Genomic DNA, 144,179 nt, shown 5'->3' on the forward strand with positions numbered 1-144,179 from the left:
AGAAAAATGCCATGCCTTTGTAAATTAAAAAGCTTTTTCTTGAGGCTAAAAACAAGATTTCTGTTTAAGATACTGGGAAATTGGCCTCTAACCAGCACAGAGAACAAAGCTCCTTTAAGCACTGGTGAAACTGAGCCTATAGCCTTGCATGAAGCCCACAAGGAGCCTGTGTTCCTTGCTCATGGCTTCAGTTCCTGGTTGACCCAATGTCTGGGAGCTTCAGGTGCTGGCCCAGCTTGCTGCCCAGCCCCATGCTGCCAGGAAAGCACGAGGAAGCAGCATTTTGCCCCTTTGCAAGGGTGTTGATGTGCAATGTGTATACTTCCAAGAGGCTGAAGCCTGTGTGTTTTCTCAGGCTATGGGAACTGCCTCCTGGCACACAGTTAGGAACCCAGACCTCCCTTGGTTAGAGTGGCTACAGCCCTGAGCCCCCAAATACCCTACAAGAAAAAAACTGTGAGCAGCCCCTGTCACGTGTTACTGCAGGGACCAGGCACTTTGGCAGGTGCCACCACAGTGAGGGGCAGCAGCATTTAGGGGAGGGAGCAGGCAGCTGATGCCAGGCACCTCCAGCATCCCTCCGCAACAGCTGCAGAGGCAGCGGCGAGACAGCACGGAGCAAACAGTGCTCACAGGAGCCAGCACAAAGCTGCTACGTGCTTTTTGCACCTGGCAGCCTGCCCACCAGAGCTCTGCGTTTCTGTCAGAACACAGAGTATATGGTGGATGTTTTTTTCCCCTGTATAAATAGCAGCAGCAGCGTTAATTGGTGCTGAGGTGCACTGAGCTCACCTGCTCGCTTACTCCTTGACATGCCTGGCTGCTGCAGGCAGAAAGCAGCCAAGTGCTGTGGGGTGGCAGGAAAGCCCCCAGACCAGCAGCCTGGGTGCAGGGAGCTTTGGGAAGCCCTGGAGCTCACTTTGCATGAGTGAGAGTCACTGCGCCCCTTCAGTCGAGAGAAGTGGATTTTCCCACCTACTGGGTCATTCCCACTGCTTTATCTTCTACAGGCACCTTGGTGGTGGTGTCAAAGGCCAAGCCCAGGCACCTTTGCCAGCTGCAGGCCACTTCCCTCATTTCAGAAGGGTCAAAGGAGGGGTGTGGGTTGAAGACAGGGAGCTGAGAGCAGGATGGGTTGGCAGAGGGCAGAGGTAGGGTTGCCAACATGTCCCACTGTGCAGGAGGGGAGCCAGTGATGAGGCTGTCACTGTTCTCCTGCTCCAGCTCTGGAGGGTCTGCCCCAGGAAATACCTCCTGGGGAAGTTAAAGACAAGTTGCCCTTCTTCTAGAGCACCACACTGCATTACCTAGCCCAGTGTAACCAGTTGCAGCAACACTGCCTTGCTCCAAACCAGGTGGTCCCTGTGGCACAACCATCCCTTCTGCGATGGGGTGATGCCAGCCTCTGCAAGGCCCTACAAGGGAGCTGCACCAAAGGGATCTGAGTTACGGGCAGAGCTGCTACGAGCCACCGGGAACCCAGCGTACCCAAAGGGCAGGCACAGTGCCCAAGCTTTCTGAAAGGGGAGATACAGCCAAGGAGCCCCAAGGTGTGTCCCGTGGCACTTGCTGGCCTGCCCAGCACTGCTTGCAAGGACAAGCCCATGGGAAGTCACCAGAAGCCCATCAGGCAAACAACTCCAGATTAAAACAGCCTCTGATGGCTGTTGTCCCACAAAGTGCTGGCAGCAAAGCAGATGCGGCATCGCCTGCCTGTCTCTGGCTGCCAATACAGTCCTGCAGCAGGAGGGATGCAAAGACAAATCTTGGCTGATCCCAAAATAGCCTAAAGCTCCAGCTCTGCACAACCACCCTGCATGTGAACCAAGTTTCAGCAGCAGCACCACAAAACTGCAGTCAGCTCGCAAGGAAGTTGGAAATAATCGTGCTTTAGCAGCATTGGGCAGGTGGTATCCCTGTGATAGTGTGTAGGGAACATTCCTTCCTGCATTGCAGCTTGGAAGTGGATTTTTGTAGGGCAATTCACAAGCACATGTTTGGAGAGAATAACTCCAGCAACAATTTGAACCTCTCCCAGTAGCTCCTCAGCATGCAGAGGCTACCCAAGGAACCACCAAGATCGTACCCACACTATCTCCCACCTCCACCTTTAGCGGTTGGTTATCTGTAATTTGGCGTTACGTTGTCATAGCAAATCTGAAAGGAAGCTATGACTCGGGGACATTTCTTATTGCTTTTTTTCCTGCCAATTTGCTCTGTTCCTCTACCACCATCTGAAGATGTGTACTTCCCTCGCTTAAAATGCATTATAAGAATCTCCGTGCTTTAAATGCCTTTTGTCTATTTTTTTTTTCCATGTAAGATGCCACCCAACAGAACTTTTACTGCAGGTGTTTTCTTTTTCTGTTTTTTATTTTTAAATGTACAAACCCCCCACCAGTTTAGAATGCCTATATTTAGCACTGCTTTATGCCTTTGCAAGAAATGCATAGCCTGCTACATAGGCACACAACACACAAAAACACAAAGTTGGTTTAAATTTAGCATGGATGCATGTTAGCTCTCCCTATAAATACAAACTGCCTGCACGCATGGTGTCACTGCAGCCTCCAGGGGAAGCCGAGCAAACAGAGCTGCGACACTGATAACTGCAGGAAATGCAGCTTGCTCCAGCCCCCCTGCTCCTGTTTGTCTTTATATAAGAGCAAGTCTGTTATCAGTGTTACATGATTACTAAATTCCTCATTACTCATTTAAGCACTATCCTTGGATAAAAAAGGACATGACAGATAGCTGAGCATTTCAGAGAGCGCCCAGATGGACACCCACACACATCCGCCTCTCAGCCAGCGCTCACCAAACCTCAGCGGAAAACTGCAAGGAACCAGCTATGAGCACACCAGGGTCCTGTTGCTGTTGCCAGAAGGCACATTCCTGCTCAGGTTTACCTGACTTTGTACTGTTTGCTTAGTCATAAAACACCTGGGAAGGTACAGTCTTCAGTTGCAGTATTACCTTTGTCCAATACTACCAAAAAAATCCCAACCAAAAGCAAAAATCCACAGAATCACAGAATTTCTAGGTTGGAAGAGACCTCAAGATCATCGAGTCCAACCTCTGACCTGACACTAAAAGTCCCCAATAAACCATATCCCTAAGCTCTACATCTAAACATCTTTTAAAGACCTCCAGGGATGGTGACTCCACCACTTCCCTGGGCAGCCCGTTCCAATGTCTAACAACCCTTTCGGTAAAGAAGTTCTTCCTAACATCCAACCTCAACCTCCCCTGGCTCAACTTAAGCCCATTCCCCCTCGTCCTGTCACCAGGCACGTGGGAGAACAGACCAACCCCCACCTCACTACAGCCTCCTTTAAGGTACCTGTAGAGAGCGATAAGGTCGCCCCTGAGCCTCCTTTTCCCCAGGCTGAACAAGCTCAGCTCCCTCAGCCGCTCCTCGTAGGACTTGTTCTCCAGGCCCCTCACCAGCCTCATCGCCCTTCTCTGGACTCGCTTAAGCACCTCGATGTCCTTCTTGTAGTGAGGGGCCCAAAACTGAACACAGTACTCAAGGTGTGGCCTCACCAGAGCCGAGTACAGGGGGACGATCACTTCCCTAGCCCTGCTGGCCACACTGCTTCTTATACAAGCTAGGATGCTGTTGGCCTTCTTGGCCATCCAAACAAACATCTCTTAAAAAAGTACCTTTCTTCACGGTGATTCTAAAAATCTGAAAGCAAATCTGAAGAGCAGTCTTTGTGGCACTGAGTGCAATTTGAGTGTCTGGGGTCTTTTCTGATGCAGAGTCTTCAGCTCCCAGCATTAAACCTGGTGTCTGAGTTCAGGTCGCTCTGCATGCGTGGGCAGCACTAGTGCTTGCTCCCATGAACTTCAGTGCAGCAGAGCGGGAAAACAATCTTGCACATGACACTGTGTAGCAGTGCAAAACGTAGTTGCCATCTATGGTTCCATTATTGGAACTTCTCAACAGAAGCTGGGAAACTTCCTCAGGAGGGCTACAAATTGTGCAATGCTTTTTCTATGGTAGAGAAATGGGGATGGAGAGAAAAAATTCCTAAGGCTTTAGGGTAATTAATTGTTACCTTCATAGCACATTACACAGTGCCACCTGATTCTTTTTGTACTTTCCAGGATTTGCATCAGGTTGAGGTGTGTGCAAAACTCAGGCATGAATAGTGATTTTGAGGTAATCTCACCTGCTGCGCTGCCTAAGGCAGATCACAAAAGCATTTTCTATGGAGACAACTCCAATAGCAGAATTCAAACACAAAGCTAAGGCACAGAAATAGAAAACTCGAAATTACAGGATGAAGCTGCATCCTTTTTGAGTTGCTCCAAATATTCTCACCCGTAGGAGTTGCAAAACCAGTTAATGACACTGTTACTAGAGACGCAGAAGCGTGAGCAGCTCTAGTGAGTCACTGGGGAACTGGGGGCAAGATGCTCCCAATGCCCTGCTGCTGTTTGCCAAAGTAAATTTATCACCCAATTATAGCAACAGCAGGAGGTTGACTTCAACTCTCATACATTAGCAGTATGCACGAAATCCACTCTTTTGGAGGTACCTGTGGTTATTCTCACTCTTCTGCTCTTAGATAGTTACTTCCAACACGATATGCTGGACCTACTTCAATCCCAGGATGCCTGTACAATGGTAGCATTTCTCTCTCTCACGTGGTTTTATGGTTATGGTACAGGGTGGTGCATGAGTAACAAGGAACTGGACTCCCTGCTGCCAAAATCCCCAGCTGATCCCCAGCCCCTCTGCCAGGGACTGCTCCATCAAGGCGACTGCCCAGGCTCGAAGCTAATAGTGTGAGACCAGGGCACAGGGCGCTGCCCTGACCCAGCAGGGACTCACAGGTAGCGTTCTGCCCTCTCCTGTCCTGCCCAGGCCACCTTTGGCAACCCAAACTCAGGATGCAGCAGCGAGGAACAAACACATCACTAATAACACCATACATTTCTACAATTGTTTTTATTAGTTATGGAAGAATCCCCCACTAGTATTTACATAGTGCAAAAAAGCTGTTATTACTCCAAAAAGTACGGTAGACAGAACAATCATCCTTCATACAGCAAAAAAGAAATGGAACAAAACCCTTCATATCGTATTTCTTAATAGTTTTTCTACTGCTTTAACCTAAGTATTACCATAAATTTTAAGACGTTAAAGATTAAACAGCTTTCCTAATTAGAATCTATTTAAAAGTAAAATACACGAACTATTGATGAACATTTAGAAGGTGGGCTGTGCCAACTGGGTTTCTACTTTCAGTGTTACCATTCACTGGAGTGGAAGTTTTTGGTTAGACACTCTTATGTTTCCTTACTTGAGGCAGGGTGGGTTGGAAACCCATGTTGTTTGTTTCTATGGCTTGCTTCTGCTGGTTTTTGTTTCACAAACAAGTCGCCATGTCTACTTTTTAAATGGCTAACATTGAACTCAATAGTTTCATTAATTGGCACAACTTCACAGAAAATACTTAATGACAGTTTCAGCAAACAGCAGCTTTCCAAACAGTAATACTTTTTACATACGTATTTAAAGTAACATTATTAAAATTTAAGCTTCTGTTAAAGAACTGGACAGAATCACACTGTGTAAGCTCCCACCCACCCCAATGAGTATAAAGACACCTCTTATCTTTACCATAAGAATACCAACAAGTGCATCATTGAATGTTTTCTATAATGAATTTTTAAAACACAGGTCAACACCCTCAGTCACTGTTTAGCTCCAATCTTGCAAATATCTGCACACAACTGAGGCAGAAAAATAGGCCACTGTCCTTGGCCAGTGGAAGTAATGCTGTCAAGCATGTGTTAGCAGGATCAGGTCCTTAACCTTAGTCATTTTTACTTGGTCCAACTAAGGACAAAGTTCTTCAGAATTCTTCCCTTTTACATATTTGCAATCCATATTTTATTATTTTTACAGAGATACTTAAAGTATTTATATAAATAGGTTGTATACATAGCCACCTCTATCAGCTTTAAAGATCCCTACCACAGATACATTATTTTTGATTTTACCAGATAAATTAAGTGGTGAAATCATTTCTACAAAGAATGTCTTAAGAAAAGTAGATTCATTTTCTGAATAATCATTTGCACAACAAAAATATCTATACACCTATAACTACAGAAACATCTTTTCTTGGGAACCATAACAACCTGTATAACAAACTGCATACTTTTATACTGAAATAGAAATTCAGCTAAAAAAAAAAAAAAAAAAAACAACAAAACAAAACCACATGGTATTGTAAAACATTTGTATGTTTGTTTGTTTGTTTGTTTTTTTTAATTCAGGTGATATTAAAATTCAAAATTACCACAGTGAGATACTCTTCTCAAGTGCTTTAAGTGGTAAGGAACTTCCCTAAATTTAGATGCAAATGGATCTTTAGATTTGCATCTAAATTTAGATGCAAATGGGAATTGCAATTTCATTCTCACAGTTATTGCTCATTCCCAGCTTATCAAAAAAGGAAGCACTAAAAACAGTTTCCGTAACTCATTTTCAGTTTGCTCCTCTAAGGGTGATCTGCCACATTTTTAAAAAAAGAGATTAGTTCCTCATTTGCTGGCAAACAGAGACATTAGAAGTGCTGTATCATCTTCAAGAACTCTATTAAACCTGTAGCAAAATTGCAGGCAGTTAAGTAATGGGCTGAATATTACAAGTTGTTTTTTTTTGTTTTTTTTTTTTTTTTTAATAAATGTCAAAAAACCTTAAAATGACAGTCCAAGTTCAGAAAAGACATACAAAAAGATGCGCCTGATGCTAATACTTCAAGATCAAAAGTTATTTGAATCACTGGCACTGAAAAAGCAAATGGAAAAGTTACAAACTTTTTTTTTTTTAATGTTCTGGTAAAGTTTTGCCCTCAGTGTATACACTGATCTCAGTGAATGTTGAGACATGCTTACACATCCAAGGGCAAGTTTTGCTTGTCAGTAGTTCAAACACCTATCATTTCCTAAAGCAAAAACTGTTTCCAAACACACAGACAGTAGAAGTCTGCCATATCTATACAGTAAAAGGTTTAACATTCAGGAGGCATCAATCCTTAGTCTTTATTTTCCTACAAAACGCCTGTTCTAATATCTAGGAAGAGTACATTAAGTAAGTAAGAATGTGACAGGACAGCCAGTTGTCCTAGCAGCTCTCTACACTGTTTATCTACATAACCCTTGCTATGCCTGTATCTATCAAAACACTATTTACATAACACACACAGTTTCTATTATTCTCATTAGCATCCAAAAAACCCAGGGCTAGATGATTTCTAAACCTGGAGTCTTATTTCCCCAGTGCAACCTAAAATGCCAGCATTGCTAATACTATAAGCGCTGGTCCCATGTTAATAAGTGTGGACTACATATCTAACTAAGCTATCAATTTCTTGTGTTTTTCTTTCAGCCAACCCAAATGAATTTAATATTTTGATACAAGTGATCAAGAGAAATGAAGTGGAATTAAAACAAACATATGTTTGCTATAAAAGTGTATTTGTGTGTTACTCTTTGGCTACTCTTGTAGTGAAGCTCCTGCTGCTGGCAGTTTCAGTATATCTCTCATCAATATAAGACAAGGATGGAAAACAGATTCCTTGCATGCAAGGTTTAAACATACACTCAATCTTCAATCTGAAATCAATTAACCATCAGTTAACAGATTTCACTTCATATTCAAAATAAAATTAAGGAATGGTTCTGTAGCAACATGTATGTTTCAAGGGCGTGGGGGTCATTCCTTTTACCTCAGGACCACTGCAATACCTCCCCAAATTACAGGGCACTTCTACCTTTCCTGGGCAAACTACTTCCTTTTCTACTCTAGAGGTCAACTCCTAAGGCTGCTACAACTGAGAACAGACAAAAAGAGGTCACATTTTGAATACAAATTGTTAAGATCCATCCTGAACTCAACAAGAAAGTGACCAGGACCAAAGCATGCCGATGAACTTACCAAGAAATTGAGCCACTGTGTCACTTGCACTTGCTGTTAAATAATTACTCTTCCTTTTTGCAATGTTATAAATTACAATATGCAAAAAACAGCATTCCTGAGGTAAGCAACAGGAGAAAAAAGAAGTCATCAGTTTGCTAAAAGCCCTGGGTAGGGATTATGGTTAATGATTCACTTAGTGTGGTTTGGCAGGCAGCAACTGTGGAGAGCATGGGGAATTTGTTTTCTTTTCCTGCTTTTATGTAATATTTCCACTCTGTAAACAGACTAATAACAATAATAAATACATTATACCCCTGTAGTTTAAAGTTTCTGGAATAAAAAGTTGGTATAGCTTATTGTAACAACTGCAACCATCTCAACTATCAGCGGCTTTAAAAAGCTGCATCTATCTTAGCGTAAGAACCACATACAGATTTCTCTATTTACTCTTCATGAAGACTGCAAACAAGGTTTTCCAGCTTTTTCTTTTTTAATGAAGATAACCAAAACCTTACTTCTATTTCTAGACAGAACTAGACTAATCACAGCCAAATACACTGACATGCCTGGCATAACACCAATGTGAAGCGCTGGTAACTTGTCAGTCTTAAAATGTATCTTATCTGTTTGAAAATCAGCTAAGTGGTCACATCATAAAATAATTTTGCTTAAAACTGGTCAGTTATAAAGTGTTTCCTTTTGCAAAAGATTTAATGAATACTCACTGACAGATTTTCCACAGAGTTTCTATTTTGGGAAATAGATACTGATTAAAAGCTAAGCTAGTTTTTAAATCAACCAAGTAATGGACAGCTACAAAAATATTGTAAATTAAATACACATTAAATGTTTAACAGTGCAAAACATTGAGATGAAGCATATGAAATAATGGCTGCAACTTTTACAACAGTTAGTTTTAATATAATTTCTAAAAAGTTCCTGAGTTCCTGCTGATTTCTATGGCATGTAGATGGAATCTGTGTGATCTTTATTCAAAGAAGTGCAGATAGTGGGCTTATGTTGAGTGTTACTTGCATGCTTGTCATTTGTCCATTCCTCACCATCAACGACTGGATCAACCTGCTCAGAAATCTCTATTTCTTCCTCCTCACTTTGTTCTGCATTGTCTTCTTCGGCACCACTAAGGGTCTTCCCAAGCTGAAGGGTCTCCATAGTTCTCTGGGTCTCTGAAACCCAGGATTCAATTCTGCTATTAAGCTGAACCTCAACAGAAATCGGTTCATGGGCATAATCCTCATCATCTTCCTCATCTTCCTCATCCTCCTCTTCTAGCATTCCTGGCACAAGAGTACTAGTGGTACTGGTCATAGAGGAATTCAAAAGATCTTGGCAGCTGCCATCTAGTGATCCTGTCTCTGTACTCTGCTGTGAGGCCTGTTCCAGATTGTCATCTGGTTTCACCTCCTCCTTCTCACCTGGTATGGATTTTCCGTGATTTGTTGCTGAGGTAGTGCTGGATGTAGCCAGTGGTGGTTGTTTATTAAGGGTACATTTTTCAGTTTGACCATTACCTGCTTTTTCTGGTACTGCAGCCTTGGATGAGGATTCTCTCTCATTTTCAGAGGTTTCTAACCCATCCGATGTTTCTACCATATTTCTCCAGTTTGTTTCTACAAGTTTCAAAAGAGATTTAGGTAGGAAACAGATTAGTTCTTTCTGTATAAAAATATTTCTCCTCAACATCCCTCAATTATTTAAACAGAAGTTGAAGGTAATCACTTTAATATTACACTTGCTATAACAATTTGAACTAGATAATGGGGGAAGAAGAGGAAGGGAGAGAGAGAAAAAGAAAAGCTATTTTGTTAATAGATTTTAAGACACATTATTAAGTTGAAAGTTCATGCACTTAGCTTTCTGTGTACACTGTGGAAGCACTAAATATAACTGAGTATAATCAAAGAGGTAAGACAAAATATTTTAAGCTCAAGTATGAATTAAAAACAGACTGCCACAATCTTAAGTCATCTGTTTAATGATTTCTCAGAAAACACTTAAGTGAAGTAATCTTAAGACACCACAAAAGAATTAAAACAAGACAGTTTCTTGCAAACCAAAAAGGATACTAATAAAGAAGTTTCTGACTTCAAATAAACATTCTCCATTTTCTCCCCGTCAACTGTGCCTATGTTAAATAAATCTGTCTATTGCTCACAATATATTCATTCATTATCTCATATTTCAGAAGTTAAGCTATACATCCTCTCTTCTCAATAATTTAGTTCATAACCTGTCATTTTCAGCCTCAATCACAATCAATTCTGTGTTTGAAGAGTCTTGTTACCATACATTTCTGTGTTAGTTCAATAAATCTGGAAAATCCACCTCCACTAATGCAAGTAAGCTAACTGTAACACTTACGAAGTGTAGAACTCCAAATTATGGTTTTCTGTATAGTTCAGGAAAAATTACTTATAAAACTAGCCAATTTTGTATTACTCCCAAAAGCTGTAGAAGACTAATGAAGTGTTATATTTTTAGCTGCATTTTTCAATAAGTAGCATTTGGAAAGCTCCAGCTTCTGATTATAAAATTAATTTTTTAAACACTTACCATATTCTTTCTCATTCACTTCAGATATGGGTTCAGAAATAACACTACAGAACGAGATAGCACTTGCTGCAGAGGGATTACGAGAATGACCCATGTGATGGGGTGCCTTCTTGACATTCTTCAAAGCTTCTTCTGCCTGTTCCTGTTCCATTGCAGCAACCATATCTCTGTATGCTTTTCGGGCCTCTTCAGTCAGCGATACCAGCTTATTAAATAGATCCTAAGTATGAATACAGATTTATTTTGTTTTAAATAATCAGTAGTTCTTATTGATAATTTTCACTTTAAATTACTTCTTTTAATCAATGGTATACCACGTAATGAATCTTAAGCCTACTAACACCAAATACCTTTACTTCAACCAAAAACTAACTCTGCTCTGTATTACATGTAAATAAATGCCACTCTACATATATACAACTCTAAAATGTGCTTACTTTAAAACACATTGTTTTCCTTACAATTTTAAGCCTACTAGAAAATTTCAGATGGCTTTTCAAGTCTATGAAAGCAATAGAAATGTCACGACCAACATTTCAATGCATAAGCCTCACAATTACATAAAAAATACTGAATTTCAAAGAATAGATCAGGGATCAGGGCTGGGCCATTATCAAATGGGTAGTAGCTTGATGCGCTGCTCTCCATGTCAAAGTAACTCTTAACTACAAGGAACATACATTGTTTACTCCAGTCATACATTAAGTGAATTACTCACCTCAGCACCTGAGTAGTTGAAGATACCCACTACACTAACAGGAACCAGCTTGTTCACACAACGGCCGAGAGCTTTACGTCCAAGAGCAAAGACAAAAGGAATTTCCTGTTCCCGTGCCATGGCTATTACGTTATACAGAGCTTCATCCAATCCACCTTGAAGACATTAAATTTTTAATGGATATCTAGTCAAAGCCATAATATGGCGAGACATTCTGTACCCCAGCTTTACCCCAACTTTAATTGTAACTAGTCAGCAAAATCTCAATACACACAAATCACCAGCTACTATGTATCACAGGATAACGGACTATAAATTATGAGTATAGCACATGAGTATATATCAAGGCACTTCTGTTCAGTGATATTCTATATTCTCTTAGTATATATTCTCTGTTAGTCTTGCAAACGCTTTTTTTCCCCCACTCTTTTGTTCTTCCATTGAATAGATCTTTACTCTTTCAATATCTCAGGAAGAGTCTCTCTGCATTTCTGGCAGAGGCAAAATGTGTTGTTTGGCTAACTGACATTTCCACATGAGGAATCCTCCTTAAGAGCACCCAGAACTTAGGACTTCAGGTATATTACAGACATAATGTAATAAAATCGAAGTCTACAGTATCTATTATTCTTTATATTATATTTATATTTTTATATTTTTATTTTTATATTCTATATTATTATCTGTTATTGTTCAGCTATTTGTTCCTCATGAACTAGCTTCTTCCAGAATGGAAGATGAAAAGAATGAAATAAGTAGAGACTGACAATTGTACAATGGATCCATGAAGTGTTACATCCTGCATAAAAATGCTGTTAGCCTTGCTATTCAGTGCTACGCAGTCATACACACACAAAAAGAAATGAATGAAATTAAGCCCATCACTTGCTTTTTATTAATTATACCTTTTGACTGGATTTTTTCGCAGTTGGGAGATATAATTACACACTTGATCTTGTTTAGCTTCATATGCTTAGTAACTTCACGCAGTCCCATAACCAGTCTTCTTCTTGCTTTAGCTCTCATGGGATCTTTTTGATAAATCCGTTCTTGAAAGCTGACAAGCTCTTGCAATAACAGAGTCACACATTCATCTATTTCTTTACTCAGAACTTGGTTACAGTACCTGTTGTAAATTCAAAGAAACAAGTATTAGCATAGCACATACTCAACTGTTTCCACTGAGCCTCTCTTTAACCAAAAAGATGTTATTTTTTATCATAAGTTTTATGGAATTAAAGTTATTTGAAGTGGTTAAAAAGGAGTTAGAAATCAGACTATATAAGCAAAGTTTAAAAAAAATTTTGACATTTCCAGTAATATCTGTTACCTCACAAAGTCAGAAAAATGGAGTATTAAGAAATGCACAGAAATACCCCACTAAGTGCCGAAATAAACCGTTCTTTTCCTTAATTTGATACTCTTAAAAATAAAGAATATTAATGTACTAAGAGTAAATACTACACTACTTTCAGCATTCTTACGTATTCCACCTCTTTCCCATCCACAAAGTAGACTGTACTCCTTTAAATAAAAATCTTCTACAGAATATTTTAAACTAGCTTACTTGCATTGCAGCAAATGAAGAAAATCTAAAGTGTGCATATACATACACAATATATATACACCCGTGTGTGCACACACCTGATATATATGTATGTAGCCATCAATCTGTAGGACAATAAGTAATAAGAAAATACTTACACATACTTGTATTGACAAAAGGCTAGTTTATGCTTATTCAACTCCTAAAACTATTAAACCTATCCATGCTTAAAAAATTTGGGGGACTGAAGTGCAGAACTTGAATTTAAATTAACAATGCAAGACTCTTACTCTCTGAATCTCTTGCTGTGAATTTTGGTTATTGCAGAAGATGCCATTGGACTACCTATTCCAGAACTAGCAGGTGAACCTTGTGACACCGGGGTCATACAGTAGGGAGAATTCTGACTTGCTGGTGAAAGTGAAGCATCACTAGGCATACTTAATCCAGTTTCTGAAAGACAGTTTTGAAACATTATAAAGTACAAGGACATTTTCACATAGAAGAAAGAAAACTGCAATTCCTATGCAGCTCTCTCACTTATGCCAAATTACATTTGAAAAACACTAAACAGTATTCTTCTCTGGATGGGTAATTCAGAGGCAGAAAGCAAAATAAGCACATCGCAGATGCTTTGCATGGGTCAGGTAACCAAGCAATATTTGAGCATTCATAATCAAACATCTAATGCCAAGTTTAAGGAATACAACAAAATAGAAAACCTACCTAAATGCTAAAACTTCTTTCAATAACTCTTTACTATATGATGTTTATCTACTTTATTCATAGAGTATTTAAGATTTTCACACTTATCTTTAATCAGGTGAAGTCAGGAAGATCGAGCAGAAGAAAAGTTCTGAAGCAGGACATCTGAACACTTGTTAGACAACCTGCTCCCCTCCCTCCCTCAATCAAGAACATGGAAAATTCTTTGGAACTTCCCAGTTGCTCATGGCTGTTTGCTGCAAACTGACAATCCAGACACTACAGCTTATTAACAAAGTGTTCAGCAAACTGGAAACCCCCTTTGACAGTTTAACTTTTGTAGAAAAGTTTCAGTTTGCAAAAATTAACACACACTGTGACCAATGTGGCATAGCTGAAAAAAAAGTTTTATTTATTTATTTTGATAAATGGACAAAAAGTTATCAACGCTGAGAGATTTCAAGTAACCGCTCAAGAGAAATTTATTAAAAGGCTATATGGAGATTATCAACCTAGAACACATACTGCACTGAGGCTTCCACAAATGAGGGACAGACAAGTCATTTTAAAAAAAGGATTCTATTTTCTAGTATTTCATGATGTTAAGAAAAATTGCAAGGTAACACCAGTAGACTGTATTGCATGAAAGAGAGACGAAATAAGTAGGTTAGTAGAACTGGGGTACAGTGGGCAAGGGGAAAAGAAGAGAGAGACTGACCTTCTTGAGAGGCCAAATCCTGAGACTGATCGGTAGTCAAACTTATATGAACCTCTTTCTGTTCATCAGATCCCAAAAGACTGTGGTCTACTGACAAACGGCCTTTCTTCTCTTCTCTTTCTTTCAAAATAATCTAGGAACAAAACCAGCAGCTATTAACATTAATCAAATGAGCCTTTTTCTGTAAAGGTATCCTGTTTGTTTTTAAACAAAACAAAATCAACTAATTAAAAACCTTCCTACTCATAGTGGTATAAAGAAAGCTGAAGTCATCTATGTTTCCTCACTGACCACAAACAGTACTTCATTCTAGCATTTTACAGATGGTATATTCCACACTCCTGTACTTCCACATCAACAGTACTTCCAACAGTTTTAAATATTAAGCACTTTTACAGTTTCTTTCTGGTACACAATACTTACTCATTAAGAATTCCTCGTTTCCATTTCTGCAAAAAGATTCTTATGCAAGAATATTAGTTGTCTTCATGAAGACAACATATGAAACACAAATAAAACCATTTCTTTTGCATTGAAAAAGCACAAAGAAGCACCTGTGGGTGTACTGCCATTAGTATAAATGATAAAGACCTTAAGAGAGGTGTCCTTTTTTCCACAGGAAGCTGTGGATTCCTATCTCATGTAAATCACAGATAAGTTGGGGGGGGAGGAGGGGGGGAGGGAAGTTACCAGTGAGAGAAAAAAGGCAACTTAGCCTCAGTCAACCTTTGCACGTACACAGCTTTACCAGATTCCAACTGCCCATCTCATCAGGTAGGCAAATCTTGATTAAGATCTGTGGTGCATTAGCACCAGTAGCTACCACTTCTTTAATGCTTACCCACTGTCTCTTTTTTTTTTTTTTAGGGCTAGCTTTTCTGTGTTTTACCTTCTGATTTCAGAACATATTGTATTATCTGTGTACATACCTATTTCATATATACACATATATATACATATACAAACAATTAGTTCTAAATTCACTCAAAACCTATGTGTTTGCTTCAAGTTATACAACCATTTCTAAAAAAAGGTACGGCAATCTAGCATACTACTTTGCATTACAAACTAGGATTCAGCAACATGGAAAGAAATACACAAACTTCTCCATATATTCTAGTACTTATAGTTAAAATATCCTCAAAACTCCTATTAAGATAAATTTATACACTCCCAACTAGTTACAGAAGTAGAAAAGTTATGCATGTTACATGTCTGTATCAAAAGGACAGGACATCAGCATAATAAGAACTAGAGGTAGAAGCTCATGAGTCCTTCCTCAAGGAATAGTGACCATGAGTATATGGTAAGAAAATTTTTATTTTTGAAGTATGAGTGCAGATCAGAACAACCTACAGTTGACGCATTTACCTTTTTAAGTGCAGTAGGGCGTTTCAGTTTTGAAATCTCTCTTTCTTTTCCTCTTTTCACTTTTGGAGCAGTTGAATCCAAAGGATTAAGGCAACCCATAGATGGCTGTCCCTTTGTTAAAGATTTTCTGCTGGCAGATTCTTTGGTATGAAAGGGAGCAGCACTGCCAACTAAATACAAGAAAGATAATAGTTTCACTAAAAGACATGTCAGCTTTATTTCAACATTACTTTCAGAATTTCCACTGGTGAGTTCTCAAAGTGCATTTTCCTTCCTTGGAAAAAAAAGCAGTTCATAATGACAGGAAAATTACATCATCAGATATTGTCAATTCCAGATGGTTTTAAGCTTTCTTCAGTTTAGCCTCATGCTTTAGGAAGCTACAGATTCCAGGAAAATAATTACTTTACAACACTTAAAATGGATCTCTCAAATGACTACACATAACATTATTAGTAAGATCATAATAGTAAGATACAATGCAAATATTTATCCTTTTTTCCCCCCGAAAAAGACTTGGTTAGTCGAAGGAGAGAACAGATGAGAGTACAGCATGTAGTTAAGTATCTTCTGTGAGAAACAGAATAAAATAAATAGTCTGAAATGAAAATGCCAACTGTACTTTGCTGAGCTTTGTTTGATATAACCTTGCCAACTTTAATTAATGTTTGAACACAGATGAAACTCAAAGCAGGTAAATGAAGTAAACATGGTAACTATGTGCATAACAATGGACTCTAGGCTACTTACTACTGCTCAGGAATGAGATTCAGGGAGTTATGATAGATAACTATGAAAGTATCCGTTCTGTACTCAGCAGCAAACATAAAAAAATTAGTTTAGCATTAGGTGTTGATAAAGAAATAAGGAATAAGTGTAATTAAGCTGGTGCATACATTTGTGATAGAACTATAACTTAATATTTTGTGTACATGTGACCTCCTGCATTTCCAAGTAGATACTGTAGAACTACAAACAGATACAGAGAGGGCAATAAGGATGATCAGAAAGACCAGCTTCCACACACTAAATAAAGAGACTAGAACACTAGTGAGAACATTAGTGAGACTAGTCAGAACTCACTACTGTTGGACTTTATGGACAGTAAAAGCATGCAACAGAAGTGACAGATAGCTTCGGAAGCAAATTTGGTTTGAGAAAACCTTGGGTCAGGAGGCACTGAACTACAATCAGTAGAGGTTTGAAGAATATCCTGGAGAGGTATCCCTCTGTATCATAGTCACAGGTATCTTTTCTAAGCTGCTTTCAAGGAGAATTAGGTAATATTCTGTAATAATACACTTATTTTCACACATTCAACACTGAATCACTCTTAAGACAAATGCTGCATTTTACTAAGTGTTTATCTTCAATTCTAATATGGACTTCCACTATTATATACTGCAGCTCAAAGGAAGTTAGCACAAGTGAATTTTTGGAGAAATAAATGCATCAAGTAGATCTTCCTAGGTTTTTGTTATGTTTATATTCCGAAATAAGAAAAAGGAAAAAGCACGCTTAAGATGCTCAGAACAATGACATTTCACACTTATATTGTCACAAAATACATTTTGTGATAGTCAAGATGAGAAGTACCTGTGTATGAAAGAGGCCTGGTGTTGGTGATCTGACGAGCTTTCATTGCTTGCTGCTGCTTTTCAAGAGCTGCTAACATGTCCCCCAAATCTAACTGAACAGGGGTCTTACTCTTCTTTCCAGCTGCTTTTGATAAAGCCTCCTATAAGATGAACGTCACATACGGATAAATACAGAGAAATAGTGCTTGCAGAACTGTCTTTGAAAGAGATTCTTGCTTTTACAGAATAGAAAGGAATAGCTACTATAAGATATTCTACTTTACCAATCTCTGATGGGTGGGGGTAGGGGCACACCTGAAGTTTTTTCTGTTCCATGCTTATCTCTGAATACTCTTGAGCTGTTGCAAGCGCTGCTGCCAAGGCCTTCTTCTTCTGACTTTTTGCACGCTTTGGTACGGAAGTTGTAATGGGAATTGGAGTTTGGACTATATTGATTGGAGAATTCTCTGGTAAGTCATCCAACTAGGATTTTAAACAGCGCAAAAGACACCATTAAAGACCTTTCTCTTGAGACCACGGGAAGCATGATGCCGATGAGGCCAAACGAACCATTGCTTTGGTCCGCAGTATGATAACCCAATAATTAAACCCAACTACATGACCCAGTAAACTCATAGAAAAAGTTCTGTGTATTTCATTTTTGTAAGAAAAACATTATTCTATTTGTCTCCAATTATGTCAGAGGGTTTTCCAGTCTGATTGCTAAATAAGGGAAATTTTTTTCCTCTCAGAAGATTTCATGTAGGACTTGATTTTCATGGAGATCAGCCCAATAGATTAAATAGTTTACATGTATGATTCTACAACAAAACATTTACGTAAATCACATAAAAGAACATCTTCACAACACTTATTTCTAGAGTCTAGATGCAGATATGCTTAGCTTATTGTCCTTTCAGGATAAATTAGGACAACTGTAGTTATTTTGGAGAATTGAAACTACTAACTATGCATTTGCAGATTTAACAATTCTGCATCAAAGCTTCAGTCTGAATGCAAGTCCTTGTGAGTCAGAAAGAATAACCAGGATGTGATCTATTAGCCCGAAGACAGATAGATAAAGCTCCGAATAAGTTTTAATATCAGAAATCCGTCTGTATCTACTGTTCATCCAAAATTCAGCATGCAACTTCAAAAAGCACAAAATTCATAAGAAACTATTCATGAAATGAAGAAGTGTTCGTATCTCTTACAGTCTCTCCCATTAACAGACTCATTAGAAGCCAACAGCAGTCTTTTTAAAATGGCTTCTCTGCACCATTTAATTGGCATTTCTTTAACATCTAAAACCAGTAATGCAAATACCCTAAGAACATCATAACGTCCATATCATAAATATTGTGATATGACTTCATAAAAAGACAAATTTATGTTATCTCAAAATAACTTCCCTTAATTTAAATATATTTTGCAAAACAAAAGAGTTACTTACTACTTTGGGTGAAATCTTTTGTTGGATGTTACTACTTTTGCTGCTACTATTGTCACTATTTAGCTCTGGGAATTCATCCTCATCCTAAACAGTAGAAAAAATTAAGAATGAAGAGCACAGAACCAGAATTCACATGAAAAGCATTAACTAAAACAGCTGGAAGTACAAGGATGGATTTAATCCTAAAGTTCCACAAACTAGAAGAGCTTAATAGTGGCACAAACAGAAAGTGACAGGAAAAAAAAAGTTAAAATAGTGTATCTGTATCTGCATAACCTGTTTAAAAAAAGAAAAAAAGAATTTACTAACACTTAAATTAAAGAAATTCAACTATATTAAGAAAATAAAAAAATATCAGAGAACGGTATTTTTTATCTGCAGGAAAACAAAAGTTTTTCACCTTCTCCCTGTTCATAAAAATCACTTATTCCACAATTATTTCACTAATGCATAAACAGTTTTCAAACAACATTACCTCAAAATACAGAGGTTCAGGACTCTGTTCTGTTCTACTCGACTGACTTGGAGTCAGAGGCTTTTCATGTCGTTTTTGCAAATTCTGCCTTCTTTCTGAAGATGTGCTGTGGCCTCTGCACCTGAAACCAGACTAAAAAAAATAACAAGTATGGTCAGCATTCTGCAATTTTGATTTTTCAAGGTGTGCGCACACACATAATACATCCATGTCCGTTAAATACAAACTAAGAAGTAACAAGTTGTATGTAATTAGATTTAATAAGCAGTTTATTTTTTTTTTAATGCAAAAGCTATTCAACAGATAATACCTACTCCATTTCAAATTCCTTATTTTCATGTGTTACATGAAACATAACAAAAAAATTCTTCAGTTTAGAACCATTAACAACATACCTGTGAACTATTTCTTTGCTCAGCTTGTCTTCCACCTCTAGAAAACGTCTGAGTTTTTTCAGCCCAAGGTTTTTTTTGAATTGCCTGGGAATTTACATTAGTCCAACTTACACCAGCTGAAAGGGAAGCATCAGCTATGACAAATGAATCAGTGTGACAGAATGCATCAGTGACATACATACCACCAGAGGTAGAAACTCAAGTTTGATACAAACACAGTTCTCTGAGAAGGTCTAATTCTCCTCTTATAATTTTAACTTCTGTTAATAGCTACAGAAATAATGAGAATCACCTTTATGGAAGAGTCCCATGACAGATACTCAAACTGCTAAAAAACGATCACTAGGAAGCAATCAAAGGAAATATCAGATTTGCATCCCTAACAATTTCAGTCCAGCCATAAATAATAGTCACTAGCATTATCAACCACTATCAGAGTAATCACAACTTTTTTTGTGTGTTAAAGTACTTCTAGAACTTCAAAAAAAAAATGTGAGCACTTCTTAAATAGGTAACAGAGTTCTTCAGCTCCAGGTGTAGAGTAATGCAATTACCACCCTTATATGAACTGCAGTCCAATAGAGTAAGGAAAGAAGATAAAACACAATACAAACACAGCTTTGTCTGAACACTTCTGTTGGAAAATTTAGTTTTCCCTCATTTGAAGACACAGTTGATAAATTATTAGCAATAGCTACTTAGATACTTTCATTCAACCACCAGGAGGGAGGCACTGGTGGGGATGGTAGAAGTCACAGTAAAGAAAAATCTTCAGAAGTATTTGATCAGTTCCAACAGCATCCTGGAAGCAGATCAACTGTTACCCGCAAAATGTCAAGCAAAAATACAGAAGTAGCCCAGCAAAATATGATATAGCTCACTAGGAAAATACTTACTTGTATTTACTGATGGTTCTACAACCTGAAAAGGAAAAAACATTTTAGATGTTTTCTTTTCTAATCTGCAGGATACAAATACAGTTAAATTATTCAGTTATGTTTACATACATTCACTGCACAAGAATCTGTATTCCTTGAAGTCATGGCTGCAACCTGGTTATTGCCATGCTTAGGACTACAATATCCACTATCGCTGTCAATGTCTGCTTCACTTGCACCTTGTTCACTAGATGACTCTGCAGCAGGGTGAGAAGCTCTTCTGCGTCTGCCTTTTGATTTCCAAAGCATGGTAGAGGTGCTTTCAGAAAGTGACTTATTAGCTATATCCGAAGGAAAGTCTGCAAGACAAAAGATAACAATTCCTGCATAAATAATTAATTATGAAACATGAAAAAAACATACATGATAAAAAAAAAGAAACAAGCCAGTGTCTTTGCACACGACCATTTCCCTTTAATAAAATTAACAATAGCACTGATTTTCTTTTTTCTTTTTTTTTTTTTTTTTAAAAAAAAAAGATGATTATTAGTTCGATCTAGACAACTCCCTCAACAAGGGAAGAGTTCTTTTTTGACATTGGCAAGATCTCTGCAGAAGCACACAATCATTGCAACATTATAATCTGACACATTAAATAGGTCTCTGCAAACACCAGCACCTTTTCTTCATTATCTTACTGATCTGCAAAAATCACTCTCAGAAGCTACCTCTGAAACTGGTCCACCTTCTTTTAGGACAGACAACAAGTGAGATATAGTTCTAGTTATTTAGTACACCCAGAAAATAACAAGAAATTACCTGTTTGCTGTGATGCATCAACCAACAAAACAATCTTTGATCTATTCTCAGGACCTGATGAACTAGTCTCCTTTTGAGTGGCTACATTTTTCACTGGGGGACGTTTATTTCTTATGTGCATCTGTAGCTGCTGTTGCTGTTTTAAAAGATTAGCCATACATACTCATAAGTCATATGATTTGATTTCATAGTTATAATCAAACTAAAGAAACAAATTGAAAGTTCTAATGCTCTTTACAGAAGCCACATATCTGAAGACAAGATTAAGGGAAATATTCATAAAGTACTTGTAAGAACATTTTCTGCACAAACTTTTTTGACGCTTCCACCTCATTACAGTAAACAAAGTCTGAGGATATTTTATTCTCTAAGGAAGTAATTCTAAACTCAGACCAAACCAGCAGAGAGGCAGCGGGAATTTCCCATATTACACTTACAGATTTTATAAGCTCATCACGTATTTTAACCACAAAATTGTCTCTGTATACAGAGTTAAATGTCTCTCTAAATAACACCTTTTCTGCCCACCTTTTCTTCCATTTATATAGGCCATACCTGTTCTTACTCAAATGAGAAGCATGCTTCCGTGCAAAGACACTTTCTTTCTACAATTCTATTTATCCTGTTAACAAAGGGACAGCATCATGCTTACTTTTTGTATGATGGGTCCCCTGTTACTGCTTCTGCTCCGCTGACTGGATAATGGAAAGACCTGGCCCGATGGGTTGGGACGCTCTGTGCATTCTGTAGTAACTGCATTTACAGCATTTGCTGTTTGAAAGGGTGCAGAATAGGGAGTAGGGAAAGGATGATAGAAACCCATGACCTGAGCACATGGTGCTGGCATCAACTGATAGTATGTGTATTCTGTAGAAACAGGTGGTTGTGCAGATATTATAGGATAAGCAAGGTATGGTCCTGCAGGATTTGGGTTGGGTTGCTGCCATCTGATGTCACTGTTGTATAATGGAAACTGTCTGTAAAAAAAAAAAAAAAAAATAATAATCAAAAGGAAAGAAAAAAAGATTGCTCATTACGTTTTTCCCTCAAGAAAATTCAGAACAAGCAAACACCACCCCCTTAAAAAAAACATTTCATAGGCTATTAGCTTACAGTAACTGAACTTAAATTTACTAAGACTTCTTAGAAATTCCAATTAAATTATGTTCACCAGCTCAAATTACATTCAAGAGCAAAATAAAGAGTTTTATCTTGTCATCTTTGTAAACTTAATTTCTTATATTAAATTTAGAAATTAAGCATAGGCATTTCCCTTAACAAGTACTTTGGACCTACTACAAATTTAATTGTTTTGACATCTCAAAAAGCATATATAACTTTAGAGACATAAGTTTAAACAAGGTAAGCCAGCAGAGAGATGTAAGAGTGAAGTTCATCAGCTTACTCAGGGCTGAGTACTTGAGTACACCAAGAAGTTGCCAACTCACCCTTGTTCAAAATTCCTTTGAAATGCAGGCCTCAACAAGCACACATGAAGACAGGCATTTACAAACTCAAACTTTCAAACTCATTTCATGAGAGATTATCTTCCATGAAGACCACAATCATGTATTACCTATTGGATTGATTTTCCTGTACAAATGGATAGCAAGTAATCAGATAGCTGGGGATAGGAGTTGGTTCCACACCATTAATTCCTCCACTGTCATTAGGAAGTGCCATTGGGATCATTAGTGTTTCTGGACCCTTCTTTTGAGGAATAAATGGTTCTACTTCAGCTGACAGCTTGACATTCTTTAGAAAGAGAAAAAGAAACAATGACTTCATTAAGTACAGAAACGTATAAATTGTTCGGAAAACTTAGATTCATGAAGTTGTATGGCAACCATCACAAACAGCAGGCAAATGGACGACAAGGCTACAAGCCTTCTGCAGTAAACTGAAAGACACGGAAAACAGTTGGCAAGCATTTGTTGGATCCTTCCAGTCAACACAGGCTGTAACACAGATCACCAACACCTAATGTTTATGTTAACTTTACATAGTGCTGTACAAACACCGACTAATTTAGAAAGGGGCTGAAGTTCAGATCTTGCAGAGGAAATACTAGTCTCAACACAGAAACAGACTTAGCACTGTAGGTGGAGCACGGTCATGTAGGCTTGCATAATTGAAACCAACATATGGAATAAGTAGTAATGCCTGGTCTACACTACAAAACTGGCCATGTTTCTAGGCAATTATAGAACAGGTTTTTCAGCCACCATAAGTTTACTGCTAAAATAGATGGAACATGTGTGGGGTTTTCTTTTGTGATACACCATCTGAACAAGTGTTAAAAATGATTACTTTTTGCCACGAAGAGGGAATTAAAGACTGCTTAGAAGTAAATTCTAAATTGTGCTTTCAAAGGAAAAGATCAGCCCCAAAGGTAGCCTCAAAAGTTTATGGCTTTTTACCCACTGTTTTCATCTTTGTTTGTAATAGATTAGCTAGATTTATGCTTCCGCATTGAACAATGCTCTGTTCAGCCAGCCAAAGCCTTAGTCTGAGACAAATGCAGATCCCAAATACCCTGAAATTCCATGCTCTGATATATGTTACAATTAGCCAAAAAGGATCTTTTTGTTCAAACATTTCAGCTTCAATATGCTTGCTTCTCAGTAGATTCTTTCTAAAACAGGCAAGGAGTCCAGAAATGTTTCTTTCCATTTATCCAGGAAACAATTCCAAAGGCAATGTATAACCTGTAGGAGGTCGTGGTCTTATTTTACAAAAGGAGAAGCTTGAAGGTTTGCTGTGGACAGTTTTACATCCTTGCCACTTCCTCCACAACATCCAAGCGAGCAAAATCAGTTAAATAATGTGAGTTCTGAAAACATCATGACAAGTAGTCATGTCTGCCACACCTCTCAGTCCACATCTTTGCTCTGTGTCAAGCCCCCAGCCCATACACAAACATTTCAACCTAACTGTCCAGAATCTGAAACTAAACACTTATTATACCCTCCCTCCATTTATTTTTGGAAACATAGCACATGAGCAGATCGGGTATTTCTTTATCAGCATTGGGTGAGGAAGTGGGTGGAAGTTGGAAGGGGAAAGTCCAAAACGTTTAGAAAATACAGTTATCCTAAGTCAGTAGGAAACTACTTTTTTTCCTTGATGAATAGGCACATTTAATGTAATAGACTGAACAAGAAAAAATCCTAGCTTAAACTAGGAGTTAAATTTATTTGAGCAACAGTGAGGTCAAGACACACTTGTGCAGATTACTGGTTCTTCATTTAGTTAGTCTGATACACTTAAATACAATGAAGTTTAATTAACCAGCAAAAGGCAGAATCATCATCATCATCCAAATGACTAAGAGCAGTCGACCAAGGGAAACCAGCTGATGTGATCTTTTTGGACTTCAGCAAGGCTTTTGACACGGTTTCCCATAGGATCCTACTAGACAAAATGTCCAGCATACAACTTAACAAAAACATCATGCAATGGGTGAGCAATTGGCTGATGGGCAGGGCTCAAAGGGTTGTGGTTAATGGGGCCACATCTGGCTGGCAGATGGTCACTAGTGGGGTCCCTCAAGGCTCCATTTTAGGGCCAGTCCTCTTCAATGTCTTTATAAATGATTTGGATGGAGGACTAGAAGGTGTTCTGAGCAAATTTGCTGATGACACCAAACTTGGAGGAGTTGTGGACACGGATGAGGGTGGACAGGCCTTGCAGAGATATCTGGACAGATTAGAAAACTGGGTGATCACCAGCCATATGAAGTTTAACAAAAGCAAGTGCCAGGTCCTGCACCAGGGACGGGGCAACCCTGGCTATACATACAGACTGGGCGATGAGACGCTGGAGAACAGCCCCACAGAGAGGGATCTGGGGGTTGTGGTTGGCAGCAAGTTGAATATGAGCCAGCAGTGTGCCCTGGCAGCCAGGAGGGCCAACTGGATCCTGGGGTGCATCAAGCACGGCATTGCTTGTCGGTTGAGGGAGGTGACTGTCCTGCTCTACTCTGCACTGGTGTGGCCTCACCTTGAGGACTGTGTGCAGTTCTGGGCACCACAGTACAAGAAGGACATTGAACTGTTGGAGAGTGTCCAGAGGAGGGTGACAAAGATAGTGAAGGGCTTAGAGGCGAAGACACATGAGGAGTGGCTGAGGGCACTGGGCCTGTTCAGCCTGGAGGAGGCTGAGGGGGGAACCTCATCGCGGTCTACAACTTCCCCTCGCAAGGGGGAGTGGAGAGGCAGGTGACCTATTCTCCTTAATCACCAGTGATAGGACCCGAGGGAATGGTGTCAAGCTGAGGCAGGGGAGGTTTAGGCTGGACATCAGGAAGAGGTTCTTCACCGAGAGGGTGATCACACACTGGAACAGGCTCCCCAGTGAAGTAGTCACTGCACCAAGCCTGTCTGAATTTAAGAAGCGATTGGACTGTGCACTTAGTCACATGGTCTAAATTTTGGGCAGACCTGTGCGGTGCCAGGAATTGGACTTGATGATCCTTATGAGTCCCTTCCAACTCCGGATATTCTACGAGTTACACTGTAATCCACCAAACAAATGAGTTAAAAAACAACAGTTATTTAATTACTTCATTGTCACATACTCTTAAGAGAGAAAAAAACACAGTTGAGACTGTAAAAGCTCCTGAGAAATATACTCACTATTAAGTCATCATAACTGCCAATGATCAATGCAATGTTTTTATAATATAGAAATATTTTCTCTGCCTCTATCAAACTGGATCTGAATTCCCTGCCAATCTTGAAAGTAAGGCCAAAAATTTTGCTCACTAAATTCATTCTGTTACACTCCATACATGACACTCAAACTAACTGCAGAGTCTCTAAGAGCTATTCTAATGACTTGCACAAACAGAACCAAACTATTCCTCCAAGTGTAAATCTTTTATTAGAAAAATCAGCTGTTTTTAATTTTATCCTTCCATTGTCAAATTTGCTAATTGTCCTGGTTTCAGTTAGAACAGAGTTAATTTTCTTCCTAGTAGCTGGTAGAATGCTATGTTTTGGCTTAGGATGAGAATAGTGCTGATAACACCCCAATGTTTTAATTGTTGCAGAGCAGTGCTTATACTGAGCCAAGGACATCTCAGCTTCTTGCTCTGTCCTGCCAACAGGCAGGCTGGGGGTGCAGCAAGAGCTGGGAGGGGACAGACCCAGGACAGGTGACCCAAACTAGCCAAAGGGGTATTCCATAGCATCTTACGTCATGCTAAACAATATATAGGGGTGGCTAGCCAGGAGAGGGGGGCCGGACTGCTCGGGGTTAGGCTGGGCATCGGTCAGCGGGTGGTGAGCAATTGCATTGTGCATCACTTGTTTGTACACATTAGTAGTAGTAGTACTATTATCATCATTGTATTATTATTTTGTTATTATTATTTTCCTGTCTTACTAAACTGTCTTTATCTCAACTCACGGGCTTCACTTTTCATTTCTCTCCCCTGTCCCAGAGAGGGAGGGGGGAGGGTGAGCGAACAGCTGTGTAGTGTTTAGCTGCCGGCCGGGTTAAACTACGACACTAATTCATAATCCTTCCATGAGATTTTCTGTAGTATTGGCTCAAATTTCACCATTAGCTACTGTTCCCTGTAAACATCATCTCACTTCCTCAAAGAGCCACTGGGTAGCTCCAGGGCGCAGCAGTGCTGTGCTCTCTGACCTCAGGCATATGGTAGAGCTCCCCTGTGACTCAAGTACCCACCTGCCAAATTCCAAGGCATCTGATCCAACACAGCTCCACAGCAACAAAAGCTTTTTTTAATTATCAAATGCTTTCATACAGCGATCACATCATAACCAACGAATACCTATGCTCAATTCCCTCTCTGAAAAGAGATTTTGTCCATGATACAGAAAGAATTCCAGACAGAATTACTTGCAGAAGAATTGATTCAGTTGTGGACTGGCCTACAAACCCAGATGGCAAACATGTTAGAGCACCAAGCTAAGGCTGTCTCACCCACAGAAGACTCAACAGCATAATGGGGATGAGCTCTTTACAAATATAGCATTCTTATGAAGCACTGAAAACTTCCAAAAAAGTATGCCTAATCTGCTGCTCACCAGCTTCCAGCAGTACGTCAACCCAACTTTAGCCAAGACACCAATTACAAACCACTCAAGAACTGACTAGGAAAACAGTCAAAATATACTTGTGATTCAGGTGGTACAAGATTCCCTATTTTGAAGGGCTTTCTAGTCTCTCTGCTCTTTCCCTATATTACTTTGGAAGACTGATGTGGAAATACAACCAAACACAGACACACATACATGCACACATTTCTTAATGGTGATTCACTTGCAGAACTGTCTTAGTCTTATCACAATAATTTGTACTATTGTATTATATCATCATTATTACTCTTATGAAGGAATATTCTTTCACTTTTTTTTTTTTTTTTTTTTTTTTTTTTTTTTTTTTTTTTTTTAAGTACATGATAACTGATCAAAGCAGGAGTTGAATGACTCCCATCAGCAAACCTGCCACAGCAGAAGTATTTCTTGCCATTTGGGAAAGATAAACCCTTTCCTGTTAAGGTAACTTTTTCCTTCTTCTTCCCACCCCCTCACCCCCCTTTTTAAGGGATTTTAAACAATGCTGAGAATGTAAAATCCTTGATTATTCTAGTAGTAACATTTTCAAGATAATGTGTTATCCCAACTGCTTTTGCAAAACCAAGAAAAGTGACCTTGGTTTTCCCTCTAAGTATTTTGGATAAAATGTATTGGATCTCTTTAAACCTTTCTAGTAAAAACAGGATTCTCTCCTCATTTTTTTTTTTTCTTTAAATAAAAAACAGTCATATATTTCATAAATTCTTAAATTTAGCAAAATTTCATTAAAATTATTGTGCTTAATTTTGGTAGTTTCATACAACTCAGAGATATCCAAAGTAGAAGGACAATGTCAGTGGTTCTTCTCCTATTGCCCTGCCTCTTATGCAGGTAATGATTAACTACTGCTGTGACAGAGCAATTGCCTGATATATTTAATTACCATTTTCTGTACAACTCGTCATATATTTAACTTATTTATAGTAGTAAGATAAAGATAGAAAATATCCTGTAATCATAAACAGGTATGAGTGCATTTGAAAATTAATGCCTTTTTTTGCCTGCAGCACTTTGACAGTGTCTGTTATTAAAAATAATCAAAGCAACACTTCAGAAGTCTTTTACATGTATTATAGCATAAACTCTGCTTTCTTTTGCAATCGAATCTGTAGAGGTAGACTTTTTTCATTTTAGTTTTTAAATGTTCATTCAAAAGATGTTTGCTTCAGCGAAAGAATTCAGGGTAAATCTTACTTTATTTTTTAAGTTTTACATTCTGTTCTGTACACACTTTGAATGCTAACTCACCAAAAGAGAAACTGAAAACTTAACCTTAATGCTGGTGTTTCAAAAACCATTCTGCAAGCATAATACATGCAATCCCCTGAATGATTGATACATCTTGTCAAACAACAAAGCTCTATTTTCGCTTCAGGGTTAAAAAGACAACTTTGCTTAGATAGTAATACACTAAACTTCAACGTATTACTTCCTTAAGTATTCCAGAGAGACTGGTAAAATACTACTGAAGTACCTTTTTACATGAAATATGTGTACATAATAGGACACTAAAGTTCATTAAACCTAAAGCAGAAAGTGGAAACAGATTTATTGAGGCAGGTCAGACTGCTAACCAAACCACAATAAAAGTAGAATTAACTCTCCAATGTTATTATCCAGACATTTCAGTACATTTCACAAAGGGCTGGTGGTTTCAGTTGACAGGCAAAGGAAACAAAATAGCTAAGTTAGGTAATTGGCCCAAAATTATCTAAGCAGGATTTTTGGGGGGTCTGTGATATTCCTGGCTGGGAGGAAGGACTGGGAAAGACAGAGAGCAAAGTAACGTTTTAATAAGAGGCATTTTAGGTCACCTGTTTCCCAATATGTTGGGGAACAACTGAAATTATCTTCTCCTTAATAGTGTAAGAAGAGAGTGAAAAAAAAAAAAATAAACAATCAGTTAAAAGGTAAGGATGTTGCTAACTACTTATTGTACTGGACAAGCAAAAATATCTCAGACTGAGCCTTTGTATTTTGCTTACATGGTCATCTCCTGTGCTTCTTTCACTAGATACTGAAATAAAACAGTTCATCGTTGCTTTTTGTTTTATTTTTAAATACAATGTTGACATATTTGAGACTCAGTAGAAAACATAACCAACTACAACTTCAGTATACTCTAGATGAGAAGATGAGATCCCTTTATTAAGTGACTATTTGCTTCGGAAACAAAATGCAGTGCACAAATCAAAGCATGTGGATAAAAAACAACTCCCCCAAAAGTACAGCCAGACAGTATGACAGGAGTGACAAGTGCAGATGAACACAACACAGCAGGATTGATCACGTAGCTGATTTATAACCATATGCAAACAAAAGGAATTGAAAAGAAAGACCTAGACCAAATGCCAGAAAACTGGAGGAAGGCACCTACACTTCTGGTAAAAACAACAGAACACTTGCAATAGTAATTTATGCTATGATTGCTCTCACAACATAGACATTTACATCACCCTGCACACGCTAAAAATCAACATTTTGCTGCTGACATCACTGACATATAACAAAAAAGTATGTTTTTGACTGGGCAATCTAAAAGCAAACATTGCAAGACCAAGTCTAATTTTATTCTGGCGTGTAACTTTTTCATGTTTATTCAACCCTTCACATCATAAAGCTGAACAAAGCTTTATTGAAATTGACCTTTGATAACCAAACTCAATCCTAAATATAAATTTAAGCCATGATGAAACACCAGATTTTCAATCAGTTGCCCATTAACACAAGCAGAACCCTTCAAATGAAACCAAGATTTATACACGAGTTGCTTTTGTAGATACCCCTAGTGCAAAACATTTCACAAATTGAAACCATCTCATTACATATTTCAGTCCAACAATTACAACTCTTTCAAGACAGCATATACACTGAAGAGATCCTTTGTTTCCTATATAAAAGCTACTGTAGTCATCAACAGCTGCAAAGACAGAAGATGACACAAGCAGGAACAGACTGGTAAACTTTGTCCTATAGTTGTAGTACTGTATGTTTAATCTTAGAAAAGTTTTTGTTCATTGTAGCTTAATGCCATTCAGCACTTTCCATTAAAAGGGATCTCTTTCAGCTTGCTGTCTTAGAAGAGAACACTTGGGTATCTATCTCACCATTTACAGGGGGAGAAAATAGGCACAGATGCTGCATTTCAGAGGGCTGTAATGAAATCAGCTGCTTTGCTGCCTCGAAGTCTGGAAACAAGAAGTCTCATCACAGATGTGATACACAAACATAGCTCAAGTATCTTTTTCCTTAAAAAAAAATCCTGATTCTGAATTTTGGATTTCAAAATGCAATAGTCATTTTAGTAGTAAGACAGGTCACATTTCATCTGTTGAAGATAAACTTTACAAACATGGAAGCCATTGTTTCTATAATTAGTTGCTTCTAAGTGGCAAATACTTCAGGAATGGTAAATATGCAGTCCAACTGGAAACGCCAGCAGTAGGCCATTTAACAAAGCACAAAATTTAAGCCTATCCTATTTAGATTAAACATAATAATTCTAATTCAACACTTAGAGCAAACAGGCTAGGAAGTTAGCCTTTCCCTTAGCTCCCGTACACAATTCTTTTTCCTTTTGCAAAAAGGAAACCCTACTCAGAAGCATGTAAGTTAATGTTAAAATTTTTAAAGTACTGAAATTTTTCTGCATATGCTGAACGTAAACAAGTGGCACAACATGACAAGTTGGCTGGCTTTTTAACATTCAAGACCAGAATATTAAAAAAAAAAAAAAAAAAAAAAAAAAAAAGGAAAACTAAACCGCAGTATTTAGTTACAAAGCTTGTCCAAAAGATAAAAAGCTACGGACAGGATCCTCTCCACTTATCTAGTTTACAGCACTTAACAGGGCATGTAAACTTCTCAAGTACGACTGCTTTGTAGTCTATATACTAAAGGTGTTAGTACAAACCAATCACATATGTCTGCTTCCTCATCATACACTAGTCAATGATAAATAAAATCTGTGATCAGAAGGCTTAGAAGACCTTCACATGTCATATCAATAACATTTTAGATGGACTGAAGAACACATTCTATAATAAAATATAAACCATAAACAAAACTCAAATTCTTCTGCTCTTGCAGGGTTCAAGAGAAAGTAAGATGCAAAACATAGAACCCAGAAAAACTGACCTTTTTCAGTCTGCTGACAGTTGAAAATTCTGCCATGCAAGAAACATGGAAGAAAATTAATTAGGATAAGGAGCACCTAGATCTATAGCAAGCGTTTTATCAAGCCAGCTGTTGAACGGTCAAATAGAGTAGAGGCAAGCAGAACAGGCAGTATTTAAGCAACAGTAATACAGAACACAGGTCATCGATTTCACAACTTCACCTAATTTCTCAACTGCACTAATAGAATCAAATACCTTAATCATAGGGATAGACGTGTCTAACACTTGGAAAATCAAAACACATCAGTGCCCTTGAGAGGGGAAGTTGATTCTCTTTAGATTTCTACCACAATCAGCTTCAACAGAAGGAGTGACAAAGGTCACATGCTGAATCTTCTCTTTTGTAGGGAAAGACAATACTTCACAACCACTGAAAGCCTTAGGCTTCTCAATGGAAGAAGTTTCGGTTAAAAAATAATTATTTTATAGGAGGGTACATTACAAACAGCTTTATTATATTTTCCTCTTTGTTATGCGCCAAAAAGATCACTGGGAATACCATAACAAGCGAAGTCACACCAGAATTCAGGTAACAGAAACCTGAGGAGTGACGTGCAAGCGACACCTTTTTCCTCATCTGGGTGCCCAGACGTTCTTGGTGCATGACAAAACTCTGTTCAAATATATCCTCCACCAAAAGCATTTGCATTCCCCCCTCTACCCTTGAAATACCATACTTTAACATAGCACAATATCCTACTTGCTTGTGTTCTAGTTCCACAGTAGTTATTCCTATCTGCAGGGACAATTACCCTATTGTGGCTGACTGAGTAATCTGGGGAAAAGGGAAAAAGAAAATTAAGTACTGTTATCATACATCTACATGCTTGAAGATTCATTTATCAGATGTCATGCAATACATGTGCCCAAAGCAGACCAAATCAAAGAAAACGTGGAAAAGCACCCAGAACTGATGCAACTTTACCAAACACTTGCACAGATAAAGGAGATTACATTTGATCTCACTGCACAAAAGGTTCAAACCCAAAGCACTTTGGAATCTCCTAATCAAGATGTTACTGCATAATGAGAAGACAAAAGCAACAAGATAATTTAATAATTTTAGAAACTCATCAGCTATTAATTTGTCTGCCTAGAAGCCTTACTAGCAGATGAGGAACCAACAGGATGAGATATGCTGCAAACAGAATAAGCAAGAAGACTGTTCCTGCTTCAGAGAGCTTAACTGCACCTCCGAGTTGAAATATTACACAGTTAAGATAATCATACAGACAGATTAAACACATTACGTTATGAGTAACTCAGAGATTATCAGCTTTTCTGAGCTATTTCCAACAAACAAAAAGAGACTGGTTTGGTAGTGGCATGAGCCTCTGGTAATGAAGAGCTCAAGCAACAGGGAATAAATATTTCACAAGGGTGCCACAGTCCTAGTTACAGATGAACTGAAGGAGAAAGATACAAGATTTTAAAGAGTACAACAGGCAAATTCAGTAAGCTAATGTAAATTTTTACAGAGTGAGATCAATTTCTCTAAATTAAATAGACAGTGGGAGCCATAAGGTAGTAAACTGCACTGTTCACTAACTTCTTTAGACATATGTACAAAATAAAAAGCAATACATCTTTACAGAATGCATTGTTACCATCTACAGGAGCTTGTACTATTTTATTGATTGACTCTCCTATGAGAACCCCTGGACATGCCAAGATCTCAAGCTGCAAGGAAGGAATTTCTGAATTCCGTGTATGAGTTTTGAAAACATTTTGCTCAATCAGAAGCTTAAAAATAAAGTCACGTTGTTATGGAGAGCAACATTCACTTCAGATCCACCTTTTAGAAGTGCCTCCTGCCCGTGAAAGATTTTATTGCACAGATGTAAACAAATCACATGATCTCTTAAGTCCCAGCTAAAGCTTCTTCATACCTATAATTTGAAGGGTGCTAAGAATAATGCAGGCTGATTACTTGGAGAACAGCAAGTTACCTATTACAGAAAAAGAAAACAGTGGTTTCTAGAATTAGTGACCTAAACCCAAATCTCCCCACTCAGCTGAACGGCCACGACCTATCAGCAGCGGCTCTAACCCTGAAAACTTCACCCAAACCCTTATGTTTACATTACTCCAACAGGCGACAAGCCTCACGCGTCGCCAAGTTCTCAAGAAACCCACCCAGGACTCTTGCAGTGAGCACAGAGCTTTAAGTCACACCCCACCGACCGTGACCACCCCACGAACACGAAGCAAAGCCTGTCAGTAGCAACAGGGCGGGGGGCGGAAGAATCCTGGAGCGGAGCCCCTCGGCCCTGCGGGAACACAGGGACAGCCTCACAGCCCCCCGAGCCTCTCCCAGGAGCCGGACTCCCGCTCGGAGCCTCCAACAGCCCCGGCTGAAACCGCTCCCGCGGCCGAGGAGGGCCCGGAGGCAGCCCCCCGAACACCTCCCGGTACTCCCAAACCCCGCAGGCCGCGTCAGGCCCCGCACGCGTCCCCCCCCCCCCGCCCCGCCGGGCCGCGCCCTGCCCCTCCGCGGGGTGCCGTGAGAGGACACAAGGGCCGCGGGGCGGCCGCCCGCCCTCACCGCGGTGTCCGCCGGCGCCCGTCGGCCCGCACCTTGTCGGCTTTGTCCATGGCTCCGGCGGGGCTGGGCGGCGGCTCTACCGAGTGCGGCGGAGGCTCGGAGCCGCCTCCTCCATGGTGCTCGCTTCTCCCCCCCTCCCCGCCGCCTCAGCGGGCTACACCGCGCTCCCGCACACGCCCAGGGCGGCGCTGACCCCGCTCGCGGCTCTCACGGGAACCGCGCCCGGCTGCGCCACGGCCGAGGGCGGGCACCGGAGCGGAGGGGAGGGGAAGGGAAGGGAAAGGGGGAGGCGGCGGGGCGACGGGGAGGGCTCAGCTGGGACGGAAGCCGGGCGGGCCCAAGCGGCGCCGAAAGCCTTGTTTCTCCTCAGGGCTGGGGGGGGGGGGGGGGGGGGGAGGCGTCCTTGAAATTAAAATATTTAAAAAAATAAAAAAATAACTGTAAGTTATTTAGTCGGAAAGCTGAAAATGTACAGGAGGGGCCGGGCCCACGCCCCGTTCTCTGCCCGTCCCCGGGTCCCCACAGGGTCGGGCCCGTCCTTGGGTGCTCCAAGGGGCTGCAAGGCTGTCTCCAGGGCTTTCACTGATACTTCTGGAGTAGGGCAGAAAAAACAGGCTAAATGCCTATGTAAAATAGAATCAATTGCAAAGGATGTGCTGGAGCAGAGCTGAGTACTTCCAGGTGAAATCCAGAAATCCATTTATAAAATGTATTAATGCAAGAGGCAGGTTTCTGATTGATTTTTTTTTTTTTTTTTAATTTTTGGTGAGAAATAAGGGCATAGCTAATGGGAAAGGTAAGCAGGCCTGTATTTTGACACAGTTAAAATTAAAATTACCAACACTGTTTCTACAGAGCAATCTTGATAGAGCTTCCTAGATTTAACCTTCACTTTCCAATTCACTCTTTCCCACGTTATGTTCAGCATGCCACATAACAAGCTGTTGGACTTCACAAAAATTTTGTTGGATTAATCCATGTTATCCCTTTGTATTTTCTTAGCATAGCTCTCCACCATTAGAGCTTTATAAGTAACATACGGTATTTTGAAGATGGCTATTGCACTGCACAGTAAGATCTCATCTTGCAAACAGATGACATGAATACAGAACTTGTGCAGACAGACTGTCACTGCCTTGTGTGCTATTTTACATCAGCGGGATCTCCGGTTAAGTGTAACTTTTGCCTAGATGCCTGCAACATTACTTACGTTCTGTGAATTAAGTTTTCATGGGGTTGCAGCCAACAAAATCATAGGTCCCATGGATCATATGTGAAAGGGAGAACGGTGAAATTGTAATCCTAATGAAATGTAACTGTAGGATTTCTGTTGACTTCAGTGAGGCCACTGTTTTACCACAACTGAAGAGAACAGGAGGGCTGTTCCTGGCCCCTAATTACTATAGAAACCTCTCTTAGCTGGAAAAACTGCAGCACTCGCCCACTTTGCTTGCACTTCCATATCCCAACACTTTCCTTGACAAGATTAATAGAAGTCTTCATGGTCAGTGTTGACATATACCATCCTGTCTTTCAACAGTATACAGCAGTAGCGTGGTGAAGGTCTTCAGCAGAACTAACGCACGTGTTCATAACCTTAGGAAGCTGTTTAAAAGTAGCAATACTGATCTAAATTTGAGGTTATGAGGTTATGCTCCCAGCAGCTTTTACACAATGACATTTCTGATTTTGACACAAGAAGTCAGGAAAGTAAAACCAGGGATTAAGCCGGTTGTATCAAGAACTTTCAGCTGATGCAACTGAACACCATTTCATCAGTCACTGCTGAACTTAAAAATGAGATGTAAATCTATAGATAAATAATGATGAAACATTGAATAAGCCACTTGAACCTTAGTCTTCATAAATTGAACAATGCATCTCTACTGAGTGAAGTGTATTTTATTCCCAATTGTTGAATATGTTTCACTTAAGTGAATACAATTTTGCTCAATTATTTAAAATCTAGTCACTTTTCATCTCCCAAGTAATGTGGGAGAACTTGCCTGACAGGACAGAAAACAGTGAAAATATCCCACTGAAACCACTACAACAATTGTCTTCTTGTATTAGCACACCAGCATTTTAGCATGGAATGCAGCTTCATTTGTCTAATATGGTGCTGACCACGGAATATATATTATGACATTTGCTTAAGATACTTGCTGTATTTTCTTTTTTTTAAATAATGACTCATTATGGCAAGGCTGTTCATTGTGAAATCCTTCTTTTGTTCCCAAGATACATACCAACAGAAAGGTCACACTTGAAAGCTCTGTTATGCATACTTAAACAACAATAACAAGAAGTTCTAAGATCTAAATTGGGCAGTGATTAAATAGGCGTCAGATCTACACAACTTATACAATATACATAGTACAGAAAGTTATGTTGGGTGACCTAAGCAGCCACTTGGGTGAAAAGAATTCAAGTCTCCCATAAAATTTAACTCTGTATTATCACAAAAAAAAAAAAAAAAAAAAAAAAAAAAAAGCCAAAGCACTTAGAACCAGTTACGTTAGATCTTCTATCCACAGCTATTTACAACTAAGCCAGCCTATCTGGTTACATCATCATCTTCTTGATCAAGTGTTGTGTAAGTGAACTCAACAGTGTTACTGGCCTTAAAGAAGCCATGAGGGGAAAAAAAAAAAAAAAAGGCAAACAAAACAAGCAAAAAAAACTGTCCAGTTTAAGCACACTAGTAATTGCAGTAGCTCCTTTAGAATACTCAGTCCTAAAGGTCCAGTTCTCAAATCAGTCAATATGTAAGCAACTATTGCTACTTCTCTATCACAACATAGAGTAAATAATAAATAGTTGGGAAGCAAAAATGATGCTTGAAATTAGTGGGTGCTAATTGCAATTTTGCTAATAAGTTGTTGGGTTTATTGCTGCAGCTGCTGGATAGTGGAGTTATCCTTCCTGAATACAAAGAACACCAATCAAATGAAAATCTAAGCTGACATAAAAATGAAACAAGGAGCCTAAACCTAGCTATCTCAGCAGAGTGGAAAGGCACTTTGTAATGGCTGCGTTCAGATCACAAGCAAGTCTAACAGCACACATGTAGCTACTCATGCTCCCCACTTACAAAGGCTCTACTTACACCCACTGGGTAGAGAACCTCACAGAACCTGTAGGGAGGCAATTAAGCACATCTCACTGAAATCAAGGTAGTTTCTTCTACTGAAAGCTGAACATACACATACAAGCTTAATTGCACTGGCAGAGGAATATGAAGCAAGGATTGCTTGCTCAATTACACCCGCTCTATCCCCAGGTCTCAGCAGGCTCAGGCTGAGCTCTGTGGCAGCACGGCCTGAACATGGACCACAGTGGAGGCTGCACAGTGAGAAAGGGAAAGACGCAGCAGGAATGAAGCTGGCTCCAAAATGACACAGCTTTACTGGACTGGAACTAAAATCTTCAGTATAATTATAGAAAAAGAGAGGTAGAGAGCAAAGCAGAACTTGGCAAATAAACATTTGTATGTGATGGGAGATACAACGTGTCACGTCCTGCACAGGCAGCTAAAGGCAAACACAACAGGGAACACACTGCAACTGAGGTGGGAGCTCGTCTACAGATCTGAGAACCACGAATCTGATAGCAAGAAGCGATTACCACCTGGCAGCAGTCAGAGCAAGCACAGCACTCCCACTGAGCCCAGCTGCAAACTGGTGTTACAGCCGAGGACAGATCCTGCCTTGCATCTCCTCATAGCATGGCCATCAAGGGATTAGCCATTACTCTTGCTGTAAGGCTTACAGTTATTACATCTCAAACGTAGTGCTATGTATGCATCTATTTAATGCAGATATAGTTTGCAATCTACCTTTGCACTGATTTAGAAGCATTAGAAGGTGATAAAGCTTTTTTGTCAACATCTTGATCAAGATTTAACTATGACTATGTAGCTGTAATGTAGTTTATCTAGTTCTCTGATGTAGGCATTTTCTAGATCTACAATGGTATGTCCAGCAATTTGAAAATAACAAAGTAACAGCTAAATTTTTATGATTAAAATCAGTATGGATGAATATATATATAGAGAGAGAAATTTATGTCAAATAACTGCTCTGTTTTTACGAAAGCCTGGGGTACTGTCCAGAGTGGTATCATTTTACTATTAATACAAACATACATGCTTCCTGCTCAACCAAATTAATCTCCCCCCCACCCCAAAATTAAATGTGAAAATACAGTCTTCAAATACAGACATGTTTTACAGCTGACAATTTCTGAGTAGCTACAAGAATGACAGTGTTTGTTATCAGACTGCAATTCAAATACCTCTATTATATTATTCTGCCAGGTGCATTTCAACTGTTGTGTTTTTTTTTTTTTTTTTAATTGTTCTATAAACTTCTAAGCCTAGTTAAAATGAAAAGAAATTAAACTACTCTCTACATCAGGATTTCAGATCAAACCCATGAAAAAACCTTAAGAGAAATGAACTCCTCCAAAGTACGTTTGCTAATTAATAAAAATTTGCTAATTAATAAAAAATCAAACATGCATCAGACATATCCTCCCAGATTTCATTCGTGTGACATTCAGTTTTAATGCATAAGCTGCCAACAGCTCAGATGAGGGGTTTATATACACAGTTTACATCACACTATCGTAACCCTACGTAAAATAATCAAATTTTCTTTTGCAAATTAAGTTATTTGTACTAACCAAGGTGCCAGTTGGTCTTGTGTCCACATCAGCAAAACTAAAGGTATATAAAAACAACCAAAAATTGTGAAAAGCATGGCTCAGTGATTGGAACTGAGAATGGAGAATGTAGCGAGGTCACTTAGTGCTTCCTGAACCTGCAGGGCAACATTTCTTGGAAAATAATAATTGTCATTCACCATCCTTCCTTTCAATTGCTTGTTTGGTTTTCCTGAGGAGGCAGAAATTGCATCTGAGACAAATGTACCACGTGGACTAATGTCAACTACTAGCACTTTCTGTTGCAGCTGTGTAACAGTGCATCTCCCTCATATTTCCCCAAAGATGATTCTAATTTTTGAGTTTAAGAATTATGAAAATTTGAAAAAAGGTTAGAATCCCTTAGGGATTCTATAAACCTTTATTATGTGCTTAGAGCACAGACGCTAAGAGCTGAAGTACAAGTAAGAACTAAAGTATGCCAAAAATGCACAACAATTTATAAGAGGTAGACTGATACTTTCTCAGTTTAAAAACACACAGTTATCTCTCACTTTTCAAGGTAATAGTCCTTTACCAGTTGGCCTAGGCCTACTATTAGTCTTTGTGAGCAAAAACTTAAAAAGGAGACTAACTGCATACGACATATTTCCTACAGTATTCTCACTTCCTTCCAGGAAGCTCCAAATATGCCTCCCCAACAGACATATTTGGGATGGGAAATGTTACATCAGTTAGAACTGGCAGAAAGGCAGGAAGACTTTTTTTTTTTTTTTTTTAACAATACTAAGTTCACTTTTTTTTTTTTTCCTCCTTTAGAGGAGAGTAGTTGTTCCTACCCACAGCAAGAGTGGCAGGAAACAGCAGAGAAGGGAAACACTGAAATAGCTGTCATAATTCCCTGTCCCCATGGAAGACTGGCTACCGAAACGAAAGTCTCTGGTTCTGTAGCTGTGGGGCCCAATGCTTGCAGAGGATGATGCTGGACATCTATTTCACTTACTGTGAAGCACTGGCATACCAATTTGTTTTTGCTAAGTTCAATTTGACATCACCTGATCTCAGTGGAATTTTCCAAGCAAAAGCTATGTTAAACACCACAGCACTTTAAGGAAGCATAATACAATGTCTTTCAGTGAATGTTACCTAGAGATTTTATGAAGGAAAGAAAAACAAAAACAACAAAACAACAACAACAGAAACTTTGCCTCTATTTAAAAAACTAAGTTCAATTTATATTCATGTTTTACTATTACTTTAAGACTTCGGGTAAATTAGAAACACCAATTTGTAAAAATACGCATCAGTGAAGGAGAAACGTTCATCCAACATTCAGTGCCTTGCTATTCCTACAACACATTAAGTTTTAAAGTTTTACTGTGTAAAGGAAAAAAGAAATCACTCACATTGACAACTACAGAGCAAAATAATTTTCTAAGGGAAGTAATTATCCTTCAAATGAAAGTTAATTTTATCCCATTTAATTATACACTGATACTGATTTAAATCCTGCTCTAGAACATTTAGTTTACCATGCCATCTTGCACATACATGATGGACGTATCATTTATTAGGCACTTTTTTTTTTGTGTGCTAATTGCTCTACTTAGGTATTTTTCCTTTTACTCTAATGATGACTGTCTGTGGCACTGCTTTGTACACCACATCATACCCTCAGCTTTAAATTGGAGTACTTGCAGTTATGGAAGACGTTAACCCTACAAAATTTCTTAAACATTCCTGAGACCTGAAAGAGAATTTCTCTGTCAATACAAAACAAGCTACCACAGGAAGAAAAATTGCTGTGGCCAGTACTGCAGATCTGTATTTTAAATGTGTCTGATGATCCCAAAATCTTAGGACGTGAGGGGTATGTACCTACTATGTGGTACAACTGCAGCACTTGAATAGTGTCTCTGAAGGGATTACAATACAAAAACATTTGGGAAAGAATGTATTCCTTTACTCCCGAGGTTACTGTACTGGGTACCCGGTGTCTTTCTATATACACTGAATTTGGTCAAAAAGACCACAGATAAGGCAAAAAGATATAACAATCAGGGTCTGTGTTTCTATTCACAGGGTGTTGTGTGAAAACCTTGTATTCTTAGAGTATCAGAATCAAAAACGAGCATATTCCTGAGAAATGCCAACTGTCCACCAACATCAACCAGACAGGACTAATAATTCACCATCTTGCAAGATAAAAATCTTAGCCAGACTGCTAAATGTCAGCTCTTGAACTTTTTAGTATTTATATTTAACTACTTCAAGGAAAAAAAAATAAATGGCACGCATACCAAGGTTTAGCCTTAAAATCTCCTTATTGTCCTTCATATGTGAGGTGAGAATGAAGTAATCCCTATCTTCTTTTAAAAATAAAATAAAGTAAAAATCAAGTATAATGAAAGCACGTCAAGAAATAAACTGTACAATTTCTGAACTGCACTGTTTATTTTGCTGCTTGAAACCTAAGTGACAGTATGCCACTATAATTATGGGGTTTCTTCTAAACCTTTACTACACTGCAGGTACAGAAATATATGGACACATTTTTGGAGAACTGACATTTTGCAAAATGCAGCAAACATTTCAATTTATACATGAGAAAAGGAAGTGTTCAATAGGGTATGCATTTCAAGTTATTGCAGGTTATTTCTGTGAGAGAATTTCTGCAGGTAAAACATGTTTAAATTTAACCAACAGTAACATGTCAGTGTTTTTAAAATCATGACAAAAATCTTCTCTCTGGTCATTAATTGCCCTTTGACAAATTATTAGGATGTTGTGTGTTTAGGGCAAGATGTCAACACAGCATAAATCCCGTGGCATTTTGGTTTTCTTCTGGAGATTAAAGCTGTTTTTTTTTTCTTGGGATAAATGCAGCAGCAAAACACAAACCAGCTGATCAAAAAAGCACTTCTGCCGTAACTCCAATAATTTCAGGGCACACCAACCGACAGTAGTTTTGCCATTCCCAGTTCTTTTAAGGTTTACATCACTGCACTGTTGCCTTAAGTACATTTGTGAAAGCTTGTTTTCTGTTAGGCCAGCTTGCTGACTACAGCCTGGTTGAGAGAATTTAGTTGGTTGGTCCATTTATCTAACGCAGTATACCGTGCACCACCTCTCTTCTGATGATCCAGTTCTAAGAGCTGGTTGACTTGATCAATTCGGCCATGTATAGTGCTAAAAGGAAATGAATAAATATCTATAAATCTTTAATGCACATGAAAATAGGAGAAAACAATAATCAAAAGGTAAAATAAGAGGTCTTCTTACATAAGAGAGAGAGACAGTGTCCATTTCAGAATTCAACTATCCCGTGTAGTAATGCCTTTTATAGTTGTCAGCCCATTTAGAAACCAATTTAACTAATTCATTGCGCAATGTGTATCTTACTTGCCTAAGCCATGACCCACATATTAAGTCTGAAGCAATATGACGTAAACAGTTCTTCAATGACATGGCATCACAAATTATGGCGATTCATATACAAAGAAATTAAAATACGAACCCATATATGGATAGTATTTTCCTAGTAGATGTAACAAGCTACCTTCCAAAAAAAGATTTTACAAATCGTAGTTGAGCTCTTCCAGTCACGGAGAACAGACTACTAAAAAAAATTATCAGCTTGAAAGTATACTTGAAAATATAGATGGGTATAAGCAGCATTTACTAAGAATATATCATTTTCATAATCTCATTACAATGCAAGTAATTTCTCGTGTAATTTAAAATTATAGTAAAAAAACATGCTACTCAATCTCTGTATATAATTAATTCTCTTGGCTCACATCTTACAAATATACTTTATTGCTTTATTGCCAAGCAAATAATAGTCAAAATCATTACTTTTTGGTTTTAGAGTCAAACAATATTGTCATAAAGCACAGAAATACTTTGTTGTTTATAATATTCTTTAATTATTTTAAAGTAACCAAAGATCAGTAAACAAGAAGAAAGTACATACTTATCCAATATGCACTGCACAAGCAAGCTTTCCACATCAGCTACATCTATGTTTAACTCCTAAAATAAAAAGAAATCTCATTGTGTTGGTATTCTGGTTTGCAAAATTAAATCCTTCCAGTCTTTATTTTCTTATGTAGAATTTATTTTGACGTATGTTTCTTAATGTTTGAAAGAATTAATTCAATAATGATCTGTCAAGCAGAAGAACTCCACCCAAAGCATATATGGCCAATGATCAAGAGAAAGTAACCTCTCAGATAAGGCTGAGGAGGCTAAACCAACATTTTTGGAAGCTCCAGAAAACAGTCCCTTTGCTGACTGTATTTAAAACAAACGAACAAAACAAAAACACACCGCAAGATGAAATAAGGCAATAACCATCGGAAAAGAATTAGCCTATGCTCAAAACCATTTAGAGAGCTAAATGGATCTTTTGCTCAAGTAAATTCTGGAAATGAAAAAGTTCTGAAAGGATATTATGCTATTACAAGTTAAACATAACTATCAGGTTTATTTCATATTTCATGAGATATTTTGGAATGCTGTGAATTTTTGCAAGAAAAATCAGACAAAGTCTGAGAAAAATCAGTCTCACAGGAGATGGAAACGTACATCTATTGTCAGTTATTGCTTTTGCTCCTTCCAGATTAGAGAATGAAATCAGTAGTTCTAGTCTTATAGTCTTAAAATACAGACATGAAAATATCTTTTGAACACGAGATTAAAATTTGGATTTTTATATCAATAGAATTTATTTTCACTTTTTATACTTTTCTTCAGAAAAGTCTTTTTCTACACCAAGTAGAGTATGGTAATTGAGTTTTTAAGAAATATGTCACAGTGCATATTATAAAAAGCATTTGGAAGATGCCTTAAATTTACATTTTCACACTGCAAAGCTGCCAGGACTGCATCAGTACAATGTTACAGTTTAGATTATATTTTAGATGTTCTATTTCTGGAACCACTGTATTTATTTAAGAACTTTTATTCATAATTAATCATTTACTTAAGCAAATGTAAGGCTCCACTAATACATACCTTAGAAATAAAAGGAATATGTATTCTTGTGTAAGGCTTAATTAATTTTATAAGCACTTGTGTTCTGATGTTTCGCAAAAGCTCTGTAAAAAAAGAAAAACAAAACTGTAAAAACAATGGCATTTAAGTAAGGGTGCAATACAGCTCCTTATAGAAGGATATCCTAAATACCAAGATCTTTTTAGGTCGTAGGTACTGTCAAATTTAGTGAGGTGGAGAAACACAACAAAATAGAGATCCTCTTTCCTTCAGGGACAGTATGGCAATACACAACTCTGATGATGGATAGTTAAAGCTGAAAATTGTTCAAACAGAGAGCAATGTATTCCCTAGTAAAAACTTTAATGATTCAAATTAATTGCCTAAGTCATGAAGGTTACTACATGGTACATCTGTCCCTCTAATTTATGGCTGTAACGCTTGCACTGTACTAAAGCAAAAAGAGGTATTCTTAAGGCTCTGAAATTTAAGCCTGCATGCATTTAACTTCATGAGAAGTATTAATATTGTAAGATAAAGGTCAGAGCCTAATGGCATAATTACAATGAGGAACAGAAGAATGATAAAAACAGAGCCTTCATAAAGTGACTGATTTTGGTTAGGTATGGTATTGCAGCTATTGTTTTAGTAATTTTTACATTAAAATAATTTTGTATAAAATGAAAGCATGAATTACCGTTGTAAATTAATAGAAAAAAAGCTAAATCCATTTTTACCTAACCAGTTACGCAAGTACTGTTTATATAATGAAAAATAATACTGAAGACCAGATTATGCATCTCAATATAACATCTCAATATAAGAGATTAAACAACAACACAAGGTATGTAAGCATCACAAACATAAACATGCACTATGTATCACTACAGATTGAAAAAGAGGAGCGTTTTTTTTTTTTTTCCCCTGCAGACCATTGTCATAGAAGGGGTGAAATTCAAGTTCCCTTGCCCTTTAATTCAACTGTCCTCCTTTTCTTGCTTTCCAGTTCTGTTATACTCCCTTCTTTAAGAATCCATCTCTCTAATCTTACTGAGTTTCCCTACAAGACTTTGAAGCTTACCAGCAGTTGACATGTAACAGCAGTAGAGGGATTATATTTAGTTTTCCCTGCTGTTTGCTGTGCTCTCTTTTACAAACAAGAAGCATAAGAAAACCAGGTCTCTGGATTTAACTCTTTTCATGTAGCTATCCAACTGATCTGGCAATTCCACAATAAGTCCTACTCTTGATGAAAACAGTAGTTACTTGAAAAATGAACGCTGTATTCAAGTAGAGAGACTTTTACATTCTCTCTTAGATACTAGTGTAAGATACTAGTACTTACCTAAGTGCTGTGGATAATTTTATTTTGTCATAGCAATGAAATGGATGGGCAGGTTTTAGTGTGTTCCCATTTTATTAAGTATAGGTATTATAAATCCAACCACTGTTTTCAACATATACATTAGAATTATGTAACAATACCTTCTAACGTATATATACATATTTTGTTGCTACACATTTATTAATCCAACTTTCATTACATTGTCTACATGTTATATCTTTCATCTGCAGCAGAAAATTTCCCTTATCAACTAGTGAACATCTAACTGTTAAGACTGACACAGCCTTTACAACTAAGGGTTGCTGTCACTTAATTCTTTATAAATGAGGGTGGACACACCTCAAAATATTCAGTGCCTAAAACCACTGTAGATATTATCTTAGAATATCCTCTCTTGCTAGAAGTTTATTCATTATTCCTGCAATTCTTAACTTTCCTCTGTATGCCTGTTGGCCATGACCAACTTGAAATTGGAAACAGTAAAGGAATTGTCCATAAGCAGTATGGGCATAAGCAGTAATTGTCTGCAAGCAAAATAGCAGAATCACAAAGAATTCTCATTCTGCCAAAGAGAAAATAATAAAAAAAAAAATCTTACCAAGCAGTGAAAAAAGGATTAAAATAGCCTGCAAAAATACCTTCAATGTGTTCCCTTATGAAGGGATCATCCATGATGTTGCTGTGATTTGTTTTTAGAATCTTCTCAAATTCAGCGATGTCGTTGTTCTGATAGGCACTTCAGAAAAATGGGAGACTGAATTACTGTCTTTAAAATTAAAACCAGACTCATAAGACTTCATTCTGCATCTTGTAAAAATCTATATTAAGTTATTTAGTGTTGGTGATAAATAATTATATTCAGAATCTGTGTAAACAAAAGCTATTTCAAGTTGAGATGCCACAGAAATGACCTTTCTCCAGTTCCAATTTTTGGTAACATTTACAAAACTATAGTAAGAATATTGAGTTCTTCTGCAAGTGTGCTCTGTTTTCCAAATCCTTGTACAAAAAAAAAATTAAAAATTAAAATAACCCTAAGCCCAGCCAGTTTTGGACAGTATTACTTCTATTTTGGCTTCATGAAGCCCTATTTTATGTAGAAAATAAGAGGTAAAAAGATTTCACGGGAGGTGTTGTTCTTTCTAGAATGTCTTAATCTGAATTCTGAAAATATTGGAAGATGGAAGAAACGCCTGACTTCCAGGATTAACCATCGGTAATTTTGGCCTATTACTGCTTCGATTTTTATTTATAGTGTATTTTCAGTTTAATTGCTCAACTGTTATCTGAGAAAAGGTGACTAAACAAAGGTAGTTTAGACACCAGTTATTGTTCAGTAGTGGTACCTTGACATCATTTAATGGTAAGAGCTGTAACCACTGAAACAAAGCCATTTTCTTCAAATATAACAGTCTTAAAATTCCCATCTATTATCTTTTCTTAGAGGAATTGTCAGCTGTAATAGGGACTATCTACTCACCAATCAAACTTCCAGGCTTAGTTATACTAAGCTACTGGCTAACAGTATTTAACCTCAAAGATGTACTGGTCAATACATGTTTTCAGTTTTTGCTTAATAGTAAGATAAAACACTTTAAAAGCAACATCTATTTTGCTGTTACGGTCCCTGTATATTTTCAATTGTACAAATTGGCCAAAAAAAAAAAAAAAAAAAAGTAATCCCTGATTATCAGTTAAAGGGGAAAGAAAAAGACCAGTTAAGTTTAAGGCAGAACTTGAAGAATTTATAAACGTAGTCACATGAGTGTACGACATTCTATCACATGAAACCATTAACTGTACTTCACAATTAAATAGAATCTCAGTTAAGTATATGTTACTGTTTATTCCAGAAGTCTCTTTTATACCGTATGTAACACATTCAAGTTCCCAATGTAGAATATAAGAAGAATGAAAAACACAATTGGAATCTTTGTAATTGCTTTTATCTCCTGCATATTTCTTCTTTGCACCACTTTAATTGTATTATTAACTTTAAAGCAGCAGTTATACTCAAATGTCAAGATAAAAGTTATAAATTAGGAAATATGAATAAAATCAGATTGGGTAAGGCCACCTCGAGTTCCTTATGCCTCAAATTCACAGGAAACTATAAAAGTGAAATAGACAAGTCTGAAGTGGAAATATTCCCTTAATGATGAGTAAACAATTTGGCAGTTTATTATGTCAATAATGAATAAACTTTCAAAAACGATTTGTACGTATACAATGGTGCAGCACCACTGTATATCACATATCACAGCAAGGTTCATTCCAACCTGACATTGACCGTGTATTTTAAAATGCAAGCACGTTACTTCTTACACAATGAAAAGGTATGAAGTTCTCCTATGTTTTGTTATTTTTTTTTTTTTAACTTGATAAAGCAAAGGTGGGTAGAGTGGATGGAACAGGTTAGCTTCATAGCACGATATAGAAAGACTACCTCAGTTCCATTTATTTCATCTGATGATCTTAATACCCTAAAAGTCCTCACTTCACAGTTGCCTCAAAGAGGTAATGAAACATTCTTTTGATATTTATGTGTATTTGAAGGATGCTGGAGAACACCTGAGAAATTCACTTCATATTCCTAAATTATGAACCCCCTTTAATAATTGTGAAATATCCATACATTCAATTATTCTATTATCTTTAGTATGAGCTATCAATCACTTCAGTTTCTCTAATCTAATCTGCCAAAGCTGAAAGTGCAGTTGCAGTATTAGGTAACGCAACTATCTTTAAGGAAAAAAATGAGTTTTGTGATTGCACATCATAGTAGAGGATAACAGCATGCTTCTGGTACAGTACAGATACTTAGATACGTCATAGTAAATAAAAAAAACAACCAATCCACAAATATTTTCCCCATATTTATACATAAAAAAAAAAAAAGAAAGAAGTGTTTATTGTGCAGAGAAGACCACCTCTAAAAATATTCCATTCCTGGTGTGGACACTACAGTTCTCTCCTCCCCAGCCTCGCCCCCCACCCCCAAATAAAAATCTTACCTTACTAAATTCGTCATTGCTAGAATCTCTGGATCATTTTTGTATGGTTTAGCCTACAAAGAACAGAAAGCATGATACAATGTTCAGATTTAAAATATTTTTTTCTGTTGTCATATTTAGAGTAACATCCCTATCAACTCAGCAAAGACAAAAAAAAAAAAAAAGGACAAAAATAGGACAATATGTCTAATTGACTTAATCATATCTCTAAAAGTACCTCCTGAGAATCAAACGGATTTATTCCAGATTTCATCAGCATGTTTGCTAAGACCAAATATTTTAAGCAAGTGGTTCTTCTGGGGCTCCCTGATTCATCATAATTCTTGAATGCTTCAAAAAAATCAGTATGTGCCTTTTCAAACTCTCCTTCTCTTAAGTGCATTTTGCCTCCACATTCTGAAAAGAAAACACAGATGAAGAGAAAAAGAACATTGCGTGCTTGTTGCTGACTACAATAATTGTACTAAAAAGTTCCATGCTACTTCTAAATAGATCACTGAAATATTTTTGGGAGTCTTTTCATTCTCTAAAATTACTAGGAAAAAAAAAGCACTAGGGCCTTCACATACAGCATTGCCATTTCAACAAACCTTTTCCAAAGAAGAAAAAAAAATAAAGCCCAACCCACACTATAAATGTAAAAGAACACTAATCCTCACAGCCAGTAATTATTTTAACCTTATGTTAAAATACTGTAAAAAAAATAAAATAAAATAATGGAATCTGCCTTGATTTTAAGGGCAACGTGCTTCCTATATTTATGGAATTTTCCCAAAATATTGAACAAAATTATACATAAAAATTGAGAAACGCTCTTCATTTCCTTTTATTTTTGAAGCACCAACTACTGCAAGTACCTATACCAGAGTAAGATGATGGCACACATTTACAAAAGGGGACTACAGAAATAGCAGTCCCTTCCACGAGCAGCCTGTCAAGCCTTGTGCATTTATCCTTTGGTGCCTGCCATGGAGTCAAACAGCTCAGGTCTTCCCCACGTTTTCTGTTGCTTCTCTCCTGCACTATATGTAGCCAACTGTTCTGTCTGGCTGAGCAATGTATCTGGTACTTGGGCACCAGAGCAGCAACAATCCCATAGTCTCAGCATTTGTAGTCCCTTATTCCCCTAGGGTTTGTCTGCCTATGAACCTACAAGATCCTTTGTCTTTCTAGTTGAAACTGAAAAAAACATTAATTATCAGATTTTCATTAAGCTAATATACAACAAATTAAATGAAAGATACAAGATTAACTTGCCTCTGATAACTCCCATGATCAGCGGATGAGGAATGGCTGACTTGATGTGCAATGACTGTTCATATAGTGCTTTAAGTTTTTTGTTATTTTTCTGTGCTGTATACATTTGAATTTCCAAAGCATAGATTTCCAATAGTTGAGTACCTTTTTTTAGATCATCTTCCCCATCATCAGTCTAGGATAGATTAAGTAATAAATACTGTGAAATTTTAAGAGAACAGTGATTTCAGTTTTACACTGACAGAAAACGCATTACCAAATACTCTCACTAATTTCCTATCAAAAATAAGGATTTGCCTGAAAACTTTAAATTTTGATATAAATATAAAACACAAAACATAATACTCCAGCCACTTGGCCAAATTCTCAAGCCCTTTCTTTAATAAAGTCAGTATTTTTGTTTAATTGTTTGCCTTAAAACAACTTTAAGAACTTTGTTCTTTATTCTCTTCCACTCTCCTTAAAACAAAACACCAAAAAAACCCACACTCTCTCAGTATACAAACAAAATGACTTATACAGACAAACCTATATATATTTTATATATATATAGTGTGTGTGTGTGTGTGTGATACATACAACTATTCTACTGCCTATGACAGAAACAATTCCCAGATATTTTTAACCCTTTTTCCATGGTGGAGGAAATAACGGGGGCACAAACAGGCACAGGGCACAGCAGGCTGCACAGCTATTTTTTTCCCTTCCACCTTGGAAAATAATAACTCTAGCTTCAGTTTGCAGTAACGCTCGTTTGGAATCTTTGCTATATTTTAAACTAAACATCTACAATTTTAGATTATTTGTATGTGCTTATCCTTTCCGTACATGGCCAAGATGAAACTTAATCAATAGTTATGAATTATTTTTTAAAGTCATCCTTAAGTAAGGAATAAAACATTTTTCAAATCACATTTCATTCATGTTAACAAACAGAAAAATAAAGCAAGTATAACATTTCTTTCCTCTATACTAAAAAAGCTCAACAACATGCCTCAAAGGCCAACAACTGATGTAACAAAATCAATGCTGTTTACAAAGCTACAGTGATTAGAGTATAAAGATACCTGGCATGACTGATGCAGCTGGCGCAAAATCTTTTGTAACTTTCCGTATTCTTCTCGTTCTAAATATAATTTGCCAAGCTGTAATAAAAAAAAAAAAGTTCAAGTACTAAGATCTACTAAGATTTCATAATTATTGTTTATTAAATTTAGCTGAAGGTGTCACAAAGCAAAGCAAAAAATGAGTTATATATTTTACCTTTGTATTTGTCTTAAACCACAATCTATCGTTCTTAGCATCTTTCAGAGCTTCAAGTGTTGTTTCATAAAATTCCTGAAGCAAATCCATCTGACATAAAAAATCAGAATTCTATAATTGTAAACAGCAAATTTGTACCTGTTAATAATGTCAATCTGAACAAACTAAATGTGCATGCTTGAACTTCAAAACAAGAAAGGTATCTGCATTTTATTAAAATGTAAAAAGAGCATAAGTAACAACACTAAGAAAATTTCCTTTCCTTATATTAAATAGATATTAAAAAGCATTCACATTTTAAGATTTGCAATCATCCTTCATGCTAGTTCAAAATGAAAGCTACCTTACAGAAGCCAGTCTTACATAATAAAATTCTTACATTGTGTAACTAAAGACAAACATTAATGGGCATTGCTGCTACTTAAAAAAAACAAAATAAAATAAAATAATAAAAAAAAATAGTAATCTACGTATCATGTAGAAAATAAATTTATGAAGAGAAATAGACAAAGATGCCTTCTGCATTCTAAGCTACCAACACCATGTGAAAGAAAGCTCTCAGCACATCGAAATATTTCTTTGCTTAAAATACAATATCCAAAACGGAAATCTAACTGCTGAATGCAACCTTTAACAAAGGTTCTACAGAGAATTCAGTAGTTTCTGGCCACTATTCTTTTTTTTGGAATAGCACATCTGCAGGTATGAATGAATGTGAATTGATGTTCCCTCCAAGTCTGGTTCCAAGTGCATTCACACCAAAAACTCTGTCAACAACGTACAGCCCAAGTCAATCCTTTAGACCTTAAAAGTAAACCATCCTTCATCTACTCAACTTCCATTTCTTTTAAGTGGCAGGACAGGAAGGACTGGGATAATGACAAAGGAATCATCCCTGAAGACCAATGATCTTCTATATGCAGGTACTACTTCAAAGTAGTAATTTAGGTAAGTTTTCTGTAAATCTGCACATGGCACTGAAGTAAAGGAGCTGGAATGTCTCTCTATAAACATGTACCTAGCTTGAACAGCACACTCAAAAGAAAATATTTAACACCAACACCTCACTGCAAAATTTTTCACGTTTTTCCCCCCCAAAAGTATTGTATAATTGCAAGTTATATTTGAAAAGCCACCTAGTGTGTAGCTACAATGCTAAAAAAATATTTACTTTACTTATTAGCATCACAATTCCAGATAAAAACTGCCAAAAAATAATTCAACCCTCTTGAACCAAAAGATTAATTTTTAAAAAGTTATGTATATTCATAGAAACCATTAGATGTGGGAAATACAGTTAGAATACGATGAAAAATTAATATTGTGAACACTCTCTAATAAGGTCAAAAAACAAACAAACATGACCACCATATATACAAATAAGTCCACAATTAAGAATGCAAAAAGTAAAACCACCAATGGATGAACTGATGATCTAACCTGCTTGGAAGTAGAGATATAATCAAGAATAGAATTGATGGATTTTTCAGAGTAATTCCTTGTAACTGCACTCCGTATGTAGGTCAATAGCTGTTTATATCTGTTCATCATTTCAGGAAAGTTAGTCTATAAAGAAAACCAAAACTGTTATATTTTTGTCTTAATGATGAAAAAATAAGTTACATCTTGGAACACACACAGAAAACGAAGCATAACAGAAAGGCTAGGCAGTAATGGTTGCTGCGAGGAACTTTTACATCAGCACTTTATTCATAAGCAGCAGAATCAGGATTAACTTCAGCAAGACTCTATAGAATGGATATTTAAAATATTTATCATTATTAAAAAAATAGAAATGGCTATAAAACCTTTTGGAATGGTCACATACGTAGCATAAAAGTACTTTCACTTATTTGTTCTGGGGAAGTACACATATATAGAAATGTTCAAGTTTGCAATGGTGTGCTACCTGAGGATAGCACGGGCTGAGTGTCAGACACTCAGAGTCTCAGCTGACTACAGCAGGTATTTTGCATCCATTTTGCCTTGGATTTGCAACCGCCACAAAATCTCTCTGCCATGCCTGTAGTAGCCATTAAAGTATGTGAATGACAAGTTCTGGCAGATTTAGATGTCATAGCCATAAATTTGAACAATAAATTAAGACCTCTGGATCAGATCTGTATTTAAACCATTTCTTCTCAAGTGACAGCGGAAATTCTTACCAATTTAAAGTTTATTTTAATCATCTGTTTCAGAGCTTTGAATCCCCATTCTCCTTTTTCACCTTCAAGCTCCAAAACCTGAAATAGAAACAGTCTTTTTTAAACAGTCTTTATAAAAATTTCATAATAAGAAATGTTTTACTCTGCCATGTTCTTCAGTTCCACTCTCCCTTAATATTATTGAGGAAGTTAGAGAGGGACAGGTATCTTATTATTTTTCATACCTTAGGTGATGTAGGGATGGTGATTTGTTATTAATAGTTTTTTTGTTGTTGTTGTTATCTAACATCAAACACTAAAAACTTTAGCACCATTCCATGAATATATATGCATGAAAAAGTTTTAACACCACCCAAAAATGACTCAAACAACTCCCCAACTAAATTATTCAAAGAATGAACACTTCTGAATTGCTATACTTTCTTTACATATCAGGAAGACTTCTAGGTTGCAGTCTTCAATAATATCATAGTCAAGTCAAGTTTTATAAGTTTTTTTCGTTTTGAAATCATGTATATAAATACTGCTACGCACTATAAATAAGCCAAAAGACGCAGAACTTTTTTCCTTAAAAAGTTATAGCTAATGTGTTGATTTCTTGTGATGGTGTTTGCACATTAAAAATTTAATACTGACATGAAGGAAAGAAACAGTCATTCAGTATTTACTCATTTAAAGTTTTGAATTCATATAGCAACCCAAACACTATGTAAAACACTGAGGAAAATGCCACTTTATTTTAAAACACAAATTGATCTAGTTTCTATAGTTGACACATGAAAACACACTTAGGACTAATTAACCTAGTCAATTCTGAAGATTAAAAACTCAGTTCTGTAAAAAATAGGACTAGCCTATTGTCCTACTTATGCTCCCTAAGCATGATCCTGAAAGGCAGTCAGCTAGGAATCCAAGTAGTCCATTGATAAACTTAGCACATTAGCAAGTTAAAATATAAACATTACTCTTACAATTAAAGAAAATATCTCAAATCATAAGCAAATATTTAAAAATATGTATTGAATATACTTGCAGTCTACAGAATATAAAAATGAGAGATAATATAAAGAAAAAAACCTTCTGAAAACTGCTTAGTGCTGCTTTTGGATCATCCTCCTTCAAAGCTTTGGAATTGTAGTATTGATTTTCCAGATCCACATTGGGTTCAGAATTACTGTCTTCAGAATATTCCTACATAAAAGACAGGAAAAAAAAAAAAAAACAAACATTATAAAACAGGAAGAAAATAAGGTTTGGAACATCTAATATTTCACTGAAAATAGGTAAACTGTAGTAAGATGCATGACACGGAAAGCCTGTATACTAAAATCTTGAGTTTCAAAGCAGGTATCAGGTACGTACTCCTGAGATGATTCTCTCTCCTCCATCTCCAGGCCTGCCTTGCCATCCACCACCACCTGCCCGTCAACACATTTGTTTCTGAGCTAATGAACTGACTGCCTTTCTGACAAGTACAGTCTGTATTATTAAAATTCAGCCAATTTTGCTGCATAAGGACAGATGCCTAATAGTATATGCCATTTCTGTACGAGAGAAGCAAACACGAAGGCCACTAGTCTCCTAAAAGGTGCTCTGTTACATGACCTTTGCTACCCACAGCGAAGACACTGGCTGAGCTGCCAAACAAGTAATGATTCAGCAGCGGAGGGTTTAACAGGCCTCCACAAATGCCTCATCTGCCTTTTTACATCCTAAAGATCCATACTCATCTGAGGAAATACGAACAGTAACACCAGCTGTTTCTTTGCTGAGCAGCAGAAACTGATTGGGAAAAATGCTAATACTTCCAGCGGGGGCTGGGAGCACTGGCACAACAGTTTAATCAATTACCCCTCACATACACTACCACCGAATAAACTAAAGAACTTAACTCCTACCATTCCTTTATTTTTATTTTTACTTTTTAGTACCCTGGGGCTTTTCTGATGAAAAAACCCAAGCCAACAAGCAATTATTATATCTTTTTATGTTGAAGGACTATTGCTGTGTGTCAATTACGGACTGCTAACAAAGTCAAATCTCAAGTAAGCCTCAGAATTATTACACTAATCAAAAATATTTCACGACACTGCATTTTTAAGCCAACTTCTGTCAACGGAGTGCTCAGCTATTAGGAGATGATCTGTTTAACAGAATCTGTTTAAATGTCCAAAGTTACTGTCATTGCAGTAATTTTCCCTTTTACCAACAGAAACAATATTCAGGTGCCCTTCTTTAAGTTGCCATTTCTTCTTTTCCTGTACTTCTTCATCTACACACACCTGTTCCTTCATTCACTCATATATTGCCAACTCCTTCTTCAAAGCCACAGTAGAAGAGAAGTTTTAAATTAGCTCTTTAGTCTTCTGAAATTCTAATGGAAAAATTAATTCTGGAAACTCACGGTTGGCCCAAATTTTAATAAACATGGTCCTTGAGCCACTGATCCAACCTTCAGAACACATTGCTCACATTTCCACTCATTACATGTGGACAAGGTACTCACGTATGCGTTTATTTGTACTCACAACCATCAATAGTCTGGAAAGCATAGGGAAGGCGACAAGCCTGTTTTCTGCATTCCCATACTTAATATGGAAAACTCCGAAGAAAACAGCAAGCAACTATCTTATTTCACCAGGGAGACTTTCCTTGTGGTTTGCTTATTTTCCCTATTGATCCAGCACTGATGGAGCCATGCAACACCTACAGGGTGTCGACAGCTCGAAGTGTATGGGGCACCTCAGGAAGGCGGCCACTTCCAAAGCTTAAGCAACCTTGCATTTAAGGTACGTGAGGTCAGTTGATGCCTTGTTTATTTTGTATTGTTGAAGTTTAGCATATTTTTGGCAGAAGTATCTATTTTTAAAGATAAAAGGTAGGCAAACTAAATTAATTCCTTTTAGGAAGCAATGGGCTCTGTGAGGCTGAAGCCAGAAACATCTAATTTTCATCTTGGCTCTGGCAGTGATTCTGGATGTGGACTCCTGCAGGAAGCTCTTTTTCAGATCATTTCTCTTAATGCTACTTAAATATTCATAAAGCTGTTTTCATACTAATATTAATGCATAATAAAGAATAAGTGTAAGTTTATAGATTATTTTTTTCCTAACGGAATCACTTTGAAATTCATCACAGGAAGCGTTTTATATCCTTGTAGCTACGCTTTTCTTTTAGTTGATGCCTATTTGCCTTACATCAATTTTAGGATGTTGATAGTAACTCAAAGCTGTAAGGGAGATAGGCCTTTCCTATCTTTGGAAACATGCTTTTCTCAATGACACATGTTTCTAAAAACAGAGGTCAGAGACCCCGGACTGGAATCATTTGCAATTTAAAAGAGAATTCACACTGGAGTTCCTGCTGGAAGCAATGCTTGCTCCTGAAATGCTTGCTACTGAAAAGTGTGAAGCTGTCTCCTCAAAGTTCAAACTAAGAAAAAGATGTATTTCCTTCCTACTACTGAAAACAGAAAAGTTCTTTAAACAATAAATTCAGATCCTGAACACCTAACATATCCTCTTCATTACTGTTAACTGCCCTGCCTCCTGCCCGAACAATTTCCCCAACTCAACATCTTGCACCTAGAAAGTTCGTTTCCCCCGCAAATGCAGTACCAAAATAGAAGCGCACAAGACTCTGTGTTGAATAGCTAGACATAACTCTAAAAATCTCAACTATACCACCTAGATCTAGCATTCTGCATAGTGAAAAATACTCTTAATTATAACTTACAGACAGAAAAGCACCTGTGTGCTACATCTTAGCTGCACAAGTCCTGGGTGATGGCTCACCCTGCTGGGTTAAGAGAACAGTCCCACCCCAACACAGGGACACAACGCTAGAGAAATTGCATAAAGCTCTTGAAGCATGGCACCTCTCCTCACAGACAGAGGTATGTCAACTCAGAGACTGTAACACTCCATCAGCCACATTTAACAGCAGATTGTGGCATTCCAGAACAGAGTGGCACACTAACCTGATAAAGTGAAAAGCAAAGAAAGCAGTATTTTGTGAAAACCACCTTTGACTAGATGTTAATTCTCCTCTCCTGCCTACAGCACTTCCCTGAATTCTATATTACATGTGGAGCAATAACCTGAACTTTTGCTTTCTATATGTTGTTCAGCAAGCAAACTACTTTGCAAACCTTTTTTCAATAAAAAGGGAAAGTAGCTATGCAGAGGATATGCTCCTCACAAAAGACACAATACAAAGAGTTCTATTTCTGTAGAAATTAATCCTCTAAGTATTGCTAACAACAAAGCCCTTATTACCGTCATTTTCAATTGCTGGTAATTTTACCAAATTTCAACCATTGGGATGACTCAAAGCATTCTTTTTTGTGAAGTTCAATTGTTTCTGAGAACAAGTCTGGTAAAAATTTGATTTTACTTCAACTAACTTTGTTTCATAACCATTGCATTTAGGAGGTCTAACTCTAGGATTTGGAGCAGGGACCTGATATTTTGCAAGAGCACTAGTGATGTGGGTTTGGTTTGTTGTTGTTGTTGTTGTTTTTTTTTTTTTTTTTTCCCAAACACAAAAATGCCAAAATGAGGCCAACTGAAAAAACTCTGAAAACAACTGCGCAGTACATTAATCTATTAGCTTGCCAGCTAAATTTTGTGAACATTTCATCTAAAACGAACATGCACTATTTTCACACAGCTCACGGGCACTGTCCCCAGCAGTGACCAACCAAACACACAGGCCCCAAGCCCCAGGCCAGAAAGCAAATAACAGTTTCTGTGTGCATTTACCACTGGTATCCAGGCAGATGAATAAAAAGAAAGCAACCACACCGCAGTGCAAAAAAAGGAGGAAAAAAAAAAACGAGACAAACCATGAGGGTAAAAACAACAGTGATTTGTGTGACAAGCCTGCAACTACTCAGCCACACGTTGGTAGTCCTGGTTTTTGTTTCCACGTTCTGAACTTCAGTACTCTTCTGCTCCTATCTGCTACCTCTGCAAGCCATCTAGTGCCTGCTGGCTTACACTAGGGCTCGTAACAGCCTGTTACTGACACCAGGAATAATTAGTCTGTGAAGCCAGAGATTCGCAGTGGGGCCAGTGCAGTTCCACAGAAAGGCAGCATTCTGCCTTTGTGTTATTGTCTCAAGCAGAAGTTGGAAGATGCAGAGAAATGAGACAGAAGACTGCAGAAAGGAAAAAAAAAAAAAAAAAAAAAAGTATTATGACATGTAAACTGTATCAGAAAAAAGTGCCTTTTCTTCCCACTACTATCATACAGCTCTCCTATAGTTCTGGGCATCCTAAGAGTCCATGTCGGGGTAACTAACATCTAATTTACTTAATTTTAACACCGAGCTGCATATCAGATCCTAGGGAGCTCTGTTCTGAACAGAGTGATAAATACTATCTCTCTCTAAAATATTTCCAGTAACAATAATCAAAACTTACATCAAACCTATCCATGTTCAGTTGAAAAGAATGTACTAATTATTCTCATGTTTTTTGCCTCGATACTTCCTTTTGAGACATTATTGTAATGAGGAAAATAAGCCCCAACTTTATTAATTCTGTGTTTGTGGATGAGTCCAAAGAGAATTGCATAAAATAAAGTATCAGGACACACACATTGAATCCATATAAAATATGGAATGGTAATGAATTCAGAGAACTGTGTATCCCATGTCCTCTGTAAAGCACACTGAATGTTTTTTCAGTCACATACTAATGTAATTAAATATAACAAAGAAACAGAAGAGCATAAACTGGATTTGCCTGATTTGGTATTTCCCCAGCAAATTATGAATTATTTATATATATATATACATAATATATAATTATGAATGCTCGGTTTTGCCACCTTACCACTCTCTTGCTTGCAATACATATTTACACATATTTAAGAAAAATAATGGCAATACTGAAATGTAAAGCCCTGGAAGAGGTAACTATCTGCATGAAATTTCAATTGTATCTATTATAAATGCATCAATATAAAGTAGGAAAATTTCCTTTCTTTACTGATGAGACTGCTTATCAAGTCTGAGAGCATACAGAAATTCTTTCTGAAATGGAGTATGTTTCTCAGCGTTGGAAAGAAACAGTGAACCAATTTTGCCTTTCTGATAGCCTGAAATAAAAAGCATGACCACGTACTTCTTAATAGTGATATAACACGAAAAGGGAACCCCGCAGTAATTTGAAAGCATGTTGCCCTTATTTGAGCCATGCTGATCCTCATGAACCTGTGGCAATGTCACTTTTGCTCTTGAAAAGTGAAAAGTCTTCATGCGAATTGTACAAAGCTCTTCTCCTGAAGTCACTAAGATAATACAACTACATAACAGACAAGTTGTTCAGCAAACAGTATTTGGCTACCTTCCCCCAGATTAATTTTGAAGTTGAATAATAAGCATAATAATAATGAGCATAATAAGACGTCTCATTAAGAATGCCACAGACAAATTCATTACGTATCTAAAACAAAAAAAAAAACCAAAAAAGTCAAGGGATTACAATAACTGTCAATGTGCTAACATTTTGCTTGCAAGGATCAATTTCTGGAGAAAGGCTGAGTTTAGTCTCAAAGACAATTCTAAACACGGTTCTCTGTCTGAGAATGAAAACAAAAATGGTAGTTACAATGGTCATTCCCTCTCCACCCTCAAGCTGAAACAAGTAAAAAGAACCGGGGCTGAAATCAGAATGTACCTAACAGCATCAAACTGGAAATTAAAATTCAGTGGCTTTCATAATGACCAGTAAACATTATTCTGTTTACTGAAGCATAAAGTGCAATAATCCGTGTTATAATCAAAGCTGTCAGTATATATTATTAGTAACTTGTGAGCTAGGTTCATCCACCCATAAAAATAAATGTTTTTTGTTGCTGATAGAAAGATCTCCAGCAGATAGTTAACTTCTGTATGAGTGGCTAAGGTCATTCATTTATGTGAAAAACCTTGCCTTCTATCTCAGTGAACAACTAAGCTGAAGCAGTAAACTATGGTCTGTGTAACAGGCAGTGTAGTAACTCCTCCGGTTATAAAAAAAATCCAAGATGATGAAGCTGGGAAAGAGCTGGGCTTTCAGAACATCAGCTGAGTTTCAGTTCAAATGCAAAACATTTGCATACTAAACATAACTGACTGATTGTACTCAATGGGAAGGTCAAAAGCACATTTGAAGAGGCACAGCCATAACCACCTTAAGTAAAAACTAACAAAAACTTCTTAGGACTTTTTTTCCCCACTACTATTTTTATGCTAGCAGTTACCCTAGGACACTTGAAGGTACTGTATCCTGACAAAATAGCTATCTATTTCTGCATCCATTAGTGCATTGTGCAATTCCTGCCACTCTTCCTATTTGTTACGAAACATTTACCAACGCTCAGGTATGCTCTTTGTTTTCAGTTCTGTACTTGTCTGAGTATTGTCTTGTACTCAGTTTTTCATTCCACATCCTTCTGCAGCTGCTTTTACACTGAACTTGAGAACCAACCATCCCCTTATAGTCTTCTGTTAATGGAATTAGATTTATATCTACATGAAAGGAAGAAATCGGGCCCTGTCTCCGGAAGAGGTTTATTTAACTATTTTCCAAAACAATTTTGTTGAACACTGCAATTACAGTCTGAAGTACATCTGAAAACATCATACAATCATGGTTTGTTATTGCAAGAATGTAGAAACTAGTTCTGCTATCTTTATTCTTAAATTGTTTCTTTCCTTGATCTGTTATAAATCAAACTAAACAAAAAAAAAAAATCTGTTCTATTTAACAATGGAGTGTAAGTATTGTTTGATGGTTTACCTGGATGAGGTTTACATACTGAAAAGAAGAAATGAACATGCTCCTAACAAGAGGTATTTTTAAATTTGGGAAGGTCTGGGCTAGAGGCAATAAATGACAATAAAAATGTTCCATGAGAGTTAGCTGCAGTCATGTGCCCTAAGCAAGAAGTTTCAGGAAGGTTTTTCCAATAACGGAGCAAACACTTAACACAGGAAAAAGAAAAAGCATCACACCAGCAATTATTCTGGGTGAAAGCTGACTGAATGTATTTTGAGCATGGAGTTGCACTGACTTATTCAAATTTATATATGCATTTAAATATTGAAAAATGTAATTCCAATGATTCCTCTGTATGTCCAGTTCTCACAACATGTATATTCAACATGAATTCTGCTGTTTAGTATTACTTTGACTGTATCACATGGAAAAAAAAAAAAAAAACACAGTATTTTATACCAGTACGTGGATTTAAGTGTTAATACAAATGAATGGAAACTGATGTTGGATTAAACTGACATAAAGTATGTTTAATGGTCTCAGGGTACTTCCTTCAGGAAGCTCTTTTATAAAAATCTGTGGATTCATTCATGGAGTTAAGTAGAAGATCATTGGGAGCATTATGTCAAGACTAATCCTGGAATACTGACACAGATAGATGACAATGCCTGTCAACCAAGCACTCTCATCTGAACTTGAATCTCAAAAACAAAACCAGACTTTTTCCTTTTCTTTCTGTGTTCAGTGTCATCCAGCCATTCTGGGCTGTTCATAATAAAAAATTGACCAGAATGTATTTCAAATGAAATCAGGTGAGTCTTTTAAGTTAATTTGTAATTAACAATGGTCATCAAATAATTCATTACAAGACAAGCCTTCCATAAGCAAGCAGCTGGGGTTTTCAGTGAGAGTGCAGCACTGTGAGTACAAGTTCAAGTGAAAAAGATGAAATAGACTCTTAATCCTCGACTATATGGAGTTTTTAAGAAATGCATCAGTTCTAAGAACTTACGCAAAGTTCAGAAAAACAAAACCAACAGACTCTCAAGCCCCAATATATGATTATGGCAACGGGATTATAACTGAACAGAGAGCACAGAAAAGATTTTTTGTTTCAGAGGACAACTATTTCGTTTATTAACCCACCTTGAAATCACTTTGGTAATTGTAAAAAAAAAAAAAAAAAAAAAAAAAAAAAAAAAAAAAAGCTTTAATAATTAAGAAGAGACTTGTTACATCCCATTTCATTATGTTCTCCAATTTTCCTGGACTAATTGCTCTGTCTACTGCTACCTGTAAGCAGCACTTACGTTTTATTTTTACCTGCAAGAGCTAAGAGCAAAACCTGATGTGAAAACACAACTAGACACGCCACAGAAGCCCCGAGCCCCGCAGAGCAAAAACCTCGCTAACGCCCGAAGCCCCACAAGTTGAACACGAGGACCGAGCTGCCGGGCCGCGTCCCCTCGCTCCCCGCTCCCTTCCCCGCGCTTCCCCTCAGTTTGCCGCCGACGCCCGCGGGGGGCCAGAAGGGCCCGGGGCCGGCCGGGCCCGACACCCGACACCGGCCCCGTTCGTCTGGGGACAGGCGGCGGGGGCCCGGCGGGGCCTGCTCCGAGCGCAGCGCCCGCCCCCGGCAGCCGCGGGGCGGAGGAGGGCGCCCGGCGGCCCGGGGGGGGCCGGCCTGGTGCTGCGGCCGGCGCCGCGCCCCCCGCAGGCCGCCGCGGAGCCCCGCGCCCTACCAGGTCGTAGTCCTCCTCGTCGTCGCACATGAAATCATCCTCCATGTCAGACATCTTGGCCGCAGGAGGGGCGGCGGGAGCCGGCGCAGGGAGGAGACGCCGGGGCCGGCCCCTTCTCCCACAACGCCGCGCGGCACGGAACGGCGCGGCCCCGGAACCCGCCGCCGCCCGCGCGCGGGGAGCACGGAGCCCGAACGGCGCAGCACCGCCGCCGGGTGTCTGCCCCTCCCCCGCGACCGGCCCTCAGCAACCGCGGCCCCGGCCCTGCGGCGCCGCCTCGGGCCCCACACCGGGGCTGGGACCCCGTGCCGCTTTGTGTCCCTGATAGGAAATTCGGAAAGTCCGGGCGCTGTGCTGCCGCAGCCCTCTAGGCCTTAGCGCATCGTCCTGCCGCGTTCAGTGCCTCAGCACTTTCTGTGCACTACCATTACCGTACCCAAGTATCACCCAACCACCCGGCCCAACAGGGCTTTACGTGTGAAAAGCACAGGCTCCGCTAGGTGTGGAGTCAAGGGCTCTCTAACGACTTACACAGTAATCACTGCTGCGTTCAGCTGAAAGAGTGTTAATACATGGAGTGGTAATTCGTGTCGAGAAAATGGTTGATATTATTAAAGAAGGGGGAGATTTGGGAGTGTGGCCATGGGGGTTGGAAAACCCCATGGTTGAGATAACATTAGACTCTTAACGACAAGGCCATCAGGAATATAAAAGAGTTTAGAGGGAACAAAGAAGGGTGATTCAGGAGACTCCATCAGTTTCGGGTTTCTTGTTCCCCAGCTGGTTCTCTTGTCCTCCAGCCATTAAGGCATGGGTGTTTCTGGGTGTTTGTTGTTGTTGTTACATTCAAAGTTGTTTGACCAATGAAAAGTTGTTTGGAAAAGAACTGCTGTGGAGAGATAGGTATAAGAGGGGAGCCTGCCTTCAAGATAAAAAAAGAAAAAGGCAGCACGATGAAGTTACATCAATAAAGAAGCAGGAAAAAGAAGTGAAGAGGAACAGGCTGGCAGAATGGAGACCAGGACGGGAACAGGCACATTGATTGCCTCATGAAGATAGGTTCGGCCAAACTCAGCAAACTGCTCAGAGAAGCTCGTACTGAAAGTCGCTGGAAATAGGCACTCTGGAGCTGGAGAGAAGCTCGAGCTGAGAGAAGCTGAGCCGCACACACAACTGCCCCTCACTGGTAAGCAGTTGTGCGTTATGGGGAATCATACGTCCTTAGGAACAAAGACTGTCCTGGTAACCTTACGGCTTATTCTGCTTCTTAGCAATTAGACACTTTATGATCCTGAAACATGGGACCAAATTGATGTCAAGGTGTGGGACTCTGCAACTAAAAATGACAAGGTTGCAGTGGGATTGCTCAGCACCTGGTGAGCAATCTCTGAGGCCTTAAAGAGCCATGTGGAGCCACAATCACAAACGTGTGGCTTGGCAGACAGCGAGGGAGCTGCGGTCTCCTTTACTGATCCGACTGCTACGCCATCGCCATCGCCATCGGCCTCTCTGCTGCTACAGCCATCGAAGGCTTTTGCTGTTACGCCCCCTGGTGACCTGGACGTGCCTTTTGACCCAGGCCTCTTGGCCTTCACAAGGCGATGGACGTGTTTTTCTTCAATCTGGGAAGAACGGGATACATAAGGCCTGAAGCAAGAAAACGAATGGAAAATGGAGACTGTTAAGTTATGGAACTTAAAAGATTGTTTGTTACCTATCCTGATTGTATGTATGTATAGGCATACTCGGGTTATTATGTAAAGCAATGTTCTGTACACATGTATTTAGAATGTTTGATGTTTGTGTGTGCGTGTTGGTGGAGCATAGACTCCCCGCACACCCAGCGCTGTTTACTTGCCTTTTATACCTTTTATAGCTTTTATACCTTTTATAAATATTTGTTTTATAAATATTACAAAATTAAGATTGAATTGAGACCTCATTTATAACAAGAGGAAAAAAGCTGGGACATGCAAGCGTTACCCTCCCACACTGCAAGGCTGGTGGATCCTGCAAGCTCCTAGACAAGTTTGCAGTATTTATTGCCTCCATTCTTTTCTGTGGGTCATTTTATGTTACAGTTGTTATAAACGAAGAGTTGTATCAACCTGAATTTAGTAATATTTATAAAAGGCAAGTAAACAGCACTGGATGTGCGGGGAGTCTAAGCTCTACCAACATGCACACACAAACATCAAACTTTCTAAATATACAGAACATTGCTTTTACATATTAAACCTGTGTATGCCTATACATCAAAGTTTTAAAAAGCAAGTGTCCTTTAAGTCTATTACTAATAATGACCATGACTGGGGGAGCATAGTTGGAGTTGGGAATCCTGGTTAAAGTGCTCCCATATCTTCCATGGCTTCGTTAATTTTTCTCAGCTCATTTAAGTCTCCATTTTCCATCCCTTTTCTTGATTACAAACACCAGAGAATTCCAGGGCTAGTCGTGGGAACAATGTCTTGCTTTAAGTTGTCAAGCAACTCATCCTTCGGGCCTTACGTATCCTGTTCTTCACGGATCGAAGGGAAACAAACATTTCCGCCTCCTTTTCAAGGCCAATAGGGCCTGGGTCAAAAGGCACGTCCAGGTCAACAGGGGGCGTAACAGCAAAGGCCTGCGATGGCAGCAGCGGCGGGGGGGTGGGGGCGATGGCATTGCTGTCGATCAGTAAACGAGCCCGTAGCTCCCTCACTATTTGGCAAACCACACGTGTCTGACTGTGGCCCCACAGGGCTCTTTAAGGCCTCAAAGATTGCACGCCAGGTGCCGAGCAATCCCACTGCAACCCTGTCGTTTTTTGTAGCAGAGTCCCACACCCTGACCTCAATTTGGTCCCGTGTTTCAGGATCATAAACTGTCTGACTGTTAATAAAGGGCATAAGCTGTAAAGTTACCAGGACAGTCTTTGTTCTTAAGGACGTATGATTCCCCATAATGCACAACTGTTTACCAGCGAGGGGCAGTTGTGCGCGCGGCTCTGCTTCTCTCAGCTTGAGCATATTCCAGCTCCTGTTTCCACCGACTTTGAGCGGTTTACTGAGTTTGGCCAAACCTGTCTTCATGGGGCGATCAATGTGCCTGTTCCCGTCCTGGTCTCCATTCTGCCAGCCTGTCCCTGTTCTTTCCTTTTTTTCTACTTTTTTATTGATGACATAATTTCATTATATCGTGGGTTTTTTTTTTTTTTTTCATTTCGAGGACAGGCTTCCCTCTTACACCCTTTGCCCCACAGCAGTCCTTTTCAAACACCTTTTCATCAGTCGCACAACTTTGCCCGGCAACAGCAAACACCCAGCAACTTCCATGCCTTAATGGCTGGAGAACAAGCAACCCCAGACGGCGTGGCGGGCATGGCGTTTACTGAATCATCCTTCTTTGTTCCCTCTAAACTCTTTTACATTCCTGATGGCGGTAAGACAACCATGGGGCTTGTCGACCCCCATGGCAATACTCCCACATCTCCTCTTTCTTTATTAATATCAACCATTTTCTTGACATGAATTATTACTCCACTTATCACAAGTTTTTGATATTTTTTTTTCCTCTCCTGTGGCTACTTCTATTTCAGTTCTGCCCCTGGAAAATTGCTTCAGAAAGGCATTAATCATAGAATGGAATATTACTGTATTTTTCTTAGTCCAGGCATTTAAAACTTCCTGAGGTGATTATTAGCAGCCTTAAACAGCAAAATGGACAACAATGAGCTGGGCTTGTAAACACATTCGAAAAGCTCCAGCTCCTCAAAGTTACTGCTGCCATCAGTCTTGAGGGGTAACGGGATCTGTGAAGCTACTTGTTTGAGGGAAAGCAGCAGACCCACACGCCAGAAAACCCAAAGGATAAAAATAATGCCGGGGGGAAGCACTGCTGATTGCCCTACCGCGTTGCCCCAGTGCACCATGCCGGGGCGGCTCTGGCCTCAACACCCCGCAGCGCGCCGGGGGCTGTTTTTAATCTTTGTTTGTTGCCAGCTAAATTCCGACAGGAACGAAGTAACAGAGCGCCTTCTGCACGCGATGTAACAGCTTTCCAGCCACCTGCGGACCGCCTTGCGCCAGCAGCTGAGCGGCCCCACCGCCGGGAGGGCTGCGGGGCGCCGACCCCCTGCGGCACCGGCCCGGCGGCTGCACGGCGGGGCCGGGACCAGCGCCGGGGCCGGAGCCGCGCCGGGGAGGAAGAGGAGGAGGAGGAGGAGGCTGTGCCGGCAGCCCCGCCGCCCGGAAGGCCGGTGCCCGCCCGTCCCGTGACCGCGAGCCCGCCGGAGCCGCCGCCCGCCTCCAGTAGGGGCCGGCGGGGGGGAGCCGCCATGGCGGGGGACGCCCCCAGCAGCCTCCCGGTGCAGGCGGTGGAGCAGCCCAGGTGGGTGCCTGCCCGGCTGGCCGAGCGAGCCCGTGCCAGGGCGGCGGCGCCCAGCCTCGGCCCTGCAGCCGCCGTGGCAGCGGGGGCGGGTGGTGAGCAGGGGGGCCGGGCCGGCCGTGTGAGGGACGGGCAGCCTGTGGGTGTCCCCCGGCCCCCTCTCGAGGCAGCCCTCGGAGCCCAGTGCGGCGGGAGGGGGGACGGCGCCTTCAGCTGTCCTCTCGGCGTCTTCTCTTCGCAGGGTTTTGGGGATATTCGGTTATCCTTTCGTCTTGTGTGCTGTAACGAATGGCCCGTGCGATTCGCTGGGACGAAGTGTGCTCTTGCCCACGGTGCTGCACCTGGTGTGTGGCAGTAGAACATGCTGGCAGTTGAATGAGCCCTTTTACCCGTGTTAACGCTGGCAAGGGGAATTTTCTAAATTTGTGATCCCCGCGGCAGAGTGCAGTGTATTTCCGTGTAAGTCACGTGGAAAGGACAAGCTCAGCTTTTCTAGATTTGGAGGTGTGAAGTTGCAAGGGATGCGTTTGCTTAACACTCTTGACAATCAGCTTTGATGTAGGTGCTTACATTGCAGCATGTTGCAGCAAAAAGGGCAAAGCGTGTAGATAGCTCTTCACAAGTCAACACTAGGGAGGATTGTAAGCAAGCTAAAGAGGGCCCTAACACAGCTTTGTTAGTGGGCTCCAAGGCAGAAACGTACAGAAAGATCTGTTACAAAAATTCACAACAAATAATGCTTTGTAGCTTTCCATTTAGAGAAATCTTACAAAACATTTGAATGTATATAGTTGGACAATAACAGCTTTTACAGAGAAGTACAAGCTAAATAATTGACTGTGAAAATTTGTAACATCTGTTCCTCATTGCTGTCTTACTTAAGCTTTGCATTAACTAGGCTTCCAGTTTTAGTTTTAGACTAAATGTAAAAGGCTTAGCAGCCTGATTTTTTCTTAGTGGACTAAAAACCAAATAATAATAACAACACTAATAATTTGGTACATGTTTTAAAGTCACCAGGGTATGCTGGTGAGATATTTTAAGACTTGTTTTAAATTTTCTGTTCTTCTTACTTCTCGTTTATCATTTTTTTGTCTTGCATACGTTAAAGAAAGTTAATGGGTTAGTGTGTACCCTAACAGTAGTTTTGAAGTGAATCACTATTAAATCACTTATGCTTCACTAGGATAATGGCTAAATTTCTTCTCAGTCATTGTTTACCCACTGTTCCTGCATGACATGCTGAAGCATCCTAAGTTTGCAAGCACGGCGTGGAAGCTAAATATCTTTATGGTCTTATGAAACAAAACAATATGCCAAATCTTTCTCTGTTTTGGAATTTTCAGTGACACATCTAGAACCTACAAATGGAAAGTCTGAAGAACTTTCTGGGAACTGTTGCTGTAAAACTGTAAATACTGTCTAAATAAGTCATAGGGATAATCAGTGGTTTGGAATTTTAGTTGTCTTCATATGCATTGGTACAGAAATGGTGCTCATACAAAGGCTCATAGGAAGTTTAAAAAAGTCAAAATTTAGAAGAAAATCCATTTGCTCAGGCCTGGTGTAATCAAATCTGGCTTTGAAGAGGGTGCCTCCATGTGTGTTTATGTGACAAAACCAAGTGCCACAAACAAGCCATTGATGCGCACTGCTGCAGGTCTTCCTTACCTGCGAGCAGTTTTACAGAGCTGTAGCATACGAAAGGTAGGTGGAGGCCATGGAGTTTTGTTACACAAGGCAACTGCCTTCTCTGGTTCTGGCTAGAGCCAGCCAAGGTGGAGGACTTAAGTAAAAGCGGGTCCCTTTCATCCTTTTCAAAAGAACATACAAACAATAGTTTACCTTTGGACATCTGACTCCTGAATGAGTTTATGACTACTTGTATTTAAAACAAAATTCTTATCAATTAGGATACCTTAATCTTCTCTGTCATGTGTTACGTGAGGAGCAGGAAGAAGCAGCTTAATGTAGCTCCTGATATAGGAGAGAAAACCCGTTGTACTTCAAAAAGTTAAACCAAAGTTACTTTAGAACATATTTTAGACAACAGGCTTCCCATCTTTTATGCAAATACAGTCCTGCTAAAGGTTTTCAACCTGCCTTTCAGATTGCTGAAGCTGAAGGAGAGTTTTATAGCAAAATTTGGATCAGCTCCCAAGTTTTATGTTCGTGCACCAGGGCGAGTCAACTTAATAGGTAAGAAAATATTAATATTTTATCATTTTATCTGACGTCACAGAAACCTAGTAATTTAAAACACAGAATCTAAAATAATGTTGGATTTTATTTTATGTTTTTTTTCTTAGAAAAGTTGCACATGATAAAAGGAAAGTAGAATATAATACTTTCCTAGCTTATTCCCACCTTATTATAAATAATTTCACACTCAAATATCAGTTTTGGAAAAAATCATAGAGAGCAGTGATGATTTTGAAAAGTGGAATAACATTCCAATTTATGGTTGGATACAATTCTTTTGAAAAGCTTTGCAAATCTAATGAAAGTAGTTGCTGAACAGTACATCCATAAATGAAATCATTGTATTTTTTTTCTCATTCATTATAATTTAAGTGACCAGATATAGTTAGCCAAACAGGAATGCATATGAAGGTATGAAATGATTCTACCAGGATCTCAGCCATAGAGATGCATCCACAGAACAGTTGGTTGTGATTCACATGCTTCCTGGAGAGACACAAACACTGTTTATCTAAGACTTACCTGTGTTTCTGTGGCTGCCTTATTTTTTAGATTTGTCTACCCATGTTAGGATTGTTCTCTCTCTAGAGCTCAATTTCTTGTATATGCATAGAGGAACCATACACATTTGAAGATTTGTAAGTAAAAGGAACCTGGAAAACAGAGCTTTAAAATTAATTAGTCCATTGTGCAGTTAATGATGATTTTCATCTTGGTGTTCTTAGTGTTGCACCTATATGTATTAGTTGTTATTTACATATAATCTTCATGGAAAAAAGTCCAGAAATTTTATGAAAATAAATCCACCACAAGCCGTATCCAGTGGCCAACGAATCTGCCACATGAGCAGAGGAAATCACATAATTGGAAGTCATGTACTGACTTTATCTCTTCCAGTCATCAGTTAAATGAAATAGATTTGAATTATTTTTCCATACCGACACAAAAGTTTACAGATAATGCAGGTAGTTGTTTTCATTCTGGACAATAATATACATAGTGCTTTTTAAATTTTTATAAGCCAATGTTAAAACATGAAGATTTATAAACAGGTGCAATAGATAAAATCGCTAAAAATAAAATATTTGTGTAGTAATACAAAATGGAGGAAATGCACCCTAAACTTTCAGGTGTACTTTAAATAGTAAGAATTGAGACTATACTCAGAAGCTGTCTAGTACGGTAAACAACACTGAACTCCTGTAGGAGCCCTGTTTCTGTTACTCAAGAAAGACTTACTCAAAAATATTTTTAATCATCTGTTTCTTCATTAGGAGAACATATAGACTACTGTGGTTATGCTGTGCTCCCCATGGCTATAGAACAAGATATACTGATTGCAGTAGAACCTGTAAATAGTGATGTTGTGCAACTGGCGAATACAAATTCTTTGTACTTGTAAGTAATTGTTTGTTTATTTATGAACCTCTTTATGCAATCGCAATACAGATTAACTTTTCTGAGGTTTGACAGACTTACATTGCAGTATGGATTTTAATTGTGTACATTGAATGATACAAGCAAATGGAATCCCATTTGAACAACTCTGTGCATATTAGTTTAGAGCAGTAGGTTCACTGCTCCTGTCTGCCACCTGTTTGTTTGGATTTCTCTTGCAAAGCCTCTGATTTTTCAATCTTTATAAAAGTGCAACCCACTCACCTCTTTTAGCTCATCTTTCTTGTAACCCTATCAGCTGGCAGCAGTTCAGTTTCTCCTGGGGAAAGGAGTGAAACGTTTTGTAATCAATTGCTGCATATGTAAGCTAACACTCCCCTGCTGTTGTTGTCTTTGGGACTACACTCTGGAGAACCTGGGGCTGTATTTTCACAGCACAAGGGCCTTAGCAACAATCCTGTCTCAAAGAGCCTGTATTCCCTCTTATACTTCCTCCACAGCTGCTTGTTTACAGAATTGTAGAATAATTTAGGTTGTAAGGGACCTTTGGAGATTATCTAGTCCGATCTAGGACTAACTTCAAAGTTACAGCAGGTTTTACAGGGACTTTTTCATTCAAATTTTGAGTATCTCTAAAGACAGAAACTATAATCTCCTTGAGCAACCAGTTCTCTAGTTTGGACACTTTTGCTGTGAAGAATATTTTATAAATGTCTAAGTGGATTTTTTCTTGCTGCAGATTACCTGTTTCCTCTTATGCTTCCTTCATATACCTCTGAGAAGAGTCTGGCTTCATCCTCTCTGGAGCCATGTGATGAGTGGTCAAAGACTCAAATGAGATTCTCCCATTCAATTTTCTTCTTCAGGCTGAATAAAACCAGCTCTCCTAGCCTGTCCTTACACATGATGTGCTGTAGTAGCCTTGTAGCCATCTTGGTGACCTTCTGCTGGACTGTTTGGCAGTTTGTCAATGTCTTTCTCTACTGGGATGCCCCAAACTGGAGACAGTATTCCAGATGTGGTCTCACAAGTGCTGAATGTATGGAAATATTCTGGCCATTCCTTTCAACTTCAGCCACATTATCCTGCCTTCTTCCTTGCAACTGACTGATATTTGTGTGGTAGCCAGGTAGTTCAGAGTAGGTCACTCATTTACATGAACTTTAGTGGTCATTTTGCAAAAATCAAATCAGCACCAACTCAGTTGGCTTAAGCCAATGATAAATTACTTCCTGAAGGTGCAACATATGGCAGGCAGCACAGGCACATTTAGGTCAGAAAAGACCTCTAAGATCATCTGGTCCAACCTTTAACCTAGCGCTGCCAAGTCTGCGATTAAACCATGTCACTAAGCACTACGTCTACGCATTTTTTGAAGACCTCCAGGGATGGTGACTCAGCGACTTCCCTGGGCAGCCTGTTCCAATACTACACAATGCTTTGAGTGAAGAAATTTTCCCCAAGGAACATACTGCCAAGAGTGGGAACTAGTTAAGCACATATTCCTGGTTAAAGCTGAGATATTATCTGAGATATTATCTTAAGTTCTTACCTTATGTTCTGAGCTGCTACCTGCAAGTTAGGCAGTTAAGAGGAATTTTCACTTCCATGCAAAGTATAAATATGCTAATACTTTACACTCTGTGGAGTATGTTCTCACTATATGGCTGGGCTGAATTAACAGCTCACCACTCCTGAAGGGGGGTGACTTACTTCTATTTCCCCTGGTCTCCCTATTCCTGCTTCCAGCATTGATTCATCCTCTGCCTTTTCCATGGTGTAGTACCAATCTTAAGGTAAAGTGTGCCCTAATTAATTTTCTGTCATTTTAGTGAATTGAATTCTCACAGATTCAGCACAAAAGCTGATTCAGGATAAACAGTGATGAGATAAACATACAGTGATGAGAGGGGGGAAGGAAATGGAAGACTTTAGTTTTCTGTGACAGAAACCTGCAATGGGGCTTCAACTTTGTTGCGAAATCATTTTGCAAGAGACAAGAGTTTCAAAATTGTAACAGCTTCGATTAGGAAAAGTTATTACAAAGGACGCTAAATAAAGCAGTAACCAAAAGGTAAACATATTTATGTGTTTTTTGAGCTTTGGCTCATTACATGGCAATTAAAATAGCCTCCTGAGGCACATACAGTTCTTACCAGATATAGAATTACAGCCTTTGAATTCAAATTGTGTGTACAGTCACTGTATTTTTATATCTGCCTTGTTTTCAGTTTAAAATCATATGTTTTAAACCATAAACCAAGAAAAGGTTTCAGATTATGGTATGAAGCATTCTCTGTTTTGTTGAGACACTGTTGATTAAAAACAAAGCTAAAACATGCCCGTAATTTCATAACAAAGAAATATTTTTCAACACTTTGAATGTTATACCAGATAACAAAATTGTTGATGAGACATCTTTTTTCCCCCAGCCTGTTCCACTGCTAGATGTTCATGCCTGTGGTGAATGCATGTACATGTATATAGGCCTTTGGCTAGCAAGGACTTACCATTAGCCTTTGTAGAATCACTGTTACCTATTTCATTCTTGTTTTGTGAACTGTTTAGCGGTTCACGTAATACGTAACAGTTCTGTAGCCCTCATCCACCCTGATCATTCATATTAACTTTAGGAAGAACAGAACAAAGGATAGGTGGCAAAAACAAAACAACCAAAAACTTTCTGTTCGTTTTTCATCATAAAGCATCTTATCTGATCAGATGTTTTTAAAATATATTTGGGCTAAAATGGTATTCAAAAGTTAAAGTCTCTTGAAGATCCAAATAACTCCTCTTCACACAGCACCGTTTTAATTGAGAAAGAGATACTCTCTGAGTATTTGACACCACACATCTCAAAATGCTTTCAGAAATGTCAAAGCACGGTAATTAACAATTATCATTCCATCTCATAGAATGACCTGAAAATCTCTTTTTTTTTTTTTTTTTTTAATAGATTTTTTACAGAGAGTTCAAACAGAAAAACTAAGAAATTGCTGAGACAATGAGCCTCTGTGTGAAAAAGCCAAATTGGTCTCCCAGAACTAAGGATTAATTACTACTCAAGCAAGGAACAATACCTCAACCACATTTTTTTCACATTACTCAAGAAACTCACCTCTTCTAATTATATAGACCAATTAAAATGTTTATATATAGTCCTGGAGGAGGGAAAACCTTAGTACAAGTCCTTTAAAATGGAAAGGTTGGAACAGACAATATCAAGGTATTTTTATCTCAAGGGGATGTTTTCCCCTATTTTTTTTTTCTACTTGTTTTCACAAAGTACTTATATCAAACTTCCTACCTTCCAGTAGTAGGACTGAAGGCAAGATTGAACATTTTCTGATTTAAGATATAGCTTGGGCATTTAGGAATGAGTTTTTGTAACAAATCAAATGTGATAATAAAAAAAAAAAAGACTTAAGGATTCTGGGGACCTTGCCAGTTCCACATCCTGTGATTGTATGAATTATGTGCATGTGAAACTTGCCAAGTTCAAAGCCAACTTTTCTTTCTTTTTCTATGTGAGATTACAGAAATCTGCAAAATGCACTTTAAGAAATAGTTATTTTAATTTATCCACAGAACCAGCAAATATATACCATAGTATATGTCTTTTTGTTCATTTCATTCTAACTTTGTCTGATTGCATAAAAAGAATTATGCAGATAAAATATTTTATGACCCTTTTTTGAAGAAAAGAGGAGTTTAAATTCACTTTATGATAATCACTTTTACACATTGATTTCTAGCATCCTTGCTTTTTTAAAATAATAATTTAAGGTTATTGTAGAAAACAAACATAAGTAAACAGAGGATTATTTTATTCTTCATTACTTTTGACAGTCATTTTCTACTGTACTTCTGTTTTTTGATTATATTCAAAAGCCATAACAAAAACAATTTGTTTTATTCTCTGGAAGATTGTTCCGAAGACATGTGAATCTCAAACTGGAAGAATTTACTGCTGTCCTTGAACTCTACTTGTATTGTACTCTCAACACTCCCTTTCAGATCTTTTTGTTACTCTACAATCCCCAGTATTTTGCACTTAAATCTCTACTATTCTTCAGTGCTGCATTGTTGATGAAGCCCTGTAAGTGGCACTATTTTGAACAGTTCAAATGGGAAGACAGCAACTTATACGTTAAACTGTATAGCAATCTCTGATATGTCTGCACTGCAGTGAATGTTGAAGTTGAATGTATAACTGAGAAAATGGTAATTCTAAGTTGATATTTGAAATGTGGTATCTGTCTTGTAGCATTGACCTGGGAATAGGTTGTAGATTGGCAATACAAGTGGAGTAGCTCACTACAACATAGCTAACATTAAAACCTATGTTAGCATAAACACAAAAATTGCAGCCTTTAACTGCATCACAATAAAGTGAAGTTTTCAGCCATTATTTGAAGACAATTATATCACTGTAAAGATGCTTTATATTAGTATGACTAACATAGGCTCTCTATAGGGAACAGAATACTTTACTGATAAAGATACCTTCACACTGGTATTTTTTTACAGGTATTAACTAGCGGTATTATTTCAGATAAAAATAAAAACAGCACGTCACCAACCTATATAGTTTACAGAAACAGACCGGGACTAGCATAAGAAAGAAAATTTGTGTTCTCTTAAAAGCTGTGAAGTGTCTCCTTGCATGTAATTTCTTGAAAGTTTTTTTTTTTTTTTTTTTCCTTCCATTAAGACTAAATATTTCCAGGGAATCCAGCTGCCTCTTTTCATATTGTTTGGCAGACCTTGCCTTGTAAAGCACAACTTAGCCTACAAGGTTTGAATAATTTTTGTTAGTTTTTCGTGACATTCTTAGTGCCTTTACTCTTTCTTTGTTGGACATCTGCTGTACTGGCATCAGGTAGATACAGTTATTAGGTGTTTGACAGTATAGACTTCTAAACAATCTACCCTTCCTGATGATTAATGCATGCCCCTCCAAGGCGTCTGCACACCACTCCATGTATATTTTTAAAGCATCTATCTGTAGCATTAGTTTCTTTAGGAACATTCAGGTTTACCATTTTTATTATTTTGAAATGCAGTAGGAAAACTATTATCAGTGTTATCCTGGAGGAAATAGATAAACTATTATTTTAATTATATCTTGTAATATACACGTACATAATACAATTTTACAGCATTAGGCCTCTTTTAATGAGCTGCCATTCACAGCGTAGGTAATGAAGATGAATTCCTCAGCAGGGATTAAAGAAAGCCTAAAGTGTATTTATCTCTACTCTAGGCTTGACAGGTACGATTAGTTAGATTTATACTTTTCTAAGAGAATTAAGAGAGCATGTACATGTGATGGAAGCCATGCTGCCTTGATTACGGGTGCGAAAGGCAGTTTTTTTTCTGTATTTGTGTAATAATTTCTGTTACTTTAGGAAATACTATTATGCTTCTATCTAAAATATAGAATTGATTAATAAAGAAGATCTGTACAATAAAATATTGTACTGAAAAAAATGATTAACAGAAATGTTTTTGTTCATCAGCAGGTGGCAGTAATAAGCCATGTTTTTTCAGACTAAATTTACTGACAAGTTGAAACCTCAAGGTTTTTCTGTTTTTGCAGGGATTTTAGTGCTAGTATTAATGACATTCAGATTGACAAAACCAAATCTCAGTGGCATAACTACTTCCTGTGTGGACTGAAGGGTATTCAGGTAAGCCCAAACCATTTAACTTATGAAATTAATGTGGAAGTAAAATATGACATGCATATCTATTCACCCTGAAACTACTTCCCTGCATCTCTGTCATTTCTTGATATACAGTTATTTAATGATGAGATATGAGTGGTTTTGTTTTAAAATATTTGCACAGAACTATATTCATATTTATTAAATAAATTATGATACCAAATAATCACTTATTTAGTAAAGTCATGATCAAACTTGTGTTAAGATGACATTTTTGTATTTTAAAGTTAAAAAGAAAGCTTCCCACTGGACTCATGCAATTAACATTTGCTTTTTAGAAAGGTTTGGAGTCATGTCTGTCAGGATACAAGGGTCATATTTTAGTCTTTTTCTTCCTATGGAAACATTTAAAAAAAAAAACAGTTTCCATTAATGTTGGAAACATACAAGTAATGCACAACAACTGAGCAAAACTGACTCATGCAGTAGGCAAAAGAAATCTCAGAAAGTACATAAACCACATACAGAAGGAATTATCCAGTAAGAACCATTACTTATCCAAACTTTCAGTGTGTGGAATCTGAATGGGAATTTCAAAATTTCCTAAGCGAGTTAAGAGTAGAGCTATGCAGGAAATGGCACGCTTATGGTAAAGGGTGGAACACTGAACAGACAGACGTTTTCCTGTCTGCTCATTTGAGCTTTATCTTCTCCTCTGTGAGCTAGCCTGTCTCCGGACTGACTTGAAGACTGAACTGCTTGTGAAACCAACTGCTGATTGTCAGTATGGCCCTGGGAGGCAGCCTGAACTCAGAATTGAGGCTTCCTATAAATCTCACCTGTCCTTTGCAGGTGATTCATGGTCCTTTGAGTAAAAAAAAACACAGTGACTTCTCAGCCTAGTGCCAATCCAGTGACATTTCTTGAAGGGTCAATGGGATAAAGAGTGACAGCAAGGTAAGGTCATCACAGCCAGCCCAAATTATGGGTAAATGTGCTTCTGAAAGCACATGAAGCTCGTCTCTAGTTAGGCCATCTGGGTCACTCCACAGAGTGATGCAGTAGATAAGTACTGCAGGCAGCCAAGAAAGCATGCTTTAGACCTGGCACTGATGTCTTCAAAATACAATTTTTGGAACAATCAGTGCCACGAATCACTTCATTACGATCCATAGTTCCTAAACAGACCCCCCGCTATGTTTAGATCCCTATAAATTACTTACATTTGCAGTAATGTGAGTATTTTCAATTTTACATAGCTCAGTAACACGTGCATTTAAATTGTATTGACTGTAGATATATAGATTAAGTTTCTTTTCAATATATCTTTTCTTATATTAAGGCTAGCATGACCAATTGACTTTCCTTCTTTTGCAGTCTGCTACTGAGATTTCTTTCCTAAGGACAAGCTTTTATACCAGAAGGTTAATTTGCAAAGCAGGTTTTCAGACTCAAGCACTGGCAGAAAATAAGCATGAATGTTACAGACTTAAACACTGAAATACAAGTATTTAGAGGGTCCAGCGGGATAATCTGTTTATATTAAATTGAACATGCTATCCTTTTGGGACAGAACTATTGCAGAACTTGGCAAAGTCCATTTTCATTTTTGAAACCAAAATACGTTTTCTATTTAAACATTGCGTGATAAGTTTGCAAGCCTGATTCACATTCAAGACAGTCCAAAAACTGTGGATCAGTTTCTGGTTACTCAATCATTTTCTGTTTTTGAACAAGCCTGTCTAGTGTTCCTCATGAAGGGCAGCAGTAGTATTTCAGGTATTAATTCCCTTCTGTTTGGAGAAAGGGAAATTTAAAATTTGAAGTGATGCTAGAAAACATTAAAGGAGGTGCTTTGTGTTTGCGGATCTCTACCATTGGTATTTATGGTTGAAGTTACTGCAGGAAAAGTAGTAGAAATCTTTTGAAGGTGGGTGCTTCTGTATGGAAACACTGCTGTTTTTCTCATTATTGACTGTTTTTCTGATTATTTTATTATAGTTCATTGACATATAAGTCCGTATCAGAATATAGTTGTTCATATACCTCCCATACATGTGCAAAGCTTTTTTAGTATGTACTGCGTGTTTACTTCTAACTAACAAAAGAGAGAAATTTATATAAAAGTTATGCTAGATAAAAAGACACAACTAAAGAGTAATTAAAAGAATATGTACACGAGGATTTATGACTTCTCTATTAAATATATTATCTGTGATATTTGTTACGTATGTAAAAATGTCTCAAATTTTATTCTAAAATTAGCATGACAGATCTATCATTGCTGGTGCCTCCTAAAGCATAGTGTTCTTCAAATACCATTATATTTTTTTCAGTGCCAGTCCTGTGGGTGCTTCAGGAGATACGAGTATCTGGCTCTGAACACAGCTGCATGGCTACTAGTTCCTGATCAGCATGATTAGCTCCCTAATACTACATGCCAGCATTAAAAGTGAGGCATGAAGTGGACTGCAAACTCTTTGGGATGCATTTAGTGAGGAGTGGAGGAAAAAAGGATGAAAGGAGGGTGTCAAATGATTGGTAACCTCCGGTACTGTCACCATGACAGCTCAGAGCTGAGCCAGTGCTGTAAAACCCACCCACGAAGCTTGGTAAATTCTTGGGCACTTAGCCCACACTGAATTCTGCTTGGGGTGCAGTTCTGTCAGTCCATGTATGTTTGTGTACAGGAACTGCAGACATACCTTTGGCTGAAGCCTTACCATTGGCTTTGTTCTTAAAGAATAGCATGAAAATTTCACTTTATTTTGGAGATACCAGAAGCAGGTCTTTGGTTCCAGCAACTCAGCAGAAAGATTCTCTTTCTAAGTGTCAGATAATTGCAAGCCTGAGCCTGTCAGTACTTGAAACTGAGATTGTTTATTTTTTCATTGTTAGGAACATTTTGGTCTTAATAACCCAACTGGAATGAATTGTCTGCTAGATGGAACCATCCCTCCAAGTTCTGGTCTTTCTAGCTCCAGTGCTTTGGTGTGCTGTGCAGGACTCGTGACACTAAGAGCTAATGGAAAAACCCTCTCTAAGGTAATTTACTGTAAAACACAAGAGTGTCAGCAGTAAAATTCTACGTAAAATTAAATATTGTTAATGCCTGTAAACATTAAAAACACGATACAATTGTTTTTGCAAAGAGTTGTTGGATATAAACTTAAGATATTGCACAATTGAGCAAACATCTTTGGCCAAATTTTGGCAGGATTTGATTTTGGCAAGAAAACAGGCTTACATTAAAGCTGAAAAAAAGGAGCGTTATTGTAAGCCTGTGTTTTGGCCAACCATGAGGTCCATGCCTGGACCAGATGTGCTATTTGCAGGCCAGGACTGAGGATATATGTGCTAAAGCATGTGGACCACACCCCCGAGGCCTTTACCCTCTCCCTGAATGACTTTTCATGGCTGCAACAGCATAGCATCTGTTGGAGGCCTGTGGAACAATTTCTTGATAAATTATATAATCAGCACAAAGCAGAGGTAAAATTCTTCCATCTGACTCTTCTTATTCTTTTCACAGTTTTTTTGGAATGAACATACTTATAATCCAAAATGTATTCCTCACTTTTTTAAACAAACATTAGTCTAAAAACAAACCCCAAGTATGTGACCTGTTACCAACACAAGTGTTAGCAGAACTTGGCTTGTGTAATAAAAAGTTCTGGAGGAGTCATGGTCCTTGAAAGTGCTGTATGGGAATGAAGTTCTCTCCAGTAAAAATGTCTGGTTAAGTGAAACTAGGATCTTAAATTAGAACATTGTCAGGAAGAGAAAAAAACAGATCTAAATGTGACTGTTACACATATTTGTGCCTAATGTCTAATTAAGTCAGACATTCCCACGTTGTGGTACAAAGCCAACTTGAAGTGGTACATGGTGATGGCAGCTGTTAACAGTGCTTGTATACAAGCACTTATCGGAGCCATAAGGTAAACAGCTCCACACAGAAAGCTTTTTCTGATCCATTGTGGCTTGCTCCTCGATGTTGCTGCAGCTGCAGCAATCTGCTCAACAGTAAGTTCTCCAAGCCACATTGCACAACTCAAAGTGCTTCAGGAAGGTATCAAGCAGGGCTAAGGCAGCAAGAAGCAGGGTTGGCAAGGTGCACTGGCTTTCCAGGGAGGAGGATGTGGCTACAGTCATTGTCACCCTGCTTTGTGTTGGTGCAGCGTGTGGTCAAAGGCTAAGTAAGGGACTGGGTGTTTAACAGAGGCTGTAGTTTGTGAGGTGAGACATAGTGCAATGGTAGAGGAAGACATGGAACTGGGGACCCCGGTTAGATGAGTGCAGCTTTGCAAGAAGAGGGTTGGAAGTGACAGATGTGCTTCTTTATAGTATAATTGTGTACCTGGCTTGCCAAGAAGCTTTTGGTTTTGCAGAGATGGTCTTATCACACAGGTCAGCACCATCTCTGATGGTGGTAACCAAAAGAGCTAAGCTGGGAAACTCCTGATCAAAGTCACTGGAGTGCGTGTGTTCAGAGAGTATTGGGTATCTGCAAAACCCATAAAACTGACAGAAGTCAGAAAACCCAAGTTTTACTAGGTAGTAGAAATCTGTAAGTGGAAAACCAGAAGCCAGGTTTTCATTATTCCAAGAAATACTGCTTTCTCCCGAGAATAAATGATACAGTGTGTATCTTGAGGTAAATTTACGCATGGCTTGGGAGTACTGGTTGGCATTATGCCAGACTTTTTTTCTGAAGAAAGGTGCAAAACTCTTTCAGCATTTTTATAGAAACTTGTGGAGGAACAAAAGAAAGACAGAGACTCTACTGAATGTCTTTCCTTCTCCTCGTGTGTCCTGTTCAATCAAACCAAAATTCCTTCTGCTTGCTGGTTGGAAAAGGTGCTGAAAGTTAATGTTGTGTCTCAAATATAGTTGCACAAACACAAGAGACACAATTTCACATTTTTGCCAGGAACTCCAGCTGTCTGCAGCCAAGTATTTTGCACTTGTGATGAAAAATGAGCAATTAATGTACAGATGAGAATTCCCAATAGCCAACACAGGAGCAGTTAAGAACATGTCGAAGATTTTGTGTGCTTGTACAGACAGAGACACCTGGTTGTGCTGGGTAAGACAGAGGATGGCAGCTCTGTAGACTGATTACTGTTGTTTAGGCTCAAACTTTTCCCAAATCTGTTGTGTTCTTGGTTAATTTATTATTTAGTGTTAAGAGACCTCTTATGTCTAGCCAGATCCAGGTTCGCTGTTGCACTGAACTTCTGCTTAGCCTTGTGGAACTGCCTCATATAAGGCAGTGTTAGTCTGAGTATAAATTAGAGTAATCTAGGCATGTGAGCCCTCAGAAGTATAAAACGTGCTCTCGTGACTTCTTTACAGCTCCTAATGCAGCCGTTGCTGGTGTCAAGTGGTATCTGTGCAGGATCTAGTAATACTGGCTGTGTATCAGCTGGGAGCTCCCCCATGGCAGGGAAATTTTTAGCTGAACAGAAGTAGGGGTATTCCAGATCCTTTCTGCTAGAAAGCAATCCAGGATCTTACATTTTTAGGGCTCTGGATATTTGTTTCTGTTTAATTTTAAGGAAGAAATAGTCACTTATCTTGTCTTGTCACCCCCATCTTTTTTATTATTATTATATTTTTATTTTATTTTTTATTTTATTTTCAAACGCTTAGATTTGCAGAAGTTGTAAATGGTAGCATTTATAAGTAACAATATTTGGTCATTAGAGTAGGCTGTCGTGGTAATTTTATGAGAAAAGATTGACTTTTTACCCCTCATTAGTCTGATGGACTTTGCAAAATCTTAATACTATGGGCTGTAACAGCAGGACAGAAACTTTTGGCTTTGGAATCAAATTTGGCTGAATGGTAGGGCTTCTGTAGCCAAAGGTATGAAAAATTGACCTTTTACTGAATGGAACATTTATCTGTTTTGCTTCTGTGAAACTGTTTTTATTAGAATATTTGCGTGCTCTCTCTTTCCTGATAAATCTATGTTTAAAATAGTAGCTGTAGAGTAAAAATTGCTGAAATTTAGAGCTTTTGTGAGATAACACTTCCAGTGTGATGTTTGGGCCTATGAGATTAAGACACCAAAAAAAAAAACAAACCCCTAAACGAAAAATACTGTACAAACATAGTTAGAATTTCATGGTGGCTTGATTTAAAAATAGTTTGTGTTTTTGTTTTTTTTTTTCCTGACGTTGAAAACAAAATCAGGAAAAAAATATGCTCTCTAATTATTGTGTGTAGCAGTCTGCAATAGGGCATTGTTTCAGTTTGCATACAGTATTTTTTTAAAAACCCATCACACACATACACAATAGTTTAGGGAAAATACTAGTTCAAGACAATTCAGCCAGATGTGCAGTGCTAACCAGTTGCAGCAGTACAACAGCATTGAAATAGCAAGATGGAAAATTTAGAATGCGATCCTTAAAAAGAATCCATTTTTCTTCTCCAAACAGGATACCAGTGTAAGACTCTGCTGGCATCTCTCAAAGAACAGCAATGCTCAGTATTAGCTTTTGATTTTAAAGTGATTTTTATTTTACTGTTACAAAATCAATCTTTTGTACAAGTTTTCATCAGGAAAAGATACTTTTTGTAAAGGAAATGGAATAATGCTCTAAATTGTCCCAGCTTTGTGTTTCATGGTAGGAATTAATAAGTACAGAAAATCATTTAGTACATTTGAATAACTATATTTACTTGAAAGATGTGATGATAGTGTTGCTGTCCAAATGTTAAATCTTGTGGTACTAAGTTCTCTTCAGCCACCCTAATATTTTTTTCTGTTGCTCAAGACTGGGCAGCTGTGCACATACTTATTGGCAAAAATAGATATAAAGCCAATAGGGTTTATTTAATTTAATGTGAAATGTTGAGCATAGGAAGTTAAATTATATTATAAGTTAGACAGAATTTTGATTAAAGGACCTCAGTCTAACCTGTAGTGGCACTGAGTCTATGGGCTTCAATATTATCACACTACAGCTCAGTTGAATTGGAGTGTGGGATTGTCAAAACATTCAACGTTGTCTTGTATTTAAGCAGCTACACTACATGGTAATGTCATTGATTTCAGTGGGAGAAAAGAGGGACCAACATGAATCATCTCTACTTTATTTCTGAAGCCTGTATATGATAAGAAAAGGACATGAATTGGTTACTTTACCCCTTCCTGATAATTTTCCTGGTATGCAGTAGGGCTTTAATATTTGACAAGAAAATCTGTGAGTAGTCATACTGATAGTGTGACTTTGAAATTATTAATATATGCTGGTAATTCTGATTAGGATCGTTTTATAATATTGCTGCATCAAAAATGTTTGATAGATTCATGCTCAGATGATTTATGTAAGAACCTCAGGTTGCTTACACAGAAAATGGTACCTAGATGCTGTATTTTAAAGTACTTTTAATATTGAGAAATGTTAAAAATCCTTTCTTTTCCTATGGAATTAAAACTTGTGGTTTTTTAACTTGTTAAATTTGACTGTGTGTTTGTAATCAAGGGGAAACTGAGTACTTCAGAGCAACAGTAATCAAAGGCCATAATCTCTCATCAACCAAATTGATAACCTTTTATTTGAGTATGTTAGAGGGCAGACGAAGTCAAGCTAAGATTGCTGTGGTTATGAGGACATTCAGATGCTATCTGACAAATTCTTTCCTATTTCTGAAAAAAGTAAGGATAATTACCTTGCAAAACATATATGAAGTTTAGCTAATTGGGATTTTGTATGCAAACTGGAAGCAGATGGTAACTTTCTGCAATCTATCCCTAGTCAAGACTAGATATTAAAAATAAGGATATTCCTAGTCGTAGAAATAACCTCAAAATTTGGGCATAATTTTATGCCCTAATAAATGAAACATGGTGCTGTATATTTCAGAAGTTATTTTCATGCATATATATATATAATAACATATAAAACATGCAAAGATAGAAATAAAAGATCAACATCTAACTTAACTTTAAATGTGACTTAAGTGATGGAAAATGTTTTTTTACTCTTAGATGCGTGTTCTCACTTTTCAGTCCTGTATTCTGTGAACCCCAAAGGATTTCACAGAAAATCTCCTGGGTGCTAAACTTGCCATAAAATTACCAACGTTCTGTAAAGAGAAGTAACAGAGTCTGACTTTTCAGATTAAACCAGAGAAGGCATTAATGAAATTGCATTGCAGAGCCATTACTGTATTGCTGTAGAGAAACTAAATGTACATGCAGGACTTTGGGCTCAATAGATCAATAGATATTTAAATACTCCAGTTAGTTAAATATGCATGCTGAATAGCTTTTTGAAGCACTGAAAATGACAGTCTAAAAATAACTCTCGTTAATGAATTCTTCTCTTCGTAGAGCTTCCCTTCATGAACGGTAAACTTTAAAACGGGATTTTTTTTTTTTCCATTTTGAACATTAGTTATCACTATTCCTGCCTTGTTATACATAGAAAATCTAGCATGTTTAACTTTGGCTGGAATGAACTTACATAAAACCACTGAGGTAGATGTAATTTAATACTATCATTTTATAGAGAAGGCTGCTTTATTTTGGTTGCTGTCATTCTGGATTTGTATATATCAGGTTTCTGGGTAATGTAGAGTAAGCTGTTCCAAAAAAGTACTAAGCAACGCTAATTCTGTTTTACTAAGAAATATTTGCCTGTCTCCTACTCACTAATTGTCTTACTCTTTTAAGAGGTTTAAGCTTACACAAGTTTACTTCTTTAAAGGTCTGTGTGAGATTGAAAGGGATTGATCAGTGGTATGGAACATATTGACAATGACAGTTATATAGGGACAAATTCTGTCACAGTTCACATACTGTCCAGACCCATTGCACTGAGTGAAAATCAGAGCAGTTGGCCCTTGGCCTCTTTGTGAGCAAGGGGACTATTGAAGTCGAAACTCCCTTGTCTGTTCTCACTTAAATAATTCCTTAGGAGGTTGCTATTTTTAGGAAAACTTCTGTAAGTGTTTTTTTGTTCATTTTTATTACACATTTTATTACACATTTTATACCTAAATATCTTTGCCTGTCTAAACCTTCATAGTCATTATCAATAATATCAAAATGAAAGAAACTAAAATAAATGATAAGACAATAGAGAATCAAATAAGCTGTACTGGGTGGTTCGTGAGTTGTCATGCTACTGAAGTATCAGGGTATAAAAGGTCAAATGTAATACAATGGTGGATTGTGCCTGGAAATAGAGAAATACTCTTCTATCAGTTCTTCAGCATTTTTGAAATATTCATTTGAAAATGAAAACCTGAATTTTAGGTGTTTCATATTGAAAAGTAAACATACAGTGAAAAATACACACTAATGAAAAGTATTTTACTGACAATCCACTTTTTCCATTAAAAAACAACAAAATAAGGTAACATGATGCAGCGCTATTGATGAGGGCTTATTACAAGTAATCTCTCTATCTAGAGTAACTACACATAAGGCAACAAATAATAAAAAATCACAACCCTTCTTTGTCAGACTAAATTATATCTCCACTAATATGATTTCCCAGGTTAGACTTTCTGCATGCTGGATAGGAAACCTTGTGGCTCAAAGATAAAACAGGTTTAAGTGTTAGTAATTTCTTTCCTTGTAACCCAAGATTGACTTGCTCCTTATCAGGGAGAACCTTAAATTGTTTCAAACAAAAAGCAGAAGTAGGTAGTAGAGCTCTTAGATCAAAGGCTAGCCTATGCCTGCACATGGGGGCCAGTTGTTTGATACACAAAATGGTAAGTGCTGCCTCCTGCAATAGGATACATTCTGAGCATAATTTAGAATTAAGCTTCTGAAAAGAGTGCAGAAGTAAGGAGCAGCCTGAAGAAGGTTTTGTATATTGTTAATTTTCGCTTTGTCCAAATGCTCCAACTAAAGATGTCTAAAACCTGAGTTGAGTTTTGAAACGCTTAAGAGACAGCAGCTTCCTTGGTAGGTTATTGCTTCGTTTATATTTCTAAATGCCTAATTGCTTATCAGGCAAGTGAGTGAAATGTATGCACTGAGATTTGACTCCTAATGATGTTGCTTTGTATTGTTTTATTCTCATCTCATCTCAGGGATATTCTCATTTATTGTGCTGTATCTTTTATATTGGATAAACAACAAAAATGTTAAACTTAGTATCTCATGTAATTCCCTGACACTAAACATGCCCCACGCGCACACAGCCAATCTGGCATGTGTACTTGCCAACAGATATAAAAGTACTGCTTGTGTTTGTATGTATCATAGCTGGTCTGGCATTCAAGAGCTACAATATTTAGTGTTTCCTGACAGATCAGCAGGGAGATTTCAAGGTTTAACTCACTACCAGCTATTATTACTGTCATGTTTTGCTCGTCCCTCTCATGTGCTCAGAGCCTAAACATACTAACTATACAAAATAGCTCTAGGTCTTGCTAGACTAACTTTCGATATTTAAGTTTCCATTCCCTGCTTATTATGGCTCATGTTTACAGCCTTCACTGTGGTCTGCAGAAAGTAGCAATGTGCTTCACCCATGCCACTGCAAAACATGTTTAGCAAATGGATTTTGCCATGGCTGACGTGGTTGCATAGCCTGTCCTGTTGGCTGGAGTGTCAGGACAGTAACCTCAGTGAAAGGGGTGGAAGAGTTCAGGTTCCTAACTGGTAGAGGCTGCATTGCTGTATGTACCATATGAGCCACTATTTTGTGGCTTGTTTGGCTTGTTTGCCACATAAAGATACAATAAATAAATAAATATATAAAATATATGTATCTTTTTGTATATATATTGTATATTTGTGTATATATATATATACACAAATATATATACAATATATATTGTATATATATACAATATATTTTGTATATATATATATATATATATACAAAAAAGATACAAAAGATACAGTGAATTTTTCTCCGAGATAGTCTTAGAAAAGCTGGAAGTCTGCCTCTGTCCTTTCTTACAAACCAAGATAATTAAACTGGAAAAGGTTCAGGTAAAAAGCCACAGGGACAATTAAAGGTACAATGATGAACTCCATAAAAGTAAGCTAGGACTCTTTGGAAGAAGGAGCTTGAAGAAGAGGTGAGAGATAAATGATAAGGTGAAACGATTAATGCAATTGGTATAGTGAATGGGAATCAATTGTTCATTACCCCTCACAATGCCAGAGGGTATCAAATGAAGCTAGTCAGGTGTATGTTCAAAACATACATGGGAGATGCTTATTATCCGAGAAGTTGTGGAAGTCCTTGTTACTGGATGTTCCACATGCTAAAACTGTGAATGGGTTAAAGGGGAGTCTGGACAAATTCATATACATGTATAATAAATCCATCATTGGTTTCTAAGTGTACAGAATTCATGTTCAGCTCAGGAAGCCGTGCATCAAAAAAAAATGTTTTGGGGAAATGTCTTCTATACTTGGCCTTTGCTCCATACTAAGAGGCTACTTTCTGTTATAAGATACAGAACAAGATGTGGCTTTGGTCTGACCTGCTATGTCTCTTTTTTGTTAATATAGTCTACGTTTTTCTATAATTTTATTCTGACCCAAGACTTTTAATTTATTTTATCTAACTGACAACCTGTTACTTACTCAGGAGTATTATATATACCTCCATTCTTGGCTTGGGTTAGGATTTAGGGTGGAGGCAATTTGAGGGTGGGATGAAATTGAAGAAAACATATCCTGGTGTTTGAGCTTTACTTTTTGAAGTATGTTAAATGTATCACTTTGCTTGTTCAAAAATGTAGGTGATGGCTTAGGACTTACTGTCTTTACGATAGATGTTCTTCACAAATGATGTCCTAGTCTAGCCTGCCCTGTTGGAACAACTTCCCTGAAACAATAATAAAGAAATTTGGAGGGCAGTAGCATATGTGGATCACAGACAGCTGGGACATCTAATTAACGAAATCATTTGTTTTCTAGTTGTAATGCTGCTGTTCAAACCCCTTTGTACTTTGATTTTGGTATCATTTTGTACCACTTTTCATTACCATCATCTTAAAATGATTTTAAACCCATTCTGCAGTGGTTTCCCTGAGACCATGTTCTTTGGAGAAATAAACTGCAATACTGGAAAAAGGGAGTTTTTTGAATTCTTACTTGGGCTTTGTATGACTTTGAACAAATCATGTAAATATCTGTAGTGTATCTAAATTGAAGATAACAGCAGCCTTATAGGAATGCTTTTAAAGTAAAGTATGTAAAAGTCTATGGAGACTTAAATGATGATTTATTAATGTTTTTGAAATAGTGCTTTAGGGATGGCATGAGACTCATACTCATGAGTCTCAGGTGCATAAAACTATTTATATTTTGTGATTAGCAGAAGGTGATCTTACATATGGATCATAATTTAAGGGATGAAAGTGTAGTCTATGTGCAGATGGGGTTTAGTCTTTCAATGCTATTTCCCATAGTGAGTCATGAAGAACAAATGTCTCCTTTCACGTAGCTCTGCAAGAACACCTGTTTAGGGCTTATTTCTGCTGCTGGAGAACTCAATGGGAATGATGTTAGTTATTCCTGATAGTTGTACTTTTAGCCCTACTGAGGAGTGGCTGGCAGCCTCTGAACTTAACTGCCTGGTAGGTGATGCCACAGTGGAGCCTGGGGTGAGGTTCCCCTAAACCTGGCTATGAGAATGCTCCGAGTTAACCCTGCAGGAACCACGGTGTAGCCAGGGGGAAGTAAATGCTGCATTCCAAGGTACTGTTCAGACATACACTTGAGATGTTGCCAAACTGTGCAGTGAAATCTGGGATCTGAGAAGCTCAGTATTTTCACAGGTGAGACAAACCCTGTCATGAGATGCAAATAACAGATGATTCATACAGGTTGTGCCTTAAGGGGCTTCTATGTGTTGCACGTTGAATGGAAACAAGGTATTGCCCTGGGACAGGCACTCATTATCTCCTTTTATTACACTGTTCTAGCAATTTTTTCCTTTGCGTAGTTTTATGTCAAAGCCTTAAGCCAGAGAACTCATGTAGCAAAACGTTTTTTCAGTTTCTAGTAATGAAGTCACATATATTTACATCATTATCATCTAAGAATCCCAAGCAGTACTTACTAATTACCAAGAAGGGGAAGATACTTCTAATTTTATTGAGGAAACAGAGTGATGATGAGTTAAAGGGACTTTCCCTGAATCACAAGAAACTTAATGTGGAGCTAGAAACTGAGCCCAGACTTTCTGACATTCAGCTCACTGTTTCAGCCATATGACCGTCCTTTTCCAAGTATCAAATATGTACACAAGGCTCTCCAATTTAGTCTTCACATTAACTTCCAGTGCAATAATTCAGTTCCTCTGACCTTCGCCCTCTCACTCGTTTTAGCAAAAAGGCAATCATTTGCCCATTTGTTTCAATAGTAAGTAGAAACTGTTTTATATACAGATGATGCTTTCCCCTCCATTCACATGCTTCTCATCCTAGTATTAGAAGGCCAGCCTGTGTCAGCAAGGGCCTGTTTAAATTAGAAACCAAATCATGTTTCAGGGATGCCTTGGGCTGTCTTGTGGAGAGGGTTCTTCTCAACCCTTGCCAGTTACTACTTGGTGGTCCTGCCAATCGTTGCTGAGTTTCAAAACAAAAATTGCTCAAGCTCAGGCAGCGCTCTTACCCAGCGTACGCAGCTGGACAGCTGGTGAGCTGGGACGAAGCAAGGCCCAGCGCTTAACCAGGCACAATTCACCAGACCATGTAAAGGGACGGGGGAGTGGCACTGTCCTAATTGCTAACATTCCTCCTCTGCAAGACTTCTGATATTTATTTAATAAGCCCAGGCTCATAAAGTCTAAATGATTTGAGCAATCAAGTGGTAGCTGATTTGTATATGGAGATGACATGCAGTCAGACTAAGTGAAGGGTGAAATGCTCAACTTCTGACTTCTGCAAAGTTTTATCTGGCAATTGCAAATGAAATAATACCTCAGGCAGCTGTGCCCAAGAGTGTAACATACAGTGAGAGTACCTAGGAGCTCTACTTCAGGCCAGCTTTGCAAAGCCACAGCTCCTATTTAAGTGTGCATGACCAGTGTGCTGGCATGGTCTTTCCAGCCACTGTGGAGACGTTCCTGTTGCTGCCAGTGAGTAATATTCATGAACTCCAGTGTGATGTCTCCTGCCAGTGGCAGCAAAAGTCAGAGATGTGGTATTGCTCAGTTCTCAGAAGGGTGAAAGGCAGGTTCAGCAGAACTGTCTGGAACACGCCTGCATTTCTACAGTTCAGCAACAGATGTTTGTAAATGGGCACTCCTTCAAATGTAAAAAGGAGTTCATTGAGAGAAAGGAGTTCATCGAGAGACTGCTACATGTGAGAGTTTGTTCTTTCTTTCTGTGGGACTGTTGCTGAGAGTTTTAGCATTAAGTGGGGGAAAAAAAAAAAAAAAAAACAGCATTACATTCATTAGCATTTCATTCAGAATTATTCCCAATTTGTAGTGAAACAGGGACACATGGTAGACTTCCAGGTTCAAACTGGAAATGGACTTAATGCAGTGGATGTGGGACGAGAGAGGAAGAACAAATTTTGAGGAACCTGTTCTTCAGTAAAAGGCACTGGCAGATGTTTTTTTTTTTATTTTAAAAATAATCAAAATGAACGATGTTCCTATATGTTACATATATTTATATATATAAAAGAAGTATTATCTCCTTTTCAGCTCATTTTTAAAATACACAAAGGAAAAGCAGAGTAGAAAAGGAGAGTATTTTTGCTGTTTGTTCTTTCTATTTTCTCTCATTAATGGTGTTACAAGTGGCCGTTTACCCTATACAGCACCCATATAAGCTGAACAAACCCTTTGGTCTTTTCACCTGTATAACAGGATCCACTTAAACAGAAACACCAGCGTGGGTCTCTGATGACAACCTAAACTCCACTGACGTTTCATTCAGAGAGGTAGTTTGCATAGTTCTAGAGTAATTTGTTAATGTTCTTTTGATAGCTTCTGCTTATCAGCCTGAGGCTTATTGACCATAACTGTATTGTGAACTGAGTAAATTGGTTGTTACTGTGTTTGCAAGCAGTTCAGCCTGATTACACTGATGTAAGCACCATTTTTACAACGTTGTCTCTGGTGCCATTACAGAAATTAAGCAAGCAAGCAGGCAGGCACACTGCACATACCTTGTTCTTAGTATGGTGATTTACTGCCTCTATCTGCTGCCTTTTACAGTTGTGTACTGGCTAATGTCCCTGCCCCGCTGCTTAGCTGAAGTCATGTGGTGCTACATCCGCAGTGTGGAATCTGAATCTGACTTTGCTACCAGACTGAGAAACAGGCTGCAACTTTTCTAAAGTTCTTTTCTCATCTTTCTGTGGTTACCTTGTGCTTAGAAAAACAAACTGGTAGGGGTTATGGTGTGAGGACATGTATACTTTTGACCTACTTCCTTTTGAGAAGTTTATGTTCTTCAGCCATTCTCCATGGCTTGTCTGTGTTCTGTTTTGACTTGGCCTGATGGCTGAAAGCTTTCCTGTAAATTATTACTTTTGACAGTTATGATAGTGATATTCCACACTCCCATAGTATCCTCTGACCTGCAAGTATCAGAATGCACAAAGATATGCCTAAAATGTCACAAAAGAATGTGAATCACATATAATTACAAATGATGTCAGATAAACAATGTAAGTGGAGTACAGTATCTCAAAGCGAACTGACAAGCACCACTGATTAGAGTATTTACAGTGAGAAAGAGTTTCTGAGTTAGCTTCAATCCATAATTTCTGATTATTGAGTTAGTGTATTAAAATAGTATAAAGTATCAATTTACCATCATTCTGTAAGCTAACAAGATAAGTACATATATGGATTCAACTAATAAATCATCAAAATATTGGCTATTGGGGTGGGGGAGTGCGAGGCAAATAAGGAAGGTGGGACGGCTACCAACGTCAATCATCTAAACAAAGTTACTCTGGAAAACGTCTGGCTGCAGTGGGTCTTGTGGAGGCTGCATAGTTGATTCTCTTTTGCTTCAGAACAAGAGGAAAAAGGGGACATGTGGCATCCTGGCTGATACCAGCTTATACGGCTTGGTGTGTGAGAGAGAATGGTCTCACAGCTCTGCCGTTTATCTCCTTCATTTTCTCACTAGTTCCTATGTAAGCAGTGTAAAAGTATCATCATTAATCTTGGCTGAAGGTTCACATTTATTGTTTTTTCAGGTGGAACTTGCAGAAATTTGCACAAAGAGTGAACGTTACATTGGCACAGAAGGTGGAGGAATGGACCAGGCAATCTCTTTCCTGGCAGAAGAAGGAACTGTATGTGGATCTTTCTGACCTAAACCAACAATGTGATATTCGTTAATGTAAATGATGTCTTCATATCTAGCAGAAAGACAAAAAAATAGAATAACTCAGCAAGCAGGATAAGCACCATTGCAAACAAAACAGGAGTTATATGTATAAACTTGTGCACAATTGGGTACAACAGGTTTGAAAGAATAAGATGGTGAAAAGTAGAAATGGAAGGAAGAAGAAAAGAAAAGTTGTGGGGAAAGATGCACCCTAGAAGAGCTCCAGGTTTCACACTATGTGGCTAATTGATCACTGAACTTAGATTTCCCATATAATGAAATCTGAATGGCTGGTATGCCTTGTATTCAGTGCAAATGGGATAATTATTATAAAAATGCTTTCTTGAAACTTCTTATAACCAAAGAGTTCTAGGAAGTTTTGCCAGGTCAAGTTAGAAAGACAATGGAGATTTTTTTTTTCCCCAGTTTTGGTAATTCCAGACAATTCTGTGGCTGAATTCTGATGTAGAAGGTATTTAGCTGTCTTAAACATGGTGACAGAAGGTGGACTAGCAATGATACACAGGACCTGCCAAGTTATGCATGAGTGTTCGCAGTGGAATTTACAGTGAAGTTCATCCACTGGTTCAGAGGGTGCACAGGACTGTGAACATTCAAACCTAAAAGGTGTCAAAATATATTTACTGAAATGAATGCAGCTTTTCATGGGAGACCTTTACTCTGCTTATAATCTGTTTGAAGTGATTTTATATCTCTACAGATTTTGTGCTTTATTGCCATATCTTGGATGAGCTTATACAGAAAATAAACTATTTCCTAGAATTACACCAAATGTTTAGTGCCCTCATGACACATTTATTTTCGATTTCACATCACCTGTGCCTACTCTGTACCTTTCCTTCATGCTTTATACTGTTAGTGTTAAACATGCGGCTACACTAATGCTGAAGAAAGTTGCATATTTTCCTGGCATACACACAGAGGATCTTATAAGTGGAGACTTTTCAGATACATATAGGTGGTGGTCAGAAAAGCAAAGAAAATGGTAGAAAAGATAAAAAAAAAAGAAATCGTAAACTGAACACAAAGCATCCTTGCTTCAGTATACTTGCAGCTGAATTCAGCTCTGGCCACCCATGTCAAAAAAAAAAAAAAACATAACTAGAACAATTCGAGCACTGACTGAATAATTTAAAACTTCAGCTTGGAGAAACAGTACCTTTGATGGTGAAATTTTTAAGCTTTGTAAAATACTGAAAGGGTTAGAGAAGGTAAATTGAGAATTCAGTGTTTTTCATAACTGAAGCGCTAATAGAAACACAATGACATTAGCAAGCAGCTTATTTAAAAACAAACAAGGAAGTTGTTTTTCAAAACATTCATTGTTAAATTGAGAAATACTGTACATATTGGACGACAAAAGTTTAAAAAGGGTTCAAAAAGGATTTTCTTGGATATGCTGATAGAGTACTAGTCTATTTGTGGCTATTAAACATAATAGTATGATGTATATTCCAGTGTCAGTATAACCGCCATAATCTTCCAGTATGAGAAGCTGGAAAAGTATACCAGAAGAAAAGATTTCTTTGTATATGACTTATTTATATATTTCCTCTAAATATCCATTTAAGGCTACTGTCAGACACAGGACACCAGACCAGGTCAGTGGTACATTCTGATCTAATGTAGCAGTTCCTAAAGGGTATATTGAAATGTAAGCAAGCCTGTCTGTCTTGATAGTAGTTTTGTGACTTGGTCCAGAATCTCAATGGCAGGGAGTAACACACATGCTGTACATAATGTACAAGCAGATTTGTCATTGTTTATTTAGCACTCTAGCTGCTCAAGGAACTCTCTGGGGGTGAACAATGCCAAAACCAGTAAGATGTCCCTGCTTGCAGAGTAACAATCTATTCTAAGGAGCAAAAGCAGGGCACATGATTTACAGCTTACCCCACTGAAAAGCCAGATGTGAGTTTAATCTCTTGATTACATTACATCCTGAATTATTTAATTAATGCATGCCTAGCTTATTCCACGAAAAGGTCACAAAATGTTGGGGACATCTTACATAGCCTGTGTAAGGCATCTGTGAGGCAAGACAGTCTCTTATCTTAGAAGAAAGGAGACAGTAACTACTTTTTATATATCATTTTATTTCATTTCTCTGATTATTGGTATGTAACATGATCACTGTCTCTAGGCAACCCTAAACTTTTGGTAATACTTAGTACCTCAGTGAACTAAATCTTGATTTAGTGGAAAATTAGAAAAGTAAGGGGGAGATGGACACTAGTGTAGGGGAAGCGAATGTGAAGCTGCTTGTTTCTAGTAGCATATACATTAGCTTCAGCCAGGCCTGGTACTTTTCTGTAGATCAAAGAAAAACTGTTGTCTTAAACAGGCAAGAAAAATAGGTTGGGTGGGGTTCTGTGAAACCCTGAAAAAACCCAAAGACTTAATGGAAACATTTTAAAATCCAGCTACAAGGGAAGGGTTTGAAATGTATGTGCAGCTTGGCCAATGAGGTTAAGTCTCTTTTCTTGCTGTTTCATGTCAGTTTCCTTCATTAACTGTCCCTGGATTTCCAAGAGAAAAAACATGCAAATTTGCATATGATTTATAGAACTAAGTGCACTGCTAGCTAGTAGTAAATTAAAACTAACCATTCATTTTTCTTCTGATAGGCCAAGTTGATAGAGTTCAGTCCTCTGAGGGCAACTGATGTTAGACTTCCAAGTGGAGCAGTGTTTGTTATTGCTAACAGTTGTGTTGAAATGAATAAAGCAGCAACTTCTCATTACAATACTAGGGTAATGGAGTGTCGTCTGGCTACAAAGGTAATGTATGGCTTATGTCAAACTCTAATGAAACCTTCATCTAAGTATGTGTTTTTCTCCACTTCTGACCAATCGTATCTTTAACACCTGGCTAGGTGCTACTTTAAGTAGCATTTTTCTTTCCAGAACCAGATACTTCCATCTCTGCAGAAACAGGACTCCTGCTGAGTTTAACGGAAGTGCAGAGACAGTGCCCTTATATAGAAGATTATGTGATTTAATTCTATTTATTTTGTATTATATTTGAATGGAGGAAATATGTCTATTTTTCAGCAAATAAATATTCTCAGTTAATGAGATAGACTGTTTCTAATTAAAGCTGAATAATGATAAATAATGGAAAGCAACCAGTGTGGTCACATGTTTATATGTATATATGGCAGTAGATGTGTATTTTCAAGGATTTAGAGGACATCAAAGCTACTAGTTGGAGGCCTGGAAGTAATATTGGAAATGCTGAATAGCAGCATGCATGTTAGTGTGAAGTTTAAAACAGGCTTGAATCAAACCCCAGCATTTAGGTTGCGCTGCCAGTTTGTAGTTTGCAATTATCTCTAAAATACATGGAATCTGAACATGACAAATCTAAGTTCCACTTTAATTATAGATTTTGCCGACCATACGTTTAGGAATATGTAGATAGAGGGTTTGATTTAAGTCTGTTATAAAAATACAGTGGATTTTTCTTTGATTAAATTAAAGGACAAGTAAGCATAATGATTCAAAATTATACCCAACATAGAGTGCTGTGTGAAAGAAGAAAAATTGGGTCACAAAGTATAGATGAAAGTTTTAAAAAGTGCTGCATGGAACTCCTTGCCACAAAACATTTGACCAAAGTCTAAGCAACACTCCAATACTCAATCTAAACAAACAGGTACTTTGAGCACCTGTTGGCATAATAATTCCATGAAAAAAATACCATACTTAATGCTAAACAAAAGTGAGAGTTGAAGAAATTATCAGACAAAAGTAATATAAAATGTGCTAGTTGGGATATTTTTCCAGGAGGGAAGCTAAACTTCAGGTGACTTTTAAAATGGGCTTTCAACTGGCGTATAAAAAACAGCTGCATTTTAGGTGTTATGTTAGATATTAAAGCTGTTGTTATTGAAGTTATTGAAGGCTCCTATGCCTTTAAGCAAATCAAGTTAAGCGTGATGGTTCTGACATAACTGATAAACCTCTGACTTAGGATAGCTGATCAAACTAACCACGTCTTTTAGGGTCCAAAACGATCTGTTTTGAAAAGCAAACTGTCATAAGTGCATTATGATGTAAGACCTTTTAAAGTATTGTTCCATATGCCAGCTTTGGCAAATTGAATCATAGTTTTTTAAATTGCTTTAAATTACTGAACCTGTGTAGCAAACTGCAAAAGGTGGCAAGGAAGAATGACTTTTTACACTCCTGTTAGCTATGATGCAATCCCTAAATAGGTACCTTCAGCAGATCCATGATTTTAAGTAGACTAACAACATACACCTGTCTATTTTTAAACATATGCTACCCAGATGGAAAGCTGCACACACTATAACAATATGTTTAGCCAGGAAAGATTGTCTTTAGGAACAGGTCACAGTGGGGTGAAGGAGGGCAGGTATGTAAGTGGAAGCAGGGAAGTCTTTTATGCACCATTAAGCTAATGGAATTATGAAATAACATGCAGAGCTTCACAATAATATTTTACAAGAAATGCCCATTGGTAAGTGCCTTACGATGGGCTTTTTTCCCCTCTTCCAACTTAGGCCATTTTCATATTTCTTATTCCTTGCAGAAATCTGTGTAAGTAAAGATACCAATACAACATGTCTCTGCTGGCATTAGTACAGAACGTTTTGATATCAGTCTGTCTTACAGCAAATGAAATCTTGAGCATCCTCACAAAATTGCCTGTCTCTGGTTCTATGCCTTTCCCTTCTAGACAGCCATTTATTTGATTGAGTTTTTGCTGTTCTTGTTTTGTTTTTTCTTCTTTTTCAATTTTTGCTTTAGTCTCTGAGTGCTTTCCTGTACACCATTAAACAGCATGTTTAAAGTCAATTACATTCCTCAGAACATTCTCAGTTCCACAGGAAATTAACATGTACTTTATACCTCAGAACACTTGCGCAGTAGGTGTTGCAGGATAAGTATGCACATTAGTGAATATTCTGCTATACCTGTGTTTTGTAGGGTGTGCTTCAGTTCAGTTTCAGCTATAGTGGTGCCAAGAATGTCTGAAATGGGATGCCATGTAGTTAATCAGCCAGTGTGTGTTAAGTGTGGGAAGACACTCAGATGGTATATAGAAATATAAAGTGTAAGAAAATGGTGTTATATAAGGGCTAAGTATCCCAATACTTCTCAGCCTGGCTTTCTTTTATTTAGATTTGTCCCATCATTCACTCTGTATGTTTTACTGTCCAGTTGCATACCGTGCTCCAGTGTGCCTGTGTTGAACAGTAAGACAATAAGGGCTACAGATCCTGTATCCTGACAGTTAAGAGCCAGCTGGATTATGTCCACATCTTTAATCCATCTAGTCAGAGATCATCAAGAAAATATCCAACTGTGGGGATCAGCGCTGGGATTACATTTGTACATTTAATAGATGGGATTTTTCCCATTTCTGTTCTGTGTCCATTACAATTTGAGGTGCTGCAGCTAAATATTAAAAACAATATATTTAAAAAAATCTTTTTGCCCATAACATTTTTCCCAGTGCTGTTACAATTTAAATTTCGCTATAAACAATACAAAATTTTACACAAAAGCCCTGCCCGCAGGCCTGAAGAGGTCAGTTTCCATTTGGAACATCTGATGTGTAAAACTCAATGTAGTTAGCTCATTTAAAATACAGCATCTCCACTCAAAATAGAGTAGATGGCACAGTGCGTGTGACAAATATTTATAGCTGGATTATCTATTTTACAAGTAAGTAGAAGGACTTTTGTTGCCTTAGAGAGCATTATATTATTTTTTTTCTAAATGCTTAGTTCTATTTAAACTCTGGTAATAAAGTTTAGGGGATGCTGAACGTTAGGATTAAATTATGAGAGGGAAATTTCCATTCATTTAGCATCTTGGAACAGATCTAAGTTGGTGTCATAAACATGCACCAACATGCACCAAATATTATTGAATATTTAAATGAAATAAGTGAAGCAATAATTGCTACTGTACCTGATCAATAAGTAAGCCAAAATACAAGTGCTTTAAATTAACAAAGGTCTACATGCTCAGTGCCTTTGAAAAGCAGTCCAGAAGAGACTTAAGCAGTCTTTCACCAGAAAATTTTCTCACCTTGATTTCTGCGTTAGCCACCAGACACAGCTGTTTCTTTCTCCACCACCACATACAACACTGTTTTAAATGACAGCAGTGTCATATGATTGGGATTTTGATTGGATTTTGTTTGTTCTGCTCTGCTAAGCTTCGTATAAATTTTAGCAAGTCACTAGATGGCACCAAAAGTAGTTAACTTTTATGTGCCGTAATAAAGCACAATTGGAAAAGCCCCTGCAGAAGCGCTGTTGGAGGAGAGCAGGAGGTTGAGAATCTATAGCTGGACAGTAGATCTGCTTAAACATCCAGTTCAACATGGATTTGAATGGGAAAAGGTATTAATTCCCTGATTTTCCTGCAATACTTTAAACTCTCTGCAAACATAAAGCCTGATCTGGCATATGTGGAAACTTTAATCTCAATTTAAATGGTGCAGAATTAGAGGCAGTTCGTGTATTTATCAATTCCGTAAAGTGACGTTGGCACATCCCTGCTAATCTGTCACAATAACCACTTAATATCATTCCATCACTAATAACATTAAAAATATTCCACCTCATGGAAGCATTTGGAAAGCTGCTTTGCTCAGGTGTTTTCATTAGGCACTGGGGAGCATCATCACATGCAGCAACCTTCTGGAGAAAAGCCTCTCTGACATATTTCCTTTTAGGGTTCTGGTGTGTTTTTCAATTGCCAAAACATCAAAAAGATACATAACACATGACATCATTATCTGGAGTGGGAAAAACACATTTATCTAGATCTAATTAGCATAATAGCAATCATGTAGGAACAGAACAGATTCTGACCAACACATCGTAACTTTGTAGAGCTCAAAATTTTGAATTTTGTGTTAAAAGAATGTGCTTATTTGTAATTTACCCTAAACACTAGACATTGAGAATGAATACAGTTAATTCTCCAGCACAAATCTTATGCCTACCTACTTTCATATTTTTAGGACTATTAGGAGAAAGGTTTGTAGTGACAACAATCATTAGGAAACTGCAGGAGCATCTTGGAAAGATCGATCTCTGTTTTCAATGTTAGAGCAAATTAGTGCAGAAACAGACTTCTTGGGGACTTGCAGTGTTACAATATTTTAGCATTTGTATAAGCAATAGTCTGAATGTGGTTTTGAAATATTAACTGTTGTTTAAAGTAATAACATCCATGGAAAAGGATGAATCACTGATTTGATATCACACAATGTCAGTAGGGCTTTCACAGACAATGTCTCAGGTAGGGGAGTGTATGTGTATCTGCCATTCATAGAGCTTTTATATAAAAATATAGTAATTATCTGCTCTGTGTGGATTGAAAGTGGCTATTGATGATTCCCAATTAAGAAGTGAAAAGAACAAATGGGTCTTAAAGCTGCTAATGGACAATTTAATGTTAGTTTTAAACTGGAAAGCACAATATGTTTTATTTTTTAAATCTTAGCTTCTCTCAAAGTCAAAAGGCCTGGACTGGAAAAAAATGTTGAGACTCCAAGATGTGCAAGCCAAGCTAGGAGTTAGCCTAGAGGAAATGCTGACCATTGTCGAGGAGGTATTACATCCTGAGCCTTACAGCACAGAGGAAATTTGTAAATGCCTGGGAATTAGCCTGGAGGACCTCCGCTCTCAGATCCTTAGTCAAAACACGCAAGATGGTAAGCATATATGAAATGGCGTTTTTTACTGCATGATGTTTGTGTTATATAAAATAGTTCTGTATTAATATTAGTAGGTAGTACACAAGTCTTGCCAGAATAGTTCTCCAGAATCTTAGGTGGCAAGATGCTAAATGGCAGAATGAATCACAGAATCACAGAATTTCTAGGCTGGAAGAGACCTCAAGATCATCGAGTCCAACCTCTGACCTAACACTAACCAGTCCTCCACTAAACCATATCACTAAGCTCTACATCTAAACGTCTTTTAAAGACCTCCACGGATGGTGACTCCACCACTTCCCTGGGCAGCCCGTTCCAATGCCTAACAACCCTTTCGGTAAAGAACTTCTTCCTAACATCCAACCTAAAACTCCCCTGGCGCAACTTTAGCCCATTCCCCCTTGTCCTGTTGCAAGGCATGTGGGAGAACAGACCAACCCCCACCTCGCTACAGCCTCCTTTAAGGTACCTGTAGAGAGGTACCTTAAGGTTTCTTAAATGGTAGAAGTGGCAGATCACTTACTATTTTAGATTAGTCTGTAATATTTTAGAGTCATCACTAAATAATCCAGGCTTCATTCTAGAGAAAAGACTAAGCTAGGCTTCCTTTTTAAGCCATAGCTCCAACAAAACCAAACATTTTGGATGGTTACAGCATTGATCGAATGAGTCCTGTTTGTGGTTCTTTAACTGGTGTTCAGGGCTAGCACAGGTGGAGCTTGTGCTTCTGTTTTCAAATCGATAAATACACAGTCACTTCATAAAACATGCAACAAATCTTCTGGGCCACTCTTTCCTGAGAAAGAAGTTTCTGTTACCGCCAATATATATATTTATTTATTTTACAAAAACGTTGGTGCAGGTAAACAATTTACTACTAAATGTATTTCCCACATATTCTCGCATATAATTATACCATGTAGTCTTGAGAATTGGTGTATATGACTTTTGAAAGACTGACTGGCTTCTGAAAGAATTGTCTTGGATGCATACAGTAGGATTGCTAGTAGTACTTAATAGAGCATTTATGAAATCATTAATTTGCCTACATAGTCATTTCCAGTTGAGATTAGAATTTTACTTTATGCATTTAAAATAACGCATACTTCTTTGTTTCTATCCTGTGGCTTTAATACCTCTGCTATTCTCCACAGCCAAATTATATCCTTGCCAAGACTGCTTTCAGGGAGGTACATATTTTATGCATATAAATTAGTAACATGTATATATATATATATGCATAATGGTGCATATATTTAAATAATATGCATATCTGGAACAATTGTAAATGTTACATATTGAACTGAGATCAGGCCTGAATCTATAATCTGTTTTGCAAGACAATGATATCAGAGAGCGTAAAATTATCTTACTGTCTAATTACACTGCCAGAGGGGTACCAGCATGGAATATGATATCTTATTCCAGCTCTTGATCTTCACAGAAAGAGCTATGATCATTCTGTGCTGTGTGTACAAGACTGAACTCTGTAGATGTACTCTGCAGCATTTTCACGGGGAACTACAAAGTTCTGACTCTTTTATGCTGTCCCCTAACTCCCCTTTATGAAGCAGTACAAGACTTACAGATGTTTATAATCTATAGACCTGGTTTATAAAATAAAATTCTACAGCTCTGTAGAACTGAATTGTTTTATTCATGTTATGTTGCGTTGTCCGTCCCTCCCTCCCCCAAAACTTGGATAAAAAATTTAAACTCAAAAGTTATAGAAGAAACTCAAAGGAAGTGCTATACTGTGGCTCTGAATAGTGTTTGCAGATGTTTGCTGAACGGAATCTCTTAAACTTGCATGACCATGATTTCATTTGATAAGGCCAATTACAATGGGTTATGCTGGAAGTCTCTTTGCATGTACAATATAAAATTAAATAACAGCTTTCTGTAAAACTATATACAAAGAAGAAACAAGACAGACACAGAAAGAAAATCGAAATGCACAGTGTTTTTTTCTTTTTTGTTAACACACTCAACAAAATTTCATTTTATGTTGGCTTTGGAAAACCAGAGGGTGTTCGACAAAAATATTTTCCTTATCTCCCCTCTACTTTCCCACTATACTTTAATGACAAAGCCTGGCTTCTTTATGTGAGAAAACCCACCAAGAAATAAATAATCTCTGCAGAGGATTTCAGAATGTTGAACTCGTGTTCAACAAGAACAAAGAGAGCTCTAATCTTTAAGATACCTTTTATTCCTTTGTATAGGTTTTATCAACTTTTCTGATAAAATATTACAGCATTAAGTGTAAAATATGTGCATGAGAAGTATACTTAGATCATTTACTGGAATCCAAATTTTCTGTGGCTGAATATAAATTGTCAGTAGTTTTAATTCTTTTGTATTACTCAAAGCCCAGTGATAGTTAACATTATTACTGATGCTGTATCTCATGTTTAAGGATCTGACAGTGCTATGTATATTATTTCAGCCTTCAGTCCAGCTTTCCTTCCTCTACTGCTCCAGTGATGGTGCTGTATACTTGCACAAAGTTCTGTGTGTATGTAAGGCTGACCGAAGAAAATATCCAGATCCCAAAGAAAAATCATATGGGCAGGCTTTGGGCAAGTCCCAGGCTGGCTGATGCATAGCAACTTTACATCCCTTTTATAGGCAGGTACTCAGGGATTCCTGCGGTGCCTCCCTGTACAGCCCTACTTGCTCCCCAGGTTTGGAGAAGCACAGATGATGCATAAAGCCTTTGTAAACTTATTGCAGTTGTTCCTTGGCCAACTCAAAATCCTGAGTTTAAATCCCCCTTCCAAATGTTTATACATGGATTGCACTCATGGCTTCTGAACATCTCCAGAGAAAATAATATTTCTTACATTCTAAGGTGCACTTATCATAATTTTGTCTTGGACTTGAGCGCTTCACAGAACATTTAGTGTGTGGTTATTGTGGGACATTAAGTATTTATAAGCCTCACCACAAAAGGACACTTTTACAGGAGAGCATATTCCTTTGAACTATAAAAAGTTTTTTTGTTCTTAAGTGAGTTATTTTTAAACTGATTTTTCGTTTTCACATATAAAATTGTAATTTAATTGTGGCATTTAAACCTGGGAAATGAGTTGTCATGGGAATAACAGGCATCCATTTGTTGTCGGGATTTGGCTATTGAACGGCCCTCCTATTTGTTTCCTGGAATGATAATTCTAAAACCATCCTGTAGCTTGACGGAGTGGTGTTTCAATAGCCTTTCATTCGCATTGCCAAGTTATCTGTATTAATGGTGATCTCAACACAAGAACAATTTTTACTTTATTTGCACAGAAACTAAGGCACGGCTGTATGTGAAGGTGGACTCTCAGACATGCTGCTCAGCCACACATAGAGCTTTGTTGTGTGCAGCTGTAGAGTGCCCCTGTCTTACAAGAACAGAAGTTACCTCCAAATTGGTGAACCTAAGAGCACTTCCCAGCTTCAGGATCTGTGTGCCTGTCACAGCCTCAGCCTGATCCCTGCTATGGCCAAATTGGGGCACACTTCATCTCCTTCCATAAAACCACAGCTTCCTTGGGATGAGCCCCAGGACGTCTGCTCCAGGCAGACCCCATACAGGTACTCAGCCGAGGTAGGCCTTTTGGGACTGCCACAGGTCAGGCACAGGGAGTGAATGTTCTAGGTTAGTCACAACAGCCCTGCTAAAGCTCACGTCTCTGGAGAAAAAACAGCTCGAAATTGGTAGTTACCATATTCTCAAAGCAGGTGTCTGCTAAAAGGGTTGCTGAATCCAGCAATGGCTGGTCCGTCATTTATTTTCAGAAAGCCGGATTACAAACAGTCACTTGAGCAGTCCCAGTAGAGTAACTGTTCCCCACTTTGAGTAGGGGGGTTCACAATCTGGCTCAAATTAAAGCCATCTGGCAGCATTTTCTTGTATATATTATGAGCCAGAAACCTTCACCCTCTTCATGTTCAATCAGCAGGATGCCTAACAGAGAAAGGTACTATTCCACATGAGTAATGGTGGTAGAAACTGTCCCCTCCATGATTTTGCATTGGTGAGTTTTTCCTGTTGTAAATTTCTAACAGTTCCATCAGCCATGTGTAGCTCGTTAATCTACAGTGAAACACATCGTAAGAAGCTGCCAAAGCAGCCAGAAAAAAATATACAGCCTGAAGAGGCTGGTCTTTAGCTAAAGGTCAGATAGAATTGTACAGGAAGTCCCTAAAGAAAGGAATCTGCTGAAACTGAAATTACAACAAATCATATGAGTTGCTGGGAAGCCACAATGTTTAATTGTAGAGAAAAAAATCCTTGTAAGTGGAGTGGACAGGTTTACACAATTTTAATAAAGTTAAAACAAAAAATACGATGATACAGTTGCAAACCCACAGTAAACTTCTCTGTTACATTTAACTAACTGACATTTTTGTTTGGAACAAATAGCCTGGGATTTTTGTTTGTTTTAAGAGATTCTGTATGGATTTTGAATGAACTTTCATTAATGTTAATTGTGTCTTAACAAATTGCAAGGTTCTTGCTGCAGTGTGAACTATTAGTGCACTGGAAAATGTCACTGCTTCTTTCAAGGGCCTTTGGTGGTTGGTAAGTGGGTTAAGTCTAGCTGCTCACAGATGGTATTACAGAGATCCTGTGCAGAGGAGCAAAGCCTGGGTGCAGAGAATGCACAAAGGGTCAGCAAGAGTCACTGACATTCCCTGAAAAATGGATGTTGACTGGTAACACAAAGCAGTTAACAGTGGATGAGATTCCTTGTGGACTGTGTTCTCTTTGAAGCTTCAGAAATAATTACTGAGGCCATGACTTGAAAGGTGGATTAGCTCTGCCAGCAATAGGCTGACTGCTAGTGAACGTGTTAAAAACTTAATGACAAAGCATCACTAAGAGTGGACTTGGGAGTAAGATTCCTTGTCCTCCCCAAAGTTTTCTTTGGTCTCATTTTGTCTTTTCACATTCATTGTAACAACTTCTGATCTGTATTTCTTTCAGGCTATAGAAGATATAGCTCACTCTCACTTCAGTCCACAAGAAACTTTGTGTGTGTGCAGCTGATACCATACAACATAAATCACAATCGCCACATTGTCTCTTCAGATAGGGACAACAAAGCCCCTGAGATTTTGATTGTGCCAGCATGTCTAGGTCTAAAATCAAACAGCTTTCCTGCATGGCAGTGAGCTACGCAGAAAGCAACAGAGAGGGAACACACAGCAGTGTGAACAAAGAGCTTTTGACAGCATGTTTCTGGTCAGAGACACAATCCTTAGTTGATATGAATCCCCATCGCTGCAAACAGTGCTCCAGCGTTTTATCAAGCTGAACACCAGGACTGGATACTGCACAGATCCCTTTACAGGAGAAACATTACTTCAGACACGTGCTGGACAACTGCTCTTATGTCAGCATGGCGGTCAGCAAGCATCATTGCACCGGAGATTTTAACGTCCTCTCTAGTCACAGAAACAAGTACTGTAGGGCAATTCATGTCTCAGGTGAGATGAGCAGTTACCTGAACTGCCAGAGTGAGCTGAGCATATCCATACCCCTCAGCTGGAAATAAATATGTGTGTGAAACCAGGGCTTAATAGTTTAAAGGTTTAAGAAAACACATTTACATTTTTAGTCGGCTTGAGTACCTAATTTCCATATACAATAATAGATTTAAAGACCCAAATACTTTTAAGAATGGGGCATGATTTCCCTAAATCCTGCCTTTTTGCTCTCCTTTGAGCCCCACGGAGGGCAAGACCTTACAGCCCAAGTACTGTACAACACTGCCCACTTTACTTTGAGGGCTTCGGTTTCTCTTTTTTCATAGCCCTCCAACCCTAGCTCAGATAAAAACTAAGCAGTTGTGCGCACTTAAGTTTTCTTTTAACCATGACAAAGTGTGGTGTATGAAATCACTCTTTTTTAATTGTAAGAAATATGGTTGCTTTCCCATGAAACACACAGATTTTGATCAGTTCCTGCACTCTTCTAAAATCATGGGCTCTATAGCTCTTCGGCATGGCCTGGCCTGTTAATTCAGATCTGCTTATATTCAGTATACAGGCTGTGATAGAGTAGGAAGGTTCAAATATAAATGTAGTCTTGGGGAATATCATGTGTGCTCTGCTATCTTTTATTATATGGAGATGGTTTGTTGGACCACCCATCCAAACGGAAAGAGATCCAAGAGGGTTTCTCTATTATCAGAAGCATTTGGTGTTGATAGCTGAAAATATGTGAATCATTTGATTGTTTTAGAATAGCACTCAGAGAGTACAGAGGTGTTTGCTGTCCTGAAGATAACTCTACCTGAACAGTAAACATGCTGCCAGAGAGGAAAAGCAAACTAAACACGAACATAATTTTCCGAAATAAAACACTGCCCATAAACAACCAACAGCTAATGTAATGATGCCAGGCTTTACCTGATACCAGTTCTGTAAACAGACACAAAGAAGTCTGAAAATAACATACAGCCATGCTCTCGTTTGAGACCTGCTTGTCAGGGTTGCTTTCCCAGAGAGAATGACAGCATCAAGGTAGCAAATTCTCCCCTGCGCTGCTGGGCTCTCCACCAAGTGAACACTGTCAAGAGCTCAGCCCAGAGTTGCTGGCTGACAGCCAGGGGTTGGAGTGCCCATTCCCATTCCAATTCATAACATGATGAGCATAACACAACCCCAGAGATTTTAAAGGTAATCTGGCCAGTAGAGCATTGCTCTACCAAAGGGTGGTCTCTGAATCAATCACAGCCTTTGGCAAGTCTGTTGCCTTACAATTGAAAACAGACATGTTTTCAGTTCATTCTTTCGGTTACTACTGTTCAATGGTGATTTACAAGAGAGTGTGAGCTATGGCAATCTCTCACGCAACTTTAGATATTCCCTAAACGAATGCACATTTATAAATCTCCTTGCTGTAAAACAATGGCTTATAAGAAATGAATATTTAAAGAGAAACCATCCTTAAAAAATGCCACGCAGCCATTCTCCAACATTCAGAAATACCAAGACGTTGCTCTGCAAAACACAGTGCAAGTAATTTCAGCAGCAACAAAATACAGTGGGGCAGGACACACCTCTAAGTGGTAAAGCAGAACATGCTCTTCCTGAGTGGCGTTTCTGGGGGGCTCTCAATTTTGTCATTTCTATCCTAACTTTAAATACGTTTAGAAGGCCTCCTCACAAGACAGCAACACAGTGTTTCTCAGTAGCAGTCTGTATTGAATTATGAAATAAGTATCACTAGTATCATCAGTAGCAGAAAACTTCTGTGTTCCATGCTGCTCTATCATTTTAGACCATTTTTGTCTATCAGCTCTGTGTTTTCAGCATTTACAGCTGTGATTTACACTTATTCTGGAAAGATACAGAGATTGTATAGACAGTGTTGAAGTTTTAGTAAGGGGTTCAATCAGAAGTGTGTGTGTATATATATATATATGTATACATATATATAAATATATATATGAGAGACTACTTCCTACTGGACACAATTTCATTTCCAGTCTTTCAAGGAAGACTTCTACGTATAATTGCAAATGTAGACTGCCAAAATCATCAGAAGTGGTTCCAGAACTCGTCTGTCTCCACACAACAGCCCAGTAGGAAGTGCATGTGTCTGGGTCAGATAGCAAGTTCTGTTAGGAATACAGGGGCTTGCCTGTCTTCTCGTCCTTTTGCCTGTGTTTGAATATTTCATCAGCAGTTTTAAAAAGTAAAAGACCAGAAGCTGATAGGAGGAAAGAGTCCTTGTTCCAAAGGAGAATTCATGTGTAGAAAGAAAATGAGGGATATTCCAGGGGCTTGAGTTGTAATGATGAAACATACTGTAGTAGGTGCTCCCAATAAAGAATAAGGTTCACTTGCTAATATAAAAAAGTTCAAGTGATCTAGTTTTATCATAAACTAAATTGTCCTGCATGCTTCTGTAACACTTCCTCAATAACAGGAACAAGTCCATAGTATTGAAACAAACAGAACTCTACTGGCTGAGGAAAACAATGGACTTAACAGCCTAACCTTGGAGTAGCTCAAGGAGCCTTTAACCACAGACATCCCCTTCCTGGTTTTGCCCCACTGTCCAGGCTTGGCAAATAAACCCTGAAAACCAAACTGAAAGCACCTGTGTTCTTCAGCATACCTTTAGCCTAGTGGTATTTGCAGTCATGTTGAGCCAGCATTGAGGAAATACCTGAGAGGGCTTCCTTGCCTATGCACCAGGAAGTATGGCCAACGGTACTTTTAATCTCAGTTTCAAAATAAACATTACATTTTTATTTTTATTTTTAAATAAAAGGTCTATGTGTGACACAATGGATGCAAATTAGGCCTGGAGCAGTTACACACAATGCCCTGGGCCAGCAGGTGCCAGCAGCCATCAGCCTGCAGGGCACTGGGCACCTCTCTGGCGTTCTCATGACTGTTTGGCTCCTATCTGAAAACCTGAAAGCATTCGCTTAATGCCCTAATGCACGTCAGTGCTTTCTGTCTGTCAGCACATCACTGCTAACTTGTGTGGCTTGTATCTGCAAAGTAAGAGGGAAGAATGAGTCTCTTCAGTGACACAGCAATGAACTAATTCTGGGGCTTGGGGTTGACCTGTAAAGTTGGGTATACGTATGTCTGGTTTCATATTTCATGTATCAGTTCAGTGCATTAAAATCTCTTCCTATAGAGATAAGTCTTAATCTCATATATTTTTTAAAATTATACTTTTTGTTATGTGCATAATGTTATAAAAATGTGCCCATCATATTTTGATGAATTCTGAATACTACTTTATTAGCTCTTTTAAAGATGTAGGTGAGCCTTTGCAGAAGACTTTTAGCTTAGTGTTCTGATATGAAATAGGAATTACTAAAAATAACAATTCTATGTTTTTATGTTCCTTTTGTATTAAATAACAATGGATAACTCTACTACTTAATGTTTTCATTTTGTTTAGTTTCCACCTTCAAGTTACACCAGCGTGCAAAGCACGTGTATAGTGAAGCTGCCAGAGTGCTGGAATTTAAGAAGATATGCAACGAAGCACCTGCCAATGCAATCCAGCTGCTGGGAGAATTAATGAACCAGAGCTATATCAGCTGCAGGGAAATGTATGAATGCAGCTGTCCTGAACTGGATCAGCTGGTAGACATCTGCCTGTAAGTCTTGACCACAAGGAAGAGTAATCGCCTGTTGAGAATATTGTTTGAATTGATGAGAAAATATGACATTGTTGGCTATTGCAATTTTAAAATGAAAGTATTCTTGTCTCTTATTACAAAATTAATCTCCTGCAGGGACATTACATGGTCAATTGTTTCCCTACTGACATCTGTGTAATACTTTCAGATGAAAGCTGCAGTTTATGGCTTTATTACAGACTTTGCTTTTGGATTGACTCATCATCACAAGTGTTACGTTAGGCTGTGTTGGCTATTCTTTTTTTAAAAAATGTAGAAGAAGTCATAACTGGTTTTCTTAAAACATTATTTTAGTTGTTTTATTTGAACTCTCTTACTTTTTGTGTATTTCTTAGCCATGTAAGAACTGCCACCATGGGAATTCTAGATAGTAAGTGAACTGTTCTACATTCCTAGGTTGCCTTGAAATCGTAATGGTATATTGTGAAATGCTAAGGATTTTTTTTTCTTTTTACTTAGAAATTTTATCTACAGCACCCGATAGGTTGGAAAGCAATTTACCATTTAAATGATGAGCATATTAACTATTACAATGTCTGACCCTGCTTCTACTCTCCACACTGTGCATCTGAGTCTTCTCTGCATTATTCAGTCTCCATCTCTCCTCCAGCCTCGTTCTTTTAGCTGGGTTCCATCACTCAGGTGGGCTGCAGTAAAACAAGTCCTGTGAACTCCAAAACATATTCCTTGTCATTTTGTCACTTCTTTTCCCCCTTTATTCCTTCCCAGTTTCATATCCTCTGGCCAGAATAAACGGAGTTTGAAAAGTGGAATGAAGGGGCTGGAAATCACAGGTTGTTGCATGTAGCAGGCCATTATTTTCATAACTCTTTTACAGTGGGTGATGAGATCTGCTATAACCATGTGTTAACAGAGAAAGTAAAAATGAATACTTAGTACATTTAATGTAGTATTTCATCCATACCACAGCACTGGCATGAAAGGATATACACATTTCAGCCCCTCTTATCTTCCATTTTTTTGGTACATTTAATCATGAGACAGACTTCTTGTGCTAACTTTGATCTAAATTCAGTGCCCATAAAAAGAATTCAGTGGTTGGTGATTATTTTAACACGGGCATAAATAGTTGCCCACCCAAGCCTACCCACCACTATTTCATCCCTGCCACTGTCCCAGCCACCTCTCCTGGCTGCTTCGCTCATTCAATTCATCACAAATCCTGGTGGTGCCCTCTTCATACTGCTACTCACCTTTAACAGTTCCTGCTTCTCCTTGGAGAAGGGTGCTCATAGTTTGGGAAACTGGCCTAAGTCAGAGCATTAAAAGGTTAGAGGTTATTGTCCTGTTAGAAGAGAAATACAGTGTGCCTTAAGTGTTTGTAAACCTGAGGTCAAGGAATGCTGTTTCACTGTCTTTCAGAAGCAGGGACTCTATAAAAGTATAGAGTTTCTTTCTCTAAATCTTTGAGTCTTGGTGAAGACAGAAACTGTCTCAGTTTGAAGTTAAAAAAAGGAAGGTTACCAAAATCCTTTACCAGCATTTTATTTTATTTTTTTGACTAGGAAATTAGTCTGGTTTATAACAAAAATATGAATTTTACAAATAGGCAATGTGCCATATGCATTCTTACTTTTATAGTCGTATGCATTTAGTAAGTTGTAATACCTATTTACCAGGTTTGTAAATTGATACAGTATGATACAGATGATTATTTAATAAGCTAGGTTAGTCTCATTAATTTTGCAGACAAGATGGAATGGCTTCGAAGCCAGAAAACTACAATCTCAAAAACCAAATGCAAGACTTCTGGACATTCACGGATTATTTTGCATATGAGATACACATGCTGTTTTGTGATAAATCACAGAGAAGCCCATTGGACAATCTGATAGTAATTTAACAATGTAATTTTTGCTCTTTCTCTTGGGAGCCAATCCTATATGTAACTCACAGGCCACATTCAGTTTACTGGATCACATAATGGAGTAAGCTACGACAGTCCCTCAGTTAGTGGAGTGATTCTAGCAAGGTTGTCCCAGCTACGCAGAGGGGAACCATCTGTCCACGTGAGAGAAGGGAGAGCTGGCTCTGGAGACAGCTGAAGACAAAAACTATGCTCCACTCAGTTTTCAAAAGCAAACAAGTCAAAAAAAGCTGCAAAGTCTTGATTCAGTGCCAGGTACCAGCAGGCTCTTTTGGGACCCCATTGACAGAGGAAAAACCTTGCAAATTAACATCTGCATTATTTTTAGTTACAGTAACTACCCAGCATTGATGCCTTAGTCAGAAGTACCCGATGACTGCGCCCTGCAGAAGCGACTAGCCATTTCAAGTGTCTGCACTTAGGGCATGCAGCTGGAGTCATACTAAAAGGGCTGCTTTTCCAAAATGCTGAGAGATAACTACCCTGTTTCAAGTAGAGGAAAATAAATAGGTATAAGCTAGTAAGTTTTATACTACAGCATGGAGTTACCTGTGCTACACTGAATAAACTGGCATGGATGCTAGCAGCAGTGTATTGCAGCATGAAGCGTAGCACATGGATGGAAATTCTCTGTTTCTGATTTGTGCTGAGCTCTGCTTTCACAGCTAGGCAGCTGCTACTCTCTGAGCTAGCTTTGGTATCGTGACACTAACTCATAGGCAGCAGCATAGACATAGCCACAGAACCAGAAGGAAAGGAGCACACAGTTAGGATTTTACTAAATTGAATTAAAATTAATCAGAACTGAAAGTTCCATGGACCAAAAATAGTGAAGAAAAAGAGTGACGTGTGTGCCCATGTTACTTCAGATTTCTAACTTGCCAGCAGAAGCACCTATGGCTAGTATGATGAACATAACTATGCTTCACAGTGGAGCAAAATAATTTTAATTGGTATTTTTAAATGATTGTAACTGTTCTATTATATTCATTGCACAAAGCAAATAAGTTCTTAGTTCATTATTCCTTACAGTCTTGTCCCACTAAGAATATTTCTTGAGAAATACATCCTTCTCCAGAAGTTTCATATTCATGAATGATTTTTCTAGTGCTATGATTAGATTTGTAGAAGCGTATAACTATTTGAGATGAATACAGCTTAATCCAGCGCATAAGTTTTGAAAACTATTGGGGAAAAAAAGCTCTAAACTTTTCTTGAGTTGTGCATTAAAAAACTAGGGCACGTAAAAATCACTAGTCACTCTAGGAAAACTTGGCTGATGTGATTATAGAAATGGCCAGGAACTACATAAATTACATTCTTTTCTTACAATGATATACAGCTGCCCTGTAACTTTAAAAAGCCCTTCCAAAAATACATTCCACAGAATTGCCCAAGTCTACTGCTGTTCTCTCCTTACAAGGTTTAAACTGTGAAGAATAATCTGCATATCCAGATGTTTTCTGTTTTGCCTAGATCTTTATGTTTTACTGTACAGCATCTGCCAAGAAAGAAAGGGATCCATACTTGCTGTGGTTTGTAGTGCTGAAAAGAGTAACCACCAGTTGGTCAGTATTTTATTTTTTGCAAAGACAGAAGACTTGTTCTTTCTCTAACCTTTCTCATGCTATTAATAGCCATTTTACCTGTTAGCCTTTTAAAACACAAGAGGTTTACTAAATAGGTAAGGAACAAAACATTGGAACTGAGCTCCCAAATTCCTGAGGTACTTTCTCCCCGAGTCCCTGAATTTTACAAATAAGTTTCATTCCCTTATTCTCCATATCTTGGGGGTATAAAACCCAATAATTTTTGTGTTACCAGCCACACGAAGATGGCTGAATCCTCTCTGATCACTTTTAAAATGCAATTTTTATATTACATCCAGGCACATTATGATACAGAGACAACTGCATTTTATCAAGACTCTTATCACTGATGATTTTCCTAAAGCTGCAAGGCCTGGACAGGTTCATGGTATAGTTTGAAAAATGAACAAACAAAAACCAATGAAAAAGTTTGCAGCTCCAAAAAACCTTAAATATGTTACTCAAATGCACACTAAGTTATGAAACAGAAGTATGCACCATACCACCACCCCCAATTTATATTTAAATCTCATGTTAATTCTGTACTTCCTGAATAGCTGGTTCATAATTTTGAGTATTTCAAATTAACAATATTGCTGATTTTTTCATCTCTCACAACAGAACTGTTTTCAAAATGTCATACTGCATTGTCTTACCTATCACTTCTATATACCAACTGTGCAACTTTCATTCTTGATCTTTCCATTCTTAATCTTTTCTTTGCTGTAGCATTCATGTTTTCACTCTCATTTACACACACACACACACACAGACTCACAATTCTCTCTTTGTCCTGTGAATACTGGAACAAGGTATGTAAGCTCATAAGGAAATGAGGAGCAGACCCCAAGACTCAGCACCAAGTGCCTCTAACACTGAACTGTAGACATACATTGCTTTTCTTCATTATTATTATTATTATTATTATTATTATTATTATTATTATTATTATTATTATTATTATTATTATTATTATTATTATTTAACGTGCTCCTTCTAACCCCTCTGTTACTTTTGCTTATGGGTGCATTATAGCCCAGGTAGTGCACATACTTTCCCACATGTTAAATCCATGTCACTCACTGTGTAAGTGCTCTGTCTGCAAGATTGTCGAAAAAATGACTGTCTGCTTACTGCTCTTTTCTTCATAAATGCATAATTTAGATGCTGGTGCACACAAAGAGAGTGTCTGGTTATGAATCCCACTTTACCAGAAGAGTAAGTCCTAGCTTAGGACTGAATTGACTGAGACTCAATGAAAAAAAGTTTCAGACCTGTTCCAAAATCACTTCCTTGTGTTTGACCTAGATACTTCCCATGCACCAACCACACCTCCAGTATCAGCAGAGTTAGGTGCTCACTTCTGAATTCTTTCAATCTCAGATACCTAACTTTCAGGTGTTGCAGCACTGCCTGTCAAAATGCCAAGTTCCTCAGCATTACACCCTGAGCACCTAATCGTACCACCACATTTGAAATCATTAGCCACAGTATTTTGAAACACAGTGACTTCAGCTCTGAAACAAGCACATTTTCTGCCTACTTTACGCTTTATTTCAACTAAGTATTTTAAAATGACTCAGTAAAAATGAGGCATGAGCATGACTGCAGAGAATTATGAAATCAATAAAAGGTTCAGAACAATTCTAAGGGGATTTCAGTTGCCCACCAAAATAAAAGCCAGACACCAAGTGAAATACAAAATTCTGACTGAGGTAACAGACCAGATGAACACAGACAGTTGATTTACCACTCTGAAAATTGGATTGGGCTTTATGAAGTCAATGGGAATTTCCCTATTGATTGCAATTGAGACTGGATTGTATCTTGCTCATTTTAGGAGGTTGCTCCATGGGCCAGAAACAACCAAAAATTGCATCAGAGAATGAGTGGCTTACAGGAATCATAAGTAAAATAAAACACCAACAGGAAATAAAGAAGGAACATAAAATCGAGTCAATATGCAGGGTGGCACCACACAGACACTGAAGAAAGTGTTTCTATTCAAGAAGATATGTAAGCATGTTTAGAATGAAACACATATGTAAATACTTGCTTGAAATACGACCTAAACTTGTTCTTACCCAGCAGTATACCAGACTCATTTAACATAAAATGTACATGCAAAAAATCACAACAGCCTGCTCAGAATGAGCTGTCATCTTCTAATACATTATTCACATGAATCTCACCCTTCCTAAAACCGATTCTATGACTAGTAAGTCACAAATGCATGGATATTGAAAACATATAAAAAAAATACTTGTTGCAAATCTGATTAGACCTCTCATGAGGATTAAGATTTCAAATGAGTTTTCTGAACCATCCAAAAGAAATTCATTACATGGTATTTTCCTACTCCTTCTAAATCTAACTAAAGATAAGGAACACAGGCAAGCAAAGTAATGAAAGTAATTCATCTAAATTCTAATGAGGTGGCATCTGAATCTTGCATGGTAACAGCATGAGATTCGCTGTAGGACACTTCTAGCAGGCCAGTATCTTGAGGCTGGGAATGATTTTATCATTTCATGTCTTTTCTTTATCATTTTTTTTCTTTTTGCCCCCATTATTAAAGGCATTTTGTTCTTTTGAGACTATATTCTTATTTTACCTCTACTGCTGTAAGTCTGTTACGTTCATGTGGCTCCTCTAAAGATAGATACCTAGCTCTGTCCATTCAGCATAAACAGATGTTTGAGTGCAAAAGACTTTTTTTTTCTTTAAAAAAATGAGTTTACGAACTCTTATTTTCTTGACCAGCACTCTCTGTAGTCCTGCAGAAGTCTGTGAATCTTCAGCATGTTTTAGATCTGCCCTGGAAGAATAGAGCTATTCATCTTTGCCACATTGGAAAATAGCTTGCATGCCTACATCCTGTGCAATTAAGTTTATGAACCCTCTTTTGTTGTTTTTATCATGTATTGTTTTCACTTCTGATGTCTTATGAACGTTGCTAACACAATCCCTTTTCTTCTCCTGCTTTCTTCATCTCAGCTGTACTGTGATCTTTAAAACAGTTGATGCTGAAGCACTGTAAAAGACAGTATCATAGAATTGACAGAAATGACTACATTGCATCTTAAAGTGACAGATTTTTTCTGTCCAAAATGGTAAATACAAATTGTTGGTATATCATATACAACTAAGTGAATTTCACCAAGTCAGATAACACAGAGGTATTTTGAGTCCAGTATTCACTAGTTTTCTATAGGAATTTAATATATGACCAATTACTCCCTTCTGGCTTATTTTTCATGATTTTTTTTTATTTTGTTTTAGGCAATTTGGGGCCGTTGGGTCACGTCTGACTGGAGCTGGATGGGGTGGCTGCACTGTGTCAATGGTGCCTACTGACAAGCTGAATACTTTCCTAAAAAATGTTAAGAAAGCTTATTACCAAAGTGATGTCCAAAGGTTAGCATTGGAGAATAATAGTCTGTTTGCTACCAAACCTGGAAGAGGAGCTTTGGTTTTTGTTGAGGCCTAAAGAACATAATTTTTTTTTAAAGAAACTATGTAGGGCATTTAGAACTGGCAGGACTTCCAATGCCACAGTAAATGAAAGCCTTCTCTGTTTTTTATTATAGTGAGCAGTTGCTATTATCAAAATACATTTCTGAAGAAGTGATTAAAAGAACACTAAGATCTATTTTTTTCCCAATACTAAAAATAGATTTCAGTGTAAACATTCATTTACAAAAAACTATTGACACAGAAAACTGAAATTGAAATAATTTGTTATAGCAGATGTATTTTCTTTTCCTTTTTCTGTAATAAAAGTAAGACCAGGTGGAACAATGAAACATTTTATTGTAGGGTAGGAACCTTGAAGTGTTTGCAGAGTTTTCAGTGCTTGCTCACTTCAGCTGCTGGATGTTGTTCTGTTTATAGAATCCTGTAAAGATGAAAGATCAAACTAAGGAATTAAACAACAACAACAACAAACAAACAAACAAACAAACAAAAACAACAACAACAACAAAAAACAATGGAAGGACCTTGCTAAACATTACAAGTTTCATGCTAGTCTCAAATATGATTTCTGTTGCAATTAATGGTAATATTGGAGGAGCACCTGCAGGCCAAATAAAACATCAGGAGCCCACTATGTTAAGCAGGAAAATGTTCCTCCTAGCTATATTCTTCTGTAGCGTGGTACAAGGGTGACTTAATATGAAAGTTTTAAGTGAAAATCAATGCTATCTGTGAGCTGTATGATACAACGTCCTCCCCCTACTAAATGAATGAACAAATAGTGAAACAAAGTTTGGGGCTGAGTTGTCCAAATACTGTATTTTAATTGTTCAATCCTAGCCGTGCATCTCTATACTGTGGATGAATTTGCATTTTCATGCAAGACTGTTACAAAGGATTAGATGTAACTTGTTCACCATGTTAAAAAAAAATTATAAGGGATAACTAAGGAGAGAATTCACTCAGTTGTACTACATAACGGTTAAGTAGGTGTGACCAAGAGTTAGTATCATTAACTTATTTCTGACAAACTATACTCTCTCCCCTATTTTATGCAGTGCCTAAGGAAGTTACTAGCAGTCTCAAGATTATAACTGCAATGCATTGAAGTGTAACATCCACTATTCATAGCCCATCTCCTCAGTAGGAGAAATAATTATGATTACCCAAAGAGATGACTGTATGTTAAGATACCCCAATAATATTCTAGCCATGCTTCTAGGTACAAGATTAATTTCCTGTGCCCACACTAATTTGCGCTTCTGTGCCATCTACAATGAGAATGCAGGAGTTTTGCTCATGTCATAACCCTTTTGGCCATAAAAGATAGAACAAGATTTGTCCCTCTGCACATTTTTATGATGCTAAGCACATGTGGATGTCTAGAAGTCTGCATCAAATTAGGGATCTCTCAGAAGAGATCCTCTGGACATTACCCATGCTAATTCAGGCCAAATAGGAATTCTTAGAGGCTACTAATTCTGTGAGATGACTCTGCCAAATTTGAACACAGCCAGTGTAGACTGCCAGGTCTTTTCAGGAATGTCAGAGGGGACATACAATGGTAATACTATTACTAGAGAACATTTTTTTGTATTTTGACAATCAAGAAAAATTGAACAGAGAATGCTCTAGATCAAGCAAATCAAGTACTCAAGAGGAAAAGGACAGGGTCTAGACACAAAGAGGAGAAATGAAGAGACAGAATTTGGAGGGAAGACAGTTAAAAGATATATTTGACAAGAGCAAGGGATAAGAGAAACAGGAGAGCAAGAGAACAGGATCTAGAACTACAGGAATGTTTAATCTCAAGACATTCACTAATACTATTGATGGAAATGTAGTATCTTGTAGCCTGTTTGTAATGTACAGCAGATGTGCTGTATGTGCAACCAAATCTGTAAACAGGACTCCAAAAATCAAATAACAATAGCTAAATATCTTCAAGAATTTTCAAATTAACCGCGGAGATTTTAAAGAAAAATAATGCCATGGCCTTATTATCACTGGTCTTAATAAATACAGTCCTTAGTTTGAGTGAGTCTCTCCTTATAATCCTGTCATAAAAGCAGTGTACTCCTTCATATATTTGAGTTAAACTTTAGTTCAGCTGTATTCGTGGAAGCTCAGTCTATGAGAAGAATAAGGATTCATTTTTTCAAGTTGAACATATCACACAATCATGGAACCTTCCCAAAAACATGTAGGCAAGCTTTTGGGCTGCAGCACTTTTCAATGAATCTTATAAATGATATTCTCATAAACAAACTGGCACAATAATAAAAGAATAAAAACAAACGTTCTGAACTTCTGATTAATTTATTTCCTTTCCTTTTTTATTGCTTCAATTTTTTGCCATACTTTTGCTGTAATCTGCAAATAAAATTGAGACATAACTAATTGAAAGATTTATGGTATTCAGAGTATATAAATTAAAGTTTTTTTAATTTTTTTTTTTGTTTTTTTTTTTAATTACCAATAGGAAGTAATCATTTCTTTTTAAATAAATTTTAAAAAGAATGAATTGGTGTCTGTTTTTTATTATTATTTGCTTTTGAAGACATTTTTATACATTAGTAATAAATACATAAAATAGCATGAGAATGATATAGCAACAATGTGTAAAGTAAGCAGCAAGGACATTCGTAGTTTCCTAACAACAAAGCAAGAAGGTTTAGGATAACAATTTCTGCATATTAAGCTCCAACATCTAAACGTGTTATGTCTTTCAAGATTTGTATTTTAATAACTGTATTGCAGTAATGCTGCATTAATTAAAAACTGTAATACATTTTAATAACTACTCTACCTGTATTTTCAGTCTAAATAAGCTACATTTTCTGCAACTAAAATAATGTGAAATAGTATACACACGCACACATGGAAAACTAACAAAAACAAATGTCAGAGACTATATGCGGAGGTGATGCGTGCTTTAAGCACAAGCTGTGATTATCAGTGGTGTGATTTCATCTTACTATAGTGTCTGCCTGTAATTCATTCAATTGTGGGTTTAATCTTACTGTGCAGTAAATGGGTTCTAAACCTTTCCAAAAAGGATTTGGAATGGAAACACTGTCAGACATCTAAGTGCAACGACACTGCCTGGTGCCATATTAATACTCTGCATTATCTTAATCCCATTGACATGTACTTCTTCATCATGATAATGCAGACAGCAAATATCTTGTATGTAGGAACATGCTCCCAAATAGAAGGAGAGTAACTTTATCGTTCACTTGATGGGAGGGGATCATGACTTTATGTTTGACATTTGCTCTCTTGGACTCGAGATACACAAACACACGCATGTCAACCTAATATATAGTAATGACTTGCATAGCACCTTCAGGATCATTAGTTTTTAGATTAATATGATATGAATGTCAACTCTTATTTTAGTAACTACTGTATACTTACTCAGTGTAATCCTTCTGAAATTCCTCTGAGTCCATGCGGCTCTTTAATAACATCTTGATATGTCAGAGCAACTGCTGTGCTACAATTTCAGTTAAGTGAAAGGTTTGCATTTTCAGCTAAGAAGGAAGTTTATCTGTGTACTAAATCCCAACTAGATATAGCAAAAGATAAACACAGCACAACATTCACAAGATTTATCTTGTTCTAAAAAGAGATACTATGCAAATCAATTCTGTTATGGAAAGGCCTCAAGTAGTTCTTTCTGATCCTTGTGACAATGCTTCAGTGAGAAAAATGAACTACAAAGGACTTACATCGTATGTATAGCATGAAAGCCAGGCAAGCAAGGCTTGACATCACTAAATCTGTGAATCTCACAGCATATGAGATTATATTTTAAATGCTAATTTTGAAATGGAAGCCTAGGTATTAGTAAGAGGCTAGTTGACATTGAGTCTGCGATACAGAAAGCAGTACAATGTAAAACACTCATGCATATTGCTCCCTGTGATGCAGCCTAGTCTGATAGGCTTTCCCAGAGTACACAGGATGGGCAGTGAAAGTGCTGCTACGCAATATTGCCATCACATCTGCGCTACCTCTGCTTTTCTATTCTTTGCTGAATGTTCTTCTAAGATTCAATAACACAAAATAAACACAGACGACTAATTGTGTGCTTGATCTTCTCTCCTATACTCTGCCCTCTTGTTTGGGACTTGGATCAAAGTAATTAACTACAAGCTAATGCTAGACCCCCATCACAGCCTATAACAAGAGCACAGCATTTACCAGGAGACAGAATCTGCCCCTGTCCTGTCAAGGACTCCTCAACACCTCTGTAATATCATCCACTTCAACGGGACTGCAACATTCACGCTAAGATTGTAAGACCATGTTGTAATCAATACACTAGGAATCTGGACAGATATTTTTCCCTCAGGTTAGCCACTTCTGTTTTACCACTAAAGCCTGTGGATGAACACGTCCTAGAGCCTCCTTTCCTAGAGTCTCAGCAAATCTGGCCATTGAGTTCAGCAGAACCTGGATTCCCCCCCAGCTCATACTCCCTAGCAAATGGTTCATCCCATAGGATAACACATAGTGTGTTTGCATGTAAGACTAACTTGTCTCCAGTCTTAATTAAACAAAAATGTAATTAAGACATTTGTGCCAAATTCATGTGTAAGACTTACTAATGGAAAAACCACAAAGGATTAAAAGCAAAACAAAACAAAACAAACAAACAAACAAAAAAACACAACCTTGAAGCTAACAAAGAAGTAGACACTAAGAAGCTTTTGAGAACTAATTGCCAAATAAAATGCTTGAGATTGATTCCCAGTAGCAGTGTTCCTGCAGAAGCAACAAACAAGATGAGGATTTATACTGAAGTATTTGGTGTATTTATTGGATTCTAAGTTTAATGCGTTTAGAGAATTTCTGTTGTCTCCTAAGCTCTACTTTGTTGGCCAAAATCAGACATTAATATTAAAAGAAAAAAATCTCCCCTCAAAAGCATGGCTTTCCGCAGTTTGTACACAAGGCTCAAATAACTCAATAAAGATTAGACGTACTTCAAACTGAAATACACTAGTGCCCAAACAGCTGTCTTCTTTCCACCCAAGCTGTGTGTGATTCAGGAAGGGAATAAAAATATGTTCTATAAGAGAAGTGTTCTTTTTTTTTTGTTTTGTTTTGTTTTGTTTTTATCCAAATTAATTGTTCAAGTACCACTGAAGCAGGTGTGTATGAAACTCTTACTGCGGTATCTGATCATTATTACTGAAGGCCTTATTTTTACGGGATTTCATGTAAAAAAAAAGTTTAATTCATGTTGTGTTACATTTTCTGGACTCTTACCTGTCTCTTATGTGACATACACATATTTAATATTGGCTAAGCTGCTCTGACTTTGAGTGTTGTGTGTGTGTTTTCACTGACAAGTGTCAGTAGCAATAACATTAAATCATTCGTATTAAATGTTTAAGAGTTTTCTATTGTTTTTTTCCCAATGAACATCCACTCTGCCTTCTAACTTTTTCCTTCCTGTCCATGTATCTGTCTAAAGAATTAAGACAATGGTTTTACAAGAACCTATCCCTGAGGAAGAATTTAGTGAGCCACTTTTAAGCAGCTTCACAAATCATAGTTCTTAAGGAGGTCTAAACCTAATTTTATGACCTTAGAAACACTTAGCTCTTTCATAGCTGTGTTTAAAAAATGAACAGGAAACAGGAGCTAAAATCAGAACCAGAAGAGTCCAGCAAGGATTTACAGAACTTGGATAAAGTTCCACAGTTGAATCACAAACTTCATCAGAGCCAAAGATAAGGAGAAATATTGGAAGACAAAGGGTTAAAGATCAAGTGAAAAGTACCTACTGAGCTGTTATAAAGTCAGCTGTAGTCAGGCATGGACCCTCTAAAGAGATATTCAGTTAAATTCCTGTGTAACTCTTGGTAGAGCAAATCCAACAGTATCAGCAGCAAAACTGATGATAGGCTTTCAAAAGACTTTTTTTCTCTTTTTTTTTTTTTTTTTTTTTTCCCCTCCCCTTCAGAAGTCCATTTGAAAAAGTGAGAAGCAGCCTGAGAAGCTTTTGTTTCTGAAGATCTATAACCTGATGATGGCAAATGGGGAGAGAGTGGGGCACTGTTGGAACTGATTTTCAATGCTTCCTCTAGAGGGAATATGATGGCTAGTGTAAGTGGCTTCAGAAGTTGGACTTACAGGCCTCTCACTGTTGTTGAAAAATTCCAAAATTTATTGTCTTGTCTGAAATTCATAAGATATTTAACTTTCTTGATGATGACATTTCAGGGTGCTATCTTTAAGAAGCTGATTTTTGGTAAGAACTTGTTAGGGGGTGCAGATTAAGCAGCCAGGCTCAGTCTCAAAGGCTGATTAGTTCACAGCAAGAGTACCACTGAGCTCCATGGGGCTGGATGGACAGGCTCCAGTGCTTTCTGGAGAAATACCAGACAACCGGTTCTGAAGCACTGCTCCTCTGACCCATAGGCTGTCTGAAGATGCTACAGAAAATTCCTTTTCTATCACAAAACTCTTGATACTTTGAAAATAAGCTACTGCATAGTTAGTGATAACAAATTGAGATTTCATGTCTGAAGATGAATTCTATGACATACATCAGCTGGTTAAATAAAATTTTATGGACATAAAAATGTAATGATTTATGGGATTTATGAGCACTACACTAAACTAGCAGCCTCACACAACCTCTTCTTGGTGGCCTCCTTTCTCCCTGTGGTACAGGGCACAGTTATGTTGCGAGGACATGATGTGCCAAGAAATGCACATGAACTTACCATAGCACGATGGAGCTGGAAGACTTGAGATGCCTGTGCACATTTTATACTTCTGTTCTAGCACAAAGAGCATGACAAAGACTTTGTAAGCTCTTTCAAGCAAGCCTAAGGGGTTGGGTTAACAGAGTTTGAATCTCAACTATCTACTGTAGCTCCACTAATGAGATTTTTTTTCCCCCTCTACATAGGTGGTCTTTAATTTCTTAAATGCAATTAGAATAAAGTTGTTGCCTGATTTTGTTTATTATTATTTTTGAAAGTGCCGACTCTACTGCACTTAATTTCATAGTTATAATGTTTCCAGAATTGACTTCTGTGCTCTGCAGCCTATTTTCAGGAAAAATTTTGTAAGAGGGATGATATTTGGAACTCTACTTTTATGGTTGTGAAGGCCTCTTTCTGCCTCTTTTTTTTTTTTTTTTTTTTTTTTTTGGGCTTCCTTTGTTTGTTCATTAGGTGTTCATTAGGGGCCACTTTTAATTCCAATATGTGCTTTTGGAGATAAGTTCCTTTCCTTGAAATACATACTACTAAAACAAAACATTAAAAATACTTTTTACATCTTTAGACTTTGGATTTACTTTATGAAATTCTATGCTGTGTAATTTTAATGCACTGCTCAGAACATTAAGATATTTGTTCTAGTTTTTTTTTTCCTAGACATTTCACGACATGTTCATTAGATGCCTTTTGCTCATTATGTAAAGGCATGAAAGACTTTATTCTCTTTTAGCTAAGTGAAATGGAAGGTTTTAGGCTTTTAATCAAACTACAAAAAATTTCAACCTTTTCCCTCTCCCTCCCCCCCCTTTTTTTTAAGGATGACATAGATGTACTTTGTAGTGTTTCCAACTTCTAAGTTTTATTACAGTTTTGCTTTCTCATGATTCATGAATTTATAACTCATACTCTTAAAAAAGAAAATGGAACATTTTTGCAAATCAACGTCATGCATATTGCAAATTACAATAAACATGTCAGCAAAACTGGATATACTAACAGTTTATGGTGGCTAATTTGCTAATTTATTCTTTTTATATAAATGGACAAGTTACAAAAATTACAACTGCCCATTGTGGTCACATTAAAGGGAGAATGGTGTGGAAATTTCTGTTCTCAATCAACCCATAAAGAAGTGGACACAACTTATTTTTAGACAGAATTCTACTCATAATGTGAACAGTTACCTAAAATCTGCTGAGAAAAACAATCGGTTTCACAAGAAGTCTAAAATTTTCCTTTTATCCCATTAGTCAGCTTAATAACAAGTTTTACATTTTTATCATTGTAAAGTTTGTAAAAAGAATTTGACAAATATAAAAATAACACACTGAAAAGTTGAAAATAATGTTTTCCATTCTTCAGTATTATGATTTGTTGAAACCAGTGAAGTTACATTACCATAATACAGAACATGACACCTAAATACACTGAACTAATAGGAGTTGCCCTGTTCTAACAAAAGCTGCAGTGGTTTGACAGTATTTTTTAAGTTGTGATTTCCCCGTGCTGAATATCCTACCCTGAAAAGCAGCGGAGAAGTAGTTTTTCTTGAAGATGTTGTGTTCAAACGCTTCTTTATACAGAAAATCAAAATTCTGAGAATTCCCACCAAAAAATGTCTGAAAATGTTTACTCAAGTAAATCTTCATTAAAATCACCAAACACTGTCTAGGTAGAACAATTTGATATACATCAGGAAAAGAATAGAATTAATTAGGAAACTGTTGATTCTGAAACCATTTAGTTTAAGATATAAACACAAAGGGCTCTGAATATCTGTACTACACAACACATAAATCTTCTCTACATTCAGAAAGACAAATGTGAGGCAGAAATATGTCCAAATTCAGAACAGACTCAAAACTTCCTCAAGATTTATAGATGTTTGGATCCAAAGAGGACAATTCAGGGCCATAATAGAACCAAGTCTAACAAATAAGAACAAATAAGTTTGAATCCAGATATGATAAGAGCTTCATTACATTTTGTGAGGTTTGATTTACATTTCTTGCTCAGCTTTATTCCCCTAAAATCTAACACATGTAAAATAAAGTAACCAAGTTGAAGTGCAGTCTTACTTAAGACACTTTAAATCACGTTAGGTTAAAGGAATAACAAGATGAAGAACCAAACAAATCTTGTTTCTACATTTCCAAGTTTCTCTCTTTTGGGTAAACCACTTGCTGAGATTGTCTGCATTACTGTGGTCTGTCTCAGTCTAGAAAAGAGAAAACTGTCCCAGCTATTGTGACCATAACAGAAAAAGGAAACAAAATAAATTGGTGAGACTTCTGTAACTCATTCCTCTCCTCCCTGCCTCAGCTGATTTAAAACCAATTTGGCAAAAAGTTTTGAAGCAAGGTCTTAAAATAAAACACAGGTTGGGAGTCAAAAAGGATATGGTAGTTTGTAAACTTCAGTACAATCAGTTCTGCAAGTCAAGGAATATGGAACTGTATTATCAATTTTATGCTTCTTCAGATAGTAGGAGACCAAGGGACATTGGGCACCAAATCTGAGGAGCACACGCTTGCTTTCTGGATCTGACCCAATACAAGACTGTAAAAATGGGAGAGAAGTCAGTTAAGTCATACTATTTGCAGACAGTTTGATAGCAGAACAGAATAGAAATTTCTACACACAGACTAAATATTTCTGCTGAGAATGTTTTGTTGAAAAAAACTTAGTCTTAAAGAAAATGTATAGTATATACTGGTGCTATCAGTATAAGGAGGGATCAGAATCTCTGACAAAGACTGGTGGCAATGATCTAATGTTATGGGAGATTTTCTTTCTTGATTTCAAACAGGAAAACTGCAGGAAACTAGAACAGACATAAGATCAAATTCTTGGCATGGAACATAAACACCTGCAAGTAAACTTGGATTATTTCAAATCCATGCAGTATTTTATGCACAACAATTAAAAACAAAACAAAATAAAATGAATCAAGGTACGTGATAAATTAGTTCTATCAAAATACCTAGTAAATCCTATTTTAAACTGCAGTTTACCACACTGACGTTCTTATCTAATTAATTCTAGTGTAAGGCTAAAGTCTTTTTCTTTCATTAACAGTGAAAAATTTAAAATGCAGTAGAAAGAATTGGACAAAATTACATAAAACATATAAAAACAACCCAGCACAAATACAGTTAGTAAAAGGAAAGTATAACATAAACGCATCAGTATTCAAAGCCACTGATAGTATAACCTATACAATTTAAAAATAACATTTATATCTGATTTTGTCATTTTTTTTTTAACAAATCACACCTAAAATTAATGCAATTACAAATTGAAGGAGAAAAATCCCCTTCCTTTTTTTCCTTATTTTCTCCCCGCATTCTTCTGTATTCTGATGTTGCCTTTATGTAGATAACTTTGTTGTATAGAGCATTTTAGTAGTGTATTTCATAAACATTAACAGAAATGTGGCTCTTGTGAGTGAGCTACACTTACTACTCTCCTTTTAACATCAGAAGTGTGCAAAGCAAACCTCTGTTATGGTTTCAGATTCCTTTGGCATATCATTTGTATGTTCAGAATCTTCACTTATTTCTTCATCTGCCATATATTTCCTATCTTCAAGTAGATCTTTGCAAATTATGTCCTCTGCTAACAAAAATAGAAAGATCATACTATTTCATTTACTGACCATACATCAATACTGCTGTCTTCCTATTGTTATGACATCCCTTTTCATCACATAGCATTTTCTCGGTACTGTAGGATACACATTATTCTTTCAGTGAAAGATGAATAAACCTATTAATTAAGACATAAAAATGCATTTTTCACATGCATTTTTCCAGCCTAAAAGCTATGCAAACAGATGTCACTGCAGGTAGTGAATCAGCTGATGAAAAATGGTGCTAAGAAGGCTATTTAATCCAGCTACTACATTATTGGAGACATACTGATCTGTCAATTCATTGGAAACTAGACAACATCTTATTAATACTGGCAATAAAACATAGATTATTACCTCTGCCTATCCCATATGTTTTTAGAAGTGTATAATTAATAATCCTAGATTCCTAATGTTGCACAAAATAGAGAGTAAATATCCAATCTCACTAGACTGATGCCCTTCTGCCTGCCTACTGAAGTAAAAAATAAGCTGTACAACATTGTATGTTGTATATTGCAGTATTCAGCTTTGTGCAGTTTGAACAGCAAGCAAGCTAATGGGATTTTGACTGTGCACCATGTATAAACATTATACTTCATGTAGTGCACACATACACACACGTTGTCCAAGTGCAAGCCTGCTGTCTTGCAAAGTTCCCCTTGTAGTTTTCTGTTGCAGTAATAAAGGAATAAGACAATTACTGATCAAATAGTATATGTAAGAATGACATGCTGAATTTTTTTAGATAGATCTTTGGTACCTTCAAGATCCTTTAGAATAGCTCTTTAGGAAGAATAAAGTCATTCACTTCTTGAAGGTTTTTAAACAAACTAGCAGTTTTACAGTAAATTGTCAGGCATCCATGAAGGCAAGGCCAGATCTTAACATCTTAGCCACAGGTTATAAAACAGACACAGATGTACAAAACCATCAAGACAGGAAAAACAAAACTTTGGAAGAACAGTGAGAAAAACTTTACATTTTTGCATAACAGGAAATCCACTGAACAAGAAGAATTACAAATAACCACTAACATGCCTTATTTGCCTTAAATACAAAAGCTCCTAAAATGAGAAATAACATCACCAAATAAGAATAACCACAAAGTGAAGAACTGTATTTAATAAAAAAAAAAAAAAAAAAGAAAGAAAGAAAAAAGAAAACCTCTTTGAACACAGCAACTTAGTGCACAGAGAGGATGATGGAAGAGAAGACACAGAACTGCTAAAAAAAGAACTGAAATAAGTAACCTCTTTGCGTTCTGATATCAGCAGACAAATACCAACACTAATACGGTTCCAGACTCCAGAAAGTTAGCAAAATGGAGAATGATGTACTAAGCATTTCTATATCAGTTAATCCGAATTCTTAGAAAGATGTTACAATACTAACAGGAAGGTTAACTGAGATATACTGACTTATGGGTAAACATCTACTTTGGAAGCTTGCATATAATAATTTTTCATTCTGCCTTAGCAGTACAGACAGATTACATAGAGCCATCCACCATTTGCAAGCCCTCCTTTGTGCAGTAGCATTTAAGAGAGACTTGAAGAAAAAAAGAGAAAGGTCTGTGGACAGTCAATGTGCAGTTGGATAATGTATCTAAAATCTGCAATTATGGAAAATAGTTTATCCTTTTTTAACTTGCCTTTTTCTACTCTGTCGCTGGAGATGCAATACTCCACTCCAGAAGCTCAATAATAATTTCAAAGAATGTCAGAGTTCTCTTAGCAAAGCTATGATTCAAGGAGTGTGAACGTTCAAGCACAGAGCTTCATAAAAATGAGCATGGAACTCTAGCTAGCTGCACTGCAGAAATGGGACTAGGAACAATTATTTGGATACATTCTTAGTTTAAACTCTTCCTGAAGTAGGTCTAATCACCAATGAAGAAAGTCATTTTGAATGTCTCATAGCATTTTTTTTCCATAGCCATCAGTTAAGTTGACATTCCTTCTGCAGAAGTGTCTGCACTTATGTTGCAGAGATAAAAACAAGCAAGGACACAATCAAAAAGGCTTGGTTTTACAGATATGGATCAGGAATTTCTGAAACCAATAAGCATAGTAACATTTTAGCCCTAAGATTTGAATTTAGTAAAGAAAATGAATAAATTAGTCTCCTGACTCAAACTGGATTATAATCTAACCTTGTTCATAAAAAGGTGCCAGACACGTGCTATCTGGGAATAACATCTCTCTGCTGTAAGGAAACCTCTCACTGCTTGCACAAGTGACAAGCACAAATAAAAATACTTTAATGGAAATGTGCAGTAGCAAACAGGTGGACAAGGGCCTGAAAGGATAATCCAAAAAATCCAGCTAGTATCAAATTCAGATTTTACTGGCATGGAACATCTTTGAGGAGGAAATACACACCATGAAAAGAGAACACTGAGAGCTCCTCTGGTGGCATACTGAGGGCAGAAGTTATATTGCTTATTAAAACCAGGAGTGATTTCAAATCCTGGTTTGTCTCCTGCCATAAAGTAGTATTCTCTCTGGAAAAAGAAAGTTTACAAAGTGGAACAAGATTTGGTAACTAACAAGATGAGGCTAAATTTAATCTACTCATAAAGATGTTACCAAAAGATTGGAAAGGAGGAAAAACAAGAGAAAAACCAAAGCCAAAGAACAAGAACACTTTCTCTCCTACCTTGGTCCCCAAAGAATCCCAATGTCCCAGGATGAGTGAGACAGGGAAAGGCACAGCCCAGATCGCTAGCCTAGTGAGAACAACAGTGGAAAAGCCACGTCCCAGAACATGGCTCAGCCCTGCAGCGTGACAACTCAATAATGAGGTCTTTGTTGACAAGATGGGAGTACAAGCTGAATGACTGACTATCTGGCAGAAGGAGGAAGGAAGGAGGGAAGTGTTACTGCTTTTGTCCCTTTTCCCTTTAGTGTAATGACCAAGATCAGTGGTGTCATAGAAGCATTGTCAGAGGCCACGTTTAAACAAATCTCAACATTCTTTGAATTGCAGGCTCTGTTTCTGATAACATTATGATTACAATGGCTCTAAAGGACCTGCATGTCTGAAACTGATGTTTTCCAAACTATATCATTTAGTTTAATTAAAACACCACTTCTTCCCACACACTTCTCTCATTTGTGTTACACATGAACACTAGAGACTCAAATCCTTGAGAAATGTAAACTCAACAAGATGGTCACTATGACAGGACTTTTTATAACTCCTGTGACCTTACGCATCATTCCTAAGACCAATGCAAAATTAATAGCTCTAAGGTTTATTCCTCTTCTAACATTTCTCCACAGTAGGTAGGTCCAGAAACCTCTTACACAGATGTAAGTTTTTAGACAGTTCATAAGGAAGAATTAATCAAGAATAACCAGGACTAGACAAATCCAGATTTTGACAGACTTCATCATCACAAGAATTAACATTCATTTACAGTCCTCTGATGGACAGTTTAACTGAAGACACACTGTACCCTGAAGAACCTTTTTATTGCTGACAGTAATACTTGGGTTAGAATTAGCACAGCATGATTTCTAAATCCCAAATTGAGCCTGCAGAGAATACAGTTAAAAAAGGGTTGTTTGTTGGGTGTTTTTTTTTTTTTTTTTTTTTTTTTTTTTTTAACTTGCAAACTGAGCCAACTCGATCTGGAAGTCATTAACAGATAATAAACATAACCTTCCCCCACTCGCTCCCAAGATGCCATCTCTACAGTCACTGTTCAGAATACAATCATATTTTTACAACATATCATCCTACAGAGAAGAGCCACACAGATTTTCATTTTATCTGATTTCTCCCTTACTGCTAAGGAATTAGTGCCTTCTCTTCAACAGGACTCTGTTCCTGGTAAGGAGAAAGAACTGGAGTGAAAAGAGAAGGAAGTTGGAAACGAAGAAAAGTAAGAGACTTTCAGGAGTAAGTTACATCTTTGCAAAATTCTCACGTTGATTCTTCATTTTGACAGGTCATTAGGCATTTGTATACACTTGATGAATTTACCGCTGATAGTAACTCTGTGGTGAATGTTTTTGTTTCATCATTGTACATGCTAAATTTTTACAGTTCACAAGATAGTAGTGGTGGCAGATATTTATCTAATGTGCAAGAGATTTTTGGTCTGCCATGTTGCGTTTACTATATATATGTTGTGTAACTATAACACTATCTACAAACAGTTGTATTTTTAGCATGATTGCAAAAGTGAAAAATACAGAACTGTTATCTGTTTAAAAGAAATTCAGAATCATATTTTGACTTTGAATCTGCTGAAACATATTAAGCCTTGATGTTCTCATTAACATTTAGCTGTTCATTAACATTTAGCTGTTAAGATTATTATAGTTACTTTTTACTTTTTTTTTTTTTTTTAGCCTTTCTTCGTGAGGTCCTTACACAATGAAGACCTTACACAAACGAAACTCCCACCGACGTCAACTAATATTTTGTCTGTATACATCCTTCACTGTTTTATTATTATATAGATTCAGGTGTTTGGCAACAGTCACTGAAAACTTTCACACTTAAAAATTAATTGCTTTGCCATTGTGTTTCACACCAGTGAATTATTAGCGATTGCCTAAATTAAGACTTCCAGCATAGCTGTCAGTGGTTGTGAATAACAGTGCAGAACTTCTCTAATTTTGTAGCCCTTCGTTGTTTCCATGAGCACAGACATCATTATTTTTTGTAAAGTACTTTAGTTTAGTCATGAAGTTGCAAATAGAGTTGTATTTCAAAGGTGGTGTGTGGAATTAGTTTAATTATTTCTTTTCTTTAGTAATCTAATACAATAATCACCTCTTGTTTTACTAAATGCATACCTGAAAAAACACCGTTCTTATTACATTTTAAATACAAAACTGAAACATTTTAATGTAGTTTTCTAAACTACAGATTATGTTAATTAAGATAATTACAAAAGTTTTACAGTTTTTGGAGCACACTGCTATTTGTCAAAAGATCTCTAAACTTGCTTGTGATTCTGAATGTAATCAAACATCTTTTGAACAATTTTTTGGATGCATTTCAAAAAAAATTATTGAAGAATCAAAAACATAGTCTTGAACATCAATAAAGTCTGTGCATATATGCTTGTATATAAGTATGTGCAAAGGATGGATATTTATTTAATGATTCTATATTATATTACAATATATTATTGTACCATCAGATTTCAACAGATATATTTATATATTCATAGCTTATTATGAAAATAAGGACTTTCAGGCAGCTTCTTCATTAACAAATATTATTTAAAATGTTTTCTAAATAGTGGTGAGACAGAATGAATATATATTCTGAACAGTTATATGGCCAAAAATTATCTACCAATAAGTCCAAGTTAAATGAAAGTTGTTTTGCTCAGTGAGATATTTTACTAAATTCTCTTGAATGACAAAGACTATTCTGAAAAGCAAGCAAAAAAATACAGCAGGTCAACTTTGAAGTGTGCTGCAACGATCAGCCTTAAACAGATACCTAATACTGCTAGCCCATTGTGTAATAGACTTGACGATAAGCAGAGAGACCAGACATTACTTCTTATGAAGTCATTTCTTAAAGAAATCTTTAAAAGCATATTTGGAGATTTTTAACAATTCTCATCACGAGAAACAAACACCTGCATCCTTTTGGTGCTCTTAAGAAATGTCTTATTTTGCACAAGAGCCTTGTAAAACATGTTGTAATCTGTTTTCCTACATCATTACAGGTGACAGATTTCAATCCACACAGTACTATCACAAGGCTAGGCTTGGAGATGCACCTCTTTTCACTCCTTGCTTTCCAAAGTAATCATTTGAAAATAGTAATGTTAACAGGCTTTTTAATTATTCTGTTTACCCCTGCAAGGAATCTAATTTAGTGTCTCAGATCTGTGCAAATTCTTGACAGCCAAGAAAAACTAGTCCACCTTTGTCATTAAAATCAGAAATGCTGCCTCTAATTATCTGAGCAGAGAACAGTTTTGCCATCTAAAGCACTGTAATTTTTAACTTCTGAAGTTTTTTTTTTTATATAATTTATTTTCCAGATATACGTGAAATTAAAAAACAAAACAAAACAAAACAAAAACTTTTCAAAATCACCTCAAATTAAAAAGAAGGAAACAGGAGATCTTTATAGTAGAGTAATGCTACTGCCTTCCTGACCCAAAGATGTGAAGAAAGGTTTCTGTAGAGGAGAATCTGTTCTACTGCATTAAGATCAATGAGCTTGTATTTTGTCATTGAAAACACCTTTTCTCTTCTCTCACTGAAAAACTCAAAATTAGACATGCTGCAAATACCACATGACCTGCTTCTCTGATACGAAATTACCTACATGACTGGTCCTATGAGCCTTGGAGAAAATGAATTTGTTAAAGGAAGTTTAAAAGAACACTTTTGAAGGGGCAAAGCACAGAATAAGTAGACCACAAGACAAGGTGTCAGAGGCTGAAGATTCAAAAACTGAAAATTCCAGAAGAGGTCAACGATGGAAGGATTGCTTAAATGACATTCTAACATCAACAAAAACAACAACTTTGAAAATCATCAGATACCACTTATTTCCCTTGAAACTTCTCAATAACTTAAGGAAAACAAGAAAAAGATGTCTTTCTAAGCAAGCTTGTGAAAGAAAGCACTGCAGGCTGTAAGTGAGTAAGAATGGAATTGAGTAATCTAAAAATCCAAGAAGATTTGCTATTGATTCCTACTTATTTAAATATAGAATATAGATTAGGCTTTCTGCTCACATGTGAAAATTGTAAAAGACTAAATGAACATACGGAGATCTCATCATCAGAGAGCTAATTGCTGCATCTGCTATATTGTGCTTGAAAATCTGACTTCTTTTAATAGAAAAAATAAGACTTATCCGGACTGTTTCTTTTTATAACAGAATACCGGAATAGCTGTACTCAGTCAAGCCAAAGGTACACAGAGTGCAGTATCCTATTCCCAACTCTGACCAATATGAGATGCCTAAGGAAGACTGTAAGAGCATAGCAAGCACAGTGATATTTCCAAAAAAATCTCTCCTGGCCACAAGCATTTTGTGGCTTAGGAACCACAGGTGGTGACTCTGTATTAATCACAGAATCACAGAATCACAGAATTTCTAGGTTGGAAGAGACCTCAAGATCATCGAGTCCAACCTCTGACCTAACGCTAGCAGTCCCCACTAAACCATAGCCCTAAGCTCTACATCTAAACGTCTTTTGAAGACTTCCAGGGATGGTGACTCCACCACTTCCCTGGGCAGCCTGTTCCAATGCCTCACAACCCTTTCGGTAAAGAAGTTCTTCCTAACATCTAACCTAAAACTCCCCTGGCGCAGCTATAGCCCATTCCCCCTCGTCCTGTCACCAGGCACGTGGGAGAACAGGCCAACCCCCACCTCACTACAGCCTCCTTTAAGGTACCTGTCGAGAGCAATAAGGTCGCCCCTGAGCCTCCTTTTCTCCAGGCTGAACAAGCCCAGCTCCCTCAGCCACTCCTCGTAGGACTTGTTCTCCAGGCCCCTCACCAGCTTCATCGCCCTTCTCTGCACCCGCTCAAGCACCTCAATGTCCTTCTTATAGCGAGGGGCCCAAAACTCAACACAGTACTCGAGGTGCGGCCTCACCAGAGCTGAGTACAGGGGGACGATCACCTCCCTAGCCCTGCTGGTCACACTGTTTCTGATACAAGCCAGGATGCCGTTGGCCTTCTTGGCCACCTGAGCACACTGCTGGCTCATATTCAGCCGACTTTCAACCATCACTCCCAGGTCCTTCTCTGCCTGGCAGCTCTCCAGCCACTCATCTCCCAGCCTGTAGCTCTGCTTGGGGTTATTGCGCCCCAGGTGCAGGACCCGGCACTTGGCCTTGTTGAACTTCATGCAGTTGACCTCAGCCCATCGGTGCAGCCTATCCAGATCCTCCTGCAGAGCTTTCCTACCCTCAAGCAGATCGACACACGCACCTAACTTGGTGTCATCTGCGAACTTACTGAGGGTGCACTCGATCCCCTCATCCAGATCATCGATGAAGATATTAAAGAGGACCGGCCCCAGCACCGAGCCCTGGGGGACGCCACTAGTGACTGGCCTCCAACTGGACTTGACTCCATTCACCATGATTCTTTGGGCCCGGCTATCCAGCCAGTTTCTAACCCAACGAAGCGTGCGCCAGTCCAAGCCAAGAGCAGCCAGTTTCTTGAGGAGAATGCTGTGGGAGACGGTGTCAAAAGCCTTGGTGAAGTCAAGGTAGACCACATCCACAGCCTTTCCCTCATCCACTCAGCGCGTCACTTCATCATAGAAGGAGATCAGGTTCGTCAAGCAGGATCTGCCTTTCATAAACCCATGCTGACTGGGCCTGATCGCCTGCTTGCCCTGCAAGTGCTGCGTGATGACTCTCAGGAGGATCTGCTCCATGAGCTTCCCTGGCACTGAGGTCAAACTGACAGGCCTGTAGTTTCCCGGGTCTGCCCTCCGGCCCTTCTTGTAGATGGGCGTCACGTTTGCTAGCCGCCAGTCAACTGGAACCTCCCCCAATAGCCAGGACAATATTAAATACTCCTCTATGAATTTTCCTTCTAATTAGCTCAGTAATCTCTGAAGTTTAAAAATAAATAAATAAATAAATAAAATCTAGTGTCTTTTGGTGCTTAGCAATACTGTATGAAGAGCCATCTATTTTTTATTTATTTATTTCTAAGTTTAATCTGATGTTCTGCTAGTCTTATTTGCTTTAAAGTTAGGAAACAATCAGAAAACTTATAACAGGAACTCTTGCAATAGACAGCTGAAGGTTTTCTTATATTAAGACATCTTGCAAACAGAAAGCTCTTCTACCAAAACGTCATCTGGCAGAAGGAACTGAGGTTTCTTTTCCTGATTCTGCTCATTTAATAATACCAAACTACTGGATAACAATTTCTGTTTTCTGGATTCAATATTCTTGAGTTTGTATACTATAACCAAAACTTCTAATAGAAGTTTTGTCAAATATTTTATGTTATAGTATAACATTCTGAGAGATGATTTTACAACATAGTTTAAATAGATGAAGATCAGCTGTTGTCCCTACTTTTTTTTTCTTTTTTCTATTTTTCTGAAAAATCACTGCAAAAATGAACTTGTCTGCAGACTGAGTTACCAAGACGTTCAACAGTTAGCGTGTACCTCACATTTCTCAGTCCTTAAATAAAATAAGTGCTTATTGGTGTGACACATAAGGCATAAACCTATGGACAACAATCACACATTGATTCTTGAAAAAATCTTGCCTCCCAGGGAGCATGGGATATCTTTCACCTCAGGTTATTTTAGATATGTATTAGTTTAGTTTTAGATTTGTAGCTGGGAACAGTTACTGGGGAATCAATACTGCTAGAAGCTGCTAGAATAACACAGCTTCATGAAGCATATCTCATCAGTGCCTACAAATATTTATATTTTTTCATTTTCTTATCAAATATCTAATCCAACCCATTTTCAGTCTGTAAAACAAAAAACTGGATTGATGCCCTCTGAACAAGAGCGTCAAATCTTTATACACATTTAGACAACTGTAGCACAGCGGAAGACATTAAAGTGTCTGACTTCACCTAAAAAAAAGATGGATGCACATAGGATTGAATAGAACAGTTCAGTTGGAACAGACCTAAAAAGTTCATCAAGACCCAATGCCAGCATAATGACATAGAAGAGTTCTGGAATATTATTATTTCAACACATAAAAAGTCTATTTCCATGATTAGAATTAACATCTATAGAAATATATTGTTTAGAGTATGCCTAGTGTTGATGACAGGGTACAAGCAGGATTGTAGCCTCCAGCATCCCTAATCAACTAATGGAATATTTTACTTCAAACATCTGCAAAAAGTAGAACTATTTTTCATTAACTTTTCCCTTTATTTGTACACTCTTGTGCACTTGAAGCACATGAACAGAATTTTACAGCTTAAAAGTATACAACATGATTAAAGATTTTTTTTTAAATATGCACACAAACTATTAAAACAGTTTTTGATTTATCTCTTCCTCATATTAATTAGAGCATTGTGTTCTTGATGGCTTTAACATACTAGCGGAATTGTTTGGTAGATTTCTTTCCTTTAAAATAAGCTTTATGAATATTCAGCTGTGACTGCAGCCTCTACTCTCAGAATAACCTTAGTTATCATCACCATTACCACGTCATCCAGTGTGCCAGACATGCTCACAAGTTGGGAGCAACTGTAGGAATAGGGACCGGACATAGTTTTATAAGGTGGCTAAAGCCTTCAGATACTGCAAACTATACCCAGCATAATTTATAGGCATTACTCACATGACCAATACATACTCCTTATCTCATGAATGAATGTCTAAATAAACACTAGTGGCTGCCAATCCTTTCATCACATGAGAAAAACCTGTAACAACTAAAAGCACATACAAAATGGTTAGCATCCAGGCCTTTGAATCTGCTGCCTTTGGTGAACAAGGAAAAGTTATGTGAATTCCTGTTCTTTCAATATTATTTCTTGTATATCATCTTCAATATTAACTTGCACACACAATTAGGAAATAGCACAGAAACTTTCCAAATAGCTGTGTTACATCCTAACAAAATACAGCAATAAAAAAAAAAAAATAAAAATCTGTTTCTATCAGCGCAGACACTATCTTTCTCAATATCTTACCAACATGTTATTTCATTAATATCTTCATGTGCGGTGGGAAGGAATGAAATTTTCCATTGCTGGCTCAATGACCTCCAAAACATTTCTCATCTTTTGTGGTGCAAGGTAATAATTGGATCAGAGTCTGTCTTTAACATCTGCTGCTGGTTGAAATCTCTGACAGGTTTTTCCAACTTCAATCTGAGATACATTTTGAACATTATTAATTCCCATGACCTAGTGTCAAAGTCTGATAGAGAAAGTGATCTGGTTGCCTTATCTTCCAGTATTTAATAACAGTTCTGGGTAGAAACAGCTGGAAACAATATCACAATAGCTACAATAAATTTTCAGAGGACTTTGTTGAAAATATCTCAGACCTTGAGCCAATTCAGAAAACACACGTATAAATCAATGGCATGTAGAGGACTAGCCACATGAGCAAACTGCTCAAGATGATTACCTAATCAGATTACATAAATTACATAAAGCATAATCAGAAGTAAAATGACATCTTACACAGTCATATAGAAATCTAGTTACAATTTTGTCCCAAACTCAGAATCCAAATTTGCTCAATTAAAATAAAGTCAAATTAATTTGCATTTATTTCTTTATCAATCATTGAACTGTGAATGGGCCCTGAAATGCCTCTTCACATGCAGCTTTTGTTGATTTTAGTAGAAACTTAGCATGCAGAAAATTAAAACAAACTCTGAGCCTGCTATAATATCACACAGAAGCTGTACTCTTTAAACTTTTACTCTGCTGTTTTGCTTTTTTTTTTTTTTTTTCCCTCCCCTTTTTTCTTTTCTTTCAGCTTAAATGAAAGCATTTAACCACTAAAAATGCTTTTGGTTATTTTGATGTAAAAAACAGAATATCTAGACTGTCAGTAGTTATTTTAGCATGTCATGAAATGCCCACAAATGAAAGTAAGAAGGGAAGAATCAATTGAAAGTTACATTTTATTTATAATTAACATAGCCAAAAAGTATGGCACAATTTCGGTGTCCTCCCCTCCCCAGCATTTCTATGAGACGAAGCAAATGACTGTTGCATGCATATCTAGGAAATTCCACTAATAGTGTGTGTGCTGTCATAGAGATTACATAGTGGATGAATGTTTCCAGAACCTTTCTGTTTGCATGTGGGAAGAAAAAAAAAAAAAAAAAAAAGAAAAAATCTCTCTTCATTTTCAGCTATGGAGGTACTAGCAAAATATTTCAACAATCTTGAGCAGCACAATTTAGGGAACTGAAACAGTTCTACAATGAAAATAAGTTTGCTTTGACCACCAAAGAATCTAACTACATTGAAGTTAAAATATTTTTTTTATATATTGCAACAATTGTCTAGTTTAAATATCTATAAATTTCAAATAAAATACTTTAATTTCAAGTCTAAGTAAGGAGATATTACATTCATATTGCCTTTGCATGTGGAAGAGAAGAATTGAAAACATACATATATTATATCTACCCTTCTAATTAAATACTGCATGTAACCCTGTCACTAACAACAGTAAGAGTATTGCCAGAAAAAAAGCCAATAGATTTTTAACATGGTGGAAAACTCTTAAGAAATGGTAACTGATATCTTGATCATTCAAATCAATGCATGCATGCAAAAACCACCACCATTACGAGCCAAAAAACACGGGCACAAAAGTTCTGTTCCCTGTTACTGTTAGGCAGATTTCAAGATACTCTTAATTGAAAGAGTAGCTTCCAAGAGGCTTTAGGATTTGTGGTTGCTTACTTCTCCCCCCTCCCTCAATAAAGGATGAAACACTCCAAGGCCTTTCTACTCTCTGAATCTATTTGAGGCTTAGAAAGAGGAAGGAGGTAAGATTCTGATTCTAATTATTACAGCAGTTTTGAATATCAGGTGATGAGGCCCTGATAAGCACTTTAATATGTTCCCTGATTTCTGGAATAGTGCTGTAGCTAGAACTCAGATTTTTCTGAGATCCACTTTACTTAGTTGATGTAAATACATAAAAACACCTAAAACTGTTTCCAGACTTGAATACCACTTTCAGGAAAGAAAATTTGGTATTACATATAATTTTCTCTTTCATAGTAATGGTAAATTTTTCTTTGTCCCTCTCTGAATACCAGAGGATATCTTATAATTCCTAATATTTCATAAATTAAATAAATATAACCAGTTACACAGCAATCTGAATGCTTCTAGAACTCTTCTAGAACTTCATCATAGTGGAATTTCCTAAATATATATACTCTTAGGATGCGTCTCAGTTGAACACTACAAGGTTATTCATATTGTTTTGGGGCTCTAATACTTAAGTTCCTATGTAACTCAGTTCTGAAGATAGACATCAATATTTGAGCTAAAATAACATTTCTGTGTCCCTATTACTGGGCCTCATGCTTGAAAAGCATTAGGCACTTAAATAAAATACTGTGTTTGTGTTCAGTGTCAAAGTAAAGGAAAAGCATTGCAATAATGGTGAATCAGCAAAGAATTATGGTCTTGCAAATGATAGTATCTCTGGATGTGACAATTAGAAGCTTAATTAGTGCAGTTATCAGTAGGGACAACTGAAAGGAACAACACATTTCCCTGAAGAGAAAACAGGACTCCTTCCTTTGATCTCTACATTGACCTAATAGTAAATTGCAAACCAGCAGCATTTGAAAATCCTTTTACCAAATACTAGGACCAGTACTGAGAAAATAACTTAGAATGAGAACTATCACAATATATCTCCTATGAATTTATTAAAACAATTTCTGCATTTTCATTAAATTGAACTGCATGTACTTTTCATTTTTCCCCTAAATTTCTTCTATATCCTTTTTTTGCAGCAATATGGGATATCAATGTAAAACAACAGACTGAACACAATTATAGTATACACCTCAGCTGATCGTATTCATAATATCCTTTAAAACACAAGCTTCCACATACAATTGAGATACTGTGTTTATTATTATTTATTGTAAGGTCCTTTATCCAGTACACGTACCTACCAGAAAGAGGACTAGACAAGGATATTTCCTTTCATCTAGACCATTAAATGATAAACACTGTTGACTCTAATTGACCGTTAAGTGACAATGTAAAGAAAAAAGATTACTAACACTGCTATTCCTACAAACTCTTTTGCCTTCAGACTTGACTCAGACTTGGAACATATTGAATCCACTTAGCATACTCTTGAACATTTATGTTGGCTCTGCTTTCCTATTTGAATTAAGCTTAAGTTATAACACTGTGAATCTTATACAAGGCTGAGATTCTTCCATACAATCTACCAACATCCTGTTAATTAGCTCCAATAGAGTTGTCTCTAGCTCTAGCTCTATGCCAATGCTTCCAGAACAAATATTTTCTTATCATAGAGTCATTAGGGCTGGAAAAGGCCTGCAAGATCATCTGGTCCAGCCGTAACCCTACTACCGATATCACCCACTAAACCACATCCCTAAGAACCACGTCCAACCTTTATAGCCAAAAAATACAGTAGATTGTGATATCTGAAGAAAAGATAGTTTACTGCAGGCTGACTAGAAATACATCACATACACCCTTTTTTTTTTTTTTTTTCTTGAATTAAATGTAACTACTTTTACAGCCTTCCTAGTTCTCATCATTAAAGTTGGGACACCTGCAAAGAAACACTTTTCCTGAAAATTGTTACATGAAAGTCAGGTGAAACTGAGGAAAAAGTGAGTAGGATAATTCCTTGAAACCCTAGTACAGCTTTCTCTGTTCCTCAGAAGTCATGTAGACTGCACCAGTTTCATTCAATGTAACTTCTAGTAATATACCTTATTATCCAATCTTATCCAAAATTTGGAGAGTCAAGACTGATGTTATTTCCTAGTATCCCTGGGAGGTTTTGCTCCCCGCTTTCAGACTGACTATCTTTTTTGTTTTCTCCCACAAAATTCCAGCAAATCAAATTGATGCTGAATGGAGTATATAGAAACTCGCTTGTATAATTTCCTAACCATTTGTAATTATTGTATTTTTATTGGGGCAAAAATACTGTAAGCCTTGTGTACACTGCTTTCCAGAAAGTTCCTTGACTGGAAGATCAGTATCTTTAAAACTTAAGTCCCACTTTTGCAGAACAGAGTGAGATTTCCACTGTGGTATGAGCCAAATTCCATGGGAGACAAAACAATGGTAGCTCTTCTCAGCTTAAAAATCAACTGAGGGGAATGCAATAGTGGCCATAAGCAGCACAGATAAGTCACTAATTATTCACTGTTCTTCACATCATGAGAAAGGGGAAGGGGCATCTAGAAAAATGATCAGGCAGCAGGTTCAAAATAAACACAGGAAAATTATTTTCTCTCACCCCCACCCCACTGCTGGACTGATACTACAGAAAGATAGTCTGTGCTGTACTGGTCATTGTCAAGAATAGTACGGGGTTAGATATGACACTATGCCTTCTCTCGCCTTTTCCAACTTTCATTTTAATACACAGGAACACCCTCTTCATCTCTGCTTCTGAGTTAGTTGGAAAGTCGGAACTGTAATTCTTCCACTGATGGGCAATGAACTGCAAAGCAGTCTTTCAGATTTAAGTATTGCCTTTAGTCATGTAAAATAGTTTTTAAGCCATATGCTTTTTGTAAATAAAAATAATGGCTAAAAATAGGGTTATGAATGAGCAGTCACTTGAGCAGTACTAGAGAAAAGGAGCAAAGCTAACTAAATAATGCCATTAATTTATAGATTAAAACACCTGAATTCCCAAAACTTACGGTAAATTTGCAGCAAGGGGAAGAATGACAGAGTATTAAATAAAAAATAAAAAAAAAAAGACTGGAAAAGTGCCATGCTATCACTGTCTGAATACACTGGTTACTGTTGCCCAGAAGGCACTAGAAATGGATCTCCATTTAAAAAGCAGACTGGTTGCCACACACAGATGGACGCTCAGAATAGCAAAAAGCTTGAACAGGTGCAGTCAGGCAGGGAATTGCATGTGTATGCAGGCTTGTGGTGAAGGATCTAGCAGGAGCCCAGACATCAGGCATTTTCCTACTTTTTGAAACTCTATCTCCAAATATTTTTTTTTTTTTTTAAATACAGAAGTAAACATAAAACAAGCAAAACCAAAACAAAACACTAGGTCAAACTCCCAGACTGACTCATCTCTTCAGGAAGATGCTGGAATAATTTTTCCTGGCAAGCAGTAGAACCAACTGAATCCATACCAGCCTCAGTTTATTTGTCATTCTTGTAAATAGATTAAAACAAGCAGGAGAAAAAGAAAAATAGAAAAGCTAGGTTACAAATTCCTTACTCTGTGAGGAAGGGCAAAGGTAAAATTCTAACTTAAGTTACACAAGACTTCTCATATTATGAAATAAGCTGTGAAATATACAATTAATTCTGTATTAACCTGAATTCCCTTTGACTACGTATGATAATACATTTATTTTAGAAACTCATTCTGTGATAGTTTAATTTTAAAGCAAATCTGGTCTACTCCAAGAGCACTTAATCAAGAGGGATTGATTCCTGACAGCTGTTATTGTTCAAAAAGTTAATATATAGGAATTTTGTATTGATTTGAAGGGGCATCTGTTTCTAGAATGTGTAAAGCTTTGATAAAGCAGAGATAATTTATCTGCTTTCATTTGGTACAATAAAGCTGCTCTTAATATTCTTATCTTCTAATACTGAATTTTAAATAGAATGACTTTGTCATGCCATCAGTTTTTAAGGAAAATCATTGAAGTCAGGTGGGTTTTCTGCTCCAAAACAGAGGAACTATATGATCCAGTATCATCATCATTATCATCATCTTTGTTATAGTGAGAAAGTGAAAGAAAACTAATGGTTTAGAACGATACATGATGAAGCAGCAAAGGCTGCTTATTCCACTATTATTATGCCACTGATTAATAGTTTGCTTGTTGATAAAAATGTTAAATTCTATTTATAAACTATTGCTGACATTTATATTTCATACTCTCATGGACTTAGAGAAACTAACCTTGCTTGACTAAATACTTGGAGATGGCAGATTCATGCCAAAGATCTCTTCCAGCCTCTCTCCCACCCACCGTGCATCTTATTTACCCATTTATTCTGGAAAATTCCAAACAGGCACTACACACACAAGAAAACAATTTTTGTGAGCCAGCTGTTTCTCCAGCCAAAGGCGAAATTGAAATGCCTTGTATAAACAAGACAGTAGCATCTTCCAAAATGGAAGTTGAATCTCATGATTTTTACGGGGGAGAAGGTGGTAGGGCAAGTATTCTGATTAATTTTGGCAAAAATAATTATATAAAACAAGACCCACTACCACCTGTTCTGGTACTGAGGTTCTGGTATAGAGTTGTGAGGAACTACACGTTGGAGTTCTGTCTAACTGAGCAATAGATTGGTGGGAGAAATAAAATGAAAAAAAAAATATATATATATATATATATATATGTAACTCTAAAAAGTCAAATAAGTTCTATGACCCCTCATCATTTACTGAACCTTTACCCTACTCTGGGAACATTTTTTGTTTGACAATTCATACACTTTCTAAACACATGTACAAAGACAACTGTGTAAACTTGCATGCACTGTTTTGTATATGGTACAAAATAAAGCAAAAACATGATGACAAGAAGTAGAAACTAGAAAGCAAATCATATTCCAAGATACAAACAAAGTGCTTGTTCTCATTCTGCAAGCTCCTGTCACTTAAATTGCATTCTTAGATCTATGGCTGCCTTATTTCATAACCTTGGAAAATACACATCTCTTCACACATCAGTTTCCCCAGCTGTGATCCCAAGATCAAGGATTATCTCTACTATTTATTCACAATGCCTGCCATGTGATTATGCCTCTTTGTATGGAGTTTATAAACTTTTTTTTTTCCTGAAGAATACTGCCAAGTTTCAGGAACTGTGCATTAGCATATCAGTGAGATTTTTTTTTTTTTTTTTTTTTTTTTTTTTTACCTAAACAGTTATACTGTATCCCGAAAGCAATTATGCAGATCACATAGAAGTTAAATTTAAATACATACAACACACTACCACACTACAGGAAAGAATTTTAAATCAGACAAAAGAATATAGAAATTAAACTAAGGAACTCAAAATAAAAATTTGATTTGTATTCATGGTATAACTTCAACACCAGAAACATTAGCTGGTG

At 37.6% G+C, this 144,179-nt stretch overlaps 3 protein-coding genes across 10 annotated transcripts; 1 reads left to right on the forward strand and 2 right to left on the reverse strand.

The window, feature by feature from the left end:
- Positions 1-4,941: 4,941 nt before the first annotated feature.
- Positions 4,942-34,272, reverse strand: SECISBP2L (SECIS binding protein 2 like). 4 transcript variants are annotated; one of them, XM_082769509.1, is made up of 18 exons: positions 34,037-34,272; positions 22,748-22,926; positions 21,824-22,148; positions 21,172-21,307; positions 20,482-20,711; positions 20,371-20,395; positions 19,475-19,608; positions 19,080-19,211; positions 18,605-18,688; positions 17,467-17,634; positions 17,171-17,312; positions 15,575-15,744; positions 14,204-14,336; positions 13,071-13,233; positions 12,140-12,360; positions 11,235-11,389; positions 10,517-10,736; positions 4,942-9,573 (listed from the first exon to the last, which is right to left on the reverse strand). In XM_082769509.1, exons 1-18 carry the CDS (start codon positions 34,052-34,054, stop codon positions 8,900-8,902), a joined length of 3,309 nt encoding a protein of 1,102 aa, XP_082625635.1. In that variant the 5' UTR covers positions 34,055-34,272; the 3' UTR covers positions 4,942-8,899. The 4 variants fall into 4 exon arrangements, with proteins under 4 accessions (XP_082625635.1, XP_082625637.1, XP_082625636.1 ...); XM_082769511.1 differs by having other exon boundaries at positions 34,005-34,272; XM_082769510.1 differs by having other exon boundaries at positions 19,475-19,590; positions 34,037-34,271.
- A 6,827-nt stretch (positions 34,273-41,099) lies between these two features.
- COPS2 (COP9 signalosome subunit 2) lies at positions 41,100-62,372 on the reverse strand. 4 transcript variants are annotated; one of them, XM_082769181.1, is made up of 13 exons: positions 62,223-62,372; positions 53,789-53,902; positions 52,712-52,789; positions 51,987-52,112; positions 50,547-50,636; positions 50,351-50,428; positions 49,284-49,458; positions 48,244-48,422; positions 48,027-48,079; positions 45,651-45,748; positions 43,689-43,771; positions 42,646-42,704; positions 41,100-41,858 (listed from the first exon to the last, which is right to left on the reverse strand). In XM_082769181.1, exons 1-13 carry the CDS (start codon positions 62,274-62,276, stop codon positions 41,714-41,716), a joined length of 1,332 nt encoding a protein of 443 aa, XP_082625307.1. In that variant the 5' UTR covers positions 62,277-62,372; the 3' UTR covers positions 41,100-41,713. The 4 variants fall into 4 exon arrangements, with proteins under 4 accessions (XP_082625307.1, XP_082625306.1, XP_082625309.1 ...); XM_082769180.1 differs by having other exon boundaries at positions 50,547-50,657; XM_082769183.1 differs by lacking the exon at positions 62,223-62,372 and adding an exon at positions 61,791-61,976 and having other exon boundaries at positions 50,547-50,657.
- Positions 62,373-66,109: 3,737 nt separating this feature from the next.
- On the forward strand, positions 66,110-118,563 carry GALK2 (galactokinase 2). 2 transcript variants are annotated; one of them, XM_082769400.1, is made up of 12 exons: positions 66,521-66,590; positions 66,829-67,046; positions 67,934-67,998; positions 68,698-68,786; positions 70,064-70,187; positions 75,790-75,880; positions 78,755-78,901; positions 92,025-92,123; positions 94,807-94,959; positions 99,673-99,883; positions 108,813-109,014; positions 115,816-118,558. In XM_082769400.1, exons 3-12 carry the CDS (start codon positions 67,955-67,957, stop codon positions 116,021-116,023), a joined length of 1,368 nt encoding a protein of 455 aa, XP_082625526.1. In that variant the 5' UTR covers positions 66,521-66,590; positions 66,829-67,046; positions 67,934-67,954; the 3' UTR covers positions 116,024-118,558. The 2 variants fall into 2 exon arrangements, with proteins under 2 accessions (XP_082625527.1, XP_082625526.1); XM_082769401.1 differs by lacking the exons at positions 66,829-67,046; positions 67,934-67,998 and having other exon boundaries at positions 66,110-66,590; positions 115,816-118,563.
- The last annotated feature ends 25,616 nt before the right edge of the window (positions 118,564-144,179 follow it).

This window comes from Aythya marila, assembly GCF_965140915.1.
Source record: "Aythya marila genome assembly, chromosome: 11".
NCBI lineage: Eukaryota > Metazoa > Chordata > Aves > Anseriformes > Anatidae > Aythya > Aythya marila.

Excerpts from the sequence above, each read along its gene's own strand:
- SECISBP2L (XM_082769509.1), bottom strand. Across the intron at positions 19,609-20,370 it reads AGAACCATCAGTAAATACAA|CTGATGCTTCCCTTTCAGCT; the intron begins GTAAGTATTTTC and ends CATTTGTCATAG. Across the intron at positions 14,337-15,574 it reads GCCCTACTGCACTTAAAAAG|ATTATTTTGAAAGAAAGAGA; the intron begins GTAAATGCGTCA and ends TTTTGTTCCTAG.
- COPS2 (XM_082769180.1), bottom strand. The coding sequence starts at position 62,276 with ATGTCTGACATGGAGGATGATTTCATGTGCGACGACGAGGAGGACTAC. Across the intron at positions 50,658-51,986 it reads ATATCTCTACTTCCAAGCAG|AATTCTGATTTTTTATGTCA; the intron begins GTTAGATCATCA and ends TTACAATTATAG. Across the intron at positions 42,705-43,688 it reads ATATTCCTTTTATTTCTAAG|GAGTTAAACATAGATGTAGC; the intron begins GTATGTATTAGT and ends TTTTTATTTTAG.
- GALK2 (XM_082769401.1), top strand. The coding sequence starts at position 66,538 with ATGGCGGGGGACGCCCCCAGCAGCCTCCCGGTGCAGGCGGTGGAGCAG. Across the intron at positions 68,787-70,063 it reads AGGGCGAGTCAACTTAATAG|GAGAACATATAGACTACTGT; the intron begins GTAAGAAAATAT and ends TTTCTTCATTAG. Across the intron at positions 94,960-99,672 it reads AGTGTCGTCTGGCTACAAAG|CTTCTCTCAAAGTCAAAAGG; the intron begins GTAATGTATGGC and ends TTTAAATCTTAG.